At 44.5% G+C, this 144179-nt stretch overlaps 4 protein-coding genes and 1 long non-coding RNA gene across 13 annotated transcripts in view; 3 read left to right on the forward strand and 2 right to left on the reverse strand.

Moving 5' to 3' along the window:
- Positions 1 to 19294: 19294 nt before the first annotated feature.
- LOC138917136 (gamma-tubulin complex component 5) lies at positions 19295 to 67504 on the reverse strand. 9 transcript variants are annotated; one of them, XR_011424666.1, is made up of 24 exons: positions 67274 to 67469; positions 65175 to 65228; positions 64732 to 64840; positions 57281 to 57377; positions 56790 to 56869; positions 56276 to 56411; positions 51668 to 51785; positions 48485 to 48574; positions 47669 to 47762; positions 46901 to 47147; positions 45194 to 45396; positions 37149 to 37264; positions 35434 to 35702; positions 34037 to 34235; positions 33203 to 33391; positions 32220 to 32402; positions 26034 to 26118; positions 25817 to 25937; positions 25165 to 25343; positions 24042 to 24207; positions 23829 to 23954; positions 23099 to 23187; positions 20960 to 21060; positions 19295 to 19947 (listed from the first exon to the last, which is right to left on the reverse strand). XR_011424666.1 is itself a non-coding variant. In XM_070231965.1 (24 exons), the coding sequence occupies exons 7-24, from the start codon at positions 55789 to 55791 to the stop codon at positions 19901 to 19903; spliced, it is 2502 nt and encodes an 833-aa protein (XP_070088066.1). In that variant the 5' UTR covers positions 55792 to 55816; positions 56276 to 56411; positions 56790 to 56869; positions 57281 to 57377; positions 64732 to 64840; positions 65175 to 65228; positions 67274 to 67474; the 3' UTR covers positions 19295 to 19900. The 9 variants fall into 9 exon arrangements, 6 of the variants coding, with proteins under 6 accessions (XP_070088066.1, XP_070088061.1, XP_070088052.1 ...); XR_011424669.1 differs by having other exon boundaries at positions 25460 to 25937; XR_011424668.1 differs by having other exon boundaries at positions 51668 to 51782; positions 67274 to 67462.
- Positions 67505 to 94136: 26632 nt separating this feature from the next.
- Positions 94137 to 103688, reverse strand: LOC138917139 (uncharacterized). The gene is made up of 2 exons (XR_011424673.1): positions 103611 to 103688; positions 94137 to 102149 (listed from the first exon to the last, which is right to left on the reverse strand). It is a non-coding gene; the product is annotated as an uncharacterized lncRNA (long non-coding RNA).
- A 1213-nt stretch (positions 103689 to 104901) lies between these two features.
- On the forward strand, positions 104902 to 107576 carry LOC138918638 (protein FAM170B-like). Its single transcript, XM_070240786.1, has 2 exons — positions 104902 to 104950; positions 106525 to 107576. The coding sequence occupies exons 1-2, from the start codon at positions 104902 to 104904 to the stop codon at positions 107574 to 107576; spliced, it is 1101 nt and encodes a 366-aa protein (XP_070096887.1).
- Positions 107577 to 129666: 22090 nt separating this feature from the next.
- On the forward strand, positions 129667 to 132341 carry LOC138918643 (protein FAM170B-like). The gene is made up of 2 exons (XM_070240896.1): positions 129667 to 129715; positions 131290 to 132341. Exons 1-2 carry the CDS (start codon positions 129667 to 129669, stop codon positions 132339 to 132341), a joined length of 1101 nt encoding a protein of 366 aa, XP_070096997.1.
- Positions 132342 to 142014: 9673 nt separating this feature from the next.
- LOC138918648 (protein FAM170B-like) overlaps positions 142015 to 144179 on the forward strand; it is a 2675-nt gene continuing 510 nt past the window's right edge. The window contains exons 1-2 of the mRNA XM_070240974.1: positions 142015 to 142063; positions 143638 to 144179. The exon at positions 143638 to 144179 is cut by the window's right edge and continues 510 nt beyond it. Coding sequence (XP_070097075.1) covers positions 142015 to 142063; positions 143638 to 144179 — 591 coding nt within the window. The remainder of the gene's footprint in view (positions 142064 to 143637) is intronic.

Genomic DNA, 144179 nt, shown 5'->3' on the forward strand with positions numbered 1-144179 from the left:
GCCTAGAAATCAGCTGGAGCTGAAAGCTTTAGGGTTGTCTCATGTATCTTCTGAGCATGCATGCTGCCCTGGGCATGTATGCAGCTTTCTAAATTACCCAGTATGCAGGGAAATTTTTAATGCCCTATATTCCTCAAGAAACCCTCTCCCCAGGTTTATCCTCCCAGAATTTAGGTGCTGTATTGTATACCTCAACTGTAATCTTTTGCCCCAGGCAGCTGTGGGTTGCTTTTTGCCTTACAATGTTTTTGAGGAATGCTTGCTTCTTTTCTACCCTGAGTGAGTTCTGAATTAGGCAAAACAAAAACAAGCACCATGCATCAGTCCTTCAGGTAGCCCCAGAGTGATTAGAACAAACACAATTCTTTGCAAATAAGATGTGCTCTGTTCCTTCTGGAACCAGGGACCAGGGTCCTGCACTGAGAACAGGGTCTGCTGTCTTCAAGACCACCAGAAAGTTGGGGATGGAACAGGACAAGGGCAAATAGAAATGTACAAAGCTTTCCTACTGTTTTTAAGCTGACTTTTTCTTGATTCAGTGCTCGCTTGGTTGCTGTTGAGCTTTGACTGTTCCAAAGTTCTGACAAAGTTGATTCTGACAGTTTTTGCTTGATTTTTGCATGTTTTTGTTGGAGTCAGCCCCTTTGAGCTGTCTACTCCACTTTTTGCTCCCAGAGTCAGTTTTTAAAACATAAGAACCAAAACCAAAACAAAAGACAAAATAAAGCCTGGTGCTGATCATTTCTCTCTTTTGCTCATACGGTGGTAGAAGCTGCTAGTGCCTCATCAATATCTACTTCCCATGTTTCCTGGTTAGTGGATGGATCACCTCCACAACCACTTTCTCTTTTTCAGCTAGGGGCACATTTCCCTGACTTGCTTATGTTTATGTGTAGTCAGATACAAAGTGCTGGCCAATATGGCCTAAACAGAAGTTGGCGTGCACCTTCTGGAAGGGGTCTTTAAAGGGAGGATGTCAGTCTCCATCATTTCCTTTTTCCTGCTGGCTGATAAAACAAGTCTCATGAAATACAAGATGAAAGCTTTTTTTCTGAGGATGGATGGCTAAAAAGATAGACCTTGTCACCAAGAACTCCCATATCTGAGTTGCACTAATTCCAGAGTTTTGTTTTGTCTTTTTACATGAGAGAAAAACAAACTTCTAATTTCTATATGCCTTGGTATTTTGGGGTTTCTATGATTTTTGCTGAATCTAATTCAAATACATTCCTCATTCTACACAGGAGAAAGTCCACACAACTTAGATGGAATGTTGTGGAAATCTTTTGGGTTAGGGGTTATTTCACTCCAGTATATTTTCTAACTTATTATTGGTATATAGGAAAGCAGTTTTACTAGTTTCAGAGCATTATCCTCTGATTTTGAGGGAAGGAGGTTCTAGGAAGACAATATTATCTCAAATGATGATAATTTTTTTCTCATTTCCAATATTAATGTATTTTTCTTATTGTATTAACCAGAACCTTAATTTCTTCTTAGCTGATCCCACCACTCCACAGTGGCAGGATATCAGTAGCCATATTTGTGCAACCTGATTTCAAATTTCTTGCTACACTTTCTTAAACCTGGGGTGGACACCTGACCCAAGTAGAGTCAATGTGCAACCCTTTAGTTGGAAGTTTAGAGTTGGAACTAGGTCAGTCACATCTCAACCTATCTTCAGGACCTTCTGTATCATCTGCAGTAGGTCTGTGTGAACTCCAACCATAAAATTAAGGGCATCTCTCCTCAGGTGCCCATGTGGACCTCTCATTTCCTGCCCTGGGGCTTTGTTGATACTGAGGCACAAGGTCTGTGAAACTCACAGATGGACCTCATGGATGGAGAGGGCACACACCTCTCCCTCCTGGGCAAACCTTCAAGAGGTGGAGAGCTAGCAGATAAATTCCTCTCTTTTCTTCCTGACACAGTTCATGTGACCTTGTGGGGCAGATCAAAGAGATAGAACAAGCATACTTAGCTTAATAATGCACTCCCACCCAGGCTCTCCTTCCTTGACTCAGTCCTCTTCTCTCTGACTCCTACTACTAGGACTGTGCTCTTATATAAGTGGAAACACATGCATCTTTGCCCCAGGCTGAATTTTCTGAGGAACCCAAGCTAAGATAGGAATCAGTAAAAGTGCTTCACTATATATGGAAGATAAACACATAGATATGGAGAACAGATTGGTGGTTACCAGAGGGGATTGTGATGGGTAGAGGGTGAAAGGGGGTAAAAGGACACATGTGTATGGTGATGGATGGAAACTAGACATTTGGTGGTAAACATGATGCAGTCTACACAGAAGCTGAAATATAATAATGTATACCTGAAATTTATATAATGTTATTGATGAATGTGACCTCAATTAAAAAAGAAAAGAAATGATCATGTGCATTTGAGATCTATGACCATCCATCTTCCAACCACCACAGACACAGTGCTGCAGAGAATCATGTTTTCCCAAGAACAATTGTAAAGTTAATAGCCTTAGAGCACTAGAAACCAGAGATGGAGAGAAAGAGAGAGTTCCTTGAATGTGGAACAAATTTCCATTTCTGGGTTCAAATTCCTACACTCCTGCCTTTGGTTATATGAAGACTTCCTCTTACAATATATTACCCTTTCTTTTCTTTTTTCTTTTTTTTGTGAGGAAGATTGGCCCTGAGCTAACATCTGTGCTAATCTTCCCCTATTTTATGTGGGATGCCACCACAGCATGGCTTGATGAGTGGTGCTATGTCTGTGCTCAGGATCTAAACCTGTGAACCCTGGACTACTAAAGTGTCGTGTGCAAACCCAACCACTATGCCACTGGGCCAGCCTCTATATTACCCTTTCTTAACTTAATGGCAGCTTGGATTGATGTAGTGGCTTTGTAATGTGTCAAGTTGGCTAAGTTGACCTGCATTTACTAGAATCCTCTTTCCTGTATATTCCTGAAGGATCACAAGAGAGATTCTTAAGGGAGACTTTGTTGGGGGGGGGAGTGAAGCAGCAGCTATTTTGTAGCTCACACATGTTGTGTGTCTGACAGTCCACATCATTAACATGAGGCAGTGGCCAGGCTGGCAACTGCGGCCTTCCTCTGGATCCTCTGACTCCTGAATGAGGTCATGTGTTTAGCTTCATGACGAAGGGCCCCAGTTTTGCAGGACAATCACACCACCAAGGTCAGAAGCAACAAGAACTGACATGGGTTTCAACTCATTCTTATGGGGTTCTGGCATGTGCTCATGGCCTCCAGCTTGTTCTTGCTCTCTCTCACTTCACATCCATCTTCCCCTTCCAACCACCTGCCCTGTGAAAAACAAGCTCCAGTATCAGATGCAGACCACATGGAGACTGACAAACTAGCTCCTGCAATTGTGTAAGGCCAAGTCTCTGGAGCAAAATCTCTGTGACAAATCCGCATATGATTATGTATGTATATGTGGATCATGTACATATTAGCGGTTCTGCTTCTTGGATTGAACCTTGGAAGTTGCTTTGAAGAAAGTGAGAAAACGTTATTGGACACCAGAGCAAGACCCTTGTTTTGTACCAGTTTACCAATGCTACCTGAAGTTACATGGAAAGAAGAAAATATATCTAATGAACTGAGTTATCTAGCAAATGAGGTTTTCAAGCAAAGTATTGAAGATGCTGCCTGGTTTCCTTCTTGCTGGTTATAGTAAAATGTGATAGGAGAGTGATAACTTGAGAGAAAGACTCAAACAAAAATGAGGCTGAATTAATGGTTTTCAAAATGTTCAGCCTCTCCATGTGGCAAATGATGCTAAAATTAAAAATGGCTATTGAGTAAAGACGAAATACATGGAACTACCAAGAAAACCTGGTCTAAAGATGAACCTGAGATGTGACTGTAATGTCTTTTCTTAAAACTTCAGAAAGATCAAAAGTTGTGCCTCGGAGTATCCTTCAGTCATACAAAAGGCCCTCACCATAGATTAAGAGTGTGCCTCACAGAGTCTTCCAAACAGTAGGGTCTCTAGTAAGTCTTAGGGGGATGATCCTCTAGAGGAATCCAAGAAAATGGTTTATTTAAAAGAAATTTGTGGGTGTGGCTCTTGTCTAAAAGAGTGAACCTGAAAAGATTCATGCAAGACCCATACAGTTTTTAATAGTATTATGTCACCAGAAGAACTGCCAGCTTGGACTGAAAGGGACAGAGACTGTATGAATGACAAAGGGCTTTGGACCCCCAAAATTCTATTGCCAGGAGGCACACCAAGAAAACAACTCAACTGAAGACATGCACCTTTTAGGAAATAGGAAGGATGATGAGTGCAGCGCCAAAAGACCAGAGGGAAGAACTAAGAGCTTTGGAAAATTATTCCCAGGCTTTCAGACCTAGTCGAGGAACTTCCACATTTGGTCAGCCAGATTACAGAATTGCCTGAATTCTGTATGTTATGAATCTGCCTCCCACCCCCCCCTCCTTCTGAACAAGAATGACCCTGACAATTATGTTATGCTTGTCCCATCGTTACATGTTGAGTGTGTGTAGGGTAGGTTGCTTGTCTCTGTAGTTTCACCTATGTTCAGAAAAAGGAACCTGAGTGGTGTGCTGTACTTAAGGAACTAGTCCGAGGTGCCCCATGAGCACCTGAGCTTGATTTAGATGATCAGATTCTCAAGTCTGAACTGATGCTGCAATGGGATACACCTTTTGGGAGCCTTGGGAGGGGGCACTGCATGTATTTTGAGTAACATGAATGACTGGGAGGCCAGAGGGCAGATTGTGGTAGATAGCCTCTAAGACATTCTCATATCCCCGATTCCTGGTATCCATTCCCTTATGTAAGCCCCTCCCCTTGAGTGTGAGCTGGATTTAGGGATTCACTTCTAACGAATAGACTACAGCAGAAGTAATAGGATGTCATTCCAATAATAGGTTATACGAAGACTGAGGCTTACATCTTGGGCCTCTCTCTCAACACTTGCCCTGAGGGAATCCAGTTGCCATGATGTGAGCAGCCCTGAAGAGAGGCTCACATGGCAAGGAACGGACATCTCTGGCCAATGAGACCTGCCAAGGCTTATGTTAGTGAGTGTGGAGGCACAATCTCTCTGTCAAGCCATGAGGTCACTGCAGCCCTGGCTGACACTTTGATTAAGCCAGGGGCACCCAGTTAAGCCAAAGCCAAATCCCTGACTCACAGAAGCTATGAGATAATAAATGTCGTTTTAAAACAGTAAGTTTGGGATCACTTGTTTTGCCACAATAGATAATACAGTTGGCTTCTGTTACTTGCAACGTAATGGGTCATAAAAGACACATTACATGATACCCAAAGCCCTCCACAATTCAGTGCAAATCAGCTTTCCAACTTTCTGTCCCACCATGCTTCATGACTCTCCACAAGACCCAGACTGTCCTCAAGCACACTTTTATGCTAAGGATTCCCAAAGCAGATGACCCTGCCCTTCTGAGCCTACCTTAATCCTCAACTGATGCTCCAAACTTTTTTGATCAGCTCATCTGACTTGATCTCTTTGTCCTCTAATACTTGTAAGCCCTTGGCATTTTACTCATTAGGACAGTGGTTGTCAACATGGGATCTCTGGACCAGCAGAATCTGGGAACTGCAGATTCTTGGGTTCTACTCCAGACCTACTGGATCAGAAACTCAGGTGTGGTGCCCAGCAAACTGTGTTTAAACAAGCCCACCATGGGTTCTGATGCATGCTCAAGTTGAATAAGCATGGCATTAGGATATTATAGCAAAGCTAGCTTTTCATAAATAAATTTCAGGTCTCCTTATCTAAATTATAAGCTCTTTGAAGGCAGAAACCAGGACATGTTTCTTTGTATGTCACAGTATGCTGAGAGCTTTATGTGTCAAATATATCAACACATTTGTTTATTACTATTTTCACTGGGATGCACTCCAGGGAGGTCACTGCCCCGTGAGCCTCTACCTGGAGTTTTTTGGGCCTTCAGAATCCCTTAGAAGTTTTAAAAAAATCTTTTACTACAATGATAACAAATGTTAGCCATAAAATATCAGTAGGAAGCAAGAGATCTTTTTGACTTTTATTTTGACATCTCGGCTAAAATGAACAAGGGAAATAGAGAAAGGATAGGGTTTCAGATTATCAAGTCACCATTTAGGATGTATAATAATGAACTTGGACATTCTTATGTCTGTTGTTGAAAATGAAAATGGGTGATTAATTTATTTAAGATAAATATGTCCTTTTTGTTATGATGTATTTGTTTATTATTTGTTTGTCCTCCTCACTGCCCTGTGAGATCACTGGGGACAGGCCAGTGTCTGACCTATCCACCAGGTGATGGTCAGCACCTGGCATGGGGCATCGTGCACAGCAGGTGCTCAGTATTTATCAAATGAATGATGACCCAGCACAATGAGACACAGGGGTTATCTGTGCTGTGAACGTACATGTCTTCACATAGACTGGAATCAGAGCTACATGCTGTCTTCCAGCACATGAGACAAAGTTGCGTATGGTGCTGCTGCTGTTTTACAAATAAGGTCAGATTCTATTGAATTTGGACATGATATTGAACTTTAGTTCGAATTAAGTTTCCCATTTACTGTTTCATAAAATGAATTTCTTTCTCTTTTTAAAGTCAAATTTATTGAGGTATACTTTATAGTATGATTCATCCCTTTCAGATATGCAGTTGTATGAATTCTGATGTACCCACTACTCCAGTTAGTTTCACCATCTCAGAAAGTTCCCACATGCCCCTTTGCATCTGTCCCCTTCCCTTGGCCTAGGCCCTGGCAACTACTGCTCTGTTCTCTGTCCTATGGTTATGTCTTTTCCAAAATATCACATAAAAGGAATTATACATTTTGTATCCATTTGTGGATGGGTTCTTTCACTTGACATTATTTTTGAAATTCATCCAAGTTGGTACAAGTTTATGTCTTCTCATTGCTGAGCAGTATTTCATTGTTTGAATTGGCACCATTTACTTATTCACCAGTTCATGGACATGTGGATGGTTTCTAGTTTTTGGCATTTATGAATAGAGCTGCTAAAATCATTTGTGTACAGGTTTTTGTGTAAACACACACTTTATTTCTCTTGGGTAAATACCTAGGACTGGGACTGTTGGGTCATGATGAGTATATGTTGAACACTATAAAAAAATGAAAACCTTTGTACCATTTTGCATCCCCACCAGCAATGTATGAAAGTTCCAGTTGCTCAACAATCCTTGCCAAGACTTGATATTGTCAGTTTTTCTTTTGTTTTGCTGTTCCAATAGATGTATAAAGGTATACTACTGTGCAGAATTTTTTTTAAAAATTACTTTTTAGAATTGAGGTATAAATTATACACAGTAAAATGCACAGATCTTAAATCTATAGTTCAATGACTTTTTTGAAACAAAATTTTTAAAACAATTATTTATAGGCAGCTTGCTGGCTCAGCCAAGGAGGCCTTAGCCCATGGTTCAGTCCTCACCTTGTGCCTCATGGGTCCCCACAGACCTGGGCCCAAAAGTGAGCATATTGTGCACTGCTCATTCTCCAGGCCTGGGTGGTCACCTGCACACGAGTGTCTCAGGTGTGCAAGCTGCAGGGTTGTTAATACTGGAGTGCAGGGAGGGTGTGTGGCAGGATGCAGCTGCCATTATGGTGCAAGCATGGTCACATGGTTGCTGTTCACCACAGCCACCAGCCCCTCCCATCCTGTTCTCTTTCTGGCTGGGCTGGCCTGGTCAGTTCCACAGGTGCCTGGCAGAGAGTGAGGGAGACAGAGAGAAAGAGGGGAGGGGGAGGATGATTCAGGGACTAGGAGCTGGGGAGCCCTTTGATGCCACAGACACATGTGATGCAAAAAATTGGGCAGCAGCGAGGGAGTGACATCATCATGGTGGAGTGGGCTCTCTCTGGAAACTCTTCCCTCTAAGATACAATGAAAAGGACATTCATATTCCAACAGAGGACATCCACACAACACAAAAGATGTCTCAGAGACCCATGCAGCCATACACCGGAAGGTGAACGTGCTGCAGCCCCCCACCTGAATAAGTGGAATGAGGTAAGAAAAATCTTCTCTTACTCGCTGAAGGGCAATGACCCAGGGATTGTACGTGGCTTCTGAGAGTAAAGGGGAGAGAGGGTGGTGGCCCTCTGTGGGAATACCATAGATCTCCAAGGTCCCTCACAGTCCAGTCGAAAGCCCCACACAGAGGTAACTAGCTACCGTGGGGGTGTCTTCATCAAGCCAATAACCCAGAAGAGCAGATAGCGAGGGTAGAGCAAGAAGCCCCTGAGATTGTGCAGCAGAAATAAAGTACCCCTCTTCCCGACTCAGCGCTCCTGTCCAGCACCTGGGAGCTGTGCTGCAGATCACGGCAGGCTCTGAATACACAGCTCTTGACCCCCACCCAGTGGTGACAGGTGGAAGTAGCGATCAAATACTACCACAATGCAGAAGCACAAATCCATGCCATCTAGCAGTATGAAAAAATATATTAAATCTCCAGACCAGAAGGAAAATGACGAGTATCCAGAAATCAACCCTGAAGACGTAGAAATCTATAACCTAAATGACAGAGAATTCAAAATAGCTATCATTGGAAAACTCAACAAGTTGAAGAGGATGCAGATAGTTCAATGAATTTAGAAGCTACTACACCAAAAAGATTGAAACTATAATGAAGAACCAATCAGAAACATTGGAGGGGATGGCCCCATGGCCGAGTGGTTAAGTTGGCATGCTCTGCTTTGGTGGCCCAGGGTTCAGATCCTGGGCATGGACATGGAACCGCTCATTAGGCCATGTTGAGGCGGCGTCCCACATGCCACAACTAGAAGGACCCACAACTAAAATATACAACTATGTACTGGGGGGATTTGGGGAGAAAAAAAAGAAATATTGGAGATGAAAAACACAATGGATGAGGTAAAGAATAGTATGGATTCCCTGAACTAAGAACAAAAAGAAATGAAGAAACTTTCTGAGAAATATCCAATTCAATTAGGAAATGTAACATAAAGATTATAGGTATTCCAGAGGGAGAAGAGGAGAAAGGAGCAGAAAGCTCCTCCTCCTCCATGTGAAGCATTTCTATATTTCTGTCCTCAATATTGCTGATTCATTCCTCCATGATATCAGCTCTATTCTAGAGCCAACAGATCTCCTTACTATATTAATGTAAAAAAGACCTCCTGCAAGGCATATAGTGGTGAAGCTGGCAAAAGTCACTGACAAAGCAAAAATACTAAGGGCAGTAAGGAAAAAGAAAGTAACTTACAAAGGAACCTCCATCGGGCTTTCAGTGGCTTTCTCAGCAGAAACCTTACAGGCTAGGAGAGAGTGGAATGATATATTCAAATCTTTGAAAGACAAAAACTTTCAGCCAAGAATACTCTATCCAGCGAAAATACCCTTCAGATATGATGGAGAAATTAAAACTTTCCCAGATAAACAAAAGCTAAGGGAGTTCATCACCACAAGACTCCTGACTCCTTGACAAGAAATCCTCAAGAAGATACTCATAGCTGAAATAAAAAGAAGAAAGGGGTTATGAAGCCCTGAGTAAGGAGATAAATAGGCAGACAAAAAAAAAAAAAATGTAGCTATCCATCAGAACAGGTTGTCAAACACTGAAGTATAACATTAAAGATAAAGGGAAGGAAAACCTCCCAAACAAGGATAATCTTGTCATTTTAACCACAAAGTCACAACACAAGATGGAACAAAATGATAAAAACAACTTAGGAGGGGAAGAGGAAAGGGACTGAATTGGCTTAGTCTAAGGAAATAAAAGGTCATCAGAAAATGGACTATCTCATCTACGAGATTCTGCATACAAACTCCTGGTAACCACTAAACAAAAAAGTAGAACAGAGACACAAATAATAAATAAGGATAAAACTAAGAAAATCAGCATAAAAAACTACCAAACCAAATTGGTAGTCCAAAATACACTGGACAAGAGACAAAGGAAATGCAGGAGAAACAGAAAATGAGCAATAAAATGGCAGCATTAAGCCCTCATATATCAATAATCACTTTAAATGTGAATGGATTGAATTCTCCTATCAAAAGACACAGAGTGGAGAGATGGATTAAAGAACAAAGCCCAACAATATACTGCCTCCAGGAAACACATCTCAGCTCCAATGAAAAACACAGGCTCAGAGTAAAGGAATGGAAGGCGATATTCCCAGCTAATGGCAAACAAAAGAAAGCAGGTGTTGTCATACTTATATCAGACAAAGTAGACTTCAAGACAAAACAGATAAAGAGAGACAAAGATGGGCAGTATATAATCATAAAAGGGACACTCCACCAAGCAGACATAACACTTACAAATATCTATGCACTCAACACAGGAGCAGCAAAGTACATAAAGCAACTAGTAACAAACCTAAAAGAAGACATTAAGAACAACATAATAATAGTAGGGGAACTCAATACAAGAGTGTTATGTCCTCTTGGTGGAATGTCCCTTTTATCCCTATATACTGCCCTGCCCCTTTTTGTTTCTCATTGTCTTTTATGTCTCAAAGTCCACTTTGTCCAATATAAGTACGGCAATACCTGCTTTCTTTTGCTTACCATTTGCTTGCAGTATCGTCTTCCATCTCTTCACTCTGAGCCTGTTTGTCATTGGAGCTGAGATGTTTCCTGGAGGCAGCATATTGTTGGGTCTTGTTTTTCAATCCATCCAGCCACTCTATGTCTTTTGATTGGAGAATTCAATCCATTTACATTTAGAGTGATTATTGATACATGAGGGCTTAATACTGCCATTTTATCTCTTGTTTCACAGTTGCTCTATATTTCCAATGTTTCTCTTCCTGTGTATTTCTGACTGCCATTTCGGTTGGTGATTTTCTATGATGGTTTTCTCAGTTTTTTCTGTTTATCAGTTGTGTCTCTGTTCTGATTTTTTGTTTAGTGGTTACTATGAGGTTTGTATAAAACATCTTGCAAATGAGCTATTCCATTTTGATAGCCTTTTGTCTCCATTATCCTAAGTAAGTTCCATCCCTTTCCTCTTCCCTAAGTTATTGTTGTCACAAATTATTCCATTTTGTGTTGTGATTTTGTGATTAAAATGAAGTGTTTATAGTTATTTTTGATGCTTTCCTTCCCTGTGTCTTTGTTTGCTAACTTGTTCTAATAGAGAGCTGCCATTTCCTGATTTTGTCTATTTACCTTTGTTCAACGTTTTGTAAACCTTTTCCTTTTTGTTTCAGGAGTCTGGGCATTCTTGTTCATTTCTTGTAGAGTGGGTCTTGTGGCGATGAACTCCCTCAGCTTTTGTTTATCAGGAAAGTTTTTATCTCTCCATGATATCTGAAGGATATTTTTGCTGGATAGAGTATTCTTGGCTGAAAGTTTTCGAAATTCAGTATTTTGAATATATTATTCCACTCTCTCCTAGTCTTTACAGTCTCTGCTGAGAAGTCTGCTGAAAGCCTGAGAGGGATTCCTTTGTAGATTACTCTCGTCTGCCTTGCTGCCCTTCATATTTTTTCTGTCATTGACTTTTGCCAGTTTTACTAAAACAGGTCTTGGAGAAGGTCTTTCACATTGATGTAATTAGTTCCATTGGCTTCACTTACTTGTAATTCCAGTTCCTTCTCCAGGTTTGGGAAGTTCTCAGCCACTATTTGTTTAAACAAGCTGTCTGCTCCTTTATCCCTCTGGAATATCTATATCTATCTCCCTTTTGAATACTTATAATCCTTACGTTGCATTTCCTAATTAAGTTGGACATTTCTTGGAGAATTTCTTCATTTTTTTAGTCTTACTTCTCTCTCCTCCTCCACCTGAAGCATTTCTATATTTCTGTCCTCCAAATTACTAATTCTGTACTCCACAATCAACTCTGTTTTTTAAGGTTTCTAGACTTTTTTTTCCCTCTCTCACTCATTGTGTCCTTCATTTCCCACACTTTTGTTTGGTGTTTTTTAGAGTTTCAATCTCTTTAGTGAAGAATTCCTTCTGCTCATTAATTTTATTTGTGAGTTCACTGAACTGTCTTTGTGAGTTTTCTTGTAACTTGTTGAGTTTCTTTATGATAACTATTTTGAGTTCTCTATCATTTAGATTATAAATTCCTGTGACTTCAGGATTTGTTCCTGGAAACTTGTCATTTTCCTTCTGTTCTGGAGTGTTAATGTATTTCTTTATGACGTCTGAGGAAGCAGACCTTGCTGGTGCATAGTATGTCACCTATTCCACCTACCACCACTCAGGGTGGCGGGAGCTGTGATTTCTGAACCTGCTGCATCTGCTGGAAGTTGTGCCCACCCACTGGAAGTTTTGCCAATAGGGCTTGTCTGCATTTGCTTGCCGCTGGTACTTGGTGGGTCATATATGCAGGTGCTGGCACTCTGGTGTGAATCTGCTGCCCTGGCCCATAGGCCCAGCTGCTGTGCCAGGTGGGAAGCAATGGGAGGGGAACTTTCTTTCACATTTTTGAGCCCACTCTGCACTCACTGGCGGCCTGCCTGGGTTGCTGGGCTTGGTGGTGTGCCCATGCAGTGGCTGAGATGCTTTGGTGTGGAGTTCCTGTGGGCTGAGATGCAACTCCCAAAGTGAAAGTGGTCACATGGAGGACTCCTTTTCCTATGCCTCCTCTTAGAGTTGTGTGCCAGCTCAGCTGCTGTGTGTGGACCCACAACCTAGACTGCTGTTGCTGGGGTGGGAGAGGAGATCTGCTCACCTCCTCTCACTGCTTGCCTGGCGTCCAGCACCCCCACATTTAGACGTATGGCTGTGAGGACCTCTCAAACATCCTATTGTGCTGTGTGGGTATCCTCTGTTGATTAATGAATGTCCTTTGGTTGTATCTTAGTGGGGAGAGACTATGGGGACAACTCACTCTGTCATGATGCTGACACTGTAGTATAATATTGCTTTCTTTTATTTCCCTAGGAATGCAAATCTGTCCTTGTGATATTGTGATTTATAACAAGAAATACATATTTCTTCTTCTCCATTTATGGCTCAGAGCTCCTAAAACCTTTGAGATTTACTGTGATGAGAGCAATAAATATGCCTTTATGTTAATCAGGTGACTTTTGGAAAGTCCCTAGGTAACCTAAGGATGGGGATTGGTCACCAGAAGAACTAAACATGTGATTACAGGGTGGTCCAACCCCCCCACCTCTGGGCAGGGGAGAGGGGTTGGAGATTAAGTTCAATCACCATTACCCAGTGATTTAATCAACATGTCTATGTAATGAAGCCTCCATAAAAACCTAAAAGACAGGGTTCAGAGAATTTTTGAGTTTGTGAACACATGGAGGTGCTGGGTGGGTGGCACACCAAGAGAGGGCATGGAAACTCTGGGCCCTTTCCCCATACCCTGCCCTATGCATCTCTTCCTTCTGGATGTTCCACAGCTATATCCTTAATAAACTGGTAGTCTAGTAAGTAAAATATTTCTCTGAGCTCTGTGAGCTGCTCTAGCAAGTTAATCAAACCCAAGGAAGGGGTTATTGGAACCTCTGATTTATAGCCTGTCAATCAGAAGCACAAGTGACAACCTGGACTTGCAATTGGTGTTTGAAGTGGGAGGGGGACAGTCTTGTGGGACCGAGCCCTTAACCTGTGGGATGTGACACTATCTGCAGGTAGTGTCAGAATTGAGGTGAATTGTAGGACACCCAGTTAGTGTTGAAGAATTGCTTGGTGTGGGGAAAAAATACGCACATGGGAATTAGACTGTCAGAATCTGAATCCTGTATTTGGTGACTGGAAGGAATTCCTGATTCCTCCTAGATTTGAATTGAATTGCAGCTGGGCCTCAGCTTTAATTGTATTGAATTCAACTGTGACTCTCACTCTCTATACTCCAATATCACTACCTTTTTAATCTTGTATTTGAACTAGGGGGGGTTCACCTTTGGATTTAGCTTTGATAGGGCTCCAGAATCCAATCACAGTGCGAATGCACAGGACTGCACTCCCAGTTTTGTACCTACTGCCACCTTCTCAGGAAAACTTGGGCAGGACTAGGGGGAAAAGTTCTTGGGACAAGTGATTTTGCATTTTCAGTTTTCACATTCCAATCCATCCTACAAGACCATATTACTTGTCAGAGGCTCAACTGTAATCAACTGATTTCTTCTCATCTCTGTATATTCTCTCCATCTATGGCAACCAAGTCCAACTGCCAACCCATGCCTTCACCACTCAACCCTCTGAGTATGGAAGTTGCACAGCTCTTCACTCTCTTAGGAAGGGCTTGTGTCTCTCTGGAATTAAGTTCAAGTTTCTGTATAGATTGTCTGTCCAAATCCCATAGAAAAGTACACATTTTATTTTGCCTTGTTTTTTCTTGTAAACTAGTGAAGGTCTTTAGTGTCCTTTACATCCTAAGCCAAAGTGAAAGTATGGCATTTTCTGATAGAGATTTTAGATGCAGTCTCAAATAAATCTCTGATAAAAGTGAATAAGCATGGGTAAATTATATCTCAGTATTTGAAAAAGGCTGGAACTCTAGGAACCTTAACTAAATTCTCAGCCTACTTGCAATTAAGTGTGTGAGAAAGTTAACCCCCTGCTACCTTTCTTCCTCCCTCTCATGGGCTGGAAGGACAGGGTGCCACCACCCAGCTTTGACTGTGCAAACAAGGGCAACGGCAGAATAACAAACTAGAAGGGAACTGCATCCTGAACAACCTCATGGTGCAGAGCCACTCATCCACCCTGAGCCACCCTCTGACCTCTGCACTATTATGGGAGTTATACTGTATTTTTTTTATTTTTTGGTGAGGAAGACTGGTCCTGAGCTAACATCTGTTGCCAATCTTCCTCGTTTTGCTTGAGGAACATTGTCCCTGAGCTAACATCTGTGCCAAACTTCGTCTATTTTGTATGTGGGATGCCACCACAGCATGGCTTAATGAGCAGTGCGTAGGTCTGCACCAGGGATCCGAACCTGTAGACCCTGGGTGGGCAAAGTGGAGTGCACGAACTTAATCACTATGCCACTGGGCCAGCCGCTCTAAGTATCACTCCATTTTCTTCATGGAAATGAGTTTTGGTCTTTGTTACAGAAGCTGAGCCTATGCTCTAACTCAATGGTCTTCAAACACTTTGTCTCCTAAATAAAAATTTTAGAAATTTGTATCCCATCAGACAGTTTAAACTTGACATCTATTTGTTCTTTATATCCTAAAACTTTGCAAAGGACACAATTTCTGCTCTACTGGTTTATCACACAAACGCTTTAAATATGTCTTCATTAAATTCTCAAAGCTACACGTTACTTAGGCAATTTATGGTAAATGTCCCCATGTTTAATGTAATTGACAAAACCAGTTCTCATTGTCAAATCAATTAGCCAAGTCAGATTACTTCCTATCAGAAAATGTCTTTGTTTTTTAATTTTATAGATGTTAGCCCAGGCCAACCATATCACTACTGAATCCTAATTCTAGGATTAATATAGAAATTCCTTCAAACTTTTAATGCCCATATAACTTGCAGAGAGTCTTCATGTATCCCAAGGGTATATAAACTCCACTTGGAAGGCCACTGCCCTGAGTAGCACACTCTGTCTTAGCCCTATCTGTGGCACCAGCTTCGTGTCCCAGGACTCCTCCTGGATTCCCCTCTCTCAATCCCATTTGATCCATCAGCATGACACAACCCCACCTACCTCTCTAACCTTGTCTCCTAACATGCCCTTTGTTCTCAATGCTCCAGCCACACTGGTCTTGCTGCTTTGTCCTAGACAAGTCAAGCTCGTTCCTTCCACTTCCCCTTCCTGGCATGCCTTCTCCCAAACTTTTACATGACTGCCATGACATGACTTTCAAATGTTACCTACTCAAGGAGGCTTTTCTGGATCAGTTCATCTAGAAGATAACTGCCAAGTTGGTTTTACACTTTACATCAGGATAAATTCCAGATGGAACAAATATTTAAATGTAAAAAATGAAAACTTAAAATTCCTAAAGGAAATAATGGGAGGTTAAAAAAAAATCTTGGAGTGGGGAGGACCTTTCTTTAGAATTTTTTTTACGGGATGTTGTATGGGATAATTTCAAAGTTCTCATCTAGTTCTTAAAATTTTTATGATAATATGTGGAGTGAAAAAAAACTTATATAAACAAAGTTACAGCACAAAGGTGCCTAGTCACATGGCTTATTTATTGCTACCATATTTGGGAGGCTTGTTTCTGGAGTAATTAATTTACTTTAAATGGGAACTTGTTTTGGTTATTGGCAGGCTACATTTTTTGAACAGACTTTTCAATGAAAACTGAATGTGCTGGTTAAAATGTTTTAGGAATCTTAAAATCTTAAGGACAGCTGACAAACTAGTAAGGAATTATCATTCCACAACTAAAATAAAGCAAGAACTTGATAGAAGCAAAGGGGTGGAGTGGAAGCAACTTTTATCCTGAAGATACTTGCCAATCCAGGTGAAACTAAGCCTGGAGCAACAGACCCATATACTTGGGTGTCTAGATTTAAATTAACTATCAAGTTAAACTATTAAAGTATTATGTCTTCATAATAACAAAATTTAAAGTGAGCAAAATATGAAAGACTAACTTTATTTATATTACATGTTGAGTTCTGTTGATGGGCAAGTAATGCTGGGGTAATAAAATAAACAATTGACAACTTCAAATCTTCAGGTCATTCATTTTTTGCCTTGATTTCAGCAAATCATTTATGTTAATATTTTTCATATAATTGCATTTTATTAACAGTGGTCTGAGTGCATACTTTGTATGATTTCTATTTTTAAAAACTTGTTAAGGTGCGTTTTATGGCCAAAAATGTGGCCTATCTTGGTGAATGTTCTGTAAGCTTGAGGTGTATTCTGTTGAAGGAATTTATAAATGTCAATTTGATCTAGTTGATGTTTAGTTCGACCATGTCCTTCCTGAGTTTCCATCTCTTTGCTTACATTACCATCTGTTCTTTCATGGTGTCTACCTTTTCCACTAGAGCTCTTAGCATATTAATCATAGTTGTTTTATATTCCCTATCTGATAATTTCAACATCTCTGCCAAAACTGAGTCTGGTTGATGCTTTCTCTGTCTCTTCAAATTGTTTTTTTGTATGCTATGTAATTTTTTGTTAAAAATTGGACATGATGCACTGGTTAAAAGGAACTGAGGCAAATAGGCCTTTAGTGCGATGTTTTAGATTTACCTGGGTAGTAGTTAGACTGCTTAGCATTTGCTACAGCTGCAAGTGTGAGAGGCTAAAATCTCATCTGGTGTCCTGGTTTTAGTCTCCTGTTGTCACTGGGTTTCCCTAGAGACTTTTTAAATAGGGTTCTAGCTTGCAGTTCTTTCACAAGTATTCCTGTTGTTATACAGGAGCCCTATTGATGTTGTGAGGTGAGGGGGGAGGGAAAGCATTTCACAGTCCAATGATTAGGTCTCAGTCTTTTAGTGAGCCTGTGCCCCAGTCTTGACCTTCACAAGTCCTTCTGCTATCTCCCCCCTCCACACACACACACTTAGGTAAAACAGGAAGGCTAGAAGGACCTGGAGTTGGGCATTTCCCTTTCCCTGGGTTGGTTTGGCCCTTGACTCAGGCCTTGCTAAGAACAGAACTCTCAGGGCATATTGCAAAATGAATACTTTCCCCTTCCTCCTGCCAGAATCACAAGAAGATTTTCCTCTAATCTTCACTGTGAGAACCTGGTAGTGTTCCTAAAACTCACAAAAGTTTGTCCTACCTCCCAAGACTGGGTTCCTTGGAGTTTTTAACTGTCAATCTTGTCCACAATGAGCCTCTGGCAATTTGTCAATTGTGGTTTAAGTCTCCTTAGCTTGGTACTGGCTCCTGCAGAGTTTTTGCTTCTGCTATGGTGGAATGTGATTCTCTGTTCTGCTCCTCTCTCCAATTTTGGAGGCAGCAGTTTGCCCTGTGACCTCAATTCTCTAATGGATCTAAGAAGAGTTGTTGATTTTCAGTTTGCTCAGCTTTTTTCTTACTTTGAGAATGGGAGTGATGACTTCCAAGCTCCTTACATGCCCAACTGGAAAGCCGTAAGATGTTTTTAAAGTCCAAACAGAACCATAAGAAAAATTAAGCGGAACAGATCCAATCTATTCCACACCTAAGAAAACGCAATTTAACGCACACCATAGCATTAACTTTTCCACATAAACTAGTTAAGGAACAGCTCTTAGTTATATTTAGTGTAAAAGTAAGTCCTTGCATTTAGAAGATTCAAAAATCACTTGTGTGTAGTTGACATGATGTGCTACTCAGATCCCTCTTCAAGGAGTTGCTGCCCAACTCGTGAGTACTGCCAGTGGACAGCCTTCAGCTCCACCTGCTTCTGGACTGGCCTCAGCTACAGAGGTCATGCTCTTCCCAAGGACCCACAACCAACGACTGATCAAGGTGGGGTACGGAAGCCCATCATCTCAGCCCAGTGCAGGACAACCTGATGAGCTGATTCCACTGACCTGTACTGTAGGCCAGCTTTTCTCTCTGGCCAGTCAGGCTCCCTTTCCCTTCTTTTTACTGGGCACTCTGCATGTCTAACTCCATCTTGGAGGCTGCTTCCCAAAGAAAACAAGTGGTAACAGTTTGTCAAGTCTATTCTTCTTCCAATTGAAACTTGCTAATCTCCCCTTGGAAACTCTTAACATCATGAGAAAGGGTCAAATATAGATACAGTATAAAATCAGTTGAGATAACAACTAATTGCAAATACTCATTTTAAAAATGAAAATATTTCCTTTCCTAAACATCCTATAAATAAACTTACCTTCTATCCTAGGTTTGGAAACACTGGGGCTTGTCCCATGGCCTAGTGGTTAAGTATGGCATGCTCCACTTACGTGGCTCGGGTTCAGTTCCTGGGTGCAGACCTACACCACTTGTTGGTGGCCATGCTGTGGTGGTGACCTACATACAAAATAGAGGAAGACTGGCACAGACGTTAGTTTAGGGCGAATCTTCCTCAAGCAAAAAGAGCAAGATTGGCAAGAGATGTTATCTCAGGGCTAGCAAAACAAAAAAATATTTTCTTGAGACCTGGAAGTAGCTGTTCATCTCCTGGCATTTGAAGGCCTCCTCGGTGAATTTCTTCCAAGACTTCAGAGTAAAGCCCCAGATCTGGGCTGGTTCCCAGGAGGGTTTGTTCCCAGACTTTGCCATCTGAATGCAGGAAATGCTGATGCTGCAAAATGATTGAGATTGGGTCTGAGGGCGAGAAGGCCTGGTGCTCAGCTCTGAGGCTACCTTGAGTTCAGAAGTTGTTCTTTAAAAATAAGTAGTAAATACAGTGCTGAGTCATAAGTGCTGGAGACATGCCAAGAAGCATACAAAGAAAATGTGGAAAAATTGAACGGTAAGCATGATTTTATTTAAGATATAACTTGTTCACAAAAATTGCTCAGAAATGTCAAATAATAAGCATGTACCAACAGATGGCCCTAAGTGAAGTTGGCTTTTACATTTATTGATATTGATTAAAGTTATTTTCCATTTTGGAACTTCCCAGGCACATAAAAATACATTTTTGAGACAACCAAATCTAAGACAACCTTTAGGGAAGACAGTATGTAAAACTCTACATAAAAAACTTCTGTGGCCAAGTAAAAAGAGAACTAAAGAATTTAACTAAAGTACTTTATTTTTCATATTAATAATTACATTTTCAAAAATGATACAATTCACATTATCAATAGCATAAATCTAGAGCTTAAAGTAGGAAATGTAACTGTAAACAGCCTATATACACTTTGCATTACTGATACAATTTTATACACATAATCCTATATACTATCCAATAATCTCCAGAGAAAAGACCTACAAATCTACTTGTCTAGACAGTAGACAACAATTTCTAAAATGAACCGAAATAAAGATTGCTCCTTCTCAACTGCATGTGGTGGAAATGCATATGTATGAAGATTAAATCTGAGATATTTATTACATTGAAGACATTTAACTCTGTTCCATGCCAGCCATGAGTGACAGTGCTAGAGATTCCACTGTGGGAAAAATAGAAATAAGGTTGGAAAAAAAAATGGTTTAAAACATCTGAATAAGGCTTTAATAAATTCAGAACTGAAAGTATTTAAAGACTTTTCTATTTTTAATTAAAATATTGATTATTTTTAATGTATAATCAAGATGATAATCTTTACTAAGTAAAAATTCAAAAAGTAAGATTTATTTCTATTTCAGATCATTTTAATTTTGAAAACAAAAAGTTTGTGCGTTTCACTGAACAAATCACATTTGTCTCATATGTCATAAAACCATATGGGTCAGTTCATCACAAAATGCCATGTTCTAACCTACGAATGGAATCTACTTGCATAAGAATCACCCAAAGCAACAATGGACAAATGCATCCATGTTTCCTCTAACACATTTCTAACAACATTTTAAAAAACGTTTAGCTCTTAATGAATATATTACAATTTGAATATGCAGAAATAGGGAAAAGATTAACCCTGCATACTTTTCCAAAGAAAAGTCGTGCAAAGAGATACTATTTAGCTCTTTGTTTTTGCAGATTAAATAGCTCTCTTCTCCCTGTGACCCACCCCAGACGCTGCCTGCTTCACATACTGTGTTCTAAACTGTCAGGCCTGCGTTTCCTTGTGCAAAAGGCAGCCTTGGAAGTTTCTAAGTTGCTAAAAAAAACCCCTCTATCTTTGGAAAGGGAATAGTTACAAAGGTTATACATGATAGTAAAGGGCAACCAAAACCTATTCTACCATCTGCTTTATTCAGTAACAGTTCTAGAACCACTGCTGTAACAAATGACACGCCAGACAGCACGACCGTTAGTCTCAGTGTCTTACATCTGACATTCATTTGTTCCATTGCTATTCTCAAAAAACAGTTCAAAGCACGGCACAACTGCTGAGGGACCTTCCAGGTTTGCAATGGTGAAAAATTCTAATCTTCATGAGGTCAGTACCAAAACTATAACACACAGACTTAGATACAAGAAAATATAAAAACTGTAATATTTTAACATGGTGTACTCACGATGGGGAAAGGATCCTCTACAGACGGCTTTGTTTAAAACGGTTACAAGAAACATATGGCAGTTTTTAAAATCAGACTCCATTTTCTCTATAGATTCCATTCTAGGAAAGAAGGTAAATTTCAGTTTAAGAAGTGCATAAGAGGTCAATAGGTAGGCTACAAAATACCTTTGGAGTAATGTTAAATGTACTTCAGTTTAATTATTTAGAATCCTAAGTCTAAAGATTATAAAATAAAATATAAAATTTCCTGCTTTACTTTAAAATAAAAACTTTCCAAGTATCTGAAGGAAACGCTCAGCAGGATATAAAACTTCTGTTTCAGGATGGCACTGAGTCCTGGAGCTAGGATGACTGGGGATATTCCCTTTTCCATTTGACAGGCCTGTGTTTTTACTTTTCATAAGCATATCTTCTTTTAGAAATAAAGAACACGTTAAAGATATGAAATCGCAAATTTTAAAATTATTATAAAACTTTTTACTATGGGAAATCAGACATATATAGGAGAGAACTACTCAGTGGACTTTCACATGCCCACACTCAAGACGAGCAGTCATGCAGCCCCAGGCAGTCCTACATACACCCCAGCCCCACCACATTGAGAAGCAATTTGAGACATCACAGCATTTCAGTCATAAATACTTCAGTGTGGATATATTAAAGATAAAGACTCTTTTTAAAACAAAGCTACAATACCATCTGCTTAAAAATATTTAACAATGATTTTTTATATCATCAAATAATCAGTGGTCAAATTTCACATTGCTTTTGCAATTTTTCACTTTTCTGCTTTAAGTTTGAATCAGGATCAATTAATTTCCATAAATTGCGATGGTTCTTATACTTAAGTCCTCCTCACTCCCTGCTTTTTTTTTTTTTTTTTTTTTTGAGGAAGATTAGCTCTCAGCTAACTACTGCCAGTCCTCCTCTTTTTGTTGATGAAGCCTGGCCCTGAGCTAACATCCGTGCCCATCTTTCTCTACTTTATATGTGGGATGCCTACCCACAGCATGGTGTGCCAAGCGGTGCCATGTCTGCACCCAGGATCCGAACCAGCGAACCCCGGGCCGCTGAGAAGCGGAACGTGCGAACTTAACTGCTGCGCCACCGGGCCGGCCCCAACCTGCTTTTTTCTTACAAGTTACATGTTGAAGAAACTGAAGCAGTTCAATTTCAGCAAAGCATATGCAGCAGTATTATTATTTTCTCCTTCACCCCCCAGTGACATGGAAAGAGAAATATACTTTACACACTTTGAGACAGCAAAAAGCAAGTAAGAAATCTGTTTACATCCCTGCAATTATGAATTTTACCTACTATCTTAGTTTCTTCATTCAGAATATTTTGATATAGGCATAGGTTAAGATTTTTAATTAAATTAGCACTATAATGGACTCTTACCTCCTCAGTAACACTGACTAGTATCGCAACAACCAGGTCATCCAGGCTCGCTTGCACTTTTATTTCAGGGAAGTAATGGCAGCATTATCATTGCATTAATTTTATAAACAAGACAGGGACAAACTACTGAGCTGTACACTGAAGCTAACAGTAGAGCATGGTGCTCTAGATCAAAGAGGAAGTTCCTCCTCACCTGTCGTCTGACTGCAGGGCACCTGCCTTTCTATGTGGCAGGTATGAATAATAAACACTCTGAAAGTAAAGTACAACTTTGGACTATAATCTACCATGATGTAGAGAATTTGTTGTAAAATAATTCAGCAAGTATGTGGGTGTGGTTGGTGAACAAAGATGAGAACTGCTGCTGGTAACTGCTGAAGAGGGGTGATGGGCACCCGGGGTTTGTCTGCTGTTTTCTCTACCTCTGTGTATGTCTGAAGGTGTTCATAACAAAAACTTAACAAAATCTATAAAACAAAACATGCATGTAATCTAAGAATATTTGCTTGTCCTAATTAAAAGACGTCAGTTTTTATTGTTTTACCACTCATAAAAGAATTGCACAATTCTTGATGTGGCCTAGTTTAGGTGAACAAATTCAATTATTCAATTCTTTCCCTAAATACAAGTATATGTGACGTATGGCCTAGAGGGAAAAAAAGGCTCCTAGATGAAGCCAGTTAAAAGGTAAGGCAAAACAGTCATAGCACAGAGGTTCCACAGGCCACATACTTACCGCCAAGCCCCCAGGCCCGCCTGCCAGCCCTCTGCAAACATGAGAGCCAAGTTCAACACCTTCATGATGGCTTCCTTCACAAAGCTGACCTGGAGAGCAAAGCCACAGAGAGAACACTGGCTCTGTAACTATGCTTGGACACTGACACCAACACTTTTACATAATTTAAATGAGTCACAGAAAACCCTCATCAGTGCAATGACTGCCTCCTACATCATAAGGAAGGTTTCGAGGCTCTGAATAGAGTGTACTTGGAATTGGTCCACACATCTACTGCACCTGTGATAGAGGTAGCAGTAGTAGCAGAGTCTGACAAATAGAGTAAGCTACCACATCCTGGGATGGCCATTTAAATTCACCACTGAAATAGAGCAAGTCAGTCCAGTGGCTGTAAAAATGACTTAATCCCCTGAATTCACACAAAGCTGGACATGCTTCCTGACTAAAGCACTATTACTCCACAGCTACAGATACAATTTTCCAACTGAATCCAAGTGCAGTGCAGAGTGAGTGAAAACTGTCACAGTACAGTTCTCAACTGTTTCTTTCAGGTATAATTTCTGATAATATGGCACACACTTATAACTTCATTTGATCTGGTTCTTCCTTAAAGAATATTCTGCAGAAAAGAAGCTTAATAAGTATAAAATTCCAAAGCAGCGGGACAACTTCCCTTGGCCAGCTTCACTCCTGCCTTGGTGGCCAAGTCTGCAGGTGACATCTCATGTACCTTTTCTCTCAGCAAACATCGATCATGGATGGTTGACAAATATCTATAGTGAATTTTAATCAACTGATCTAAATCCTTGGCTTCCTCAACTTGATGTTGAAACTCCAGCCCCGTACTGTGAAGAATCTTGGAAGAGAAAGATGAAAAGTTAAATCAGCAGATCAGCAGACTACTTTGAGGACTTGTATGCCAGACACAAAACTTTTTACCAACCTCTTCTACTCCTCTCAAATTCCTCCTTCAATAATCACATCTGTAGAGTTTATAAAGTACCTTCTTTAAAGGTTGACGTTCTTATCTAGAATGATGGTGGGGCCAGTCCTTTAGGACACACCCTTCACAGTGAATAAATGCCTCACTTTGGACTAGCAGACTGTTCCTGGGAGGGAGGGGCAAATATATCAAACTGTATAGAAAATACATTGACTTTTTAAAAACAATTATCAGTTAAATTGAATGTATACATTTTCGTGAGTTCCACTGTTTGTATATTGGTCTTTCTTTTAAAGGAGCATAGATATATTTTAAATAGAAAACAAAAAACAAATTAAGCAAATACTTAAACTCCTACCATTTATTCTCAACAATTAAAGGCTTAGGGCTGGCCCTCTGAAGCCCACTAAATCACGGGAAGCAGAGAGCTCTTCTGCCATATGCACCCTATCTAAAACAAAGGCTTCGAAGGCTCACTTCACCCAAAGGAGGTGGTTTTAGAACTTATATACCAGAATGACTACAAATGAGGTTTTTTAAGCAAGCTTTAAACCACAAATGAGTACTATCCTCCAAAAATACTGCTACTGTTCAAATATCTGAACTCCTCTTCCAGACTTCCTCTAGATCTCATTCTAAGATGTATATGAAAAGCAGTTTCATTTACTTTGTAATGAGTTACTTCTTGTTTTTGAGGAAAAAAGTATATAATCAGGCTGTATCTTCCTCCTTACATACTACACCAGCCTGACGGATTCTGGCTGTTACTAAAAATTGGTGTCATTTTCCAGGGACAGCTGTGTCACCACTAACGAAATTTAAAGAACTATGCAGCAAATTCTGAAGGCAATTCGAAAAGAGGAGCTCTGGGTGTGCCTGTCCCAAGGGGTCACTGGACAGGCGGGGCAGCAGTCTCTGGACACACATGCTCTGGAATATTTAAAAAAAATTCCCCCTGCTGCCATGTTATTTTATGATCAAATTTTTTATGTGTGCTATTTTCACATTTATAGTCTAGAAGTATTTTGTGGGCTCCTTTGTATTTATAAATATATCACAAATAATTCTCTATGAATAGCTGTATACAAGGGGACAGAACTGAGGCAGACACACAGACACGAACCCTGGTCATAATGTAGTTGTGCAAGCTGTTCACAAAGTGCATGAGCTTCACTCTCAAGAGGAACATACGATGAATCTGCTGTCTCACTGGTTCCTTTTGTGGTCCAAACTGAGCAGCTGTGTCTTGCTCACATAAAACTTCTTCTTTAAGTTGTGGTTTTTCAGCAGTACTAGCCAGTTCTGTAAAAGGTTGAAAGAGCAGAGTGGGTGGGAAGAGCATGTACTCAAACCCCAAACGCACACAGCACAGTCAACCCCACAAAGAGCACTCTGCCGGGTGTGCAGCAGGGACCCACCTCCAGTGTGTCTGGAAGGTGAAGCAGTGAAAAGTTCCCTGTGTCACTTTCATTATCACTGTGATTAAAATGTAAATGCAAAGTCCCGTTAACTTGTTATTAAAAATTTTTGCATAATCTATGAAGAATATTTTTTCTGGATAAATTCCTAATCAAGTTATTGTATTTCAGATTGAATGTAGTATAATTTCCTGGTATTTCATTCAGGGAAGTTAATTCTGATGTCTGTAAAACCGCTGCTACAAATACATACCATTTGGGCACTTGAGTATACATTAAAAAATGAGCAAAGATCACCACCTCTTTTTCTCAGGGCTAAAATAAAATTGTGATTTATCTCTTGAAAACAAATCTTACCACCAAAGAGTAAAACATCCAGACTATATTTTGCCCACTTTATTTGCAATAAGAGAAGGAACACCTGATTATAAATTTTTTGACATTCCAAACTTATAACAATGTCCACAGGCCATGGGACCTATGAGAACAAAACAGAAAATTAGAGGAGAAAGTAACCTATTACTTGCAGGTTTTAATAGAAAACAATGTTCTTACAAAGAGATTCAGAACATACCTTGTAGCTCAGGGTCAGACCATCTAAAATATGAACAGGGAGTTTCTTCTTAGCTGTGTCAACATTTTCAAAAGTTATAGATAGACTAGATAAAGAAATTTTAGTTTTAGTTTGTGTGAAAGTACTATGCTCATATAAAAATGTTCTTTAAAAAAATTAGCATTTTAACATTTACATCATATTCCAAAAAAGACATTGTATTTCATAAAAGGAATACAAATATTCCAATAAAGCCATATTTTCCAGCATATATTCTAGAATAGGAATTTGGTTTTAGAAATAAGGAAGAGGGGCAAAGTTTTCAAATAATGAGTTTAGCTATAAAAGAGAAGAGATACTTAACAAGTGTGGTAAGTTAATTAGGAAAAAAAGACAAAGTCAGGGAAAAAGATACTATAGTTCCCCTTATCTGCAGTTTTGCTGTCCTTGGTTTCAGTTACCTACGGTCAACTGTGGTTTGAAAATATTAAATGGGTGAGACAGAGACCACATTCACATAACTTTTATTATAGTATGTTGTCATAATCGTTCTATTTTATTAGTTATTGTTAATCTCTTACTGTAGCCAATTTATAAATTAAACTTTATCATAGGTATGTATGTATAGGAAAAAAGGGTATATATATATAGGGTTCAGTACTATTTGTGGTTTTAGGCATCCATTGCAGATCTTGGAACATATCCCCTGAGGATAATGGGGGACTCCTGTATAATGATGATAGGGTGGGTGCTTAATTCTGGTAAAATTCAAGCAACAGGCTCAGAAGATGGACCCTCTGCAGAGGGTGGTGGAGAGGGATTGCTTTCCTCATCCTGAAGAGTGTGTGTGTGCAAGTGCATCGACGAGAACGGGGTCTGCTTTTACCATTCTCTCCTAACGCAGGTTTGAATGTGACTCTCAATAGAAAGAAAGCAACCAACGTGCTGCATGGAAACGTCCCTGTGCCAGGCACTACATGGCACTTAAGTGTCCTTATTTCATTTAATCCTCAGAGTAGTCCTGTCTGGGGACTGAGAAATTACCTAAAACTCCCACAGTTATAGAGGTACCAAGCAATGATGCCTGGATGCCGACCAGTGAAGGTTTAAGTGTAAGGCAGAGGTGGGGAGTCAGCCTTACAACCAGTGATGTAAAGAGTGGCATGTGATTTATAAATTGGCCTATTCATTGCATGTCACAGGCACTAGTCCCAACATTCTTCAGCTGATAAGTGTGTTACTTGTGCATCCACTAATTACTTAGTAGGCACCTACTGAAAATCTTGTCAGGCACCATGCTAAGCAGGTGAAAGAAAGTCAATTCCTTCTCCTTCTCCAGGCGCTCACAGCCCAGAGGAAATATGCAGAGTCACCCTCCTGTCACTGAGCAGATGTGGGTGCTGCACCAAGCCAGGCCAGGCAGAGCTTTGAAGGAGAGCAGAGCACTGCCAGGCCATGCAAATGGAAGAGCAAGTAACTGGAGACAGCAGGACACATGAAGGCTTCTGGGGGCAGAGTACAGCTTTTGGGGAAACCAGAAAAATTCTGAATCCCTGAAATGTAAAGTGTGATAGGAGAGAACATATGATGTGTCTGCATGTGTAAGTGTATACGAAAAGAGGCTAGAAAAATGAGCCAGACAGTAAAGTTTTCTCTCTGACGAAAAGCAGCTCAGTCCGTCTGTTATGAGGTGCCAATGAGAAGCCTGAGTGTGAGTGGTGGTGGGAGTTGCTGGTTTATTGTGGTCACTCTGGTGCCCCTGTGGGGGTCAAGTGGAAGGGAGAGAGGCTGAGAGACAGAGATGGTTAGGAGGCACTGAGAGTTAAGGGGAAACATTATCCAGGAGGCAGAATCAAGCAACTAGGGATGTGTGGGAACCAGGAGAGAGGAAGGAATCTAGGGTGAGCCACAGACTGCCTTTGAGCACCAGGATGAACAGTGGTGCTTGACTAGAAGAAACAAAGGGTGGTTTGGGATGAGACAATAATGAGCTCAGTTCTGGATACATGACATTCGAGTACAGTCATGAGGTGCTGACTGTGTAGACACCTGGGCTAAAGGTACTGATCTGCAGGTCATTAATGGTCGCTGAAGCCATCAACATGGAATATAAGTGCCCCAGGCAGGAGTGCTGAGGCAGGAGAGTGAGAAGCTACACCAAGGGCAGGTGGAGGGCAAAGGGCCTGCAGGGAGGCTTCAGAAAGAGCAACAGGGACATGGGAGCGGTGTAAGGCGGGGGAAACTGGGAAGGGCAGGAAAGCAGTGCTGGCATTGATGCTGGAACCAAGGAGACTCGTGGGCCCGGACTCAGTGAGCCTGAGGGCACAGACAGGCACCTAGAACACATGGAAGCCATGGCAGCAGGGGTCCCCAGGGGTGGCTCATTTGTCCTGGGTTAATTTATGAATGGACCGCAATCTCAATGAAAATACCATCAAGATTTTTGTTTCGGTGGAGCTTGACAAGTTGATGATAATGTACATTTGGAAAAATAAATAAGAAAGAATGGCCAGTAAACCTTATTATTAAAATAGAATGCTACTAGCACATGAATAAACAGACAGAACAATGAAATAAGATGGAAAAATCTACAAAGAGACTCAAGTACATATGAAAATTTAATGATAAAGGGGAATCTCAAATAGGGGAAAGACGGATTTTTTTTTTTAAAAGAAATAAATGATAGGAACCAACTAGTCATTTGGAAAAAGATAAAACTGGATCTATTTCTCATGTTTTTTAGCAGAATAAATTCCAAGTGGATCAATATCTAAATGTAAAAAAATCCATTCAAGCATTAGAAGAAAAGATGAGTAAATTTCTTTAGAACATGGGAGAGAGTAAAACTTTAACTATGATTTAAAATCCAGAACCAATAAAAGACTGATACATTATAAAACTAAGAAACAAACAAAAAACAATAAAAAAAACCTAAGAAACGTCTGCATGACAAAACAAAAACAAAAAATTGTTTTATCATAAGCAGAATAAAAAGACAAATGTCAAATTGGAAAACCTGTATAAAGAGTTTCTAAAAATGCAGGCGCTGAAGACCAATAACGCGATGCTGACAGAAATGCAAAAATAAACATATCTAAAGATGACTAAACTCATTCATAATTAGAAAAATGTAAATTAAACTACACTGAGATACCATTTCTCACCATTAGACTGGCTAAAATCCAAAAGTCTGACAACATATTCTGTTGGTGAGGCTGTAGAGAAAGCCACTCTACATATTGTTGGTAGGAATTAGAAAAGATACAACCTTTATGAAGAGAAATTTGGTAACAGCTAGCAGAATTACACATGCTTTTACCCTTTCACCTGGCAATCCTATTCTAGGAATATACTGCAAATTTATATGGGCAAAAGTATGAAGTGAAATGTACAAGACTAGCCATTGCATACATGCACAGCAAAAGAATAGAAACCCACATGTCTACCCATAGGACAACTGGTTGAAAGAACACAGTGGAAAGCCCGTCAGCTGTAAAGGAATGAGCACAAGCTCTCTAGCCTGCAAATGGAGTAGGTCGGGATATATTTTAGTTATGTAAGAAAAATAAACCAGGTGTCAGAGAGTATGTACTACACGCTACCTTTATGTAATGTGAGGAGGAAAAGGAATACACAAACATATGTTTTTGGGTCCAAAAAATAAACACTAGAAAGATAAAACAAATCTAATAAAAATGGTTAGCAACAGGGAAGGGAGAAAATGGGCAGGAACAGGAATAGAAGGCATATCTCCCTAAAAGTACCTTTGTACCAGTGATTTTAACTTAAGAAAAATATGCTGTTTTAGTAAACAAGAAAGAAAATTCAATCAAGAAAAGAAAAAAAGCAATTTCTAAAAGCAGAAAAGAAACTAAAACAAATGAACTTGACCCTATGTCAAGGTGGTGGCATAATCACATAAAGAATTACTCCAAGTGACCTTGAAACACAGGATTCTGATGACTTCAAAGTATAGGAAGAGAAAATAATCACAAGCATGTTTTAAATTCTTAGTGGCCTTGTTGCTGTTATTGTTACTTTGAAATTACTACTACTTATTGTAGAATAAAACCAAAAAGCATGTTAATGTGTTAGCACTCATAGGAAGAGATACAAAGGAAAATCAAAGAAGTGAAATGCTGTAATCTTTAATATAAGTTGGAAATATCTACATGAACATTTTTCTGTTTCTACTTATTTCCTAGCTCCATCCACTGAGAGAGCCCAGAAGCAGGGACAATCCAGTACAGAGGAATACTCCGGCACCGAGACGGATGGCTTTTTAAGCCACCAAAGAGACAGGACAAGCGCTCGTGGGAGAGGCACACATGTTGGGGGCAGGAAGTGCACAGGATGAGCCTGGACATCCACTCTTGAAAGGATACTCTCTGAGATTACCACGGTCAAGTGAAGGGGTTCCCTCTAGGTAAAGATGGGACAGTCTGAGCAACAAAAAAAGGATAACTGTAATAGATTGAAACATATTAAATCTAACAAGATTCAAGAGTTTCTGCTGATAATGAAAAACATAACCTTCCCTAGCTCCCTCTGGGGGTTGCTGGGCACCAATTTCTTATTATGAAAAGAATCTAGCAGTTACCCTGCTTTTACTAACCACATAATTGATGAAAATTCTGCATTTATGGAAGAATTAAAGGTAATAAAAGAATGACATAGAAATAAAAGGAATAATCTACTAAGTAGTAGAAAGTTGGTAACCTGGTGTGGTTGTGGGAAGAGAATGCCTTACCTGGCATGTAATGAATGTTAACCATTATCATGATGACTTTTGCAGGACCACTGAGGGAGCCAAGAAAGGAAGCCAAGCAGAGACATGAAACAGGAAAGAGGATGGCCAAACACTGTGGAAGATGAGCCTCTGCTCCACAGAGACGTGGCGATACCAACCCCCAGCTCTGGCCAGTCGCTCAGCAGGCAGACTGACACAAGCAAAGGGCAGGTTAGCTCCACGTCAGGGATAAGCCAATAGAGGTTTCCTCCATGATCCAAAAGCTAGCTTTTACGAAAAACCTATATTTGTACCTGTTTTTGCTAACTGAAAGAAATCTGACAAGGATGTTCGCTTTTATGGAAAAAGGCAAAAAGCAAAAACAGCGTTTAGCACTTTTTTTTTTTTAAAGATTAGCACCTGAGCTAAAATCTGTTGCAGATCTTTCTTTTTTTCTTTTTTCTTCTTCTTCCCAAAGCCCCCAGGTACACAGTTGCATATCCTAGTTGTGAGTGCCTCTGGTTGTGCTATATGGGACGTCGCCTCAGCATGGCCTGATGAGCAGTGCCATGTCTGTGCCCAGGATCCGACCCCGTGAAACCCTGGGCCGCTGCAGCGGAGCAGTGAACTTAACCACTCAGCCACGGGGCGGCCCCAGCACTTGCTTTGCAGTGAGTCGTTACAGAGGCAGTGCCCACCAGGAGCAAGGCCAGAGTTGCCAAGCTCCTTCCCTGGGAACTACACTCAGGATCAAGGCGCCAGAGCTCTGCACTGTGTCTGTGAGCATCTGTGCTTTACCTCAATTTATTTTGGTAGGTTATTTTTCGGGTCTGGGAACACTCAAAATTTTTTCCCATATAAATTAATGGTAATTGCTTTATCGCTTTACGCCATTTTGGCTTAAGAAAGCTTTCATAGGAAAGTTCTACTTTTGGACAACAGGGGAAACCTGTATAACAGTTTTAGAACATGCAACTTCACCCATTAAGTGGCAGAATCTATTTCCCACCCCTGACTGGGCTGGCATGACGCTCGGTTTCACCAACTGCATGTGGTGGAAGTTAGGGTCTGTGAGGCCTGGAGCTCAAGTTTCAGCAGGCCCTGAGGGTTCTGCTCTCACTGTCTTAGAGCGCTGACCGAGACTACTGTGTAAGGAGTCTGTGCAGCTGGCTGGAGGGCAAGGCACATGGAACCGAGAGATGCCACAGCCAAAGGCCAGCACTGACTCTAGTCACGTGAGGGAAGCCATCAGACTCTGAAAGGCTGCATGGTCCCATCTCATCGTCTCCTTTCGCTTAGTGGGCAAGTCATTTAGCTACCTGCTGTCTCAGTTTTCTAATTTGTAAAATAACATTGGTAAACTTCATAGGTTAGTGTGAAGATTAAATAAGGTAATATATATAAAAATTTATAGAAGAGTTGTGATACATGGATTATTTCATAATATTTTAAAATAAAAGTTTGCTCCTGTATTTTACCGTGAACTGTCTTCAGGATAACGTTGTCCTACTGCTTCTTGGAGCTGTACATTAAGAAATGACACATTCTGCCAGGTTTCCTTTTCTCTTATTTTATCAAAAATTGATGTGTAGAAGTCATACATGGTATCTCCACCTTCCATTAAGAAAAAATTTCTCATGGCCTGCAAGTACTCGACCAACCTGAATAGAGAGAAAATAAGTGACAGAAAGATCTTAAGCTCATCAGACAGGATTCTGGATCAGTACCAAGTATTGTATGCTACTATTTTTAGAGAAAACTGGTTTACATTCTACGTTTACTAAAATAAGAAATACTAACACCTCTTAAAGACATTTTTAATAATAAAAATGTTTAATTATCAGAAAGAAATAAATGATTTTTTCATAACATTGTAGAAAATTGGGCAAAGTCACAAAAGTGTAACAAAAAAAAGTTAATCCAAATCCTACCATTCATAGTGAATTTCCATCGTTAATATTTGGGCTATTTATTTCCAGTCTTGTTTTCCATGCATTTAAAAAAACATAGTTCCTATCATATTATATATCTTGCTTTTTAAGCTTTAAGAACATTTTACATTATTTAAAACTCTGTGTAAACATAATTTTTATGAACTTTATAAAGTTCATACATGATATTGATATGCCATATTTTAATATGGATATGCAATAATTTAAAGAAATAGTCATTCATTACTAAGTAATTTCATGTTTTCCCTTGTGATAGCAAACTCTATGATGGGCATTTTTGTGCAATAAGCTTTATTTCTTTTGGGACAGAGTCTCAGAAATAAATTCCACAACATAGTTAAGAAAACACTGATGGTTAATTGATTCTCTCAAAAGAAAACTGTTTATTGCATACCCATTTCCTACTATAATAAAAATTAACTTGAAATACAGGTTTTAAAATAATTCCAACAGTTCTTAAAGTATAATAAACTACTGATTACTTCCAAAGCTAAACGACTCCCTTATACCTGTAATCTTTTTTTAGAGTTTGCATGAGGTTTCCACAGCAATCAAGATACTGCTTGTCAATATGAGGATAGAGGCAAGATCTCAGCGTTAACTCAAATGTCTGGCACGTCACAGATTCTGATGATCTATCCACACATATATCTCCACCAGCAAACTTCTCGTGAAAGTCACTCTGTTCTAAATACAACCTTTAAGATAAAAATGTGAGTCTATTTTTTATGAGCTGCTTTCAACAGAATTCTCTTAAATCAAAACTCCAGAGTCCCATTTTTTACCTTTAGTCTTAAAATTACCAACTATTACAGAAACTATATTCCCCCAAAACTGTCCTTTCAGTGAACCAGTTGTTCAGTCACTTCTGCTTTAGTGTTAAGTACTGAGTAGGTCTTTCTAGCCATTAGGGCCACAGAGAGTGAATGATGGCCAAAGGCAATGGGGCTTTGTGTAGGTATTAATGACTTATTTTATGGGGCTAAAAGCACATAAGGGTCAAGACATATTTTAAGCAGAAGAAGGGTCTGACTCAATGTGTGTGTCTGAGGCCCACCTATGACCTAGATTTTCATGAGCATCTTCTGTACCAGTGAAAGCATTTCCCATGGGCCTAGGGCATATGATAGTCTGTGGACTTTCACAAACAACAAGGAGGACAAATTATACATCTGAAATAAGTGAACATAATATCTTCTTGTATTCCATTCATCAAGAAGGATAGGCTACAAAGGTTTTTATTTTTAAGACTGGAAAGCCCTACTTGGCAGAAATAAATAGTTGCTAAACATTGAACAGATTCCGCCATTTCAGTCATCGAAAATCTAGCAGGTGTGTATCACCTTGCAAAGTTAATTGCCAGCAGTGGATCATGAACGTCATCCAGTTCCAGATGCCTTTCAGCAATGGACTGAATCTTAATTAGGTTCCCTTTGGTCTCCTGCTGCTCAGTGAGGACTTGTGCAGTGGGTTCTTCCCCATGTCGAAGACGTGACTGTACAGATTCCAGAAAGAGGGTATACAAGCTTTTTCTTTCTGCATCTGGAACATAAAGAAATATGTAAGGTGAAGTAATAACATTAAATGATATTAAGTAATTGTATCTTAATATAGCCTGTTTTTTTTCCTTTGGCCTACGAGTGTCTATCCCTGTTTCATTACCTTTACAGTATAGCACAGCTAAACATTTTACATCCTCTGTTAGACAAGTGCAAAGTTCATGGTTAAACACTCAAAGCATAAGTTAATTTTTTGCTGAATAGAGTAATATCCTAAGCAGGATGCTTGAAAGTTAAGTTACCACCATACTGAACAGTACTATGATCACACTAACAGGAGTCATAATTTCACCGGAAAAAAACACTTCCGATAGAGACCCTGGAAAGCTCATTAAATTTTATTACTCAGTCAAAAAAGAAATATTCCAGGGGCTGGCCCGTGGCCGAGTGGTTAAGTTGGTGCGCTCTGCTTCAGCGGCCCAGGGTTTTGCAGGTTCAGATCCTGGGCGCGGACAAGGCACCACTCATTGGGCCATGCTGAGGCGGCATCCCACATGCCACCACTGCAGGGACCCACAACTAAAATATGCAACTATGTACTGGGGAGCTTTGGGGAGAAAAAAGAAAAATAAACCTTAAAAAAAAAAAAGAAATATTCCACAAACTGAAAATATTATTTAAAGTAGATACAATAATACAAAATAATTAATATGACATTAGGGAGATTTACAAACAAAATAACTAAAGTCACATTTATACCTCTAAAGTCTTTTTAGTCAGTTGATAAAACTTTAAGCATATTGCTTAAATTGCAACAAAAAGATCAGAAATTATATCAAGATTTTCTCAAAATCTACAGTCAAGTCTGAATTGCTCATCAACAAATTCCTGTCTCCCAGGGTTCATGGTCCTCAAGAGTTAAATGCTGTACTGCACTAAGAAATGCCAGAGAATTATTTTTTAAAGGACTGGTCCTAAGGAATCAAGAGTAAGGAAAATGCATGTGGAACTTACTCTCACTGCCTTTCAAACATAGTGATGAAAGTTTCCAATGAGGACAATCTTTTTTCAATCAGGAGTAGCATGATCTACTGATTTGATCATGGTGATAATTTCCATGAAAATAAAAGCTTTTGATAATTTTCAAACTACAAAATAATGATGCATCTCAGGATGACAAGAGTGAAGAGAGAGTAGTAGCCCCAATGCTGAGAGAGACACATGAGGAAGGGACCCACTACCTCTGGCTGTGGCCTGGCATGTGGTGCTCTCCGCACACTGCAGGTTCTTCAGCAGCTGCATCGACTTGCCCGCCATTATGATCTGCTTAAGGACAGGTTTAAGGAAGGACACCATGGTGTGCTGCCTGCTGGAGGGCCCTTGGTCACTGCCAGAACTTGCACTGGCATTATCACTCATTTTTTCTTCATTTTCTGTCTTTTCCGATACACTGTACAGTGTGTAAGTTGCATACCAAAAGTCTCTGTGATTTACTGGAACATTTTTGTTTCTATGGAAATGCAAAAGAATTTTAAATGTTAACTTTTTTCTTAAAAACAACAGTACATCTGTTCTTTCTCAGGCATGTTGTCCAGGCATTCCAAAATACAGCAATATCAATTATTAGTAAAACGAAGCAATCTTCAGGCAAAATGGGCAGGGGTTTTATCTGACTTCAGTTTAACATAGAAAAGTGGATAAATACTTTGAATGACATACATAAAATTTAACTAAGTAGAAAGTTTCTCGAATTGGAATTAAACAAAATGATTAATTTGCTCCTCTTTGGAGATAGAATAAAAGTTTATCCATTTGCCGTCTCCTGTGAAAGTAACCTCCAGACTTCCACATCTTTTTACCACATAGATTCCTTTTTTTCCCCCCTGAGGAAGATTGGCCTAGAGCCAACATCTGATGCCAATCTTCCTCTTTTTTGCTTGAGGAAGACTAGGCCTGAGCTAACATCTGTGCCAATTTTCTTCTATTTCGTATGTGGGCCACTGCCACAGCATAGCTGATGACTGGTGTGGGTCTGTGCCCGGGATTAGAACTTGGAAACCTGTGCTACTGAAGCAGAGTGCCCCAGACCTAACCACCATGCTATGGGGCCAGGCCCTCCCCACAAAGATTCTTAACAACAAAGTGATGGTCACTTATCACTCTCTAAAAGCAGTCAGAATCCCCTTTTTACAAAAGTTCTCATGTGAGATAGATGAAACAGGATATAATGACAGATGCAAGATTTAGTTAAAGACAGGCCAGCTCATTTATATGAGCACTGAGTAAACAGGGTTACCTTTCCAGAGTTCTAAGGACTTAAAGTTATCCTTGAACTAAATGGATTGCTCTCAATAAAAACCTCTATCTAAACAGACTGCACAACTTAAAACTGAGTTAAGAGAGTGCCAACAGTTCTGTGTTGCAGTTTCTATGATTCTGTTCAGAACAGTCAATTAACTGAAGAGGAATCATAAGTGGATTAAGATTTTTCCTTGTTTTACTATACAGTATACTAAGAAGGGAAAAAAGAATAATTTGGAGAAACAAATATATTAGAAGCATATTCTGCATTATTTTCATATCTCTTATCTTATTGGTAATTTATAATGGGAATAGCTGAAGTCATTTGATATCATCTAAATTCATTTTATAGAAAGCAGTGCACCTTTTACCATACCAGCCAGCCATAAACACACCATCATTCAGAAATATAATTTGCTATGCAGAGCTGTAAACTGACAAGAAACTTGGAAAAAGACTATTTTTGGCTGGTACATGACATCTTCTATAAAAATGCAACAGAACCTGAGTATGGTAGCAACACACCTCTGTCATTTGAACTGCTCTCCCTCAGTATCACTTGAAACTACTCAAAGTGAACAATTTTCCCATGAGAGAAAAAAGGGTAAAACCAGTGCTCAGTGTGTCTCCTGTGCTGTGTGTCGCTGGCCCTCACCTCTGGATGATGAACTCCCTGGCGCAGTCACAGAGATGCCCGTGTGCAATCCACTCATCCACAGTCTGCAGGTAGGGCCGCACTGTCTCCACCCAGAGAGAGAAGAGCAAGGAGACCTGAGAAGAGATCATGCAAAGTTCATTCTCAGAAATCCCTCATCTCTGGACAAAATGAGGGTTGAACATTTCTGAAATGCCTTTAGAGTTTTCTGGAACAAAGTAATAAATTAAAAATCCAAAACATGTGCTATAAAATCCTTATGAAAAATTCACCTAAATATGAGCTAACCACATTGTCTGTAGTCCATACCAGGACCTTCTTGAGAGTAAAAGTTAACCATGGACAACAGCTCTACCCTGGGCAGTCTAAATTCATATAGTTACCCCTATCTAAATAGTGCTACTAGCAAAATGTCCATTAAGAATGAGGAAATGATTTCATTCTACTGCAGCTCCCACAGGAAAAAAAAAAACGCACAGGTGAAAGAAATCAAGCTTCTTTATATTGAAGCATAGTATCCAAATAGTGAGAAACAGGTACAACGACAAACTAGGAAACACACCTAAAATAGGTACTCAAACAAACCTGAAGCTTCCTAGATTACAGACTCTAGTTAGGTTGTTATTTTTTTAAATTGTAAAAAAAATACATAGCATAGGAGTAGTCTTCTTTGTCTCTCCCCCTTTGAATCTACAACTAATTGGACATTCATCGCTTAACAAAGGATATCCATATAGCATCTCAGGACGCCTGAGAGACCCGTGCTGCTATACATCGGAAGGCGGACGGACATCCCCCTGGGAGGAGGTGGAGATAGATGAAAACTCTCTGACCCCCGACCCCCGAACAGCCTAGTACCTGCAAGTGGCTTTCTTCCAGCGGACTCCCCCATAACATCGCCACGCACCAAGGGCAGGAGGGTGCGCACACCAGAGGAGCGACGGTGGAAACAGGTGACTACAGCCCTACCTAAGCCCCCCTTGATTACACCTAAGCCCAGGGGGAAACTCCAGGGTCCCGCACTGGCGGCGTCAGGGAAAGCCTCTACTCGCCATTAGTGGAGAGGCTCCGCCCAGCATTGAGAATACTGGGAGGCTCCCGAAGAGGAGAATCCTGAACGGGGCAGCGGCCCGCCAGCGGCTGCAGCCAGTCTCACAGACTCTGGCTGTCCCCCAGATGGGGAAAGGGGCTCCCGGAGAACTCCTGGGAAAGGACCGGGGCTAGGTGGAGTTCCAGTGGCCGCCTCCACGGCCCAGAGGGAAACTCCAGGGTCCCGCTCCGGCAGCAGGGAAAGCCTCTACTCGCCATTAGTGGAGAGGCTCCACCCAGCATTCAGAACGCCAGGAGGGTCCCAAAGAGGAGAATCCCGGGCAGGGCAGCAGCCAGCCAGCCGCCACCGGACTCACAGACTCTGGCCCCGCCCGGCAATCACAAGGCTGGAAGGCCCTGGGGCAAAAGTAGCATAGCTAGGTGAGCTAACCACAGACTGCAGAAGATACCCATAGCTCTGTTGTAACCTATAAGTGATATGATAACAAGTGAGATTTTGTGGGCTCCGACAGTGACAGAGCTGCAAATATAGGTGATCCTGCTCCCGGCCGCTGGGAAAGCCCATAACACCGCTTCAGACCGCAAGGAGGGAGCATGTCTAGGTGGTCTGCAACAGTAGGCACCAGCAGTATGAAGCCCCCTTGCGACTGCCCCCACAGCTGAAGAGGGACCCCACAGGACCACTGTGACTACGAGGAGGGGCCCAGGTCCAGATAGCAACAGCTGATAGGGTTCCTGGTCGGTGCAGTCTAAACAGCTGCTCCCCTGCCACACCAGTAGAAACAAGTGGAAGCAGTAACTAAACTCTCTCTCTATGCAGAGGCACAAATCTACACCATCAAGAAGTATGAAAAAATATATTAAATCTCCAGAACAGAAGGAAAATGACAAATACCCAGAAAACAATCCCAAAGACAATGAAATATATAACCTAAATGATGATGACTTCAAAACAGCCATTATTAAAAAACTGAATGAGTTAAAAGAAAATACAGATAGACAATTCAACGAGTTCAGGAGCTACGTCACAAAAGAGTTTGATACTATAAAGAATAACCAAACAGAAATATGGAAATGAAGAACACAGTGGAAGAGATTAAGAAAAATCTGGACTCTCTGAACAGTAGGGCCGATAATATGGAGGACAGAATTAGCAATTTGGAGGATGGGAATATAGAAATGCTGCAGGCAGAGGAGGGGAGGGAACTAAGACTAAAAAGAAATGAAGAAACTCTCCGAGAATCATCTGACTCAATTAGGAGATGCAACATAAGGATTATAGGTATACCAGAGGGAGAAGAGAAGGAGAAGGGGGCAGAAAGCCTGTTCAAAGAAATAATGGCTGAGAACTTCCCAAACCTGGGGAGAGAGATGGAACTTCATGTAACAGAAGCCAAGAGATCTCCAAACTTTATCAATGCAAGAAAACTAACCCCAAGGCATAGAGTAGTGAAGCTAGCAAAAGTCAACGACAAAGAGAAAATACTAAGGGCAGTCAGGCAGAAGAAAATAACCTACAAAGGAACCCCCATAAGGCTATCAGCAGATTTCTCAACAGAAACTTTACAGGCTAGAAGAGAGTGGAATGATATATTCAAAACTCTGAAGGACAAAAACCTGCAGCCAAGAATACTCTACCCAGTGAAAATATCCTTCAAATATGATGGAGAAATAAAAACTTTCCCGGGTAAACAAAAGTTAAGGGAGTTCATTGGCACAAAACCTCCTCTTCAAGAAATGCTCAGGAAAACCCTCATACCTGAAAAATCAAAAAAACGAAAGGGGCTACAAAACCAAGAGCAAAGGAGATAAGTAGAAGGACAATAACAGAAAGTAGCAGCTCTCCATCAGAACAGGTTAGCAAAAGTTAAATAAAACATTAAAGATAAAAGGAAGGGAAACACCAAGAATAAATATAACCCTGTCATTTTAACCACAAACTCACAACACAAGAAAGAAGAGGAAAAAAAAATCTGACAATAACAACCTACAAGGGCAAGAGAAAAGGGATGGAACATTTTAATTCAAAGAAATAAGAGGCTATCAGACAATGGACTATCTCATCTATGAGATGTTTTATACAAACCACCTGGTAACCACTAAACAAATAACAAGAATAAAGACACAAATTACAAAGAAGAAGAAACCCAATACAGAAATTTACATACCTGAATTAGTAATCCAAAAATCATGGGACGAGAAACAAAGGAAATGCAAGAGAACCGGAAAACAAGAGATAAAATGGCAGCGGTAGGCCCCCACATTTCAACAATCACTCTAAATGTAAATGGACTGAACTCTCCAATCAAAAGACACAGAGTGGCAGGATGGATCAAAGAACAAGACCCAACAATATGCTACCTCCAGGAAACACAACTCAGCCTCAAAGACAAACACAGACTCAGAGTGAAGGGATGGAAGACAATACTCCAAGCTAATAATGAACAAAAGAAAGCAGGTGTCGCTATACTAATATCAGACAAAGTAGACTTCAAAGCAAAACAGATAAAGAAAGACAAAGGGGGACAGTATATAATGATGAAAGAGACACTCCACCAAGACGACATAACACTTATAAATATATACACACCCAACACAGGAGCACCAAAATTTGTAAAGCAACTCTTAACAGAACTAAAAGGAGACATTAACAACAATACAATAATAGTAGGGGACCTCAACACCCCATTAACACCAATGGATAGATCATCCAGACGGAAAATCAACAAGGAAATTATAGAATTAAATGAAAAACTAGACCAGATGGACTTAATAGATATATATAGAACACTTTTCTCAAGTGCACACGGAACATTCTCAAGGACAGACCATATCTTGGGAAACAAAGCAAGCATCAATAAATCCAAGAGGGTTGAAATAATATCAAGCATCTTTTCTGATCATAATGCTCTGAAACTAGAAATCAACTACAAGAATAAAGCTGGGAAAGCGGAAAAAATGTGGAGACTAAACAACATGCTACTGAACAAACAATGGATTATTGAAGAAATTAAAGAAGAAATCAAATATTATCTGGAGACAAATGAAAATGAAAACACGCCATACCAACTCATTTGGGATGCAGTAAAAGCAGTCCTAAGAGGGAAATTCATTGCAATACAGGCTCACCTCAATAAACAAGAAAAATCTCACATAAGCAACCTCAAACGACACCTAACAGAATTAGAGAAAGAAGAACAAACAAAGCCCAAAGTCAGTAGAAGGAGGGAAATAATAAAAATTAGAGCAAAAATAAATGATATTGAAACAAAAAAGACAGTAGAAAGGATCAATGAAACAAAGAGTTGGTTCTTCAAAAAAATTAACAAAATTGACAAACCCTTAGCCAGACTCACTAAGAAAAAAAGAGAAGTCTCAAATAAATAAAATTAGGAATGAGAGAGGAGAAATCACAACGGATACCAAAGAAACACAAGAGATCATAACAGAATACTATGAAAAACTATATGCCAACAAATTGAACAACCTAGAAGAAATGGATAAATTCCTAGACTCTTACAACCTCCCCAAACTGAATCAGGAAGAAATAGAAAATCTGAATAGACCAATCACAAGTAAAGAAATAGAAACAGTAATCAAAAACCTCCCCAAATATAAGAGTCCAGGACCAGACGGCTTCTCTGGAGAATTCTAGCAAACATTCAAAGAAGATTTAACACCTATCCTTCTCAAACTATTCCAGAAAATTGAGGAAGATGAAGCACTCCCTAACACATTCTATGAAGCCAACGTCACTCTGATCCCCAAACCTGACAAGGACAACACAAAGCAGGAAAACTACAGGCCGATATCACTGATGAACATAGATGCCAAAATCCTCAACAAAATTCTGGCAAACCGAATACAGCAATACATCCAAAAGATTATACACCATGATCAAGTGGGATTTATACCAGGGACACAGGGATGGTTCAACACCTGCAAGTCAATCAACGTGATACACTACATTAACAAAATGAGAAACAAAAACCACATGAACATCTCAATAGATGCAGAGAAAGCATTCGACAAGATCCAACAGCCATTTATGATAAAAACCCTCAATAAAATGGGTATAGAAGGAAAGTACCTCAACATAATAAAGGCCATATATGACAAACCCACAGCCAACATCATACTCAATGGACAAAAACTGAAAGCCATCCCTCTGAGAACAGGAACAAGACAAGGGTGCCCACTTTCACCACTCCTATTCAACATAGTACTGCAGGTGTTGGCCAGAGCAATTCGGCAGGGAAAAGAAATAAAAGGGATCCAAATAGGCAATGAAGAAGTAAAACTCTCACTGTTTGCAGATGACATGTTATATATAGAAAACCCCAAAGAATCCATAGGAAAACTATTAGAAACAATCAACAGCTACAGCAAAGTTGCAGGGTATAAAATCAACGTACATAAATCAGTAGCATTTCTATACGCTAACAGTGAACTAACAGAAAAAGAACTCAAGAACTCAATCCCATTCACAATCGCAACGAAAAGAATAAAATACCTTGGAATAAATTTAACCAAGGAAGTGAAAGATCTATACAATGAAAACTACCAGACTTTCTTGAAAGAAATTGATGATGACATAAAGAGATGGAAAGACATTCCATGCACATGGATTGGAAGAATAAACATAGTTAAAATGTCCATTCTACCTAAAGCAATCTACAGATTCAGCGCTATCCCAATCAGAATCCCAATGACATTCTTTACAGAAATTGAACAAAGAATCCTAAAATTCATAGGGGGCAACAAAAGTCCCCGAATTGCTAAAGCAATCCTGAGGAAGAAGAACAAAGCCAGAGGCATCACAATCCCTGACTTCAAAACATACTACAAGGCTACAGTAATCAAAACAGCATGGTACTGGTACAAAAACAGGTGCGCAGATCAATGGAACAGAATTGAAAGCCCAGGAATAAAACCACACATCTATGGACAGCTAATCTTCGACAAAGGAGCTGAGGGCCTACAATGGAGAAAAGAAAGTCTCTTCAACAAATGGTGCTGGGAAAACTGGACAGCCACATGTAAAAGAATGAAAATTGACCATTCTTTTTCACCATTCACAAAAATAAACTCAAAATGGATCAAAGACCCAGATTAGGCCTGAAACAATAAGTCTTCTAGAAGAGAATACAGGCAGTACACTCTGACATCAGTTTCAAAAGAATCTTTTCGGACACCATAACTCCTCAGATGAGGAAAACAATAGAAAGAATAAACAAATGGGACTTCATCAGACTAAAGAGCTTCTTCAACACAAGGGAAAACAGGATTGAAACAAAAAAACAGCCCACTAATTGGGAAAAAATATTTACAAGTTACTTATCTGACAAAGGGTTAATCTCCATAATGTATAAAGAACTCACTCAGCTCAACAACAAAAAATCAAACAACCTGATCAAAAAATGGGCAGTGGACATGAACAGACATTTCTCCAAAGAAGATATATGGATGGCCAATAGACACATGAAAAGATGTTCATCATCACTAATCATCAGGGAAATGCAAATCAAAAGTACACTAAGATATCACCTTACACCTGTTAGAATGGCAAAAATATCCAAAACCAAGAGTGACAAATGTTGGAGAGGTTGTGGAGAAAAAGGAACCCTCATACACTGTTGGTGGGAACGTAAACTGGTGCAGCCACTATGAAAAACAGTATGGAGATTTCTCAAAAAGTTAAAAATAGAAATACCTCATGACACAGCCATCCCACTACTGGGTATCTATCCAAAGAACTTGAAATCAGCAATTCCAAAAGTCCCATGCACCCCTATGTTCATCGCAGCATTATTTACAATAGCCAAGATGTGGAACTAACCCAAGTGCTCAGCACCTGACGACTGGTTAAAGATGATATGGTATGTATACACAATGGAATACTACTCAGCCATAAAAAAGGACAAAATCATCCCATTCACATCAACATGGATGGACCTTGAGGGTATTATGTTAAGCGAAATAAGCCAGACAGAGAAAGACGAACTCTGTATGACTCCACTCATAGGTGGAAGTTAACATATAGACAAGGAAAACTGATTGGTGGTTACCAGGGGAAAGGGGAGGGTGGGGGGAGGGTACAAAGAGTGAAGTGGTGTACCCACAACATGACTAACAATAATGTACAACTGAAATTTCACAAGGTTGTAAACGATGATAATCTTAACAAAAAAAAAAAAAATACATAGCATAAAATATACTATCTAAACCATTTTTAAGTGTACAGTTTAGTAGTGTTAAGTGTATTCACATTGCTGTGAAAACAGACCTCCAGAACATTTTCATGCTGCAAATCTGAAACTCTGTACATATTAAATGTCTCCCCTTTTCTTTTCTCCCTGCCACCCCATCCCTGGTAACTACCATTCTACTTTCTGTTTCTATAAATTTCACTACTCTAGTCACCTCATATAATAGATTTGTATTTTTCTTTAAGAAAGGGTTATTGCAAATATCTATATAAGTCAGCGAGGTACTTTCATTTATTTATTTTTTGAGGAAGATTAGCCCTGAGCTAACATCCACTGCCAATCCTCTTTTTCGCTGAGGAAGATTGACCCTGAGCTAACATCTGTGCCCATATTCCTCTATTTTATATGTGAGACACCTGTCACAGCATGGCTTGATAAGTGGTGTGCAGGTTTGTGCCTGGGATCCAAATCAGCGAACCCCAGGCCACGGGAGCAGAGTACATGAACTTAACCACTACCAGCCCCTCAGCCAGGTATTTTTCACACCTTGCTTTTACGTTTTGCTTTGTCCTTACCTTATCCTTCTTGTGATCTTGGAAATCATAGCTGAAAAACCAGTTTCCTGCAGTCTCGAATTTAGAAGCTAATTTAAAAACTTTGAACAACTGCCTGATACACCATGATTTAAGCATCACTTTTACAAAGAGCTATGACCGGCTTTCCACCACTCTTTTGGCTGAGCAGAACAGAGTCACATATTTTAGACTAGACAAGGGTCCCACATACGGTTTGCTCAGAGGCTTCTCCAACATTGTCATATTCAAGAATGGCCTTGTACAGCGTGTTGAGCAGGTGAGATGCCCGAACAACATTCCGAGTGTCAGGTGGAACTTCTGCTACTCCAGTACTAAACACTTTGTGTAGAACCTTGAGCTGAGCAAGTCGGGGTGACAACTTGTCTACCACTATTGCAAGAGTTATTGTTGTATCTGCAAATATCAAGAAATCAAACTCATTAGCAAGGAAAAATACTCGCACTCAAAATGTGACATAAATGCTAAGCCACTTATGGAAAGGCACAGCAAACTGGAGGGTGGTAGGTTTTAATCCCATATCACAAGGAACTAATTTCCCTAAAGAAAGAAGTCCCTAAAGAAAGAAGGGACAACTCAGCAGAAAAATAATTTATAAAGGAACTGACAGTTCATAAAAAAAAGAAATATAAGTGATTCTTAAACACACAGAAAGACACTCAACCTCATAATAAAAGAACGCAAATTAAAACTACATGGGCAAATAAAAAACAGTCAGTGGGTGACTGTTTTAGTGGGGGTGGGGATTAAAAAGAGGCGGCAAGAGCCAGTTCCTTCAACAGGATGGCACAGCTCTGAATCCTGAACGTGGAGGTGGTTATATGCATCCACACATGTGATAAAATGTCACAGAACTATACACAAAGATATTATTCCCTCCTTCCAAAAACCACAAACCTGTAAAACTGGTGAAACCCATGTCAGGTCTGCAGACTAGTTAACGTACTGTGCCCATGTCAGCTTCCTAGTTTTGATAACATACTATAATTACGCAAGGTATCACCATTGGGGGAAGCTGGGTGATGGGAACGTGGGACCTTTCTGTACTATTTTTGCAGTAGTTGTAAATAAAATTCAAGGGAGAAAAAAACCTACACTGGGTTACCATTTTACATTTGTCATATTGGTGAAGACCACAAAGTTTGATAACACACTGTGGGCAAGAGTGTGAGGAAACAGGTCTTCACATACCTGTTTACATCCTAGCAAGATGTAAAGTCATTTATCTGCACCTCTGTGGAGAACAATGTGGCAATATTTATCAAAATCACTTGTCATTGCATGCTCTTTGACCTAGCAACTCCACTCTTAAGAATTTACATGATAGGCTAACTTGCACCCTACACGTACAATTACATGCACGTAAGAGTTATCACCACAGCTCTGTTGGCAACAGCAAAAGATCAGAAACAACCTAAATGTCCATCAAAATGAGACTGGTCTACGATATATCCATACAACAAAACACCAACTTGTAAAAAAGAATGAGGCGGCTCTTTATATACATGTATGGTATAATCCTCAAAATTTAAATTAGAAAACAATTTGAAGAGAGCAGTGAATAGACTACTAGGCATGCATATGTGAATACGCATTGCTTGTACATGTCTAATTTATTTCTGGAAGGATGCAGAAGAAACTGACTACTTGGTTGCCTTTGGGCTGGGGAACTGGTGTGGCAGGAAGAATTTTCACTGTACATCTTTCTGTACTTTTTGGATTTTTAGAGAGATGAATGGCTTGAAAACACAAATTTAAAATAATTTAAAAAAGTGAATGTAGTCATGAGAATTACTTATTTGCCATGTAATTTTCAAACATTATATCAATTAATAACCTAAACTGCATTCAAAATATGAGTTATGTATCCTATGAGTAAAAGGGAAGAATATTTAAATACCATTACTGATGATGCACTTCTCAATTTCCGTAAGTTCCTCTTTAAAACTAATGAAGTATTTGTACAGGGCCCACATGAAAGCCTGGTATGTCCTAAAGGGCGGTTCAGTTGACTTCTTAGGAATGGAACCATTTCCAGGTAACATGCTTTCAGAGCTGTGCCCCATGACTTCATCAATGAACTCCTGGAGTCGAAACACAACCTGGCCATATGCTGCTATTTGTTCCAGCACTGATCGTAAACAGCTCTACAATATAAACAAACGGCAGTTACTTAAGTCAGTCTCCTGGACACATTCAAATTCATATCCCCCTCACTGTAAAATATTTCTTTTGTGACTGTTTTAAACAGTATGCTTAGCAGAAAACAAAGTAATAAAACAAATATTTAGTTTTATATTCAAAGGAAATAGTGTAAGCATTAATTTCTACAGAACACAGAAATGTGGCTTATACTTTTTAAAAACACATATAACATAAATGTACTATAGGCAACCACATTACAGTATACAGCTTTCCCAATACAGAATGACAGAAATAAAAAGCAAAAAACACAAATCAAGTCAAAACTAAATATGAACATCACAAACAATATTAAAGAATTCTCTAAGCATTGTAAAGATGGACAACTTAATTTTGCCTTTTGGATTTTAAATATATTTAGTAATTTTAATATTGCAAAATGGGTGTAAAGTTATATAACCACCATCATATTTATAAAATAAACCCTCTTATTTAATTTTAACTACAATAAATACAAATAACTTACATGTGTCAAATGAGTTACTATAATATTGTTTCTCACAGTTACCTTCCCATCTATCAACTGAAATATAAAGAGCTTCTTTACTCCTGAAAGTAACCTGAAATGAAATAAAAAAGATGAATGTACTTTAAGTCTAGAAAAATATTCACTACAGTAATGCCTAAGAAATTTTAATGCCAGATTCAGAATCGGGGGGGAGGGGCGGCAAAGAGGTCAGATAACTAGAAAATAGAAGACATGAATCTTTTTATCTGATTACCTTAAGACAAGATATTTGCATATCATCTTGGAGAGAAGTCCAAAACAGTATGTCCAAGCACTGGACCATCACATACAATGTGGATCAGAATCTGGAAATCTCAGCAGTAACAGCACTATATGCTGCATTTCTCATTTTCATTTTTGTGTGAACACAATCTAAATTCTTAGATTTCTGGTTTCCAGGTACGGGGCAGAGGCTAACTCTCATTGATATGCTGTCTATTATAAGCAGGAAGCAGCAAGCCAGGAAGCTTGCTTTGAACTCAAATATTAAAACAATGATGGTCTAATCTAATTAAATAATATACTTAGTTATTTAAGATGGAAAAGAAGTAAACAAATCAAAATGTCACATCTCCATGGTTGCATCTGAAATTTGGGCTCTTAGGCCCCCTAATCCAAATTTAGGTGCCCACTGGGAACTGTATTGTTTCATACCTACTGGCCCGTTTCTAGCTTGCATCTGAAAAACCCCTGAACACATTTCTTTAAAAAACCAAAATTCTGCTTCTCATTAGTAAAGTCTTCTAGAAGATTAATTATGTGTATAGGTCTTACCATAGAGTTTCCCGAATAACCTGCATCTCAGTAACAAAAACTCTGTCATCTGGAACATATAATGGGTCACTGCTGTACAAGTGTTGGTCCCTATTAGAGAACGAACATCAGATGTCAATGAAAAGGTTTCTCATTAAGTAAAATTACATGTCTCAAAGAATATATGTAATTTAGTGGTAATTTAACCAGTAACCAATAAGGAAATAAACATAACATTATGCTTTAAATGCTCTCTCATGGGCCAACATCACTCTGATACCAAAACCAGACAAAGACAACAACAAAGAAGGAAAATTGCAGGCCAATATCACTGATGAACATAGATGCAAAAATTCTCAACAAAATTCTGGCAAATCGAATACAGCAATACATTAAAAAGATTATATACCATGATCAAGTGGGATTTATACCAGGGACACAGGGATGGTTCAACATCCACAAGTCAATCAATGTCATACACCAGATTAACAAAATGAGGAACAAAAACCACATGATCATCTCAATAGACACAGAGAAAGCATTTGACAAGATCCAACATACATTTATGATAAAACTCTCAATAATATGGATACAGAAGTAAAGTACCTCAATATAATAAAAGCCATATATGACAAATCCACAGCCAACGTCATACTCAATGGGGAAAAACTGAAAGCCATCCCTCTGAGAACAGGAACAAGATGAAGGTGCCCACTTGCACCACTCTTGTTCAACATAGTACTGAAGGTTTTGGCCAAAGCAGTTTGGCAAGAAAAAGAAATAAAAGGACTCCAAATAGGCATGAAGAAGTGAAACTGCTGCTGTTTACAGACAACATGATCTTATATATAGAAAACCCTAAAGAATCCATCAGAAAGCTACTAGAAGTAATCAACAATTACAGAAAAGTTGCATGGTACAAAATGAACTTACATAAATCAGTTGCATTTCTATACTCTAATAACAAACAGAAAGAGAACTCAAGAACACAATCCCATTCACAGTCACAAAAAAAAGAATAAAATATCTAGGAATAAATTTAACCAAGGAGGTGAAAGACCTATACAATGAAAACTACAAGAATTTCCAGAAAGAAATTGATGGCAACATAAAAAGATGGAAAGACGTTCCATGCACATGGATTGGAAGAATAAACATAGTTAAAATGTCCATACTACCTAAAGCAATCTACAGATTCAATGCAATTCCAATCAGAATCCCAATGACATTCCTCAAAGAAACAACAAAGAATCCTAAAACTCATAGGGGGCAACAAAAGACCCTGAATTGCTACAACAATCCTGAGAAAAAAGAACAAGGCTGGTGGCATCACAATTCCTGACTTCAAAATATACTACAAAGCTACTGTAATCAAAACAGCATGGTATTGGTACAAAAACAGGCAAACAGATCAATGGAACAGAATTGGAAGCCCAGTAATAAAACTTCACATCTAAGGACAGATAATTTCCGACAAACGAGCCTGAGAACATACAATGGAGAAAGGAAAGTCTCTTCAACAAATGCTGCTGGGAAAACTGGACAGCCACCTGTAAAAGAATGAAAACAGACCATTCTCTTACACCATCCACAAAAATAAAATCAAAATGCATCAAAGACTTAAAGGTAAGACCTGAAACCATAAGGCTTATAGAAGAAAATATAGGTAGTACACTCTTTGACATTAGTCTTAAAAGGATCTTTTCAGACACCGTGTCTCCTCGGACAAGGGAAACAACAGAAAGAATAAACAAGTGGGACTTATCAGACTAAAGAGCTTCCACAAGGCAAGGGAAAACAGGATTGAAATGAAAAGACAACTCACCAATTGGGAAAAAATATGTGCAAATCATGTATCCGACAAAGGGTTAATCTCCATAATACACAAAGAACTCACACAACTCAACAACAAAACATCAAACAACCCGATCAAAAGATGGGCAGAGGATATGAACAGACATTTCTCCAAAGAAGATACATGGATGGCACATAGGCACATGAAAAGATGCTCATCATCACTAATCATCAGGGAAATGCAAATCAAAACTACACTAAGATATCACCTTACACCTGTTAGAATGGCTATAATAACCAAGACAAAAAATAATAAATGTTGGAGAGGTTGTGGAGAAAAAGGAACCCTCATACACTGCTGGTAGGAATGCAAACTGGTGCAGCCACTATGGAAAACAGTATGGAGATTTCTCAAAAAATTAAAAATAGAAATACCATATGACCCAGCCATCCCACTACTGGGTATCTATCCAAAGAACTTGAAATCAGCAATTCAAATAGACTCATGTACCACTATGTTCAGTGCAACATTATTCACAATAGCCAAGACATGCAAGCAACCTAAGTGTCCATTAACTGATAAGTGGATAAAGAAGATACGGTGTGTATAAATACATATATACATATATATATATATACAACGATTCCATCGTATATACAATGATTACCACTCAGCCATAAAAAGTGATAAAATCGTCCCATTTACAAAAACATGGATGGACCGTGAGGGTATTACGTTAAGCGAAACAACACAGATAGAGAAAGACAAACTCAGTATGATTTCTCTCAGATGTGGAAAATAAACACATGGACAAAGAGAACAGATTAGTGGTTACCAGGGGGAAGGGGAGTCGGGGGTGGGCACAAAGGGTGAAGGGGCGCAGCTATGACTGACAAAAAATAATGTACAACTGTAATTTCACAATGTTGTAAACTATCATAACCTCAATAAAAAAATTTTTTAAAAAAGGTATAAATAAATAAATAAATGCTCTCTCATGTTCATTTTCACAAGTCAACTGAAATACTCTGAAAGAAGCACTCTCAGAACAATTCCAATTATTACGTTTATTGCTGATTTAGGCAAATGTTTCAAACCATGTATTGCTGTTTTCAGGAAAATAGTAACTATCTTTTCGATAAATGCACTAAAACAGAAATCAAATAAATGGCCTAATATATACCAATCCATTCACTTTGAAAATAACAAGTAAAAGACAGATTATAACTAAATAATTTCATTTTAAAAATATTCAAATAATTAAAATCTGTGTTCAATTAGAATTGTTAAAAAACTCAACAAGTTTAAATTTCAAGGAAGTACTTGATTTAAATCACAAATCAAAACCAAATATTAAACCATCAAAGTTTCTTCTATCAACACATCAAATGAAAAATTTAGCTTCTTACCAGACAGCTGCTAAATTGGAGTGCAAATGTAAACTATGAGGAAACCTCGAGGACCTGGCTGTCCAGTACTGACGGATCACATGCTGTTCTAGCCAGCTTCGGGCATCTGGCTCATCTACTGGAAGAAAATTTAATAAGTTTAAGTTATAAGAGCTAACAAAAAAACACAATCAACTTTGCCACAATATCTGGACTTAACGGTTCCTTTCAAACATTCAACTGAAAAAGGCTCTTTAAAAGCTACCTGGCAATGTCTATAAACATAAGCATTTATTTAAAACCATATAAATATTGAGATATACATACAAAAGTTAATTAAATGCCATTGGCTAAAAAGTAAAAAGAAAAATATTATTCAATTTTAAAATGACCCCATGAATAAAAAGACACAAACAGTATACTTGAATGGTTCAATAATCATGAAAGAAATTAAAAGGGTAACCAGAGATGTTCCTAAGCACCCCCAAACCAGTACCAGGGTTTGAAGGATTAGATATCTTATACAGGTTGTTCAAGAAAAAGGGAAAGCTGCCTAACGTTCCATGAGGCTAATATAATTTTGCTTCTAAAACGAGATAAAGACATGATAGGAAAAGTAATTCATTAAAGAATAAAGATGGAAAATACAAAATTAAAAAACAGCTAATCCAATCCAATAATGAAGTAAAAAATAACAGGAAGATCAAGGAAGTTTAGCACAGGAATTCAAGGGTGATTCACTATCAGAAAATCTGTCAATATAGTAATAGAGGAAAATTATAGGATTATCTCACAGATAAAGATTAGCATTTGATAAAGTTTAATATTTATTTGTGATTTAAAAACTCCCAGAAAAACAGGAATAGAAGGAAATTGTCTTAATTTGATAAAGGCCGCATACTCAGAACCTATACCAAAAACCATCACACTTAATGGAGGAATTTCAGAGTCAATCTTTTTAGGATGAAACCCATAAACCAGGAAATCCACTCCCACTGCTACTGCTTCCCCTGCAGACTAGAGGGCTGGCCAGAAAAGAGACATTGTTAACGCATAATGAAGAAGATAAAAGGTATAAGAACTGGCAAAATTGTCAATATTTGCAGATGAGACTGATCATCTATTCAAAAAATCCAATGGAATCAACAAACTACTATAATTAATATGAGACTTCAGAAAGAATGTTGGGGGCTGGCTCCAAGGCTGAGTGGTTAAATTTGTGCACTCCACTTTGGCAGCCTGGGGTTTGCTGGTTTGGATCCTGGGCACAGACCTACACACCACTCATTGAGCTATGCTGTGGTGGCTCCCACATAGAAGAACTGGAATGACTTACAACTAGGATATACAACTATGTACTGGGGCTTTGGGGAGAAAAAAACAAAAGAAGGAAAAAAAGGAGGAAGATTGGTAACAGATATTAGCTCAGAGCCAATCTTCCTCAAAAAACAAAGAATGTTGGATATAATGATAAAAGGAATGTTCCATCCAGAGGAAATAACACTTATGAATATATATGCATCTAACACAGGAGAACCAAAGCGCATAAAGCAAATATCAACAGACCTAAAGGGAGAAGCTGACAGCAATACAATAACAGTAGGAGACCTGAACACTCCACTTATATCAATGGACAGATCATCCAGACAGAAAGTCAACAAGGGAACAGTGGCCTTAAATGAAAACGTAGACCAGATGGACTTAACAGATACATAGAGAACATCACACAATGTTATCAACCATTACAACCTCAATAAAATAATTTTTTTAAAAAAGAATGTTGCATATAAGAACAATGTACAAAAATCAAGAGTGTTTGCTTACAACAGCAACAAACAAAGCAAAAAAAACAGCATTCACAACTATTAACATAGAGAAATTAAAAAATACTTAAGATCTTTATAAAGAAAATTTCCAAAATCTAGTATGACAAAAAAGTAGAATAAATGTAGATGTTTTCATAGTAAAGATGTCAAATCTCCCTAAGTTAAATCTATAGATCCAATGCAATTCCAACAAAAATTTCAGCTGGATTTTTATAAAGGAACTTATCACAGTGCTTCTAAAATATCTATGGAAGAATACAATTTCACATATAGCTAAGTCAATTTTGAAAAAGAGTAATGGAGGTGAGCAAGAAACCTGCCTTCTACCTGTAGGGACATATTACAAAGCCATGTAAATAAAAACAGCCTGTTTCTCAGCAACTCACAGTAAGGGAAGAGAATAGAATGTTCAGAAATAAATACACATATTGTTATACAATAATGGTAGAACCACAAAGCAATGTAGAAAGAAGGAACTATTCACTAGATGCTGCTGGAAAATCAGCTCATGACATGGGAGAAAAATAAGCTGGACCCTTTAATCTCACTTCATAGATAAAAGTAGACCTAGTGGTAGTATGTACAAACAATGAAATAGTATTCAACCTTAAAAAGGAAGGAAATTCTGAAGACACCTGCTATAACAGTGATGAAATTTGAGGACATTGTGCTAAGTGAAACAAGCCAGTCATAAAAGGACAAATACTACAGCAGTCCCCTCTTATCCAACATATTAATGTTCCAAGACCCCAAGTGGATGCCTGAAACCATGGATAGTAACAAACCTTGTACATACTATGTTTTTTCCTATACATACATACCTATGATAAAGTTTAATTTATAAGTTAGGCACAGTATGAGATCAACAACAATAACAATAAAATAGAACAATTATAACAATATACTGTAATAAAAGTTACCATAGAGCTTAAAAAAAAGAAAAAAGAGGATCTGGTGGTCACCAAAAACCAAAACCTAAGGTAATAAATAAAGCAAACAGGGGCCATCCTGGTGGTATAGCAGTTAAGTTTGCACATTCTGCTTTGGCAGCCTGGGGTTCGCCAGTTCGGATCCCAGGTGCAGACACGGCACCGCTTGTCAAGCCATGCTGTGGCAGGCATCCCACATCTAGAGTAGAGGAAGATGGGCATGGATGTTAGCTCAGGGCCAGCCTTCCTCAGCAAAAAGAGGAGGCTTGGTGGCAGATGTTAGCTCAGGGCTAATCTTCCTCAAAAAAAAAGAAAAAAAAGCAAACAGAAGGAAAACAGAGGAGAATGCTTTTGTAGGGAAAAATATCAAGACCCAAATATTAATCACATCATGAAAAACTCACAGGTTTGAGTACAAAAAATGTTTTTAAAAAATCACAGATTCTGTTTGAAGGATATCATGAAAAATGTTAATACGCAAGTGACTCACCAGAAGATAACTGCAATGTCTAAAGCCCAGGAATTAATATCTAGATATACCAAGAACGCTGAAGGGTGGGGGTGAGCAGGAAGGACATGAAAGCCAGAAGGAAAACACGCAAAGGAAGTCAATGAGCACTTCACAGAAGGGGTAGGACTGAGGCACCTGAGGGACCAAATGTATTTCGCCAGAGCAGTCAAGACAAATGGAAATGAAAACCACAGGGGCCCACAGATGGGTGGATCTTATCAAGTAGGGATGAGACTGTGGGCCAGGTATATATGGGCATGGCACTAGGTAGAGCAGGTGACAGCAGCTCAGGGCCCGTCCACAAGGGAAGTGATAATAGAAATGTGGTGTTGCAAACTGAAGAACACTAAGCAGCAGTCAGGAGGGAGAGAAGAGATGCTCATAGGGTGATATGAACAGATCTAAAACAGTTAAATGAAAAGAGGAACAGAACAAAGTTTACACATAGCATAACACCAGTATGTAACTAAAAACAAAAGATACCAACCAACACAACGTGTTTTACAAGAACTCAGCATTTGTAAGAACATAGATAGCAAAGACATTAGAGCAGGTGCCTGCAATGGGGCTGGGAGAGAAAGGGAAAGGGGGTGAGAATCAGAAAGAGCATAAGAGAAGAAATAAACTGAACTAAAAGGCCCTGCACAGACTAGTGATGACAGTGTGCTCTAAACGCTCTGAACACTCTGCCCTGAAAGTCCAATTCGAGAATTAAAAAGAAAAGAAAGAGAAAACAAAATCAGAAAATCATTAGGATATTAAGTCAACTTTAACTACTTCTTGTGCATTTGGCAAGGTTCAAGTACAGTGAAGAGGGCCTGGTCACAGACCCCAGGTTCTGAGGTGAGCTTCATGGTTGCAGGACCACAGCAAAACCATTGTAACCAGGGCTTTGTTTCCTTATCTGCAAAAGGAGAAGCAGGATTAGATGTTCTAATTTCTAACACTGCTTCCAGCTCTTTCTGGATTCTACCAACTCAGAGTTCTTCACTAAAACTGAAAAAGCAGACATTCAAACTTAAAATTAAATAGTATAGATCTTTTCCTTTTACTTAGTTACTAATTTTAGCAAAGTCAATCATTCGCCAATAAAAAATAAACTAAAACATTTAGGACTAACAAAGTTCTCAGAACTATAAAAAAAAGAACAAAATTATACTCTAACTCCCTTTACAACATTAATTTTATAGTGCAACTTCTTAGGCACTACAGAGGAAAGGTCGACTAATAGTTTAAAAAGATTTGTTTTATATGGATGGGAGAGCTTACCGATATCTCAAATCACATGGAACCATTCTCAAAATGTGTCTTTCCTCCTAGAGAGTTCTATTAGAAAATGCTGCCAGCATCCAAGAACACACACCTTTCCAGTTGACACGAGGCCCTGGTTTCCTGTTTTGATCTTGTGCTTCTAAAGGCGTCCTGTCCACCTGAATCCCAGAGTCCTCTCTGCTTAAGGGCTGTTGATCATCTTCGCCTTCACTTTCTTCAGACCAATTCTGATCGAAAAAAGGAAAAACACCTTACTCTTTGAATGTATAACAACTGGAGCTATTTAGATTAAAAGATTAAGAAAATTTCAGAAGAAAATCCAAAACTATACCAAATGAAACTTTTTTCTAAATGTCTTGAAAGTTACTATTACAGGATGGAATTATTTTTGGTGGCAAAAAATCCCAAGATTCACAGCTCCTTGAGGGATACTTATTCACTCCAACTTCCTAGTACTAATGCTTCGGTACAAGATTTTAATAAATCTTCCATAAGAAACTACTCTAGTTTAGTGGAGTGTTCCTGTTTTAGTTAAGTTGTAGTAGGGCAGAAGGACCCATAGAAATCGTCTATATCACAAGGCATGTATTAATATTGGCACTTACTGGTGTGTCTGCATTTGGACCAAGGTCAATTTCTTCACCTTCCATCAAGTATTTTCCCCAATCAAAATCATCTTTCTTTTCTAAAATGTAACAGAAAAATCTCATCAGCTTTATCAAAAATATGTAAAAAACCAAACCAAACCAAACCAACCCAAAACTATAGGAAAAAAGTCAAACAAAACTCAAAATGCATTTGAGAAATGCAAGTACAAAAATACTGAAACACTCAATAAATCGATATCCTAATACATTTTAAATTTTAATTTTTTATCTTCAAAGGTGATATTTCTCTTTATATAACTGAAAATACTTTAACTTACAAAGTCAGAATTTGTTTTAAATGAAAATTTGCAATTGCAATTCCATCTAAAGCAACAAATATTTTAGTTTCATAGATTTTTACAACTTTTTAGAAAATTTCATGCTAGTAAATAAGTAATAAAACCAATTTCCCTTTTATTTGTTATATATTAAAGCATTTGTTAACGTACCCACTTCTTTATCTCTTGGTGTTTCCACATAATTGCTGTTTGAAGGAGAATCAGACAGACACAGAAGAAGTGACAGTATGGAGTAATGTGCATCTGTCTTTAAAACAAAAAGTGAAGAATATGAGTCAGTGAGGTTGGTGAGAGCTTTCTAAACCAGTCTGAGTAAAGAAAAGATAACTGCATGACAGTTATGTCAATTGTTTTCCTGGTTTGAGAAAACATGAATTATACCTAAATAAATCCTAATCTCTAAACGTTTTTTATAGTTCAAATGTGTACACACAAGGGACCTGTGAAAAATGCAGTATCTGAATCATAATGAAGAATTGTCAGACAAACCTAAATTGAGGGACAAGCTACCAAATAACTGGTTTGTGCTCTTAAATATGTCAAAGTCAAGAAAATGAAAGGCTGAGGACTGTTCTAGATGAAAGGATACCAACTGGTAAACTGAGCAAAGGGAAGAGGAGTTTCTTCAACTATTCTTCAACTGTTAAGTTTGGTTTAAACTTAAAATATATTTTAAAAATCACATTTCAAAAGCTACCAGAAAATAAAAAGCCCCAAATGTGCTAAAGGTCATAAACTACGCTTGGAAAGGAGAGAGGAGATAGGTTAAATTCAAGAACGGGAAGGGAAGTCTCTGACGGCTAAAGAGCAATAAGCTTTTCCTATTATATGTTCTACAGTACTTCATGTACGTCTTTAGTGTTTATCATAATCATAATTATAATTAAGTAACTCTTTGGGCAGTGATGATCATTTCTCGTTTATTCTGTATTCCTACCACCTAGTATGATGCTAGGGACACCGCAGACATCTAGTCAACTTCCTGGGAATGAGAAGGCAATGTATCACCAATAAGACTGCAAGGAGCTGTCCTTTTCTTGGATAACTTCTCACCTGCTTGGAAATACTTGACATTCCTTTAACGAAGAAAAGAATTTTTACTCCACAAAGTGGCCTAAAGTGTAAATACTTGAAGAAAATAACTCTCACTATATAAATCTATTATTCAGTAATAATTGTTAATGTCAGATTGTTTCTTGGAAGAACTATATGCCCCTGAAAGAGGTGGAAGAGGAAAAGCAAAGGCACGCTCTAAACCCTTGGACCAAGGCATTGCCCTGCAGCTGTGTGGAGGTGCACAAAAGCAGCATTTGGTCATGGGAGGAGGACCTGCATGATGCCACTCCTCCATTCCTGTACCTTGTTCATGTTTTGCTAACATCTCTAAAGGGCACCTAGAGGACTGATTAACTGAGGTTATCACTTAACTACAAATTAGCACTGCTGGTCAAAACATAGCCTGTCAACCAGCAATACACCACCCTTTGAAAAACACAGGCTACAATAAAGCTGGAACTCTTTCTCCACATTAGTCACATGCCCCTTTTTGGTCTGTCTCCTGAAGCTCTGCATAGTCCCTGCTCCTCTCTGGAGAGCCAATGAACACATGTACACATATGTTGAAAGAGGCAGTGCCATGTGCTGTGCATTTATACCGGAGGTGGTCTTGAATCTCAAATTTAGAGATCACTTCACTTCCACATTCTTTGAAATCTAAAGATAGAAAGAAACAGATTTCCTAGTTTCAGTGGGGTTTTATAGATATGCCAAAGTCTTTGCTTATTTCTCCAAGAATTTCAAACAACCCCAAACTCTCCTTCTCCAAACATCATTTAGAGCCCGGAGGATGATGAACAGCTACGTACTGAGTAACTCCTATGGATACTATATATCTCTATCTATTTATAAATTAAAATACAGTGAGGTTAGAGACTCGGTTCTGGCATAATGGAGGGAGGTGGTCTTCAAATCCTCTCCCTCAAAAGTAACAATAAAGCTGGACAAGATTGACAAAGACAACCATTTCTGTGCTCTGGATTTCTGGATGGAGCACAGGCATACAAATGCTGAGAAGCGTTTATCCACGAAAATGACCTCAGGGGAGAATTGCATGAGTTTGTCACGTATTTGCCTAGAGCTATCTCCCTTTTCCCTCTCCTCTGTCAGAGGAGCAGTTCAACAAGGGCTAGACAGGAAGTGAAACCTAGCAGCCTTGCTGCCCTCTTATCAGAGGAGGCTCACTTGAATCTGACGGCTGTCAGTTAAAGTGGTGGGCAACAGCAATGGCAAGTGAGCGGGGGAGCTAGTGGTTGCAGGCCTGTGTGGGGCAAGTAGCAGGCCAGCAGAACGTCTGAGGGTTTATCAGGGAGTTCCTGGATGCAAAACAGCCAAAGGGGGTTTGCTAAGCTCTCCAGATGTCTTGGGTTGACTAGAGGCTGTAAGGTGCACAGCAGAGACTAGAGTGGACGCAAGCCACCCACACATCCTTCGCCAATGGAGCCTGACTCCGTGCGCAGAGAAGATGAAAGAGAGCCAACACAAAGTATAAGCCAGGACAGTCTTGAAAATGGCCTTAAGTGTGAATGTACTTCTCAGTCCACACACAAATAAATCAGATTACGATCCAAAAATCATTAATGTAGTACACCATATGTTATGGACTGAATGTTTGTGTGCCCCTCAAATCAATATGTTCACACTCTAACCCCTAACGTGATGGTATTTGGAGATATGGCCTTTGGGAGGTAATTAGGTCATGAGGATAGAGACCTGGTCTGATGGGACAGGAAGAGACACCAGACAGCTCTCTCTGTCATGTGAGGACACAGGGAGAAAGCAGCTGTCTACAAGCCAGGAGGAGAGTCCTCACCAGCAGCCAAATGGGCTGGCACCTCAATCTTAGACCTCCCAGCCTCCAGAATTGTGAGAGAATAAATTTCTTTTTAAGCCACCCAGTTTGTGGTATTTTGTTACGGCAGCCAGAGCTGAGTAACACATTATAGTCATAGAATTCAAGGCAAAAAAAATATGATTACCTGTAAGACACAGAAAGAGATTTGACAAAATCCAACACTCATTCATGATAAAAACTCTCAACAGACTAGGAATAAAAGGGAACATCCTCAACCTGATAAACAGCATCTATGAAAAAGCTACAACTAACATCATAATTAATGGTTAAAACTGAAGCTTTCCCTCTAAGACTGGCAACAAGGCGAAGACGTCTACTCACTTCTAGTCAGCATTGTCCTGGAGCTTCTAGCCAGAGCAATAAGCCCAAAAAACAAACACACAGAAAACACTTCACATTGGAAAGGAAGAAGTCAAATTGTCTTTATTCAGAGATGAAATGATCCTAAGTGTAGAAAATACTAGGGAATCCAGAAGAAAATTACTAGAATAAATGAGCTTAGCAAGGCTAAGTAAACAAAGATCAACATAAAAATAAATTATATTTTTATATTCTAGCAACAAGAAAACTGCAAATGAAATTAAGAAGACAATTTCATTCATAATAGGACCAAATAGAATAAAATATTTAGGAATAAATGTAAAAGAAATGCAAGATTGTATGTGGAAAAAGAAAACTGCTGACAAAAATTTAACATGATCTAAATAAATAGCGTCCATATTCATGGATTAGAAGATTTAATATTGATAATATTGTGTATTAGTTTTCTAGGGCTGCCATAACAAAATACCACAAACTGTGTGGCTTAAAACAAAAGGAACGGATTCTCTCTCAGTTCTGGAGGCTAGAAGTCTCAGATCAAGGTGCTGGCAGTCCATGCTTCCTCTGAAGGCTTGAGAGAAGAATGTTTCCTAGCTTCTGGCAGCTGCTAGCAATCTTTGATGTTCCTTGGCTTGCAGCTGCATCACTCCAACCTTTGCCTTTGTCATTGCATGGTGTTCTCCCTGTGTTCAAATTTCTCTTTTCTTATAAGGACACCAATCTCCGGATTAGGGCCCATCCTAATACAGTTTGACTTCATTTGAACTTGCTTACATTGTCAAAGACTCTATAATAAGGTCACATTCACAGACATCAGGGGATAGGACTTGAACATATCTTTTTGGGGAAGACAGTTCAACCCATCAGATGGCATTACTTTCCCAAACTGATCTACAGATTTAATGCAATCCCTGTCAAAATTCCAGCAGGCTTTTTGCAGAAATTTAGCTGATCCTAAAACATGCATGGAAATTCAAAGGGTCTAGAACAGACAAAAATTTTGAAAAAGAAAAAGTTGGCGGACTTATATTATCTGACTCCAACACTTACTATAAAGCTACAGTAATAAAGACAGTGTGGTATTTGTGTAAGGACAGGCATATAGATTAATGAAACAATTGAGAGTCCAGAAAGAAATCATTAGATTTACAGTAAATCTGCTTTTGAAAAAGTTGCCAAGACAATTAATAGGTAAAGAACGGTCTTTTCAACAAATGGTGATAGAACAACTGGAAATTAATCAGTAAAAAAAATTAACTTAGATCTTTTCCTCACAACATATACAACAATTAAATCAAATTGGATCACAGATCTAAAGGGAAGTGCTAAAACTGCTAGAAGAAAACACAGGAGAAAAGTCTTTATAGTTTTGGGTTAGGCAAAGAGTTCTTTTGAAACCAAAGCATGAGTCATAAAAGAAAGAAATAGATAAAATGGACTTCATTAAATGAAACATTTTTGAGCTTCAAAAAAAAATACCACTAAGAAAATGAAAAGACAAGCTGAGGACTGGAGGAAAATATTTGTAAATCAGTTTTCTGAAGAAGAACTTGTATGAGGAACATATAAACAACTCTGATGACTCAATAAGAAAAGCAATCCAATTTGAAAACGGGTAAAAGATGTGAATGGACATCACAGAAGACACACAGATGGCAAAAACGCACACGACAAGATGCTCAACATCATTAGGAACTAGGGAGATGTAAATCAAAACCACAACGAGATATTACTACGTGCTCTCTAGGATGCCTATAATCAAAAAGACAATCACAAGTGTAGGTGAGGATGTGGAGAAACTGGATCCTTTATACATTTCTAGTGGGAACATAAAATGATACAGCCACTTTGGCAAATAATTTGGCAGTTTTTTAAAAGGTTAAACCTAAGCTAACCACATAAACCAGCAACTCTAGTCCCAGAAAATTAAGAAGAGTGAGGACTGATGTCCACACAAAGCTTGCACGAGAATGTTCGTAGCAGTTCATTATTCTAACCAAAACTGGCAACAATCCGAATGCTATCCATTGGTGAAAAAGCAAAATGCAGCATATCCATACAATGCAACACCATTTAGCAATTAAAAGGAATAGAATACAGGCACATGCCCCACGTGGAGGAACTTCAAAATTATCATGAAAGACGCAGACACAAAAAATGCATATTATATGATCTCGTTTATATGAAATGTCCACGAGGGCAAATTTATAAATACAGCAAGCAGATCAGTAGTTTTCTGGCATTGGGGTAGGGCAGGCAATGACTGTAGAAGGGCTTGAGGGAAACTTCTGTGGTGACGAAAATGTTCTAAAACTGGATTACGGTTGCATAACTACATATTAACTATAAATCAGTAAATTGTACATTCACAATGGATGGATTTTTATGGTATGAAAGTTATATATCTATAAAGCTGAAAAAAAAGTGTGAAGTTACTGCTACACTACAGCAGATGTGTTGAAGATGCCACAGCAAGGAGAAAAGGCAACCAACTCCACCTGTGTAAGTGGGGCAGGAGCCAAGGACAGACAGGGAGAGCAGGGCAGAAAGGACTGCACAGATTTATTTCTTCAACAAATACTGTCTAGTCTGTTCCAGGTGCCTGAGGACGAGTCAGACACAGAGCCTTACGCTTGTAAAACTCACATGTTAAAGGGGAAGACAGGAAATAAGCAATAATAAACATAATAATAAAAATGAAATACACTATCTATAGAGACAATACTTGAGTTTAATATAAAGGATGAGATTCCTCAGGCAGGAGAGAAAGGAAGGGCACTGCAGGTACAGGACACAGAACAAGTGGCCCAGCAAACCTAGGGCATGTCGTTCCACTGTGTTCAGGGAGTCCTACAGCTGGAAGAGTACAGAAAAATGACTGGAGAGGGCAAGGAAAAGGTCAAAGTAGGAATCAGAAGTGACTCTTACTGTTTCATCTAATTCTTCTGCACAACATAGGTACTTTCACTGGCACAGAAGAATTTTTGGGACTAACAGTGCCTGACAGGTGGTAAGTGCTCTAAAAATGCTTGCCACTATTTCTATTATTAGTATTATGGTGCTATCGAGTCTAATTACTAAATTCTACAGTCTACCCACAAAGCTATATAAAATGAATCAAGAAGAGATCTAAGAAAGATCTGCCCCCTTTTCTTTCAAAATGGCCCTTGCAGGAACAATCCTCCGAAGTGTGTTTCTAATTCTTAGGGCATGAATTCAGAGCACTGCAGCTCTCTCTTTTCTAGAAATACCTTCATAGCCCTTCCTTAAACTGATGGACAGTTTCAAAAATTATCTAAAGCTTTCTTCCTTAGGATATCAATCCCCACAGCATAGACAAAGGGAAAGCCTACCAATAATATAATACTCCACAGAGGTTACTGTGAAGATTAAATGAGTGTGCAATAAACAGTTAATTCAGGAGGCCTGGGTTGCCCAAACCCTGAACATCTCAAAGGAGATGGCCCTGGACTGGCTCCTGAGAGATGACCTCGGAGCCCTTGGAATAGCCTGCTGAGAATAGTGCTTTTGTATGTCAGAGGCTTTGGGCCACACTGTAACAGCCTGACCAGAGTTTATGCTAACAATTTGACTTATGAGAATGCTTGTTTTCATCGGCCAAAGTCCTCGGTTTGACCTCTGTGGGGCTGGAGATTGAGGAGCTAAGGTCAGTCACAAGGGCAGCGCACGTCCATGTGACTGAACCCCAACAAAAACACTTTTGTTGGCTCAGGTGAGTTTCTTTGGTTGGCAACACTTTGTATGTGTTGTCACTGGGGGAATTAAGGGCATCCCCATGAACTCCACTGGAAAGGGACATATGGAAGCTTGTGCCTGGTTTCACCCTATGCATCTTTCCCTTTGCTCATTTTAAGTTTGTATCCTTTCACTGTAATAAACCATAACAGTGAGGATAGCAGCTTTTTTTGTGTTCTATGAATCCTTCCAGCAAATCATCAAGCCTAAGGGTGGTCTTGGGGACCCATGACTGAATATAACAGTGCTTGGAACAGCACCTGGCATCTAGTAAGTATTATATAGGTAGTTACTATTACCATATGCTGATGATGATAGCCATTTAAAAATTTTAATATAGCTAGACAGTGCTATTTGTCCCAATCTCTGATCTCATTTTCCATAGTAGGTTGGGACTGAGAAGATGATTAAATAAGAACATGTTTTTTCTTTCATTACAAGCCTGAGGCGCAGTGGGTTTGATGGCATTATTTAAGTCAATTTCCAGGAGATTCTGCTCTAGCCAGTAGACAACACTAAAACACAATGTTTAAATATTAACAGAAACAAACTGAAAATAATCAGATTGGAAACGGTAAAATACACAACAGAGACCTCACAATATAATGCATACCTTTATTTCTTTTATGCTTGGAAGTGATGCATTTAGAAATTCCTCAGTTAATCTCTTCCAACTAGCAGCTTTGCTGAGATCAGAATGAATGATGAATTTTTCATAAATTCTAAAATATATTAAAAAAATCTACTGTTATAAAGCTATACTAATAAAAAAAATTCTTGGGCTGGCCCCATGGCCGAGTGGTTAAGTTGGCGTGCTCTGCTTCAGTGGCCCAGGGTTTCTCTAGTTTGGATCCTGGGTGCGGACATGGCATCACTCATGAAACCATGCCGAGGCAGCATCCCACAGGCCACAACCAGAAGGACCCACAACTAAAAATATACAACTATGTACTGGGGGGCTTTGGGGAGAAAAAAGGAAAAATAAAATCTTAAAAAAAAAATCCTATAAGAAAACATTAATTTCTGAATCTATACATACATATAAAACTGACTTACCCTTCTATTGTCTTTTCCACCTTGTGGCTGTTGACATCCAAGAAATGATGAAATCTAAAAGAGGAAATGTAATTCTTATATCAATTTTGTTATACAGCTAAGTAGATTAGTCTCATAGCCCTCCACACCCCTCCAGACCCCGTATACCCAGCTGTACGTTTCCAGGAGTGCATCTCTCTCCCTGCATCTCTCTACTGTCAAGGCAAACAGCACTGCATCTCAGAGACTGCTCAAGTACCCTTTCCGCAAGACACAGGCCACCCTGAGCCTCCCCAATCCCGTCCTCTGGCTCCTTTGTCTTCCCAAAATGCCCTGTGTCTAAGTTCAGAGCACATTCTATATCAGGGTTCTGAATCTGTTTATTGCCACAGTGAAACCCAGTGAAACCTAGGGACCCCTTCTCAGAACAATGCTTTTAAATCACAAAGGAAACCAAGTATACTGAAATACAGTATTTTTAAAAGTTTGTGATATAGTAACAGACATATTTCTTTATTAAAGCACTAAATAACAAGATATAGCAGTGGGTCTATAACTACCATTAAAGTAACAGTAGACAATACTTAGAAATACATGCATCTCTACCAGTGACACAGTCACAGGTAAGCTAATACTGCTTGTTGCTTACCTTCCTAACTGAAGGAAACCCTACTTTTCAGTTAGAGGTTAGTGTAGTTATTTTCTTGTCCAAATTCATAACATCCGAATTCTATCTCCAGGCCCTTGGGTTCAGAACTATTCTACATCATATGTAATTAACTTTCGTCTGCCTTCTTTAAGGATAGAAGCTATATCTCACTTATCTCTGAATTCTAGGGTCTAAAACATGTTCACAATTTTTAAAAACGCAAACATGAATTGTTCATTTTTGCGATGGACTAAAGCATCATAAAATTATAGTATAGTTCACTCAACTCTTATTTTCCACTTTTTAGTATTAAAGGCAACAATCTGTACTTAAAAGTAAATTACACTAATAAATAAATAATCTATCTAATTCTATCCCAGTAAATGGCTGAGTGGAACACCACTTTACTTATTACAATTTAGTTTTTCAACGTGTAAAATGTTTCTCCCAACTCTAAAGTGATGTCGACCTACCTATCGCCATTTAGAAATATTAAGAAATTATTTGGGTTACAGCATTTAAACTTCTCTGTGTTATATGACTTAGGCAGGTACTGTTATAGCTATAAGTCACATTTAGGAACTGAGTTTATTTCAGAAACTAGGCGGCCTTTTAGACTCATTGTCTATTCTCATTAAAAACCAAATAGGCATTTTTACGTATGATCAGTTTGATAAACAAGATTAGTTTTTTAAAAATTGTTTACTATTCAAGATTTCTACTGAAATTAGACTATTATCACTAATATTCTTCTAGTAATAATTCCATTATAGTCAACAATCGTAACAGTATTGTTTAATTTACATCTTTCATAAACAAAAATGGGAGCTCTGACTTCACCTAAGTGTGTAAACTAAATAAATCCTTAAAAATTAATTACATGAGAAACTGTTGTTAGCTTAGAGTTCCATGTGCCAGGAACTATTCCAGGTGCTGGCATAAGAAATGAACAAAACAGACCAAGACGCCCGATCCTGGCAGAATTTGCATTCTACTTGGAGGTGGGGGTGAGGAGACAGTGAACCACAGATAAGTTTGTCAATGTGTGACACCATGCATTTTGGAAAAAGAAAGAGGAAAGCAGGGTATGGGAGACGTGGAGTGGCCCGAGCAGGGTGAGGAAGTCGGTGAGAATACGGTTTTAAATAGGATGTCATCATTACTGTGCTCTAACACTTCACGTACCCAACCCTTCAGACAGGTGGAGCTCTGTGTACCGCCCTCGGGGCAGTGGGTGGGGCGGGGACCAGGACAGACAGACCCACTCTAGGAACTCGGTTCCAAAGCCGGAGGCTGACCTCCACCGACCCACAACCCGCTGCTTCAGCACGCATGTCCCCCGCTTCGGGACCCAGTGGCACGAGGGGCCCAGAGCTGTGGCGGCAGCAGGGAGCGCAGGAGCTCTGCGAGGGTCGGGCCGCGCTCCTGGTCCCGCCTGACTCCTTCCTGTCCCCGGCGCCGCGCCCCTCACCTGAAATTGGACAAGACGAAGTGCAGGGCGAGCTGAAAGTCTGGGCCCGCCTCGTCCCGTAGGCCCGCCACACGGCGGACGAGCTCGCGCACATCTTGCTCCTGCTGTCGGTCCAGCCGGCTCCAAAGCAAACACGGCCGCGCCATGCCTCTGCTCTCCCGCCGTTACACACTAGCTGGAGCCGCTATCGCGAGAGTTCGCGCTGCCGCCGCGTTGTGCCTCTGAGAGGCTGCGCTGCTCTCGCGAGAGTTCGCGCTCCCGCCGCGTTTAGCTTAGGCGCTGATCCTTGCTGGAGGCCTAGCTGTGCGTTTTATAGTCTCATCTAAGTTTAGCAGTGTCCTCAAAGGGCTAACCGTTATTATTAACATTAATAGTAGTCTGTGGTTAACCTTGGTTGGTGGTTTAATTTGTGATGTTCTGAGAGCAGTCAGTTCGTTCTCATTCAGTGTATCTATTTTGCACCCGCGTGTTCAGGTACCATGACAGGTTAGTTGTCCCTCCTTCTCCAGGCTTCACTTTCTTCCTTTAGAGGTCATCTCTGATGATCTCTCAGTTCCCCTCTGTCTACACAAGCAACACTATATGGTCTACACTGCAGCAGGCGTTGGCAAAGCAGGTTGTGCGGCACACAGGTGAGCGCTGCCCCTCCCAGCTCTCACGGGCTTGTGACTCCGAGTGGCCGAAGGAGGGCTCTGTAAACCGTGTTGACCAAAGGTGGGGTGTCATCTAATTCAAACTGTAGCTGTCAACTTTCCGTTAGCTATTGCTCATAACCATTCTGAAAGCTGTTACATAGACCGCTTTATTTTTTTCTTTTAGGGATCTAGATTTTCATGTGTTTTATTATATTGTGTTTCTGTAGTAATAGATAGCTGATAAACAACTATCTTGGTCCATTTGGACTGCTGTAACAAAGTACCACAGACTGGGTGGCTTATAAACAACACAAATTTATTTCTGACAGTTCTGGAGGCTGGGATTTGAGATCAGGGTGCCAGCTTGGTTTGGTGAGGGCCCTCTTCCAGGAAGCAGACTTGTGGTTGTGTCCTCACATGGTGGAAGGGGTAAGGTGCCAGGGCCTCTTTCACAAGGACACTAATCCCAATCATGGTGGCTCCACCCTCGTGACATAATCACATCCCAAAGGCCCAGCCTCCTAAAACCATCACATTGGGCATTGGGATTTCAATATATGAATTTTGGAGGGATGCGAACATTCAGACCATAGCACCTCCCTAAGACATAGACTGCATATGATTGCACAAATCCCGTAAGGAGAAAATCATGTGGTAGAAATGATTCTACAGAGTGGAATTTATACTCTCCCTGGGCAATCTTTCGTTCTCCAGTTTCAACTATCTGTGTGTTTATAACTCTCAAATCTGTGTATGCAGCTTGCATATTTCTTAGCACCCCAAATCTATAATTGCTTGTTGTACATCTCAAAAAATCAAAGTATACATGTGTAGTACGTATGTCTCTACCTACCTCCCTGTCCAGCAGGTAGGTTTTGGCTTCTGGAGGGAGATTTAGAAAACTTTCAATAGGGCACTCCCAATGACTTGGACTTACTAGGACCTGAGCCACTCTCCCGGGCCTCCCTGGCTGGACTGGGCCAGTGTCCCTTTCTGGTTGGAGAAATTTTCCAGAGGTGGCTCTGACGACTGAGCCCCATTTAAAACACCATTAAGCCCTAGACACCTTCTGTGGTTGGCCCCGGCTGGTCACCTCCTCTACAGGGGATGCAGAAACGTTTTTGGAAATTACATACGAAGACAGGATGGCAAACAGTCCTGGCACACTGCTACGTGTCCCTTGCTGGCAAGGGCCAGTGTGGCCTCCAGAATGGACTTTGGATAAATTTTCTGGAAGTGCATGCAAAACCAGGTCTCATGCACGACTGCAGCCTGGCCAAAGGAGCTGTCCACACTTTTCTTGTCCAGCCTGTCTCAATGCCCCCCTTGGAGGGACTTAGAAATATTTAAGGGGTGTCTCTGTCGAATATCCCCACACATGTGCCAGTCTAGGGATACCTAGCACAGGCCTACATGCCAGGGCAAGTCTGTCCTGGCTTCTGGAGGGGTCTTAAAAAAATTGGGGGAAGTGTAATGTCCTTCCCTTCATCTGTGACCAGCCTGAAGTGATGTCCATCTCTGGAGGGGAAATTTGAAATATTTTTGGGAGATACAGCCAATGACCAGGACTGACACAGAACTTTGGGCAGCCCAGAGTACACTTCCCAGGCCTGTCTATACTAACTGGGCTAGTCCTGGCCTTTGGAGGGGGAATTAGAAACTTTTTGGGTGGGGCTCCCAATACCAGGACCCATTCCAGCTCCTCCTCCAGGCTTCTCTGCCCTCCTAGGCCTTTCCATGCCAGAGAGAGACTTAGAAATATTTTGGGGATGCCTCCAAAGGCCATTTCGCAGGCAGGACCACAGCCGGGCCGAAGTGTCCTTCCCAGACTCGCAGGCCTGCCCTGGTGATTGCCCCCTTTGGAAGGAGACATAAAAATTTTCAGAATGTGCATCCAAGTGGGGCCATGGCCAGAACTTGGGTGCCCCCAGGCCTCCCTGTCGATCTGGGCTGGCACCTGACTCTGAAGTAAACAGGTGCCCCCCCAAAACATTTCTCAATCCCTCTACAGTGGCTGAGATGGAAACAGCCTGCCAGGGAGGCCTGAGAAGGGGCCCTGTGCCTTGCCACAGTCCCACAAGGGCCCTGGCTGTCAGAAGCACCCACCTGAGTGTTCCTAAATCCCACTCTGTTGGCAGGGACTGACCCAGTCCAGAGAGGGAAGCAGGGGAGTGTGGAGTGGACACAGCCATGGTCCTGCATGGGCCCAAGTCATTAGTGGGCCTCCAAAACATTTCCAAGTTGCCCACAAAGGGGGGGGGCGGGGGGCGCTGCCATGAGCCTGGCAGGGAGACCTGAGAGGGCACTAAGGGTTAAGCCCTGGTCCTATGTAGTTTTGGTTATTGGATGGCCCCTGGATGTCTGCCTCTGGAGGATGTGGGCACTGGCCTGAGCCAGCGAGGCTTGCCCAGGGAGGGTGCCTTGTGAGGTCTAGCTTTTGGGGTTTTTTTGAGGAAGATTAGCCCTGAGGTAACATCCACTGCCAGTCCTTCTCTTATTTACTGAGGAAGATTGGCCTTGAGCTAACATCTCTGCCCATCTTCCTCTACTGTATATGTGGGACACCTGCCACAGTATGGCTTGATAAGTGGTGTGTAGGTCCACACCCGGGATCTGAAATGGCAAACCCTGGGCTGCCAAAGCAGAACGTGTGTGAACTTAACTGCTAGGCCACTGGGCTGGCTCCATGAGGTCTAGTTTTTGATCTACCCCTGAAACCTTTTTCCACGTCTCCCTCTGTAAGTGGACAACAGCCCATGACCGACATGGAAGCCCCAGAGGGCACCTTGGTCCCAGCCATGATCACCAGATACCCCTTGCAAATGGTGATTGGTCTGAGCCAGCCAGAGAGGCCTCAGGAGACTGCCTACATGGCCCCATGTAGGACTAGTCATAGAAGCCAACCCTAAAACATTCCTAAGTCCCAATCCAATAATGGGGAGCCAGTGAGAACCAAGAAAAGTGTACCCAGGCCTGGTGGTGTCCTACATGGGTCACTGGATGCAGCCCCCCAAATATTTTCATGTCCCTCGCTAGAGAAGGGGACACTGCAGGCAGGTGAGATACACTCTGAGATCACACCCCATGCTCATGGAGGTCCTGTGTATGGCCAGCCATTGGAGGCAGCACCCAACAAATTTTCTAAGCTCTCTTTGGTGGCAGATTCTGGCCTGGGGGGGCCAGGGAGCTCTGTGGAGGTGTCCCAACCGTGGTCAGGCGACATGGGCCTGGTCACCTGATGTGCCTGTGGAAACCATTTCTAAGTCCTCTCTGTGAGTGGCACTGGGCAGGAATGCCAGGGAATGGTATCAGGGCCCCAGAACAGTCTTACATGGGACCTGGTCACAAGACATGCCTCTCAAAATTTTTTCTAAATACACTTTGGAGTCAGAGACCAGCCTGGGATGGACAGGGAGGCCCTGTGATGGCACTGTGTTGGCCATAGTCCTAGGTGTAGCTTGGTGGTCAGATGTGCCTCCTAAATATTTTTCCATGTCTCTGCAGTGGCCAGCCAGAGAGGTCTGTGGAGAGGTCACTGGTCTGGCCACAGTCCTGCATTGTCCCCTGTCATCACATGTCCCTCTAGGAAATGTTTCCGGGTCCACCTCTGCACTAGACAGGGAGGCCCTGAGAGGGTACCTGGGACTGGCTTCCCACTGCCAGTGTTGGGAGCACCTCACGACACATTTCCTGGAGGCCTGGAATGATCTGGCTGGAGAGGGGTGACCATTGGGTGAAATTGTCCAGGCCCACCCACACTCCCATATGGGGCCTATCCTCTGTATTGGTGGGAACTGGCCATCCTGGGAGGCCCAGGGGGAGAGGACTGCAGAAACTATGGCACAGAACAACTCTGTCCAAACCCCTGCACTAATGACTTGACCAACTCTAGCCTGGCTTCTGGCAGCACGAGGCTATGTCCCTAGGATGATCCCAGCACTGCCACCCCCCAATAAAATGCCTGAGAGAGCTCAATGCTGACAGGAAATTTACTATTTGTTCTAGCCAACACCTCATGATAGGCCCCTGCACTGCTTTTCTTAGAGCACTTGCTAAAAGGGCCTGTAATTGTGAGTACACATCTCTTGCAGCTCAGAAGCATCTCTCTTAAGGACCTGAGAGCCATTTCTTGGAAATGTAATTGTTAGAAAAGGATAAGACATCTGTCTCCCAGTCTCTGTGGGAAGGCAGAATCCTAACTTCCATAATTGCCGCTTGTTAAAAAACAAAGTTCAACTGGGTAAATTTGAAGATCTAATTGGCTTTATTAAATGATTCATGATTTGGGCAGCATCTCATGTGGCAAGCAAAGAGATAATCCAAGGGGATAAACAACATGGAAGGCTTTTATAGTAAGGATGACAGAACAAGGAAAGGAAGTCATCAGCAAGGAAAAAGTGAAAGCTTATTGGAGGAAAGTAAAAGTTTAGGTGATGACAACTTCTCATTGGCTGAGCTATGGTGTTTACCATTGGCTGGGCTTGTTGTGGGCAAGAAGGAAGTCTTCCCTCCTCCTGCTGGAGCAGTGAAGTAGTTGCATTTCCTGTTGGGGTCTGTGATTGATAGTTTTCTGTTTGGGGTAATTGACAATGAGTGGTAGAATGTGAGAGCTCTCTCTACAGGCCTTCCAGACTCCAATTTTAGTTGAGATTTCCTTTATTAATGTCAACAGCTTTTCCCTTTTGATCAAGATGTTTCTCCAAAAGCATTGCTGATCAAGACTCAGGTTTTTCTAGTTCTGTAGCCTCCCTCCCTTAGAGCCAGAGTGTACCTTTCCTGGGTGTCATGTCCCACATTGGAGGGAAAGTACATGGACTGGAAACTGCTCAAGCCACATTTGAGTAACAAGGAAGGATGGTAGGAAGAACTCTCAGGCATTTCTTATTCAAAGTCTATATTGAAGGTTGTAAGCATTGGACATTATTTTGAAGCTCTGAGTTAGCATCATGTTATTAAGCATGTCATTTTTGTAAAAGTTTGACAAGCAGTAGATACAGAACTTAACAACAAGTATACAGGGCAGAATTAAAAACAACTTAACAAACCCAATTTGTAAGATGGTTCTAAACCAGAGCACAGACCTGAAGGTAACCAGCTAAATAGATAAACAGATCATAGGTTGTCAGGTGAAATTTGTTGTAGTCAATGTGCTTGTTCTCTAATTTTACGCAATTAGATTTTTACTTCTCCAAAGGCATTTACCCATGTGCAGCAGGACACACTTGCTATTGCACAGAAATCTCCTTGCTCTGCAAGGAGATAATCAAGGGCTATATAATTACAAAAAAACATTTTAACCAATGAGTCAAGGCGTCATTGCTGAGCCAAAACTGCTTTGGCTGTGGAATCAGCCAACTCTTCTAATATTAGGAAGAGATTTCTGATCATTTGTTCATTCGCACTTGATCCATGAAGAGAAAGCTCTCCCTGTGAAGGAAAAGTGAGAATCACACACACCTCCTGGAAGTTCTCATCTAAGGTGGTTATAGAGGTTTGATGGGATTAATCAATGGGAGGCCTCTATTTTGTTATAGAGAGAGAATAGAAGAGTGAATACCTTTTATTCTCCATTTGTCAAGGCAATGAGTTGCCCAGGCATAAAGGCCGTTACCAAAACCTCCACATATAAAAATATAGCTAGGAGGTGTGCATAAGGCTCCTAGAGAAGTGATGACATTCAAGGACCTCGTCATTGGTATGATATAGAGGCAATAACATCATTCAACTAAGACTCAGACGTTATATTATTGCATATTGCCAGGATTATGGATCTGGTAGGTCAGATATTGCTGGTAGACTGTTTTCACAATTTTGTAGAAGTCTCTCCACCAATGTTAATTTATAATTTGAGTCATCTTAAATGCACTATGGCAGTGAAAGAATGCAAAAACTGAAAAATGGGGTTTGCCAGGGAGCCAGGAAGAACCAAGCAACTGTCTTGGGTTTCCCATAGCCTTGACTGTTCATTTAGTTTACAGCCATTGTTGATCCATCCTAATTTCACTGACTCAGGAGCAGACTGTTACAAGGACATCAGGATGGCAAAAGTCTGGGAATGAGGGGTCAATTTTTTGCAGAAGCAGAATGGATTCATCTACATGTGCTAAAATCTTTATAGATTCTGTTGCTGCTATCTTTGCATGAAAGTCAGCTATCATATGTTCCTGAAACACAAATTCAATCCTTTTCATGTGAGTGTCAATTTTGATGACAGACATTTCAGTTTTATGATTTTCCTTTCTATCAATCTTCTTGAAGATGAAGCATCTTTGCAGAGGCATTAGAGTAACTACAAGTGACAAAAGACTTTTAAAAAGGTTTATTATAATGCAGTTGACAAAGAAATTTGGTTATTTCTGTGATGTACAACATTTTAAGATACTAAGTAGAGTTATGACTGGTAACATTATATCAGGATTTTAGGAATTTCATGCAATTTCTAGAACACTTATATACCCAAATAGATACAGCATACAGAAGGATTCCAACATTAGCCAGCCCTGACCATACGCAAAATTTCTTTCCTGTGTTATTTCCAGTAGTTTTAATTATATGTTAGAACTTCCAACCCTTGGAAACTTTTAATTTCTAGTGAAAACTAAAGAAGTAAGCCATTATGAACTGTCTTTTACATTAGCAGGCTTATAAACACTATTTATAATTTCTAAAATACATGCTTTTTCACAGCAAAATTCTCAGCATGACACAAGACATTGTTACTGAACCAAAGTGGGTTAGCCTCCCGGTGAGTTAAAAGCAGCCTCTCTACCAGAAGTAGTTGGCACACAAAGTAGGGCGTATTTGCAGCAAATAGGAGGCCACATGGAATCATGTCCAAAGTCGTGGGTGTCCTTGAACACAGGACAGCAGGGGCCTTTTATTTCAGATAGGGGATGAATATTCAAAAGGGGGAGATGGGTATTCACTTGTGCAGGCTCACTTGGAAAACATGTTTCCACATACACTGCAGGTTATGGTAATAAGGCCTAAGCTCCTCCTGGAGAGGAGATCTTAGCATTAAAAATGAGGCAAAGGTCATTGGCATTGCTCCTGTGGCTTGGTCTGGTTCAGGGTGGTTGGTGATTGCATCTCTTAACATAAAAAAAAAAGAAAAACCAATTTGGAGAAAAAATTAAATGCTTCCAAAGCCTTCCTTGAGTTCCTTGGGGCAATTAGTTGGTGACAATGTTTGCTCATAGACCCAACTTTTTCTTTACTTTTTCTGCAATAAGAAGCCCAAAGTAGAGAAACCTATCTTCAGTAATTAATTTTCAATATTTTATCTTATTACTGACAAGAGATTTTCACATATTGGGGTATGTGGGGTGACTCTTCTAAATCAAAACTTATTCAACTTGAACTAAAAAAACAAAGGCCTGATTTATGGCCTATCAAACACATATTGTACATCTGCTTTAACTGTTAACATAAGAATGCATCTTCTTCTCCTAAGAAGCCAGTAATGCCCTATTGATAATGCCCATATTAGTACTCCTAAAATAAAGCCCCTTTCTCAACATCAGGGTCATGTTGACCTGCTAATTTGCAAGTGAATACCTCTTTGAATCTTTGATGAATATGTATCCTGAGTGTGTTTAATGTACATTCTTTGTTCTAAAAAATTATGACTGTACTGAAAACCATGCTTCTCTGAAATGCTTGCTTCCTTTCTAGAAAAGGCCTTCCTGGGTTATAATCCTCACTCTGGCTCAAGTAAAACTCACCTATCTCTCTTATGTATACAATGGTTATTGGTTATTTTACATTGATATTAGGGAATGATCTAGATATTCAATAAGTCTCTATGATTTAATTTAACTTAGCCAAACTCTAATGTTTTACATTGCCAAAAAGACTTGGGAAACTTATTTGAAAAGTTTGCCTAAAAAAATCTTTTATTTAACTTACATTTAAGTTACTTACTCTTAATGATGCAGATTTTAGGCTGGTTAATTTTAAAACTGCAGATGAGAAGCAGGCTCTGAGGACTGGAATTTGCTTGCCCTTTGAGAGACATTTGCATTTGTGAAGGAAGTCTCCATGCCTCCTTCTCTGCGCCAGGAGGAAGGGGGGATGGCCTTATCTCTGGAAAGTCTTAATGGGGAAGGCAAGGACTTAAGTTGGGTACTGTCTGGCAACCTCATGTAACTGACCCCCACCCCCAACATCCTCCTTTGTCTTTAGTTGAAGATAGTATTTAGGGTGGTGGCTTCTGGCCTTTACTTAATCCGATTTGGTTCTTATCTAAAAGTTATAGGACCACCCAATAGCCAGACCCCACCTGCACTGATACCATTTTAACATTTTTTCATATTCTTTCCTTTGTCTTGTAAAGAGATAACTCACGTACCTATGCCTTAAATTTAGCCTTACCCTCCACCCATGTTGGCAGCAGCAGCTCCCCATGACAGCAGCATCTCTGACTGCCCGTGGGTCCTGTCCCCATGCAGCAGCTCTGCCTGCCCATGGGTCCTGTCCCCATGCTATTCCACACTATTCTCTAAATAAAAGAGCACTACTGCCAGATCTTGAGAGTCCAAGAAATCTTTCTTTCGACTCTTCAGCTCACCGACCCTGCATCGTTAACAATAAAGTTTAGCTTACTTATGAAAACTTCATCATACTGAGTTATTTTCTTGTTGACAAATTTGTAACACTAGGTAGAATACAAGTATTCTATCTAATGCTGATAACTCTAAAGACATGTCTGTTTTAATTAAATCAATGAACTTAAAATAGATTTGATTTACTAAAAATTATCTTAGATCACGTGCACTTGAAAGAACATTTGCATTAGTTTTATATTCATGAGAACTTTAGAAAGCCCAATCCTTCAAAGTACTTGCCTTCAACCCAACTAAATAGAACTCTTTTACTTATCAATTTTAGCAATACCATAAGGATGTAGAAAAATATCTCACATTTACAACACAAATATATATGTCTATGTATATAGGTCTACATCTGTAAACAGATGCAAACAGAGATCTTATACCTTTTGTTATTGCTAGTGTTTGTGGAGAGGACATTTAAGATTTTTTATTAACCCAATTTCCAACTACCTCCCTCCATTCTGATGAGAAATATTTGCATTTCAAAGAATGGCTCTTAGGTCCTAGAGAAGATGGGGATAGAAAATTTACATCACAGAGGTGCAGATTAAATGCAGGACAATTCTATTTCCAACATCCTGAGCTTTCTAAGCATTTTGAGAAGAACAGGTAAGGTTTAGGGAATTGGCAAAAGGGTGGGTAAACTTTGAACTTCTAGAGCCACACGTTTGGATCTGTAGAGGTTTACAAGACAAAGACAGTTGTTTCCTGTTCTCCAAAGACTTGGAGTGCAGCCTGAGTGATAGAGCCTGTTATGCCCTTCCGATTATCTTACCTCCAATTTGCTCCAATTTTAGCATGGGGGAAGTCCAAAAAACAATTCCTATCAGGCTCTGAATATCACTTTCCAATTCGGCCAAATTTCTGATCATAAAGTTATTAAATCCTTTTAAATATCTTGTCAGGTTTCAGCTGGAACAAACAGTAAATATTTCTGGCATCAAATAACTCCATTAATTTTAGTTTTCATTTCCCCTTGCCTGTTTAATAAATTAACCCATTTACAATCACAACAAAAAGAATAAAATACCTAGGAATTAATTTAACCAAAGAGGTGATGAAAGACTGAAAAGTATAAAACATGTTGAAAGAAATCAGGGAAGACTCAAAGAAATGGAAATATATTCCATGCTCATGAGAGAATTAACATAATTAACATGTCGGTTCTTCCTAAAGCAATCTAAATTCAGTGCAATCCGTAACAAAGTCCAAATGACATTTTCACAGACATAAAACAAAGAGAACACTCAGGTAACAAAAACAAAAATTCAAATAACTAAAATGAAAGTGAGGATGTTAGTATTGATAAGTAAATGGCAAGCAATAGGATACATTAGGGTATATGAGGAAGCCATTTGGTGTGAAACTAATTTGGCCTGACCTTGGCTTTCCAAAAGGGCCAGGTGTGGCCATTGAGCATGCTTAAGTATTTACTATGTCCCAAATACAAGAACAATGCCCTTTAAGATAAAGAAAGATGTAACTTCCCCACATTGTCAGCATTTCCTTAAGGATAAGCATCTCTCCCTAGGCTAGGGATTGATTGCTGACCTGCTATGACTACCCAGATTGAGAACACAGACCTGCTACCTGCTGTGTTCGTCAATTGCTGTGTGCATCGTTGTACTGGGAGGGCAATCTTCTTACTGTTGAAAAAGGGACATTCCAATCAGATGTGATACATGCTCTTTGACAGTATATAACCACTCTGTACACCCCCACTTCTTTGGAGTGCTCCATTCCTTTGTGAAAGGACTCCCCCAGGCTACATGGTCCTCAGATCTGGCTTATAGTAAACTCACCCAAATTTTGATTTATAGATTGGTTATGGATTATTTGCATCGACACTGGGCTTTACAGAAATAAAAAGGATTATTAGAGAGTACATGAACAATTGTATGCCAAAAATTGGATAACCTAGATGAGAGGGAAAAATTCCTAGAAACACATAATCTATGAACACTGAATTATGAAGAAATAGAAAATCTGAATAGACCTATTACTAGTAAGGAGATTGAAACAGTAATCAAAACTCTTGCCACTCCTTTTCAACATAGTACTGGAAGTTTTGGCAAAAGCAATTAGGAAGAAAAAGAAACAAAAGGGGTCCAAATAGGCAATGAAGAAGTGAAATTCTCACTGTTTGCAGATGATGTGATTGTATAAATACAAAATCCATCAGAAAACTATTAGAAATAATCAACAACTACAGCAAGGTTGCATGGTACAAAATCAGTTTACAAAAATCAGTTGTATTTCTGTACACTAACAATGAACTAGCAGAAAGGGATATCAAGAATACAACCCCATTTACAATCTCAACAAAAAGAATAAATTATCTAGGAAGAAACTTAACCTAAGAAGTGAAAGACCTAGTCACTGAAAACTATAAAACGTTATTGAAATTGAAGAAGATACAACAGTGAGCAAAACAATCACAGTCCTACTTTCTCGGAACTTAGAGTTTCTTGGGGGATGAGGACTGTCAATGAGGAAGTCAACCAATAAGGATATTCGGGAAGTGACAAGTGATATAAAAATAAACAGGGCAAAAGGAATGGAGAATGATGGGCCAAGCGGGGAGGGAGTCGGCTGTTTATGCAGAGTCATCAGGGATGCTCTTCCCCAGATGCCGTATCATCCATCAGATCTCAGTTCAGATGTCACCTCTTCTAGGAAGCTTCTGTTGACTTCCCTGATAAAGTCAACCCTCCCCTTCCATTATAAGCTCTCATAGCATAGTACCTAGTCTCCTTTCTTATTAAAACAGATCAACATTTCAATTTCACATTGATTTCAGTGGTTGTTCGATTGTAGGACAGGCTCTGTGGCTGAGTTTGTTCACTACTCCTCTCTGTCTAGAAAAGTTGTGATGGTTGTTCAGTGAGTGAATGGACAGATGGAGCCAGTGTCTCTTCCTCAGACCTGCTTTTCTTCTCGGGTTCATTAACTTGGCACATGATGCTACTTCTCTGGGAGTCTTTTTCTTTTTTTTTTTTGCTGGAGAAGATTCACCCTGAGCTAACATCTGTCACCAATCTTCCTCTTTTTTTCTTTTAATGTGAGCTGCTGCAACAGCATGGCTACTGACAGATGAGTGGCGTGGTTCCATGTCCAGGAACCGAACCCAGGCCTCCAAAGTGGAGCGCACTGAACTTTAAGCACTAGGCCATCGGGCCTGGCCCTGGGAGTCATTTTTAAGTCTTCTTTTCTCTCAACCTCAGCCTCACAACGTGTTGTCCATTCTACTTCCCTCAACATGTCTCGGGTCTGCCACGTCGTCTCCATCCCTTCTACCACTGTTTGAGTTCAACTCTTCCTCTTGCCTCCTATCTATTTACATTTTCATGGCATGTTTTGGCTCTTCCTTTATGCTGAAATCTTTGGGTCATTTTGTTTTAGCTACGTCTCCAGGTAACACCAGAGTTGGGTTTTTTGGTTGCTATTTGTCATTGTTTATAAGCTGCTCTGCGAGTCTGTCTTTCAACAGAGTGGAGAAGCAGTGTAGACTTGATGTGATGACTGGCAAGCTAAGGTAACAGAGGGTGAGTCCACGTGACCTCTGCAAGTCTGCAGTGAGAATGGCGCCATTTTAAGAGCTTGGACTTTAGGCTCTGATTCCTCAGGTTCCATCTCGGCCTCTTATTAGCTGCGTAATTAATTAACTAATTGCTTGCAGACAAGTTACTTCGACACTTCCGTTTCCTTATCTACACAACGTGGGTCATAACAGGACCTACCCCATGAGACTGAGATAGAAATTGAGTAAGTTAACACAGGTGGAGCCTGCAGAGCAGGACCTAGCCTTTGGTATAGGCTCTTGCTTTGTCCTTTTGCTTTTATGCCTTCTTATTTCTTTTTTCCCAATGATTCTTTGTTGTGTTGCTGACATTTTTCATGCCGCTTTTTGCCTTGTGTGTTTCAGAGGCTCCGCATCTTACTTCAACGTACTAGTTATCACCTTGCAGGAAAAACATATATTTGAACCTGTCTTTCTCTACTTAAGTGAAAATAGCTCTCCCTAAGTAAAATAAGAAATTTAAAATCTCTCATTCTCCCTCCATTTAACATGATATTCTGTTGGAATAATCTAGGCTTTTAGATCTAGATTATTATTAACAACCTTTTTTTTTCTACAACTTTTTTTGAGGATGTGTATAATGTTTGCATTAAGTTAATGTCCATGTTATTGGGAGTTTTTTAAACTTAAATACCCATTTTATAGGTCTAACATACCATGTCTTTTATAATTTGTCCCTGCCATCTTAATTTTGATTGGTTGCTTCTGAGGGGAACGGAGTGTGTAGTGCAAGGCACATGGTCCCTCCCTGAATCCACACCTGGGCCCTGCCTCACCTGGGCCATGGCACTTCTCCTTCCCTTGACTTTGGGCTTGGCCCCGTGACTTGTCTCGGCCAGTGGTAAATGGGCTGAAATGAAAAGATAGCAGTTCTGAGGTTGGACTTCAAAGGTCCTTGCCCTTTTCTGCTTGCCCTCTTCCCCTCTGCCATCACCCAGAGAGGAGCCGGCCCCAGGCAAGGATGAGAGACACATGGAGCACAGCCTCCCTGTTGACCTGCAGAACTACAGTGAGAAGCGGTGCTGTCCAGCCACATCCCTCCCAGGTGAGCCAAACCCGGTGACCACAGATGTGTGACTGTGGTTTGGGGGTAGTTTGTTATGCAATAATAGATAAGCAGTACAAAGGAATTCTTCAGTTCTTATCAAGAGGCGGAGTCTATTTCTCCTTCCTTTGAATCTGTGCTGGCCTGTGACTTGCTCATCAGAACTGATGTATAGGAAGTTACAGGAGACATTTCCAAGTTTATGAAAGGGAGGTTAAATTCATTTGTCAGAAAGACAGACTGAATGGGTTCTTAATTAAAAACATAAACTCAACACATAAACAAGTAGAGCCACAATTATCTGTGCCGTGTAGTCAGTATGGCAAGGCAACTCTAGGCTGAGCGTTATTAAATTACTAATACACAGGTCACTCCTTTGATTTGGTAGAATGTGTAACGTCTTGCAAAGAGAAAGCCTGAGTATAAGTTGCTTAAGTGACTTATGTCAAGAAGATCTGAGGATGCCAGTTTCTCAAGGGAAGGACCAGTGGACTTCCTCTGGAGAGCTCCGGGTTCAGGCTGGATCCCTTGAGCATTAAAACAGTAGACCAAATGCTGAGTTGAATTCTTTTTATTCTTTCCCTCCCTCCCTCCTTCGCTTTCTCCTCTGTTTCAGGCATGCTTCTAAGCACCAGCCCTGGTCGTAACTTCAGCCTAGGGGTCCTACTTTTGCCTTTTGGAGACACATGGAGCAAGTATGAAGCGGATAGCCTTGCATAGATATGAAGATATCTCATATGTCTCCTCCGACACTTCTTTCTTTTTGAATCTCTCTCTTTCCATTATTCCTTTCACCCATCTCTCTATTTATCTCCTCACCCCCATGTCCACTGCAGTTAATTACTGACCTATCTCTCCAGAGTTAATCTAAGTGCACTTTCCCCCTCCTTTATACGAAAGGTAGCATGTTATTCACACTGTTCTGTGCTTTGTTGTTGTTTTTCACTCCCTAATTCAGGAAGAAGAAAGATTTATCTTTCTTTCCCCAGTGGCAGACTATTCCATCATATGGACACTGTTTTCAATATTGCTTTGGGATTTTTTTAACCAGTTTTCTTGTGATGGACGTTTGGGTCATTTTCAACCTTTTAAACTGAAAACTACATTGAATAACTTGGCACATATGTTATTTTGCACATGTGCTAGGGCATCTGTGGGATAATTCCCAGAAGTGGAATTGCTGAATAAAAGCAATTATAACTTGGATAGACAGGGCCACAGTCTTCCACAGGGAGTGTTGTACCAATTCCTGCTCCCTGCTTCTGACATCCTCAGGGCAAGGAGGTGGGGAAAGTCAGCCCCTGGTCAAGGCAACAAGGGATGCATCATCCGTACAAAACTTAAAAGCCAATAATAAAACCAATTAAAACTTGGTGTGCTTCTTTTTGACACCATGAACTGGAAATTCTACAGTTAGTGATAAAATATTTCACTCACCTCCCCCACCCCTGCCAAATCTTTGATTGGCTTAAATTCCAAGTGATTGCTGTGTTACTGTCGATTTTTAATAAGCTACGTGGAATCGTTGGAAATTAATTTGGAGGATTCGCAGTTACACAGTCGGCCCCTGTCAGATTTAGCTGTTAGTGTTGTCGAGGAAGAGGGAAAGTGTTCTAGAATCAGAGTGTGCAGGTCAATGGGGCTCAATTTGAGGGCAGTTGTGTCTCCAGCTGCCAGGGTCCTACACTGCCTGTGTCTCAACAGTAGTTCCAAACACACACCAGGATAGTGCGGTGACTGCAAAGAGGAAGACACAGAACTCGAGTTACTTCAATGCTGTCCTTCTAGGTGATCACTTAAAGCTTCTATTTGCATTTCAAACAAGAATTTGCAGAAATTAGTCTTAAAAACAGAAACTGCAAGGTTATTATTTGTTACTCTGACAGACCAATATGTAGATTTTTTTTGTTGATGAAATTAAGAATCATTAAGCCATTATTTTCCGTACCGTAATGTTTCTTCTATTTTTTCTTTTTATCTTTTTTACTGATACGATTCATTATATATGTGAAGTTCAAGAAAAGAAAAAAAGCGACTGCATTTCTTTTCTGACCATAACAATAACTCTTTGTTTCGTTCCATTTTTACTGAAAATAATTCATATATGGAGAGGAGGAGGTAGTTAAAGAATGATCCCAATGACCTCATCAATGGATTCTGTCCTCGTGCGGTAGGACGTCTGCCCAGCTGAGCATTGGATAATGGCGCCTCAGCCTTGCCCTTTTTTCTGTTCCTCTTCTCACGGGTAAGGGTGGGCATTTTCTCCTATGTTTAAGAGCCCTTTACATTTCCTCTAGTTTTCTAAACTTGGGACACTAACTCTTCAGTTCTTTTACTTGTTCCCTCTCCTTGTTTTCTTCCAGGAAAATTTCACTTAATTAATATCCCTCGAAGCGTGGTACCCAGAACAACGAGGTACTCTCAGTGGCTGATTGTGGAGTGAAGACCAAGACCATCTGCGCCCTTGGCCTGGACACTCTGCTTCAATTAACACAGCCTCAGCACCCATTTTCAGAGGCTTCTCCAACTACTGACTGATATTAAATTTAGAGTCAACCGAACCTCATAGCACCTTTGGATAACCACTTCGCTCAGCTTATAACATCCACATTTCTGTACGTGTGCACTTAGCTTTTTCAACCCAATCAAGAGCATATTCTTTCATGTGTACGTTTTGTCTCGTTAGCTTCATGCCATCATTCCAGCTTGTTGAGATTATTTTGGCTTTTGCCTCTGGCACCTGCGGTAGCCTCTAAGGCTTTCAGCATCACATTAATGGCAAATTTGAATAGTCGGAATCATCTGTCCTTATTCTGATCACTTAAAAAATGGGGCAGTGAATGCCAAGGCCAGAACCTTGGGGGCAAATTAGGAGATGTTTCCCATCAGCCAGCATTATCCCATTCATGAGCATTCTACGGGAATGGCCTTGACATACTTTCTACTACTTGATCATTTAGGAAGAAATTATGGAAAACTTAGAAGATTCAGGAAACTATGAAGGGGAAAATAAAATCCCCTCTCCATTTTATAATTTAACATTTTATAATGTTAGCGTTTCTTTGTAATATATACCTGTGCTGTCTAGTAGTAACTCATAGCCCCATGTGACTATTAAGCGCTTAAAAACATGCTTGTCCAAACTGAGATGCGCTGTAAGTATAAAATACACACTGGAGTTTGAAGACTTAGCATGAAAAAATGTAAAAGGTAAAAATCTCACTAGTAATTATGTATATTGATTACATATTGAAATAATATTATTTTTGATATATTGGGCGAAATTATATTATTAAATTAACTTGAGTTGTTTCTTTTTACTTTTTTAATTTGGCTGCTAAAAGATTTCCAATTACATATGTGGCTTATTATATTTCTGTTGGACACTGCTACGTATTTTATAATAATAATGTAACAATAATAACGCTACGTACTAACAGAGTGACTCTATCTGAGTGATCCTGAAGGTCCGTGAGGCGGCGGGTCAGCCATGTTCTTGTTTAGGTGTGCGTCTGATCACACGTGCTGGAGGAAGTAACTTAGAATCAGTCCAGTGCCTCACCGCCATCTCAGCCCATGGGACTCTGGTAGAGGTAAGGCCACACCTCCTCAGAGATGCACAGTCATCCGGCTCCAGCCAGTTGGCAGATCCCACTTTCCGTTCAGCACTGGGCATGCGACCCAAGCCAGGGCAATTACAGCTGGTTCCTGGACTTCTACAACTACTGGAGAAGAGATGGACTCTTTGCACTGGGGCGACCCACGGAATAGAAGTCTGCATCTGCTAGTGACTATTGCTAACCACACACGGAGAATGGCCGCCTAAGAAAGAAGGCAACAGAAAAGGAAACAGTGCAAGAAGTAGATGGGGACAGACTACCTTGTTTGGGCACCTGGATACAATCATGCCTAAAGCTGGAAACCTCTGGACTTTTCAGTTACAAGAGTCAATACATTCTACTTCCCATCCCCACCAGCCCCCCTTAATTCGGTTTCAGTTAGGTTTCTCTCACTTGCAACCTGGAGAGCCCTGACTAGTGCATGTGGTGTGAATCTTTTGTGGGGGATCGAATGTTTCAGCTGGTAAGAGAGCCTGGTCCAGCATCTGTAACTCATTGGCATTGCCCCTCTTTACTCCTTTTGCCTATGCTGTTAACTGCTCTGAAGGAAAAAAAACATTATTTCTTGGGAATTGCACCTCTACCCCCCAACACCATGTCCCAAGCCAACTGCTATACTGATGATGTAAGTCAGGAAAACAAATGTCGTAATATTCTATTGTATTTTTATGCAGTTGTTCAACGTTATCAGCAAAACTAGAGGCTGTTGAAGATATCAGGACATATCCCTTGACCCAGCCAAGGGTCCATTTTTATCTTTACTTGCCCCTATCCATACACATTTCACTCATGTCTGGGTCTATTTGAGATCACGCTATCTGTAAAGAGTGTTTACGATTATTCTGTTCACAGTTGTATGAGGAACATTTCCCCATGTCAAAAACATTCGAGTGGCCAGCCCAGTGGTGCAGCAGTTAAGTGCACATGTTCCGCTTCGGTGGCCCAGGGTTTTCGCCGGTTTGGATCCCAGGTGCGGACGTGGCACAGCTTGGCAAAAGCCATGCTATGGTAGGCGTCCCATGTATAAAGTAGACGGAGATGGGCATGGATGTTAGGTCAGGGCCAGTCTTCCTCAGCAAAAAGAGGAGGATTGGCAGCAGTTAGCCCAGGGCCAATCTTCCTCAAAAAACAAAAACAAAAACATTTGAAAATGTGATTTGTAATGACTGATGATACTCAATTATATTAACGTGGCATCGTTTCCCTCTCCTTTATCCTGTAGAACTGGGGGGACTGTTTCTTAATATCCAGCTGGGTTTTTGATTCTACATTCTAGAGTTTCATTGCTTCGTGAGTGTTAGGTGTGGTTCCTGCAATTCCTCCCTTTTGGATCTTAAAACTTGAGATGAAGTTTTGTAGATGATTAGTTGTAACTTGAAAGTGTGGTATGTTATCCTGAAGGGCACAGAGCTTTATATGTCTATTAGCCTGCACACACATTATACACGCGGTTCTGTTGAGTCAATAGCTATTCAACCCCTCAGGCCCCTCGTGGAGTCTGTTTTATCTGTCGTACATTGACAGTGGCGTGTTAAAGAACTCCCAGGACTAAGGGCAATGCCAACGGGCTTTGTAAAGGCTTTTACTTCTGCACGTCCTCTATCAACCACCGACTTCTAAAATCATTCCAAAGAAACATACAATCTAAATAAAAATCTGCCTTGCTGTCCATGTACAGCTTCGAGAGAAGTCCCCGAGGCTCTCCTTGCAGCCAGAGCGCCACCGCCAAAACCATTCTAAATGGCTGATTGAAAGCAGACTGCAACTGTGATTCTGGGAAATCATTTAAAAGTCAGTCAAGAAATATTTGCTGAGCACCCGTTACATTTTAGGCCATGTGCAGGATTTAGTTCTTCTTTATATGCCTAATTAATTTTGCTTTATATATTTTCATGTTGTCATTTTGTGTATAGTTTTAAGGCCCTTACACCTTTTATTGTTGATTATAACTCTCAGTTTAAATGAATTCTTCCTGCCTATCCACCCAGCATACCAGGTATTGATTTATTTCCTCTCAACTCCCAATATAGCCTTCATTGGTCTGCTTTGTGTTACTGAAGCTAGACTCTGTATGTGGTATGTATTTGCTGCTGCTGCTTGAATGAAGAATTTTTCTTTCTATCTTTATAATTTAAACATTATGCCTCCAAGCCAGTGACTCCTTCCTGTCAGCACAGTCAATATTACCTGACTCCATACAATAACCCTGCTATCAATATAATAACCTTGGTATACACTGCTGGGGTCATCTATTTAATAAATAACCAGCAAATATTTATTGAAGCCCTTATATGGGCACAGCACTATTTGGGAGGAACCTGGGGAAAGTATTGAAAATTCCTTCATTTTAAAGCATTTACTGCTTGTCGGTTCCAATGCCCGAGCATTGAGGATACAAGGTGAAGGCGGCGTTCTGCTTTGACCCTCTGAGGGGCAGGTTGGGGTGGGGAAACAGTGCTCTCTAAGCTCTCTTGTAGCCAGGAGAGCAAAGAACCAGGGGGGACAGAACAGGGGAGAAGGGAAAGCTTCCCTGCAGGAGGGAGCTCGCAAGGCGCCGTTGGCACTCAGGGACAGGGGCAGTTCCTCCTCTTTGGAGTTCTTGGTGGCCAGCACGGGGCCCAGCAGGCAGCAGGTCCTTGGTGTTGTCAATGAAACGATGTACGAGTGGAGTACAAAATCAGGGCATAAATAAAAGTCATAACAGTGTCACACTGCGAATCTCACACCACTTGCTGGGGCGGTGGGATCTGGGCTCTTCCACAGAGGGACATGAGGGCCTCCAGATTGGGCCACACCTGGTCATGTCCCCAGAGGGTGCACTGCCCCATGCCATTCTCTGGAAACCCTTTCCATGACCGAGACATGCAGACTCGACAGGCATACCATGACAGATGATGACCGGTCAAATGTAGTGGGATAATTTGGGCTTTAGAGCCATTCCGTCTTTCAGATCTGTGATTTCAAAGTCAGAGAGTAATACTTGAAAAGTGATTGAGACAGAAAATGGAAAATGTAAAACAAATGACTTGTGCCCGTGTAAGAGTGATTCAGGGACTGCTATTTGTTTTTAATTTCCAGCAAGCTTGCATAATCTCAGTTCCCTTGCCATCAGCTGAAATATTAAGTGTGATTTCATCACATTTATTCCTAGTGATGTTAAATAAAACTGAGAGCTCAACAGCACGTTAATATGCACCCAGAGCGTGGTCTGCAGCTTAACAAACCTAATTTGAAAGAACAGAGCCAGCCTTGATGCCTTAGTGGTTAAACTCTGGCACACTCCGCTTTGGCGGCCTGGGTTGGGTTCCTGGGTACAGAACCATACCACTTGTCTGTCAGTAGCCATGCTGTGGCGGTGGCTCACATAGAAGAACCAGAAGAACTTACAGCTGTGCACAACTACGTACTGGCACTTTGTGGGGGAAAAGGGAAGAAAAAAGGAGGAAGATTGGCAACAGATGTTAGCTTAGGACGAATCTTAACCCTGAAAAAAAAAATCCGTTAAAAAAATAAATAAATAAAAGAACTCAGGCTGTGAGACTTATCTTTTAATCAAGGAGAAGAACCTGGATGTAGTCTCTTGAGCAAATGCATCTCCTTCTTTAAATAAACCTGCATGTTGCAATTCAGCTGTATGCTATAAAAATGCATGCCTCCTAAAGCTTACACTTTAATTTCTAATTCTGTGATCGATACTATACAAACACAAGGCCTAGAGATTGTTTAGATGGAAAATCACAGCATCGCTAAATGTCAGCGATTGAGATGTCATTTCATTCCTCTTTCATTTCACAGATAAAGGATTGGGCCTGGGTGTGAGAAGTGACTGGCCCACAGCAGACAGCTTCCAGCTCTCCATGGCCCAGACAAAAAGAAAAGAAAAGGAAAAAAAGAAGAAGTGATTTGGAGAGCAAGAAGACAGTTCAAACAAAAGCAAGAACAATATAGAGCTTCTAATTCAAACTCTGAAATGGTTGGAAGACTAGATATTAGAGCAATTCAAGAGGAATTTCCCTTTAGAAGGAGTTTATTTCATTTGAGGCCGTTTGTCTTCCTTCTTTAACGCTCTCAAGCATGAATTTAATATCTTTACTCTAAAACAAATAGCTCCTGTGAGGCTCGAAGGACAGGAAGGATATTACGGTCTACCAAGTCCAATAAGATCATTAATTATTTTGCTGACTGGTAAGCACTGGTTCTCTGAGTTGATTGAAAAATTATGGGCTAAATGATACACTTTTCAGCACCTCCTGTGTTATAAGAGTCCATTAACAACACGCTGGGTGGATCACTGGTCCTCGGTGGACACTCTGCCCCCTATTCCTCCGTGCCATCTCTGAACATCTTTCCTTTGGCCGTTCTAGGGGCTCAGCCCTCAGGATTTGTCTGTATTTCCAGGCTCTGGACAAATCTCTCCCTAATCTTCAGTCTGGCTCCTACCTCTTGGTCTGATATTCATTTCAGACTGCCTCAAAGAAATCCACCAGCCCAGGCCCCAGAAGACCTTTTCCTGGGAACTCTGTGCACACCCCAGAAGAGGAAGGTCTGTCTCTCCGAGCTCCACATTCCTCTCCCTAGCTCTGTTCCCAAAACAACTGTTCTAGACACACGTAGATTGCCACAGGGAATTAGTGTAACCGAAAGTTCGGTCTCTGAACCCGATGCCAAGCCGAATAACGAGAACAGAGTCTTGAGTGGAAGAGGAAAGGTTTTTACTATGCCAGGCACAGGGAGCAAAGCAAGGGCTCATGCCTCAAAAATTGCTAGCTCCCCGATGAGGAATGGGTAGGGATTTTTATTTGGGGTTTTGGGTAGGGGAGGGGGCACATGAAGCTTGTGCAGCTTGGTGCTTTCCCACCAGCCTGCTTTTGGCCTTGAAAGGCTGCTTGCAGCAAGGCAGGGGGGAGGGTGAGATAGGAGGATGGCAGGTGGGCGTCCTTCGCCGTTGTCTCCTCTTCTTGTTTGAGGTGGGTTGGAGCACCGGGAGTCGAGGAGTTGAGGTCTGGGAAGCCTCCGCTCCTTGAGACTCTTGAGACAGAGGCTTTCCTGGCAAACTCAAGGACACATGATGAGCTAAACTTTAGCGTGCCTCCAACTCCAGGCCACCTGGGCTTTTAACAATTTGTAGCTCCCATCTAGTTGTAAAGCTCAAAGAGTCCAAGTTTAAAGAAACAGGTATTTACATATGAGTGGAGCTAGAGAAGCAGGAAAGGGGGTGGTGGGTTTTAGTTTTAACCCCATATACACTGGGTTCAATGTGGGGAACTGATATCAGGGCTGATGTTAAGAGCCTGTAACATTAGCAGAGAGGAGATCTTGTTTTCCCTTCTCCTGCAGTGCAGGTACTAACAACCAGAACCCTGAGATGGCCAATTGCTCTAGAATAGCCCATAGTGGGGGCTCGAACACTTACAACTTGGCAAGAAGTCCCTAATGCAACCTCGAGGCATTGTTTCAGGAAAGAGTAAGAAATAACTAGAGGAGAAAGGATGTCTGAATAATCATATGGATTCTTCCGGGAAGAACTCGGGCCCACAAAGGCTCTTTTCCTTTCTTGAAATCAGATAAGAGGACCTCCTCCCACCACAGCAGCAGGCACAGTGCAAGTGGGAAGCAAGTGAGGGCCCCACTGCACTGACTCATGAAGCACTAAGAGCAAGAGCAATTCAGTCAGGGAACTGCACAGTGAAGGCTGAGGGTTTCTGTTCCTGGGATCGTGCTTAGGACACATGCAGACCGAAAGGCTGAGAATGTTCTGGAACCAGACTGTCAGTTCTGACACCACCGGCACATATCAGCTTGGGGAGCAGGAGCAGATAACACAGGCGGAAGAAGAATAATGCAGAAGGATGATCAAATAAGCTGAGGACCAGGGCACAACCAGAACATAGCTGTTGCCTGAACTTCTCCTGGCTGAGAGGAAACTAATTCGCAAAGGAGGAGGAGTGGTGAGACCAACACTGCAGTGGTTTGGCAGCAGGGCCTCAAATGAATTCCAAGTCACCTGGTATAGGCTCAAGCACGGGCTTTATTGTGGGAAGGAGGAGCTTATAAAGGTAGGTTCATGGAGAGGAGGTTGAGGCTGCTCTGTGCTCCCCTGGCTCCCATGGTGCTGAGCAAGGCACTCTGCCTGTGGGGGTGTGTTCCACAGGACAGTGCTGGCCGCTCTTGTCAGGCAGACAAGCAGCCTTGCCAGAGGAGGCCACACAAACCGCGTGGACCAGCAGTGTGGATTTGGGGGCAGCTGCTGGAGCAGTTGCCTGATGATGTGGCTCCAAGAACCTGGAAATCTTAGGCCCCGCGGGAAGCTGAAGCCCTCTATCCTCGTCCTAGTGAGCTCATTGCCTGAGCAATCAGAGTGAGCCCCAGGGTCACTTTCTGACCTTCCCTGTCCCTTGTATCATGGTAAATCAGGGTAGCCACTTACAAGGATGGCAGATGCCAGGCAGGTGACATGATGAAGGACCCAGGTGGGAGAGTATGAGTCCCAGCCGGAGGGCACAGCCACCACTGGGATCTGCATGATTTTTTCATGCGGGAGCGTGGGCCCACTGTTGTCAGGAGTCTGGGTTTTGTAAAAGAAATCTGGCTTCTTGATTTTAAAAAAACTCCTGATTTTGTATGTTGTTAACTGACTCACTTTTTGAACACTTGTGTGAGCCTAATAAAATCATTCATGAGCTGCATGTGGCCTGTGGTTGTCAGTTTTAGCCTGTCCTATAAATTATGCTTTGCAATGTGTTTTAACTCAACAAACGTTTTGCTCATTATTCATTTTTGCAAATCTCATTTTTTTTTTTTTTTTTTTTTAGCTGAGGAGATACCAGTCTACTCTTCTGGAATTTCACGGGCTGGGGGGTGGGGGAGGAAGGCCGTATTGTCTAGAGTAGTGCTTTGCAGAACTGTTTTCAAATAAAACGTTGTGTAGCACTACAATATATAAGGCAGATAAAGTGATGAAAAGGTTCTTTCATTTCCATGGTGAAAAGATTTTTTTGTCATCCCCCCCACCCCCAGATTATATAAATAATACATGTTTCGGGGGGCAAAAACTTTTAAAAATACAAACAGTATGAAGAAAAAATGAAATTCTCTGAAATCAGACCTCCTGAGAAAGTCACTATTACCTTTTCTGTCATCATCCTTTTGTACATCTTCTACACACACGCATTATAGTTTACACAAATGAGAGTACGCTGCATTTCCCGAGGACACCATTTTAAGTGCTCATTTAAATTCTCATTTTGTGTTGCTCACCCCTCCCCTGCTTCTCTTCGGTCTCTCCCCTGTCTCTGCCTCCATCCCTATCCCCAACTTAGTTTAAGAACCTAATATGTATTTTTCCATTCCTCTCTCTCCTTGTCTGTCTTTCTCTCATATGTGTGAGTGAAATCGGATTGGGGATCCTTGCTTTCTAGGAATGAGATGGCATCATGCACGCTTCCCTGCACCTCTGTCCTCACTCAACATGGAACTGACACACAAACTCGTTTACCTGCACAGGACATCAGGACGTCGATGCCCCCCTCCTTACTCACCGTCTCCTTTACTGACACGCATTCACGTTGTTTCTGCGTTTGGCCAGTATAATATGCGGCAGTAAACATCCTTGTACGTGAAGTTTCATGTTTTTGTGTTGTATTCTCTATGGGTAGAACCCCAGTAGTGAGATTCTAGGATCAAAGAGTGTGTTTTGAATTTCAAACTTACTGCCTGACTGTCTTCTAAGGGTCTAGAACGATTCCCATTTCTATCAGCGGTATGTCAGAGTCTCCTTTTCCCGGAAAGCTTACCAGAAGGGGAGTTCACAATCCATTCTAATCTTGTCCACCTGATGGGCTTAACAGACTTGAAGGGGTTTTGAGCATCTTTTTATAGGCTTATTGGCCAGTCGGCTATGCTTTTCTGTGAACTGCCTATTCTTATCCTTTTAAGATTAATTTGTACATTATAGATAACTAATTCTTTACCGTATGTGTTGATTTTTTTCCCAGTCTACCATTTTTTCTGTTGAATTTATAATACAGTTTCCTCTGTGAAACAGAAGTTAGTTACTTTGAATTTTATATCTTTTGCCGTATAAAATTAAAGCAGCATTGTATTTTTTTAAGACAAATACGTTCATCTTATCTCTTATGACTTCCGATCTATCGTCTTGCTTACAAAAGTCTCTTCATGACTCTGTGTATAGACGTGGTGAGATGCGCTCCGAGCCATAGTGGCCTAAAACAACAACATTAAGTATCTCGTGGCTTCCGCAGGACAGAATTCTGGTTTATTTGGGTGCTCTGCTTCCGGGTTCTCCCACGCCTGCAATCCAGCTGTCGGCTGGGCTCCAGTCAGCTCCTGGTGGACTAGGAGAGGGTCTGCCCCCAGCTTACCTGGCTGTTGGCAGGATTAGGTTCCTCGCTGGTTCTGGCCACAGGCCGCCCTCAGGGCCTTGCCCATGGGCGTCTCCGTGGGGCAGCTCACCACGCGGGCGGCTGCTGGCTTCCTCAGAGCACGTGAGCAAGAAAGGTCAGAGAGAGTGCCAGCCAAGGGGGAAAACATGGTCTTTCATACCTGAATCTGGGAGGCGACATCAATCACTTTTGCCTCATTCTATTCTATTCTGTTCTGCTCTACTCTATTCTTTTCTAGTCATTAGAAGCAAGTCACTGGGTGCAGCCCACACTCAGAGGAGGGCATCACAGCAGGGGGTGAACCCCAGGGGGTGGAGTCATTGGGGACCATCCTAGAAATCTGCCTGCCACAGTGACAGAGAAATGCATCAGTGTACGTGCTTCTATTTTTCAAGGAAAATAGTTTTGTCCTAAAGTAGTGATTTATGCTTGATTTTGCGTGTGTTTATTTGCTTGTTTTGACTCCTAGGCTTTAAATTGAGTCCATTTATTTTTATGAAAAATTACTGCACTGTCTTCTCTCTCTCTTTATTAATAAACATATCTTCAAGGACCACCATCAATCCAAAGGCTGAATTGGGGAATCATTGGACTAGAATCGTTCTCAAACTCTTTCTGGTTTCAGACTCCACAAGGAGCTGCTTTTCCCGTCAGAAATCAACTTGCAAATGCAGCAGTGCTCAACAAAGTGCATTTCACCCACTACAAATGTCTTTACTGGCTAATTAAGCTGCTTAGGATTTGGTGAACAGAAAACCCATAACTGCTTTCTCTCTCCAGTCATTATGCGGATGCTGCTTGAGGTGCTTTTTGAAGCTGATACACTGACTTTTTCTATTTTCATTTCAAAAGGAAACGCTTTAGCCATGTGCAAACCACAGCAAAATGAAAACCCAGCTTAGCGATAGGCACAGAGGCGTGGGGCTTAATCAAGCACCAATGAAATCAAAGATTACATTCACACCCATATTTTCTTGGAAATTAAACATTTATTCCAAGCACAAAACTAAAACAGAAGGACATTATTATGTATTGATAATTTTATTTAGCTGTGCATATTTGTCTCTGTTTACTTGCCGGAGTTACAACAACCAGGATAGAATGTTGTTTGGAAGCTCCCTAGAGAACCAAGTGGTAGAGGAAAGAGGATTTATTTTCATGTGAGGGAAATGTCCATATTTGGGATGGTTTATGCTATCTTTGAGTGCAAAATACAAGATTCATGAAACATACGGTGAGAAATTTTTATCATCAGAAGTAGCCTTTGTTTGTTAAAATCAAATATGCTCTTTAAAATCATTTCAAGAATATATCCATTTTCATACTTAACCTGGTAGTATGGACATCATATAGACATGGGGTGACAGATATATTTCGGAATTAAAGTAATCAGAGGCTAAGAAGTCATGTTAGCAATTTTCCAATGTGTATTTTCTTGGTATTCACAGAATATCTAACCAATTAAGGCTATCAAATGCATATACTCTCTATTTGTTCTTATTTAATTTAAATTTTGCAGCTTTATTGAAGTATAAGTGACACACAATTAATTGCTTATTTTAAAGTGCATAATCAGATGAGTTTTGACACGTACGCATACATGAAACCATCAGCACAGTCAAGATAATGAACTTTTACATCAACCCCCAAAAGTTTCTTTGTGGCCTTTGGATTCATCCTCTCTCAATTCCCTCAGCCCCTGCTTCCCACCATTCCCAGGCTAACCTCTGACCTGCTTTTTTGAGACCTATCTATGATTGGTTTGCGTTTTCCGGAATTTTTATGAATAGAATTATCCAGTATGTCCTGCTTTTTGCCTGGCTTCTTTCACCAGCATAATTATTTTGAGATTCCATCATGTTATTGAGTGTGTCAATAGCTGCTCCTTTTTATTGCCAAGTCGTGGTCTGTAGCAGCCCGCTCTGGTGGTCTAGTGGTTAAAGTCTGGCACTCTCGCCACCGCAGCCCGGGTTCGTTTCCCTGTCAGGCAACCACACCACCCATTCATCGGTTGTCACGCTGTGTCGGCTGCATGTTGCTGTGATGCTAAAAGCTCTGCCACTGGGATTTCAAATATGAGCAGGGTGACCCATGGTGGACAGGTTTCAGCAGAGCTTCTAGACTAGACAGACTAGGAAGAAGGACCTGGCCACCCACTGTCTCCCAAAACTGGCCATGAAAACCCTACAAACAGCAGCGGAGCATTGTCTGATATAGTGCTATAAGTGAGAGGATGGTGCAAAAAGACCAGGCAGGACACAGAATCTCTAGGAGTCGGAATCAAGCTGACAGCACTAACAAGAAAGTAGTCTATAGGATGAGTATGTGAAAATTTGTTTATCTGTTCACCTGTTGATGAGCATTTGGGTCGTTTCCAGCTTTGGGCTATAAATAAAAAAAGCCACCATAGACATTCACGTACAAGGGTTTTGTGGACATAGGCTTTTATTATCGGGGGGTAAATAGTTAGCAATATGATAGGTATTATGGTAGGTGCAATTTTAACTTTTTCTAAACAGCCAAATCATTTTCCAAAGTGGCCGTACTATTTTGCATTCCCACCAGCAGGGTAGGAGAGTTCCAGTTCCTCCACATCTTTGTCAACACTTGTGGAAGGAATTTCACGAATGTAGATTTCTTGGTGCATATAGAATATCTTGCCAACTAATGGTGTCAAATATATGCAGTCCCCATTTATTTTTAATTCAGTGAGGCTCAGAAGGATCCTATTTTAATTTGAAGAGTTTTCTTTTAAGCCAGCCCTACACAGTTAGTGTGGGGGAGTGGGGTGGGGGGTTGCACTAAGAGTGTGGGCTCAGAAATCAGATCGTCTAGTCTGAACCTTGGTTCTGTCACAAATAATTGTGTCTCCTCATTTTCCTTGACTGTAAAATGCAGTTAATAGCAGTCTCTATCTTGTGGGTTGTTGGGAAGATAAATGCTTTAAAGCATGTGAGCCACCACGGGCCGGGCACATAGCAGTCAGTAAACGTCACTTACACACAATGCAGATGAGCTACAGTCTCTTCAGTTCTTATGGGGAAAAAAACCTGCCTCATCATTCATCCTAAATATGATGAAAAGGATTATTTGTAAAGGAAATAACTTTTTACTGACTTTAAAATTAATATATATATATACACATTACAGAGAATTTGGAAAACAGGGTTTGGCCACATGTTAGGCTGAGCTACATGGAAACGGTGGACAAAATATAACAAAACAGTTTTGGAAAATACAAAGCTGCACCTCTGGTAATGGTGAGTTAGGAAATTTTGATCAATATTCTCGCTGAGGAAACTATGAAAGCTTAACGAAATACTAAAATAAGGACAAAACCATCTACCTGAGGCTTCATATTGCTAAGAAGATGGAGAAGAAATACCAGACCACAATACGGAGGAGGTGGAACCCTGGTAAGCACCCCGTGCTTGGGGATGGGGCCTTCAGGGACTGTAAGACAGGAGCGAGTGGGAGCTGGAAGCAGACAGGCGGTCATGGGGACTGAGCTCAGCTCCAAATCACTTCAGCTCTTGTACCTGGTTTGAAGGGGTCCTGGGCTGGTATTGATCCTAGGAGACTGGCAGAAACAAACATAAATGTTCTCTGGTGGAGGTAAGAACCTTTTCAAGTTGTTTCTACAAACATTTTTGCAAAAAACCCCTCTGGCACCAATAAATAATGACCAGGCTAGGAGGAGACACAGCAACATGGACAAAAGACAGCAGAAACAACAGACAGTGGAAACAGACCCACAGAGGTTCAGTTATTAGCATGATCAGATATGACTTTAAAATACCTGTGCTTGTTATATACAAGGAGAAAAAAGACAAGGTGGAGAATTTTTGCAGAGAACTTGAAGCTGCAAAATAGAAAGAAATTGTGAATTCTAACATGTAAGATGTAACCAAAATAATAAATCCCCAATGAGTGGGTTTAACAGTAGATTAAACACAACTGAAGAGAGAATTAGTGACTTAGAAGAAGGTCTGAAGAAAACACCCAAAGTGAAGCATGGAGAGCAAAAGGATGGTGAACACCGAAGAGCAGATTAAAAGCATAGAGGATATAGTGCTAACATATGTGTACTTGGGGTTCCAGAAGGAAAGAAGAGAGAATGGAGCAGAAGACATATTTGAAGAGAAAATGGCTGAGAAATTTCAAAAGCTGATGAAAGACATCAAGATACTGATTCAAATCCCTGTGAACCCCAAGCGCAAAAATTAAAAACAAAACAAAACCCAAACCAAAACATCAGCATCAAAATAAAACAACTAACATACTGTTTGAAGAAAACCAAAATCAAAAAGAAAAAATTTAAAGCAACCAGATCAAAAAGATGAACGTTCTTGAGTAACATATAAGTAACAGCTAGACTTAGCAGCTGAACTCTTAACAGAAGCCGTGGAAGACCCCTAAACTGCAGTTTAGTAGTGAGAATGAAATAAAAACATCTTCAGACAATGACTGAGAGTGTTTATTAGCAGAAGATCATCACTTAAAGCACTGTTAATAGCATACGTGCCTGTAATAAAAAAATCGAACCCAGAGGAAGGCATGGGTGACAAGCGACAACAGTGAGCAAAGAAATGGCTAAACATGTTGGTAAATCTAAATGAGATTCAACGATTAAAAATACAGCACTACGTCTAGGGGCCAGCCCAGTGGCATCGTAGTTAAGTTCGCCCGCTGTGCCTTGGCAGCCTGGGGTTCACGGATTCGGATCCCGGACGCAGACCCACACACCGCTCATCAAGCCATGCTGTGGCAGCATCCCACGTACAAAATAGACAAAGACTGGCACAGATGTTAGCTCAGTGACAAGCTTCCTCAAGCAAAAAGAGGAAGATTGGTAACAGATGCTAGTTCAGGGCCAATCTTCCTCACAAAAAATAAAGAAATAAATAAAGCACTATGACTACTACTAATTAACCGGAGGAGCTTTAAATATTATGGTGTCCAAAATGCAGTCTTTATCCTGTTTTGCGGGAGAACATAGATATGAACTTTATAAAGTGTGAAATCAAATACACATGTTAAAAAATTCTAAGAGTAACTAGTAAATTACTACTAACTACTAAACCACTAAACTACTAACTTTCAAACCACTAGAAGGTAAAAAAGGAATAGGGGAAATGTAAGCACTCTAACGAGAAGCTGGGAAAGTAGAAAAGCGAAAAAGTACAAAAGAAAACAGAAAATGTAACGTTAGAGTTGAGCCTAAATGTAGCAGTAAGAAAACAAGGTGAAAAGATTACAAAAATCTCAGTAAAAGAGCACGGAAATTCAGATTAGACTCTCAAACCCAGTCGTGTTCTATTTTTAAGAAACGCCATTAAAACGTAATGACAGAATGTTTTAAAATAAAGAAATGCACAATTTTCTACCTGGAAACTATTAAGAAAAAGAAAATTGGGGCCAGCCCCAGCGGCCTAGTGGTGAAGTGCAGTGTGCTCCAGTTCAGCGGCCCGGGTTCAGTTCCCGAGTGCAGACCTACACCGCTCTGTTAGTGGCCATGCTGTGCTGGTGACGCACATTCTGAAAAACAGAGGAAGACTGGCAGGGAGGTTAGCTCATGGTGAATCTTCCTCAGCAAACAAACAAACAAACAAACAAAAAAGCCCCAGCTGTTGCAGCAATAAATGACCATTCAATTTACATGCGCAAACACTGTTGAGTTGGACTGGATCTTAATCTGGTTCTAGGGAGGTGGAAGGAGAGCTACATTGGGGGGCACGAACAGATGCCCAGAGCCCTACAGACTTCTGTCGTCATGTGACCCAGAACAGAAGTGCTGCATGCTGAATTCTCTGGCGGCAAGCACAGAGCCACACACTGGGCCACACACAGAGTGAGGCCCCTGGACAGGCTGGTACAACTAGTCTCCCTTATCACTGATCCTGGGCCCTTCAGCTCTGCTCTGCCTTCCTAGAGGTCCTCCTCTAGGCTTGAGATGGAGGCTTAAGGAGAAGCAGCATCTTGGAGGAACAAGCCAAACCTCCTGGAGGGATCAGGTGACAGAATGTGAATTCAGGCCTCGGGTTCCTGTGAGTGGGAATCAGTGCTCTCAGTGGAATCTGCACTGCTTTCACTCAAGTCTGAATCTTCAGTAGGATTTCTTAGCCTCGTGGCATGTTGTCAGGACAGGAGCATGAGTAAGGAATCACGAGAACTAACTAATGTGGCCTGAGGCAAAATATGCACCAAATATAGGGTGGCAGGACTAATCAATTCCCAGAGTCCCTTCCGGATAATTTGGTGGCATAACGACACTGATGGAGGCTGGAAAGTTTGGAGGATTGCAATGATTAATTTGTGGCCTTCAACAAGTCATCTAACCTAAGTCACAGTCTGCTGCTCTCTAAATCACCCTTACTTCAAAGAGTGGCGTGGAGAATAAAATTGAATATACAAAGGACTTTGTCTGACACACTGTCAGTAGGGCACTAAATGCATTTGTGAAGGCTGTGTGCTGGACAGCCCCAGGAAGTATTATTTGCATGAACTGTGATGTAAATGGCAACCCCTGGAGTTGTGCAACATGGCGGCCTATGTCATGAACACTCAATCAATGACAATAGAGAGTAAAAATGTGTGCCCTCTCTTTAGCTATTCCAAATTGGCTAAATTTTCAAAACTCTAAATCGGCCTCCCAGCCTCTCCTCTTTCCCAAAATTGGAAGTAAGAAAACATGGAAATTATGCTACTTTCAGATATTGTTTACTCACTTAAAAAATTTCTAAAAGGTAATGCTTGAACTGGAGCAGGATTTCTTTTTTGATTGAATCACTTTCTGCGTTTCTACACAAAGCCAGACCAATGGACCCCAGGGCTTTCACACCCTACAATGTGTGTGCAAGATGCCGAGTGTCTCCCTCCAAAGCAAAGTGACAAGGGATATGTTCAATTGTGCAGACAGAAAGTCTTATTTGTTTTTCCTATCACTTTGTTATACAAGCTCTCTTCTCATCTTATTTAATCCTGAATTGGATGAATAGTAATCTCTATTTTCACTGATGTAAATAAAGACAGCAAGGCAAAGTTAACAAACTCACCAACACTCATTCATTCATTCAACACATATTTTCCTGCGTTTCCTACCCAGGTGCCAGGCACTGTCCAGCGCACCAGAGATACACTGATAACAGAAGAGGCAAGCTTCTGTCCTCGTCAATCTTCCACTTATGGGTGGTAGGCATACCCAAGCAACACAACGCATTTACAACATAACAGCAGCGAGGGATCTATTGTTCCTAAGGTCTCTTCTCTTCACTATGAACCTGTGTAAAGTAAACTACCTCAAAGGGACTCTGTGAACTCAAAAATAAGAGGCAGAGATTTCAGTTTGATTTTATTGGTTTTACCTGCTGCCCTATCAGATATCTTTTTTTTTTAACACCTAATTAGGCAACTGACAGTGGGCATAAAGCATTTACTACTTGGGCGATTTGAAAGACGCTCTGAGGAGAGATGCGAAGGACTCACTGACACTTCTAGTGACTTCCAGGGATTGCAGATGTGTGCTGCTGAAGATGCCAAGAGAGATGGATGGGGGCGAATCCAGGAGCTTCACCTGGAGCCGCCACTGCTCTTTGCATGCCTCTCTGCAGATATTGACACAATTAAAATTTCTGTTTCCATCATCCTGCAACTTGGAAAAGTCCTGAAGGGACTTTTCTGCACGGCCCACTGAACATGCATGGAAAGATAGTCACTGAAACCTTAAATTTCAGGTAAAATCTTCCTCTACTTTTCTTCTTCTCATACCTCATTTCAAGGAGGTAGTGGGCTCTGCAAGGCAGACGCTGCCAAAAGCACATGGCTCTGGGGGTCTGCCCCCAAACCTCAGCTCACCAAAGTGATGACACCCAGTGAACTGGAGGCTGAGGGGGAGGTGGGGCAGTGGGAGAGGAGAGTTCTAGACATTGCAGAGGGCAGGCCTGCTTCTTGCCAGTGCCCTGAAGTAGGAGGCAGCACCTGGGAGAGAAATGAAGGCACCTGGGGCAAATCTGAATGTGGGCCTCTGCCCTGGCAGGGGGCTCATGCTCCAGCCAAGATGGAACACACAGCCAACGCTTCCAGAGACACCACACAGGATAGGACAGTGGCTGTGCTGAGGCTCATCTCCAATGCCTCGCTCCTTCATTAGACCCTGGACATCATTGCACAACTCTGGGGGTGGCACCCTAAGAAAATTTAAGGTTAATTTTTCCTCAGTTTGGGAAGAAGAGCATCTGAGGTAGAATTTAGTTTATTTTAAAAAATGTCATAAAGGGCTGGCCCCATGGCGTGGTGGTTAAGTTCATGTGCTCCACTTCAGCAGCCTGGGGTTCACAGGTTCAGATCCAGGGCACGGACCTACACCACCTGTCAAGCCATGCTGTGGTGGCAACCCACATACAAAACAGAGGAAGATTGGTGTAGATGTTAGCTCAGAGACAATCGTCCTCAAGCAAAAAGAGGAAGATTGGCAACAGATGTTAGCTCACGGCCAATCTTCCTCACCAAAAAAACCCCCAAAACAAAAATCATATATAAGATATATGTATAATCATATATAAGATAGTTTTATGAACATTCGTTTATGCACAAAGTCATACTTACATATACACTTACATATACATATGATTCATTCATCTGTAGATCTATCTATAATGGCTACATATCAGACCCTAAGACCTCTGTTCTTGATTCAAAAATGACTAAGAAAAGGTCCCTCAGGGGCTGGCCCGGTGGTGCAGCGGTTAAGTCCGCACGTTCCGCTTCGGCGGCCTGGGGTTCGCCAGTTCGGATTCCGGGTGTGGATCTATGCACTGCTTGTCAAGCCATGCTGTGGCAGGCATCCCACATATAAAGTAGGGGAAGGTGGGCACGGATGTTAGCTCAGGGCCAGTCTTCCTCAGCAAAAACAGGAGGAGTGGTGGCAGATGTTAGCTCAGGGCTAACCTTCCTCAAAAAAAAGGGGGTGAGGTTCCTCACTGTCTGAGAAGAGAAATAGTAAAGTTGACAACGGGATCAGGTACCAACTGCTGTGTAACAAAACAACAAAATGCAGTGGCTTAAGACAAGAAGTATTTAATTAGCTCATGATTTTGCAGGTTGGCAATTTGGGGATCTCCTGGGCTGTGCCACACTCAGCTGCTCTCTGCAGGACTTGCTCATGTATCTGCCATCAGCTGCTGGGTCAGCAGCGGGCCAGTTGCTCAAAAATCAACTCAGCAGCTGCAGTGAGATCCATCTCTACAGGGCGGCTTATCATCCGGGAGGCTGGATTGGGCTCAATCTCACGGGTTGTCAGGGTTTGAAAAAGGTCAAGATGGCAAGCCCAATGGTAAGACCATTTCACGTCTCTGCTTGAATCAGGTTTTATGCTGTTGCAATAACCAAAGGAATCATAAAACCAGCCTTTATTCAAGGAACGGAGAAAGAATCCTGCCCTTGGAGAAATGTAGTGCAAAGTTATCACATAGGGATGTGGATGCAGAGACAGGAAGAATGTGTGGCCATTTTCATAATCACCAAAAGAAAACGCAATCATGTGCTTTCTAAGCTATACCAAAGCGCTCCTTGAATACAGTAGGACACACAGCAGGGGGTGGGAAATTCCACCGGGGGTTGGGCAGGGAGGAATTCAAACAGGAAGTGATACCGGAACAAAATTGAGGGGGGTGAGGAGGTGGGAAATGGTCCAGTGCATTGAAGAAACAACACATGCTCTCCGGAGGGCACGGTACACAAGAGGGTGGCACGGTGGCCTGGAGAGAGAAAACTCTGAGGAGATAGGAGGAGGATATTGGGGCATTTATGTTACATTTCTGAACAAGCACACATCTTATTTTCTATTATGTTTCCGCCGACTCGTCCCTGTCCTGCCTTCTGGAATCGCACAAAACAAGCCTCCTCTCTCGCCATCAGAGGGTTTTCAAGTCCCTCTGAGTAGTCAGGCCACACTCTCTGCTCACCACATCCATTGTCTCAAATCCTTCCTCAAAGGGTTCCACGATTTACTGGTTCCTCTTCTAAATGCCTCCAGAACAGAAGCAAAATCCAAGCCAAGAGAGGACGGCGGGCTTTCCCCAAGAGCCCTCCTAAATCTCCCAGACAGGTGGAGGTCCTGAGTCCACGCTTTTCCGGAGGCCACAATCCTATCTCTTTCTCACTGGTCCCAAGGGGAAACACGCAGAGGGCTAAGGAGCTTCCCGCTAACACTTTCCAGGGCTTGGGACTGGGAAGGTCAAGAACGGGGGCAAAATGCTCACTTGGGAGCGATGGTGCCTCCAGCTGCCAGGACAAACAGTCCAGCTCTGCAGGGGATGCCTAGGATGGAGGAGTCCTTGTGGGAGTCACCACTCATTCATTCATTCATTCATTCATTCATTCAACAAATGCGTGTCGAGTGCCTACTACGTGTCAGGCGCTCTCCTACTTTCTGGGATTACAGACCTGAGAGCAAGCCGGTGTTTGCCTCCACGTTGCTTACGGTCCAATTCAAGGAGACAGATTTTCAAATGAGCCTCTCCCGTGGACCTGGAGGAGCGTAAGGACGGGGGCTTTCGGGAGCTCTGCATGCTCAGGGCGAGGACATCAGCTAATCTGCGCACCCTCAGCAAGCTGTGACCTGCAGTACAACGGTAACCGTGACCATTAGCATAGTCTTCTCCTGTAACAGTCACTGTTCTAAATGCTTTCCACGGATTGACCTCTTCAGCCTCCAAATGATGCTATCAGGTGGAGAGAGTCCTTTCCATTTTACAGATCAGAAAGCGAGGCAGAGGGGCTGGCCCCGTGGCCAAGCGGTTAAGTTCACCCACTCCGCCTCGCCGGCCCAGGGCTTTGCCGGTTGGGATCCTGGGCGCGGACACGGCACCGCTCGTCAGGCCAGGCTGAGGCGGCGTCCCACGTGCCGCAACTAGGAGGACCCACAACTAAAAATATACAACTATGTACCGGGGGACTTTGGGGAGAAAAAGGAAAAATAAAATATTTAAAAAAAAATAAAAAAGGAAAGTGAAGCAGAGAGAGGTCCACTGACTGGCCCAAGATCCAGCAGGTGGCGGAGCAGGGATCAAACCCAGTGGTGCTCCATGCACCACACCACTGTGCCTCCCCGTGGGAGGGGCGGACCCAGGAGGGAGGGGAGGGACGGTCTCCTAGTCAGGGGGAACAGCCTTTGAGAAGGCTCAGAGGCAAAGGAGGTCTGAGAGGGGTTCAGAGGGGACACTGAGTGACCAGGGCTGGAGAGGTGACTTCCAAACAGAGGCACAGGAGAGGCCTCGGGGAAAGATATCACCCATCCCAGTCTGTTCTCCTTTTCTGCCCTCTCACCCTCTCTCCAAATGGATGGGAGGCCCCTTGAGGGCAGGGAAAAGTTCCAAATCACTTTATTACGTGATTATTATATCACCTTCCCTCAGCTGCCCTCCTCACCCCTACTTCAACTGTTGCCGTGATTTCTTGTTGCCATGTTGACGTTCAAACTGGGCCCTCGGAACTGAGCTATGTCAGCGGTGACATCACACAGGATTTACTGGAAGACTCGGAGCTCACTCAGATCCCAACTGCTCACAGAGAGGTTGTGGATCCGGGATCTCCCTGTGGGGCAGCGCCTGTAGCTGCCGACTCACAGACATTGAGGACTCACTCAGAGTCTACGACCCAAGAGAGGCTGAGATTGGGAAGAGGGAGAGAGATCCTTCCGGAGACCATCCTGGGAGTTCACCTCTGCCCCGACAGGATGAATCGGCGGCAATCCGGGAGGAAGAGGCCTATCTCTGAGACCCCAGGTAAGGAGAGGAGGAAAACAGTCTGATGGATGGGAGCTGGGAAGCCAGGGGTCTGATTTCCCCGGACAGATGGCCAGGAGAGCGAAGATGAAGGATTTGGCCAGAGGCCTGAGGCTCACTGAGGCTTTCACTGTGAACGTACTGTGTCATTTAGTAGACAACGAACACATGCGTAACATGAATGACTAAGTGAAGGAGTGAGTGAGTGAACCGAAGGACCCCCTACTGTGAGTCTGAGGGTCTTTCCTCAATTGGCTCAGACTAGAAACTTAACTGTTCAGGCCTGAGCCCTAGGAAGGGCTTGATGGCCACGCGAAGGCAGGAAGCAAGGGAGCCCCTGGGGCAGACGGCGTGGGACTGGGGAGAAGGGGCGAGGGGACTTGTCCCCTTCACTGTCCTCGCATTTTCTACTGAGAGGGAATTAATACATCAGGCGAGGCGGCAAAAACAGTAATCCAGAAGTTATGGAAGGCTGCTGGGTGGTTGGCCCGGTACCCCACGACGACCCCAGAGGTCTCCCTCATTCTGAGCCAGGGCTGGGGCAGAAGGGGGCCTGGGCAGACAGCACTACCCTCAGTCCAAGGCCTTGCCTTCTCCTCCTCTGTCTCCCGTCCACCTCTCCCTAGGGCTCTACGATGTGGCACAGCAAAGCTTCACTTCAGAATCGCATTCTAAATCTCTCCTTAACCTGTGTTTCTGCCAGAAATCCTACAGATCCTAGTTCGGGACCCTTTCCCCAGTCAGTTCCTTTTCCCCTTGCCTCCTCCCCAACTTCCTGACAACTCCCATGTGCTGCTCGCCACAGGCCCAGCTGGTTTCCTCTTCCCTCCTGGTCTTCTGTCTGCAGATTCTGTCCACTGCCCCCTGAGGTCTTCTCCATCTCGGTCCTACCTGAACCCTTCGCTCCCTCCCCCACACACCCCCAAAGCTTGCTTCCATCACTTCCTTTCTGCATCCTGAACTCTCCAAACCAGCCCCGTCCTCAGAAGCATGCACAGACCCTGAGGCTGACGCAGCAAGCCCGCAGATGCCCTCGGTGAGGTTTTCACGTACTCACCACGGAGGTTGGGGGATCAGGGCGCTCAGACACGGACATCTGTTTTCTGCCTTCACACTGAAGGAGCTCATCTCACGAGGAAGTGCTCAGGAGTCAGCTCCGAGCAAGCCTTTTTAAAGGTCTAGTGTTGCTCGGTTAAGGAAGGTTTGAGAAAGAAGGAAACCTGCAAGAGCCTTAACAAAGTCTGCGAATTAGTATGTCTGTCAGTGGAATTCCTTCTATCAGTGCCCCCCCTAATACCGGGTTGAAAAGAGCTGAGCATTTCTCCCGTTGGCACGCTAACCCTCTAACTAACTATCCTAGCAAATCAACTTCATAGAAAACATCTCCCAGAGGGGTAGCATAGTTGGCATTCAACAAATGTTAGGGAAAAAAAAAAGAAAAATTAGCCTGAAGGTCCTACAATTACAAGCAGAAGATCGCAAAGGGTATTGTATTGTCTCCCACGACAGACCTTTGACACAGGGTACCACTGTCATTGGTACCACTGTGCTCAGGGGACTTGTGTCACCCCCAGCAGTGCAACCAGCACTGGAAGGCTCGGGACCCGGGCCCGCCGGGGCCGGACGAAGATGTGACGAGGTTTCCCAGAGGTGGAGGAGGGTAGCGACCGGAGAGGCCCCCAGGGACCCCCGACACAACAGCCTGGGCTCAGAGACCAGGCCCCAGGCCCCAGGCCCCAGAGCTCATGGAACTCCCACTCTGTTCTCAGAGGCCTCAACCCAAGAGGACAGGGCCACACAGCCTACACCATCGGAAAGCAGAAGCCGGAGCTCCAGGCCCAGGAAGACCCTCCGACTCCCAGAGACGTGTGTCTCCTCTGCTTCAGCGGAGCGGACCTCCCACTCCTCCAGCTACGGGTCGCCCAAAGAGAAGCAATGGGTGCGGTGCGCCTATTACACCCAAGTGCGCACCGTGAAGGGGCTGGCCGTCGCGTGGCAAACCGAAAGCGGGTTTGCACCCGTGGACGAGAGGCCCCGCGTCTTCGAGGCCGAGCTCTCCCAGGAGAGCACCATCGGCTCTCCCCCGAGCCCGGCTGACACGGAGTCCCTGCTCAGCGACACGGAGCCCTGTGTCCAGGAAGCCGAGGCGCACACCCCTGCGCCGGCCGTCCAGGAGCAGGAGGCGCCGCCCCGCGCGGTCACCCCGGAGTGGCTGGTGACCGGCGAGCACGGCTTCCGCTGCGTGGCCTGCTGCCGCGTGTTCCCGTGCCCGGCCGCCGTGGTGGCGCACGCCGAGCGCGGCGTCAAGGAGGGCTTCAGCTGCCGCGTCTTCTATGAGGAGCTGCTGGAGCGCCGGCGGCCCGCGTCTGCGCCGCGCCGGCCCCGACGCTGCCACCTGCTGGCCCAGAGGCGCCTGCTGGCGGCCAAGAGCAGGGAGGTGCGAGCCAAGGAGGAAGCCTGCCTGCGCCTGCAGGCGAGACTGCAAGCACAGAGCCAGGAGCTGAGGCGGCTGCGGAGCGAGCTGGCGTGGCTGCAGAGGCAGGAGGCCTGGCAGAGGCAGGGCCGCGGGGCGCGGCCCCAAGGACCGCGGGGCACGCGCCTGAAGGGCCGCGCTCAGGCCCTGTGACTGCAGAGCAGGGCTGTGGGTGGGATGGGGCCTGTCGGGGAAGACCGCGGGTCAGACCGCTTAGCCACCCCGGGAGACCCTTCGCTCCAGGCTGCGTGGTCCGCATCGCCAACCAAGGGCGTGGAGAGCACCACCCAGAAGGGGTGGATGAAGCGGCCTCGGGACAGCCGACTCTGCACGCCAGGTCAGGCCAGAGGCTCGCCCAGCCAGGAGAAGAGAGGAGAGCCCCATCCAGATGCTGTGGAATTCGGGACCCTGAACATGGCGACCGTGTAAGGCGGGAAAGAAAACGGGACTTCAGGGGGCTCTGGAGGGCTGGGAGAGCGCCTCAGCCAAGGGAGCTCTAAAGGAAGTGTGGTTGAGAAGGGGTGTAGCTGAGTCGTCCGCAGGAGGAGGAAGCAGAAGGACTCGGGGACGCGGGGAAACAGTCTGTAGGACAGCAATGGGATAAAGCCCCTCAACCCGCCCCTCCGCCTGCCTCCGCTCCCAGCCACGTGCAGGGAGAGACAGGAAGGAGGGCCTGCAAGAGGAGAGGCGGGCTCTTAAAGGAAGCTGAGCTCGCCATCCAAGTCCTCTGGCCTCACTGGGAGAAGCGGGGTTGGAGGGATGTGCCGTTCCCTCTTGGGGGGAGTGGAGGTGGCAGCTGGTGCAGAAAGACTCCATTGGTGCCATCCTTTTCTGCACAACAGGAGATCCAGTTACTGGATGAGTCCTGCAGAGGGTCTCCTAGGGTGCAAGGGAAGCAGCTTGGAAACTTTTTGGCCCCTTTACAACAAACATGCTTTACCCCCCGGTCGTGACACATCCGTGACACTTGCCTGTTCTTTCTTTGTTCTGTGGTATAACCGGACCTATCCTGAGATCAGAGAACTGCAAGAAAACACCTGGCTGAGGATAAAGCAGCAAAAGAGAGGACATTTCCTGTGAACCCTGGAATTATAATGAAGGCAGGGGTGATCCGAGGTGAGGATGGGAAGGGTCAGGTTCATGCCCAGACTCCATGGTGGGCAGAGAAACTAGGGTCAGGGCATCAAGTCCAAGGGCCCGGGAAGCGCTGGGGGTGTCAGGGTGTGTCCATGTCCCTGGGAGCTGAGACGCAGAGTGACACGGGGACCCTCAGGGCACAGGGTGCGTGGGTAGGGTTCCCAGGCCTGGCACATCCATCCACGGGCTGCCCTGTTTGTACTTCTCAGAGGGACAGACATGGCTCCTGAGGGTGACAGGGTCTGAAGTGGAGGGAAGCCAGGGCTTTGAGGCAGGTGCTAATGATGAAGAAGGAAATCCTGTTGATGAGGATTATTTTAGGCTGGTTACTTTTAAAAACTGCAGACGGGAAGGAGCCTCTGAGGAGTGGGATTTGCTTGCCCTTTGATGAGAGACATTTGCATCTGTGAAGGAAGTCTCCACGTGTTGGGGGTGTCTCCCTCTCTGCCCCAGGAGGAAGGAGGGGTGACCTTATCTCTAGAGACTCTTAATGGGGACGGCAAGGACTTAAGTCTTGTCTATGGTGCTCGTCTGGTAACCTCACCTAGCTGACTCCTCCCCCCACCCCCACCACCAATAGCCTCCGGGAGGCATAGGACATCCCGACTTAATCCGGTCTGATTCTGACCTAAAGTTATAGGGCCAGCCAATAACCAGACCCCACCTGCACTGATGCCATTTTAACAACTTCTTTTACACGTTCTTTCCTTTGTCTTGGAAAGAGATAAACTCACATACCTATGCCTTCAGTTTAGCCCTACTCTCAACCCATGTTGGCAGCGGCAGCGGCAGCTCCTCCTGCCCGTGGGTCCAGTCCCCACGCAGCAGCTCTGACTGCCCATTGGGTCCTGTCCCCATGCCGGCAGCAGCAGCTCTGACTGCCCATGGGCCCTGACCCCGTGCTCTTCCATACTATTCTCTCAATCAAAGAGCACTACTGCCAGACCTTGAGAGTCCAAGAAATCTCTCTTTCGACTCCTCGGCTCACCCACCCCGCATCTCTGTGATTCTCAGAGATGCGAGAGTGGAAATGGTCTGGCAATCCCAGTGGGAGGCAGAGGCTGGCTGGGACTTTCCACTGTCCAAGAGATCTTTTGTCCAAAATCTTTTCCTTCCTATAAGTTGCGAAATCCCCGTTAACTACGTCTAAGGGTAGTCTTGGAAAATGGCCTCGAATGCACCTGGGTGAGTTTTCCATTAGAACGGTTAGAGGAGTAAGGCGGGAGCACATAGCAGAGAACAAGAATCTCGCAGTGTCTGCGTGTCACTTAATGAATTGCACATGGTGTCCAGCCTTCTTCCTCGCCAGTATACATGTATACTCAGCACACGTTTGAGGGTGGATGCTTTAATCCTCACAGAATACTTTGGTCATTTCTAGGTGTAGAGTCCAGAAGAAGGCATGGTCTCCAAATGGCAAGCAAGAGCTCTGCTGGGTCTGACCCCTCTACAGCTGAGGGTGTGTCTTCATTCAGTGGTCGGACTCTTTGTGTCTGACGTTAAAGATGGGCTCATGCCTATCTTTTCACAATGCAAAATTTAAAAATGCATATCTGTGATGTTCTAACTTAGAGAGGTCTTATATTCTGATTATGATCTGTCTAACTGCAAAGTATTGTAAATCGAAAGTATAATCAGAATCATCCTCTCCTATGTAAATTGCACTCCTCTCCCAAGTTGTCCAGTGTTAAAAGACACACGTGTATCCTTCCCTACATCTCTCTCTGCTCAGAGACTGCCAGATTCTTAATGTTTCTGTCCCCTCAGCATTCACTGTCGGGATCCTAAGCCCCAATGTGATGGAGTTAGGAGATGGGGCGTTTGGGAGGTGACTGGGTCCTGAGGGTGGTGCCCCCATGACTGGGACTAGTGCTCTTATAGAAGAGACCCCGCAGAGTTCCCCAGCCCCTTCCACCATGTGAGGATGCAAGAGTGTGAGCCCGATAGGGCCCTCGCCTGTCCATGCTGGTACCCTGATCTTGGACTTCCAACCTCCAGGACTGTGAGAAATCAACTCCTGTTGTTTATCAGCCAGCCTCAGCTGTGGTATTTTGTTATAGCAGCCCAAATGGACTAAGACAGACACACATATACAGTCCCAGGTACACGGGGAGGTCTGTCTGTTTCTTCGCTTTTTTAAAAATGACGTCACACTTGGCCCACATTGTTCTGCGCCATGTTTCACTGGACAATCTATGATGGATTCCTGTCAGTCAGCAGATACAGCTAACCCTGTCTTTTTGGTTCTTCTTATTTTGACTCATGTTTACTCTTCATGGCTTTGAATTATAGCATACCTTATATACACTGATACATAACTATAGAATGGAAATACATTTCATTATGCTATTTCTTTAAACACTGTCCCTTCTGCGTGTTCTCACTCATTGTCACAGTTGCAGAAGTGTGTCCAGATAATTCTAACAGTCTAATAAGTAGACTCCTTCATCATCCTTGCTTAAGCAATCATACACATACAAACATACGCTTCTACTCCTTTATGCACGTGTATATAGGTTTTCCAGTATACTCAGATCTTTGTTCTTGTTTTACCAAAACGGGCTCATTTCCTACATACTAATTTGCCCCTTCCTCTGCCCCTCCCTCCCTCCCTCCCTCCCTCCCTCCTCCAGTGGAATGTCGGTTCGATGCCCTCCATCAGCAAAGGCCTCAAGGACAGAGTTTAAGAGAAAGCAAAGCATTTCCCACCAACTCCTTACCTGAGAGCGTCTTCGCGAGAATGCACGGCACACATGTCACAGGACACAGGAGATGCGGCCTTCTTTACCTTTTCCCTCCTCAAGAAGCAGGAGCCAATGCCAAGAGGTCAGGGCTCATGTCTCCGTACTTCTCACGCCTCTCGTGGTCCCATTTCTCACTCGAGTCGTAAAACTGGGAGTCAAGCAACCAGCTGTGAGAAGGTGAACCCAGGAAGTACTCCTCGGCTGGGATGCCTTCAAAGACCGATTATCCGAGTCCTAAGACCAGCTGACGACCTGGGACACTAAGGTGATTGGTCCTCTACCTGCAGGAAGAACAGACTGGGCTGAGGCAAGTCCTCCTTGACCCATCAGGCACCCCAAGAGGTTTTGGAGGCTCCTTCGTCTCTTAAGTCAAAAGGCACGTCCAACCCAGTGGGAAAAGCACGGGGCAAAAGACGTTCTCCTTTGAAAGCGGAAACGGGCCCAGGACTCACAAGTGGCATGCGCTTCACCTCGGGCCAGCTTTTCAAGTTAGCGCCAGTCTGTCCCTGGTCGCCTGCACAACCAGGCTTTCCTAACCTTTCACCTCTCTCCTTCCCAGTGTCCTGTGGCCTCTGCCAGTCTTAAGGTGATAGTTGACACCGCTGCTTGCCCACCTCCGAGGTGGCGGATTCTCAGAGTGCCAAGCGCAAACCAACAGTGCCCTTAGGGGTCCTTTAACGGAAAAGCTGCCAAAAAGAACACAATGCCCAGAATAATCCCGAGACCCTGATGAGGAGGAAGCGGGGTGGGGGTGGTCTTTGACTGTTGGGAGTTCTCAGGGCTCAGGGGCTCCAAGTCACCAGGGTCATGCCCATGGCGGGAAATCTTTAGGGGGTCTGCAACTCTGTGTGTTGAGTGTCCGGCGCAGAGGCCCAGGCAGCCCAAGAGGACCTCTCTGACCTATGCCTCACCCAGCAGTGGGGGAAATCTTCACTAGGTGACCCGCAAGTATTCCTGGGGATCTTTCTTCCAAAGATCTTAGTTTGCAGGCTCTTGAGCGGTAGGAGATGAGAAAGCTGGGACCAAGGAGGTTGCCCAGAGGAGGAGGCTCCCTTTGTGTCCTTGGGGGTTTGGTTCGGCGCCCCCCACCCCCACTTGTTTAAGCGAGTAACGCTCCAAGCAGGCATTTGTTGGTAAGTTGCCTCTGCTTAGTTTATTGCTTACCCAGAGGTCAGCCATGGAGAGTCTATGTTGAGTTCATTGGATAGGTCTTCTTTTGCCTGGGCAGAGCAGAGTCTGGTCACAGCTAGTGATGATACTTGGGAAACTGAAACGTGTTAGGCCAGACCAGGCAGGCTTTGCTGCAGAAATTCTTGCCGTTTAGCTCCATCTTCTTGCTAAGTCTCCCATGTAGACCACGCAGGGCAGTGGAGCTCGTGGGAAACCGGCGGGGCTGGCTCTCACAAGTGGACTTGTAAATGCAAAGTCTCCCGCTTTATCAGCATCACACTTATCTGAAGATCTTGTAGAAAACGCAGATCCTCAGGACCAGCACCATGGGGTTCCTACAGACTGGGCATTCTGGGCCTCAGAGTCGTGTCGGGGTGGGGACAGAGGAGAGCTGATGGATTCTCCCCAGGGGATAAAATGGGGGTGCGAAGGGAAAGAAGAAAGAAATAGAGCTGAAACAAGATCTTGGAAAGCGCATCATTGGAAAGGACCCATAAATCCTAAACCTGGCTCATGTGCTGGCAAGAACAGCAGTGGACAGGTACTGGGGAATGTGGTATGTTGCTACACGCCTTCATGACCCAGCTCTCCTCAGAGTTCCTGCTGGCAGAAGGTGAGGCAGGCCGAAAAAGAGTCTCGGAATTTTCCAGGATGTCCACATGGGCCAACGCACAGCAACAACTGCGGCAAGGGAGGTGGCCAGGCCCAGCCCTCCGAACCCCTCGTCCTGTGTGAGCAGAAGCTCTGGGAGTCTCAAGATGAGCAGGGTGTGGTCGCGGGCCCTCCCAACTGGGTGTGAGTGCCCAGGAGGACCCTTCAAGGGCAGTGCAGGCAGTGCAGGCAGTGCAGGCACTACCTCCAGCCCGGAGAGAGCATGTGCACAGCGAGCGTGGCCTCGTCGGCTCTGCCTTCTCTTCTGGATGTACAAGCCCAGGGCTCTTGCATGGGTGGATCCAGGCAGTTGTGTGCCTGTTCTCCACCCTTCCTGGGTCATCCTCCGCACACACGATAGCTGAGGACACTCCACTGTCCGCCTCGTCGCTCTCAGCACAAGCACTGCCCAAGTCGCTGCAGCCCAGAGCTCCTGGAGGCCTGGTCCTGGGCCTAGGCCTAGGCCTCCAAGGCTGCCGGCTTTGCCTGCATCCTGTTGGTCCCCGCAGGAGCGGCCGGGCTCGCGGGCCAGGCGGCTGGGCGATCCTGGGCGTGGCCGAGCGGTGGGGAGGAGCCGGGCGGTCTCCAGCGGAGCGCGAGGCCAGGATCTCGTCCAGCCTGCCGCAGGGCTTGCGGCAGGGTAGGCCCGGGACGCCGCGCCGCCCTCGGGCTCCCTTCCCGCGTGGCGCCTGCGCCCCAACCGGTCCAACTGCCGCCCTCCCCGCCTGTTCATTCCAGTAGTGCGTTCTCTTCTGATGCGCAGATGCAACAGGTCACCCGTTCCACACCGTGCACTGAAGAAATCCAGCAAGTTTAGAGACCTGATGGGAATAGCAGAAGTTGAAGCTAGTAGATGGGGGCTGGGGGGGAGAGTGGGGGCGGGGGGACGGGAGCCTAAGGGGCATAAGGGAAAAATAATTTAAAAAAATAGAAAGAACCCTGGAATAATAGACCGTCTCTACATTCTGCACTCAACGAGGCTGTGGACACAAAACTACCTGCATATGCTACTGTGCATTTCTTTGAAGCAAATAATGTGAGATAAGGGAATAAGTAAGCAGAGGTGACTGCCAATCTGGGATTGATTAATTGATCTGGATGGCCTGAAAACAGTGAACATCCACCATATTTAAGAAGGGATTTAGCAGTCTAGAGCAAGCAGGGGCAAGCTTTCTAATCATTACCAGAATGGTCCGTTAATCACTCTGAAAAAAGGAACAGCAGCTTAAAATCTTCCACACAGAAAATAACAGGCCAATTCTCTGGCAGGTTCCACCAAACGTGCAGGTACCATATCATTTTAATATTATACAAAGAATAGAAAGAGAGAAGGCATTCCCCAACTTGTCCTATGAGGCCACATACCATAGTAGTCAGCAAAGTTGATCTATTAGTTATCTACTGGTGCGTAACAAATTATCTCCAAACTTGGCTGGTGTGGGGTCAATTGCAAAATATTCAATACATTTTAATACAATTCGGAACTGGATGAAGTTACCTGTTATTACTTCTATCTCAACATAGTCTTGAATGAATAAGCCAGACAATTTAATAAGCAGGTATAAATATCAAGATTTTTAAAAATTCTAATAATTATGCAATCGCATGCCTCGAAAACGACAACAAAAATTTTGACGAGGTGGCTACATATAAGACAAATATACCAAAATCAATGGCTTCTCTCCAAGCTAGAAATAAAGCATCCCGAAAATGGAAACGGGGGTGGGAGGCATAGACCATTATCTTGCCCCCGTTAGTTCACTGTGCCAAATAGAGTCAAAATTATAAAATATTAAGAAAACACTTCAATAGGAACAGCAAGGAACTTACGAAAAAGACTAAGCTATTGAAGAAGTAAAAGCTGGTTGAATGTGTGGAAATTAATCAATAAAGGAAACCAACTAAAACTGGAGTCAGGAAGGCCTTACAGGGAGCTCTCCAGTCCTACCACCCACCGTCAATTACCCCAATTAGGGAGAGACCAGCACCTTGCATCTCCAACGAGAAGTTGGCTACTACTTTACTATGCCAGCAGGAGGAAGAAAGAATTTCCTCTTTGGGGACAACAAGCCCAGCCAATGGAAAACGTTACAATGAGGAGTCGTCCGCACCCTGAACTCTCACTCTCCTTGAATTAACTTTCACTTAGAACAGCTCCCGTAACTCCCAGGCCTTCCTGACTCCAATTTTAGTTGGTTTCCTTTATTAATTCATTTCTGAACAAGCACACATCTTTCTTTTCTCTTGTGTTCCCGCCGACTCGTCCCTGTCCTGCCTTCTGGAATCGCACAAAACAAGCCTCCTCTCTCGCCATCAGAGGGTTTTCAAGTCCCTCTGAGTAGTCAGGCCACACACTCTGCTCACCACATCCATTGTCTCAAATCCTTCCTCAAAGGGTTCCACGATTTACTGGTTCCTCTTCTAAATGCCTCCAGAACAGAAGCAAAATCCAAGCCAAGAGAGGACGGCGGGCTTTCCCCAAGAGCCCTCCTAAATCTCCCAGACAGGTGGAGGTCCTGAGTCCACGCTTTTCCGGAGGCCACAATCCTATCTCTTTCTCACTGGTCCCAAGGGGAAACACGCAGAGGGCTAAGGAGCTTCCCGCTAACACTTTCCAGGGCTTGGGACTGGGAAGGTCAAGAACGGGGGCAAAATGCTCACTTGGGAGCGATGGTGCCTCCAGCTGCCAGGACAAACAGTCCAGCTCTGCAGGGGATGCCTAGGATGGAGGAGTCCTTGTGGGAGTCACCACTCATTCATTCACTCATTCATTCATTCATTCAACAAATGCGTGTCGAGTGCCTACTACGTGTCAGGCGCTCTCCTACTTTCTGGGATTACAGACCTGAGAGCAAGCCGGTGTTTGCCTCCACGTTGCTTACGGTCCAATTCAAGGAGACAGATTTTCAAATGAGCCTCTCCCGTGGACCTGGAGGAGCGTAAGGACGGGGGCTTTCGGGAGCTCTGCATGCTCAGGGCGAGGACATCAGCTAATCTGCGCACCCTCAGCAAGCTGTGACCTGCAGTACAACGGTAACCGTGACCATTAGCATAGTCTTCTCCTGTAACAGTCACTGTTCTAAATGCTTTCCACGGATTGACCTCTTCAGCCTCCAAATGATGCTATCAGGTGGAGAGAGTCCTTTCCATTTTACAGATCAGAAAGCGAGGCAGAGGGGCTGGCCCCGTGGCCAAGCGGTTAAGTTCACCCACTCCGCCTCGCCGGCCCAGGGCTTTGCCGGTTGGGATCCTGGGCGCGGACACGGCACCGCTCGTCAGGCCAGGCTGAGGCGGCGTCCCACGTGCCGCAACTAGGAGGACCCACAACTAAAAATATACAACTATGTACCGGGGGACTTTGGGGAGAAAAAGGAAAAATAAAATCTTTAAAAAAAAATAAAAAAGGAAAGTGAAGCAGAGAGAGGTCCACTGACTGGCCCAAGATCCAGCAGGTGGCGGAGCAGGGATCAAACCCAGTGGTGCTCCATGCACCACACCACTGTGCCTCCCCGTGGGAGGGGCGGACCCAGGAGGGAGGGGAGGGACGGTCTCCTAGTCAGGGGGAACAGCCTTTGAGAAGGCTCAGAGGCAAAGGAGGTCTGAGAGGGGTTCAGAGGGGACACTGAGTGACCAGGGCTGGAGAGGTGACTTCCAAACAGAGGCACAGGAGAGGCCTCGGGGAAAGATATCACCCATCCCAGTCTGTTCTCCTTTTCTGCCCTCTCACCCTCTCTCCAGATGGATGGGAGGCCCCTTGAGGGCAGGGAAAAGTTCCAAATCACTTTATTACGTAATTATTATATCACCTTCCCTCAGCTGCCCTCCTCACCCCTACTTCAACTGTTGCCGTGATTTCTTGTTGCCATGTTGACGTTCAAACTGGGCCCTCGGAACTGAGCTATGTCAGCGGTGACATCACACAGGATTTACTGGAAGACTCGGAGCTCACTCAGATCCCAACTGCTCACAGAGAGGTTGTGGATCCGGGATCTCCCTGTGGGGCAGCGCCTGTAGCTGCCGACTCACAGACATTGAGGACTCACTCAGAGTCTACGACCCAAGAGAGGCTGAGATTGGGAAGAGGGAGAGAGATCCTTCCGGAGACCATCCTGGGAGTTCACCTCTGCCCCGACAGGATGAATCGGCGGCAATCCGGGAGGAAGAGGCCTATCTCTGAGACCCCAGGTAAGGAGAGGAGGAAAACAGTCTGATGGATGGGAGCTGGGAAGCCAGGGGTCTGATTTCCCCGGACAGATGGCCAGGAGAGCGAAGATGAAGGATTTGGCCAGAGGCCTGAGGCTCACTGAGGCTTTCACTGTGAACGTACTGTGTCATTTAGTAGACAACGAACACATGCGTAACATGAATGACTAAGTGAAGGAGTGAGTGAGTGAACCGAAGGACCCCCTACTGTGAGTCTGAGGGTCTTTCCTCAATTGGCTCAGACTAGAAACTTAACTGTTCAGGCCTGAGCCCTAGGAAGGGCTTGATGGCCACGCGAAGGCAGGAAGCAAGGGAGCCCCTGGGGCAGACGGCGTGGGACTGGGGAGAAGGGGCGAGGGGACTTGTCCCCTTCACTGTCCTCGCATTTTCTACTGAGAGGGAATTAATACATCAGGCGAGGCGGCAAAAACAGTAATCCAGAAGTTATGGAAGGCTGCTGGGTGGTTGGCCCGGTACCCCACGACGACCCCAGAGGTCTCCCTCATTCTGAGCCAGGGCTGGGGCAGAAGGGGGCCTGGGCAGACAGCACTACCCTCAGTCCAAGGCCTTGCCTTCTCCTCCTCTGTCTCCCGTCCACCTCTCCCTAGGGCTCTACGATGTGGCACAGCAAAGCTTCACTTCAGAATCGCATTCTAAATCTCTCCTTAACCTGTGTTTCTGCCAGAAATCCTACAGATCCTAGTTCGGGACCCTTTCCCCAGTCAGTTCCTTTTCCCCTTGCCTCCTCCCCAACTTCCTGACAACTCCCATGTGCTGCTCGCCACAGGCCCAGCTGGTTTCCTCTTCCCTCCTGGTCTTCTGTCTGCAGATTCTGTCCACTGCCCCCTGAGGTCTTCTCCATCTCGGTCCTACCTGAACCCTTCGCTCCCTCCCCCACACACCCCCAAAGCTTGCTTCCATCACTTCCTTTCTGCATCCTGAACTCTCCAAACCAGCCCCGTCCTCAGAAGCATGCACAGACCCTGAGGCTGACGCAGCAAGCCCGCAGATGCCCTCGGTGAGGTTTTCACGTACTCACCACGGAGGTTGGGGGATCAGGGCGCTCAGACACGGACATCTGTTTTCTGCCTTCACACTGAAGGAGCTCATCTCACGAGGAAGTGCTCAGGAGTCAGCTCCGAGCAAGCCTTTTTAAAGGTCTAGTGTTGCTCGGTTAAGGAAGGTTTGAGAAAGAAGGAAACTTGCAAGAGCCTTAACAAAGTCTGCAAATTAGTATGTCTGTCAGTGGAATTCCTTCTATCAGTGCCCCCCTAATACCGGGTTGAAAAGAGCTGAGCATTTCTCCCGTTGGCACGCTAACCCTCTAACTAACTATCCTAGCAAATCAACTTCATAGAAAACATCTCCCAGAGGGGTAGCATAGTTGGCATTCAACAAATGTTAGGGAAAAAAAAAAAGAAAAATTAGCCTGAAGGTCCTACAATTACAAGCAGAAGATCGCAAAGGGTATTGTATTGTCTCCCACGACAGACCTTTGACACAGGGTACCACTGTCATTGGTACCAATGTGCTCGAGGGGACTTGTGTCACCCCCAGCAGTGCAACCAGCACTGGAAGGCTCGGGACCCGGGCCCGCCGGGGCAAGACGAAGATGTGACGAGGTTTCCCAGAGGTGGAGGAGGGTAGCGACGGAGAGGCCCCCAGGGACCCCCGACACAACAGCCTGGGCTCAGAGACCAGGCCCCAGGCCCCAGGCCCCAGAGCTCATGGAACTCCCACTCTGTTCTCAGAGGCCTCAACCCAAGAGGACAGGGCCACACAGCCTACACCATCGGAAAACAGAAGCCGGAGCTCCAGGCCCAGGAAGACCCTCCGACTCCCAGAGACGTGTGTCTCCTCTGCTTCAGCGGAGCGGACCTCCCACTCCTCCAGCTACGGGTCGCCCAAAGAGAAGCAATGGGTGCGGTGCGCCTATTACACCCAAGTGCGCACCGTGAAGGGGGTGGCCGTCGCGTGGCAAACCGAAAGCGGGTTTGCACCCGTGGACGAGAGGCCCCGCGTCTTCGAGGCCGAGCTCTCCCAGGAGAGCACCATCGGCTCTCCCCCGAGCCCGGCTGACACGGAGTCCCTGCTCAGCGACACGGAGCCCTGTGTCCAGGAAGCCGAGGCGCACACCCCTGCGCCGGCCGTCCAGGAGCAGGAGGCGCCGCCCCGCGCGGTCACCCCGGAGTGGCTGGTGACCGGCGAGCACGGCTTCCGCTGCGTGGCCTGCTGCCGCGTGTTCCCGTGCCCGGCCGCCGTGGTGGCGCACGCCGAGCGCGGCGTCAAGGAGGGCTTCAGCTGCCGCGTCTTCTATGAGGAGCTGCTGGAGCGCCGGCGGCCCGCGTCTGCGCCGCGCCGGCCCCGACGCTGCCACCTGCTGGCCCAGAGGCGCCTGCTGGCGGCCAAGAGCAGGGAGGTGCGAGCCAAGGAGGAAGCCTGCCTGCGCCTGCAGGCGAGACTGCAAGCACAGAGCCAGGAGCTGAGGCGGCTGCGGAGCGAGCTGGCGTGGCTGCAGAGGCAGGAGGCCTGGCAGAGGCAGGGCCGCGGGGCGCGGCCCCAAGGACCGCGGGGCACGCGCCTGAAGGGCCGCGCTCAGGCCCTGTGACTGCAGAGCAGGGCTGTGGGTGGGATGGGGCCTGTCGGGGAAGACCGCGGGTCAGACCGCTTAGCCACCCCGGGAGACCCTTCGCTCCAGGCTGCGTGGTCCGCATCGCCAACCAAGGGCGTGGAGAGCACCACCCAGAAGGGGTGGATGAAGCGGCCTCGGGACAGCCGACTCTGCACGCCAGGTCAGGCCAGAGGCTCGCCCAGCCAGGAGAAGAGAGGAGAGCCCCATCCAGATGCTGCGGAATTCGGGACCCTGAACATGGCGACCGTGTAAGGCGGGAAAGAAAACGGGACTTCAGGGGGCTCTGGAGGGCTGGGAGAGCGCCTCAGCCAAGGGAGCTCTAAAGGAAGTGTGGTTGAGAAGGGGTGTAGCTGAGTCGTCCGCAGGAGGAGGAAGCAGAAGGAGTCGGGGACGCGGGGAAACAGTCTGTAGGACAGCAATGGGATAAAGCCCCTCAACCCGCCCCTCCGCCTGCCTCCGCTCCCAGCCACGTGCAGGGAGAGACAGGAAGGAGGGCCTGCAAGAGGAGAGGCGGGCTCTTAAAGGAAGCTGAGCTCGCCATCCAAGTCCTCTGGCCTCACTGGGAGAAGCGGGGTTGGAGGGATGTGCCGTTCCCTCTTGAGGGGAGTGGAGGTGGCAGCTGGTGCAGAAAGACTCCATTGGTGCCATCCTTTTCTGCACAACAGGAGATCCAGTTACTGGATGAGTCCTGCAGAGGGTCTCCTAGGGTGCAAGGGAAGCAGCTTGGAAACTTTTTGGCCCCTTTACAACAAACATGCTTTACCCCCCGGTCGTGACACATCCGTGACACTTGCCTGTTCTTTCTTTGTTCTGTGGTATAACCGGACCTATCCTGAGATCAGAGAACTGCAAGAAAACACCTGGCTGAGGATAAAGCAGCAAAAGAGAGGACATTTCCTGTGAACCCTGGAATTATAATGAAGGCAGGGCTGATCCGAGGTGAGGATGGGAAGGGTCAGGTTCATGCCCAGACTCCATGGTGGGCAGAGAAACTAGGGTCAGGGCATCAAGTCCAAGGGCCCGGGAAGCGCTGGGGGTGTCAGGGTGTGTCCATGTCCCTGGGAGCTGAGACGCAGAGTGACACGGGGACCCTCAGGGCACAGGGTGCGTGGGTAGGGTTCCCAGGCCTGGCACATCCATCCACGGGCTGCCCTGTTTGTACTTCTCAGAGGGACAGACATGGCTCCTGAGGGTGACAGGGTCTGAAGTGGAGGGAAGCCAGGGCTTTGAGGCAGGTGCTAATGATGAAGAAGGAAATCCTGTTGATGAGGATTATTTTAGGCTGGTTACTTTTAAAAACTGCAGACGGGAAGGAGCCTCTGAGGAGTGGGATTTGCTTGCCCTTTGATGAGAGACATTTGCATCTGTGAAGGAAGTCTCCACGTGTTGGGGGTGTCTCCCTCTCTGCCCCAGGAGGAAGGAGGGGTGACCTTATCTCTAGAGACTCTTAATGGGGACGGCAAGGACTTAAGTCTTGTCTATGGTGCTCGTCTGGTAACCTCACCTAGCTGACTCCTCCCCCCACCCCCACCACCAATAGCCTCCGGGAGGCATAGGACATCCCGACTTAATCCGGTCTGATTCTGACCTAAAGTTATAGGGCCAGCCAATAACCAGACCCCACCTGCACTGATGCCATTTTAACAACTTCTTTTACACGTTCTTTCCTTTGTCTTGGAAAGAGATAAACTCACATACCTATGCCTTCAGTTTAGCCCTACTCTCAACCCATGTTGGCAGCGGCAGCGGCAGCTCCTCCTGCCCGTGGGTCCAGTCCCCACGCAGCAGCTCTGACTGCCCATTGGGTCCTGTCCCCATGCCGGCAGCAGCAGCTCTGACTGCCCATTGGGTCCTGTCCCCATGCCGGCAGCAGCAGCTCTGACTGCCCATTGGGTCCTGTCCCCGTGCTCTTCCATACTATTCTCTCAATCAAAGAGCACTACTGCCAGACCTTGAGAGTCCAAGAAATCTCTCTTTCGACTCCTCGGCTCACCCACCCCGCATCTCTGTGATTCTCAGAGATGCGAGAGTGGAAATGGTCTGGCAATCCCAGTGGGAGGCAGAGGCTGGCTGGGACTTTCCACTGTCCAAGAGATCTTTTGTCCAAAATCTTTTCCTTCCTATAAGTTGCGAAATCCCCGTTAACTACGTCTAAGGGTAGTCTTGGAAAATGGCCTCGAATGCACCTGGGTGAGTTTTCCATTAGAACGGTTAGAGGAGTAAGGCGGGAGCACATAGCAGAGAACAAGAATCTCGCAGTGTCTGCGTGTCACTTAATGAATTGCACATGGTGTCCAGCCTTCTTCCTCGCCAGTATACATGTATACTCAGCACACGTTTGAGGGTGGATGCTTTAATCCTCACAGAATACTTTGGTCATTTCTAGGTGTAGAGTCCAGAAGAAGGCATGGTCTCCAAATGGCAAGCAAGAGCTCTGCTGGGTCTGACCCCTCTACAGCTGAGGGTGTGTCTTCATTCAGTGGTCGGACTCTTTGTGTCTGACGTTAAAGATGGGCTCATGCCTATCTTTTCACAATGCAAAATTTAAAAATGCATATCTGTGATGTTCTAACTTAGAGAGGTCTTATATTCTGATTATGATCTGTCTAACTGCAAAGTATTGTAAATCGAAAGTATAATCAGAATCATCCTCTCCTATGTAAATTGCACTCCTCTCCCAAGTTGTCCAGTGTTAAAAGACACACGTGTATCCTTCCCTACATCTCTCTCTGCTCAGAGACTGCCAGATTCTTAATGTTTCTGTCCCCTCAGCATTCACTGTCGGGATCCTAAGCCCCAATGTGATGGAGTTAGGAGATGGGGCGTTTGGGAGGTGACTGGGTCCTGAGGGTGGTGCCCCCATGACTGGGACTAGTGCTCTTATAGAAGAGACCCCGCAGAGTTCCCCAGCCCCTTCCACCATGTGAGGATGCAAGAGTGTGAGCCCGATAGGGCCCTCGCCTGTCCATGCTGGTACCCTGATCTTGGACTTCCAACCTCCAGGACTGTGAGAAATCAACTCCTGTTGTTTATCAGCCAGCCTCAGCTGTGGTATTTTGTTATAGCAGCCCAAATGGACTAAGACAGACACACATATACAGTCCCAGGTACACGGGGAGGTCTGTCTGTTTCTTCGCTTTTTTAAAAATGACGTCACACTTGGCCCACATTGTTCTGCGCCATGTTTCACTGGACAATCTATGATGGATTCCTGTCAGTCAGCAGATACAGCTAACCCTGTCTTTTTGGTTCTTCTTATTTTGACTCATGTTTACTCTTCATGGCTTTGAATTATAGCATACCTTATATACACTGATACATAACTATAGAATGGAAATACATTTCATTATGCTATTTCTTTAAACACTGTCCCTTCTGCGTGTTCTCACTCATTGTCACAGTTGCAGAAGTGTGTCCAGATAATTCTAACAGTCTAATAAGTAGACTCCTTCATCATCCTTGCTTAAGCAATCATACACATACAAACATACGCTTCTACTCCTTTATGCACGTGTATATAGGTTTTCCAGTATACTCAGATCTTTGTTCTTGTTTTACCAAAACGGGCTCATTTCCTACATACTAATTTGCCCCTTCCTCTGCCCCTCCCTCCCTCCCTCCCTCCCTCCCTCCTCCAGTGGAATGTCGGTTCGATGCCCTCCATCAGCAAAGGCCTCAAGGACAGAGTTTAAGAGAAAGCAAAGCATTTCCCACCAACTCCTTACCTGAGAGCGTCTTCGCGAGAATGCACGGCACACATGTCACAGGACACAGGAGATGCGGCCTTCTTTACCTTTTCCCTCCTCAAGAAGCAGGAGCCAATGCCAAGAGGTCAGGGCTCATGTCTCCGTACTTCTCACGCCTCTCGTGGTCCCATTTCTCACTCGAGTCGTAAAACTGGGAGTCAAGCAACCAGCTGTGAGAAGGTGAACCCAGGAAGTACTCCTCGGCTGGGATGCCTTCAAAGACCGATTATCCGAGTCCTAAGACCAGCTGACGACCTGGGACACTAAGGTGATTGGTCCTCTACCTGCAGGAAGAACAGACTGGGCTGAGGCAAGTCCTCCTTGACCCATCAGGCACCCCAAGAGGTTTTGGAGGCTCCTTCGTCTCTTAAGTCAAAAGGCACGTCCAACCCAGTGGGAAAAGCACGGGGCAAAAGACGTTCTCCTTTGAAAGCGGAAACGGGCCCAGGACTCACAAGTGGCATGCGCTTCACCTCGGGCCAGCTTTTCAAGTTAGCGCCAGTCTGTCCCTGGTCGCCTGCACAACCAGGCTTTCCTAACCTTTCACCTCTCTCCTTCCCAGTGTCCTGTGGCCTCTGCCAGTCTTAAGGTGATAGTTGACACCGCTGCTTGCCCACCTCCGAGGTGGCGGATTCTCAGAGTGCCAAGCGCAAACCAACAGTGCCCTTAGGGGTCCTTTAACGGAAAAGCTGCCAAAAAGAACACAATGCCCAGAATAATCCCGAGACCCTGATGAGGAGGAAGCGGGGTGGGGGTGGTCTTTGACTGTTGGGAGTTCTCAGGGCTCAGGGGCTCCAAGTCACCAGGGTCATGCCCATGGCGGGAAATCTTTAGGGGGTCTGCAACTCTGTGTGTTGAGTGTCCGGCGCAGAGGCCCAGGCAGCCCAAGAGGACCTCTCTGACCTATGCCTCACCCAGCAGTGGGGGAAATCTTCACTAGGTGACCCGCAAGTATTCCTGGGGATCTTTCTTCCAAAGATCTTAGTTTGCAGGCTCTTGAGCGGTAGGAGATGAGAAAGCTGGGACCAAGGAGGTTGCCCAGAGGAGGAGGCTCCCTTTGTGTCCTTGGGGGTTTGGTTCGGCGCCCCCCACCCCCACTTGTTTAAGCGAGTAACGCTCCAAGCAGGCATTTGTTGGTAAGTTGCCTCTGCTTAGTTTATTGCTTACCCAGAGGTCAGCCATGGAGAGTCTATGTTGAGTTCATTGGATAGGTCTTCTTTTGCCTGGGCAGAGCAGAGTCTGGTCACAGCTAGTGATGATACTTGGGAAACTGAAACGTGTTAGGCCAGACCAGGCAGGCTTTGCTGCAGAAATTCTTGCCGTTTAGCTCCATCTTCTTGCTAAGTCTCCCATGTAGACCACGCAGGGCAGTGGAGCTCGTGGGAAACCGGCGGGGCTGGCTCTCACAAGTGGACTTGTAAATGCAAAGTCTCCCGCTTTATCAGCATCACACTTATCTGAAGATCTTGTAGAAAACGCAGATCCTCAGGACCAGCACCATGGGGTTCCTACAGACTGGGCATTCTGGGCCTCAGAGTCGTGTCGGGGTGGGGACAGAGGAGAGCTGATGGATTCTCCCCAGGGGATAAAATGGGGGTGCGAAGGGAAAGAAGAAAGAAATAGAGCTGAAACAAGATCTTGGAAAGCGCATCATTGGAAAGGACCCATAAATCCTAAACCTGGCTCATGTGCTGGCAAGAACAGCAGTGGACAGGTACTGGGGAATGTGGTATGTTGCTACACGCCTTCATGACCCAGCTCTCCTCAGAGTTCCTGCTGGCAGAAGGTGAGGCAGGCCGAAAAAGAGTCTCGGAATTTTCCAGGATGTCCACATGGGCCAACGCACAGCAACAACTGCGGCAAGGGAGGTGGCCAGGCCCAGCCCTCCGAACCCCTCGTCCTGTGTGAGCAGAAGCTCTGGGAGTCTCAAGATGAGCAGGGTGTGGTCGCGGGCCCTCCCAACTGGGTGTGAGTGCCCAGGAGGACCCTTCAAGGGCAGTGCAGGCAGTGCAGGCAGTGCAGGCACTACCTCCAGCCCGGAGAGAGCATGTGCACAGCGAGCGTGGCCTCGTCGGCTCTGCCTTCTCTTCTGGATGTACAAGCCCAGGGCTCTTGCATGGGTGGATCCAGGCAGTTGTGTGCCTGTTCTCCACCCTTCCTGGGTCATCCTCCGCACACACGATAGCTGAGGACACTCCACTGTCCGCCTCGTCGCTCTCAGCACAAGCACTGCCCAAGTCGCTGCAGCCCAGAGCTCCTGGAGGCCTGGTCCTGGGCCTAGGCCTAGGCCTCCAAGGCTGCCGGCTTTGCCTGCATCCTGTTGGTCCCCGCAGGAGCGGCCGGGCTCGCGGGCCAGGCGGCTGGGCGATCCTGGGCGTGGCCGAGCGGTGGGGAGGAGCCGGGCGGTCTCCAGCGGAGCGCGAGGCCAGGATCTCGTCCAGCCTGCCGCAGGGCTTGCGGCAGGGTAGGCCCGGGACGCCGCGCCGCCCTCGGGCTCCCTTCCCGCGTGGCGCCTGCGCCCCAACCGGTCCAACTGCCGCCCTCCCCGCCTGTTCATTCCAGTAGTGCGTTCTCTTCTGATGCGCAGATGCAACAGGTCACCCGTTCCACACCGTGCACTGAAGAAATCCAGCAAGTTTAGAGACCTGATGGGAATAGCAGAAGTTGAAGCTAGTAGATGGGGGCTGGGGGGGAGAGTGGGGGCGGGGGGACGGGAGCCTAAGGGGCATAAGGGAAAAATAATTTAAAAAAATAGAAAGAACCCTGGAATAATAGACCGTCTCTACATTCTGCACTCAACGAGGCTGTGGACACAAAACTACCTGCATATGCTACTGTGCATTTCTTTGAAGCAAATAATGTGAGATAAGGGAATAAGTAAGCAGAGGTGACTGCCAATCTGGGATTGATTAATTGATCTGGATGGCCTGAAAACAGTGAACATCCACCATATTTAAGAAGGGATTTAGCAGTCTAGAGCAAGCAGGGGCAAGCTTTCTAATCATTACCAGAATGGTCCGTTAATCACTCTGAAAAAAGGAACAGCAGCTTAAAATCTTCCACACAGAAAATAACAGGCCAATTCTCTGGCAGGTTCCACCAAACGTGCAGGTACCATATCATTTTAATATTATACAAAGAATAGAAAGAGAGAAGGCATTCCCCAACTTGTCCTATGAGGCCACATACCATAGTAGTCAGCAAAGTTGATCTATTAGTTATCTACTGGTGCGTAACAAATTATCTCCAAACTTGGCTGGTGTGGGGTCAATTGCAAAATATTCAATACATTTTAATACAATTCGGAACTGGATGAAGTTACCTGTTATTACTTCTATCTCAACATAGTCTTGAATGAATAAGCCAGACAATTTAATAAGCAGGTATAAATATCAAGATTTTTAAAAATTCTAATAATTATGCAATCGCATGCCTCGAAAACGACAACAAAAATTTTGACGAGGTGGCTACATATAAGACAAATATACCAAAATCAATGGCTTCTCTCCAAGCTAGAAATAAAGCATCCCGAAAATGGAAACGGGGGTGGGAGGCATAGACCATTATCTTGCCCCCGTTAGTTCACTGTGCCAAATAGAGTCAAAATTATAAAATATTAAGAAAACACTTCAATAGGAACAGCAAGGAACTTACGAAAAAGACTAAGCTATTGAAGAAGTAAAAGCTGGTTGAATGTGTGGAAATTAATCAATAAAGGAAACCAACTAAAACTGGAGTCAGGAAGGCCTTACAGGGAGCTCTCCAGTCCTACCACCCACCGTCAATTACCCCAATTAGGGAGAGACCAGCACCTTGCATCTCCAACGAGAAGTTGGCTACTACTTTACTATGCCAGCAGGAGGAAGAAAGAATTTCCTCTTTGGGGACAACAAGCCCAGCCAATGGAAAACGTTACAATGAGGAGTCGTCCGCACCCTGAACTCTCACTCTCCTTGAATTAACTTTCACTTAGAACAGCTCCCGTAACTCCCAGGCCTTCCTGACTCCAATTTTAGTTGGTTTCCTTTATTAATTCATTTCTGAACAAGCACACATCTTTCTTTTCTCTTGTGTTCCCGCCGACTCGTCCCTGTCCTGCCTTCTGGAATCGCACAAAACAAGCCTCCTCTCTCGCCATCAGAGGGTTTTCAAGTCCCTCTGAGTAGTCAGGCCACACACTCTGCTCACCACATCCATTGTCTCAAATCCTTCCTCAAAGGGTTCCACGATTTACTGGTTCCTCTTCTAAATGCCTCCAGAACAGAAGCAAAATCCAAGCCAAGAGAGGACGGCGGGCTTTCCCCAAGAGCCCTCCTAAATCTCCCAGACAGGTGGAGGTCCTGAGTCCACGCTTTTCCGGAGGCCACAATCCTATCTCTTTCTCACTGGTCCCAAGGGGAAACACGCAGAGGGCTAAGGAGCTTCCCGCTAACACTTTCCAGGGCTTGGGACTGGGAAGGTCAAGAACGGGGGCAAAATGCTCACTTGGGAGCGATGGTGCCTCCAGCTGCCAGGACAAACAGTCCAGCTCTGCAGGGGATGCCTAGGATGGAGGAGTCCTTGTGGGAGTCACCACTCATTCATTCACTCATTCATTCATTCATTCAACAAATGCGTGTCGAGTGCCTACTACGTGTCAGGCGCTCTCCTACTTTCTGGGATTACAGACCTGAGAGCAAGCCGGTGTTTGCCTCCACGTTGCTTACGGTCCAATTCAAGGAGACAGATTTTCAAATGAGCCTCTCCCGTGGACCTGGAGGAGCGTAAGGACGGGGGCTTTCGGGAGCTCTGCATGCTCAGGGCGAGGACATCAGCTAATCTGCGCACCCTCAGCAAGCTGTGACCTGCAGTACAACGGTAACCGTGACCATTAGCATAGTCTTCTCCTGTAACAGTCACTGTTCTAAATGCTTTCCACGGATTGACCTCTTCAGCCTCCAAATGATGCTATCAGGTGGAGAGAGTCCTTTCCATTTTACAGATCAGAAAGCGAGGCAGAGGGGCTGGCCCCGTGGCCAAGCGGTTAAGTTCACCCACTCCGCCTCGCCGGCCCAGGGCTTTGCCGGTTGGGATCCTGGGCGCGGACACGGCACCGCTCGTCAGGCCAGGCTGAGGCGGCGTCCCACGTGCCGCAACTAGGAGGACCCACAACTAAAAATATACAACTATGTACCGGGGGACTTTGGGGAGAAAAAGGAAAAATAAAATCTTTAAAAAAAAATAAAAAAGGAAAGTGAAGCAGAGAGAGGTCCACTGACTGGCCCAAGATCCAGCAGGTGGCGGAGCAGGGATCAAACCCAGTGGTGCTCCATGCACCACACCACTGTGCCTCCCCGTGGGAGGGGCGGACCCAGGAGGGAGGGGAGGGACGGTCTCCTAGTCAGGGGGAACAGCCTTTGAGAAGGCTCAGAGGCAAAGGAGGTCTGAGAGGGGTTCAGAGGGGACACTGAGTGACCAGGGCTGGAGAGGTGACTTCCAAACAGAGGCACAGGAGAGGCCTCGGGGAAAGATATCACCCATCCCAGTCTGTTCTCCTTTTCTGCCCTCTCACCCTCTCTCCAGATGGATGGGAGGCCCCTTGAGGGCAGGGAAAAGTTCCAAATCACTTTATTACGTAATTATTATATCACCTTCCCTCAGCTGCCCTCCTCACCCCTACTTCAACTGTTGCCGTGATTTCTTGTTGCCATGTTGACGTTCAAACTGGGCCCTCGGAACTGAGCTATGTCAGCGGTGACATCACACAGGATTTACTGGAAGACTCGGAGCTCACTCAGATCCCAACTGCTCACAGAGAGGTTGTGGATCCGGGATCTCCCTGTGGGGCAGCGCCTGTAGCTGCCGACTCACAGACATTGAGGACTCACTCAGAGTCTACGACCCAAGAGAGGCTGAGATTGGGAAGAGGGAGAGAGATCCTTCCGGAGACCATCCTGGGAGTTCACCTCTGCCCCGACAGGATGAATCGGCGGCAATCCGGGAGGAAGAGGCCTATCTCTGAGACCCCAGGTAAGGAGAGGAGGAAAACAGTCTGATGGATGGGAGCTGGGAAGCCAGGGGTCTGATTTCCCCGGACAGATGGCCAGGAGAGCGAAGATGAAGGATTTGGCCAGAGGCCTGAGGCTCACTGAGGCTTTCACTGTGAACGTACTGTGTCATTTAGTAGACAACGAACACATGCGTAACATGAATGACTAAGTGAAGGAGTGAGTGAGTGAACCGAAGGACCCCCTACTGTGAGTCTGAGGGTCTTTCCTCAATTGGCTCAGACTAGAAACTTAACTGTTCAGGCCTGAGCCCTAGGAAGGGCTTGATGGCCACGCGAAGGCAGGAAGCAAGGGAGCCCCTGGGGCAGACGGCGTGGGACTGGGGAGAAGGGGCGAGGGGACTTGTCCCCTTCACTGTCCTCGCATTTTCTACTGAGAGGGAATTAATACATCAGGCGAGGCGGCAAAAACAGTAATCCAGAAGTTATGGAAGGCTGCTGGGTGGTTGGCCCGGTACCCCACGACGACCCCAGAGGTCTCCCTCATTCTGAGCCAGGGCTGGGGCAGAAGGGGGCCTGGGCAGACAGCACTACCCTCAGTCCAAGGCCTTGCCTTCTCCTCCTCTGTCTCCCGTCCACCTCTCCCTAGGGCTCTACGATGTGGCACAGCAAAGCTTCACTTCAGAATCGCATTCTAAATCTCTCCTTAACCTGTGTTTCTGCCAGAAATCCTACAGATCCTAGTTCGGGACCCTTTCCCCAGTCAGTTCCTTTTCCCCTTGCCTCCTCCCCAACTTCCTGACAACTCCCATGTGCTGCTCGCCACAGGCCCAGCTGGTTTCCTCTTCCCTCCTGGTCTTCTGTCTGCAGATTCTGTCCACTGCCCCCTGAGGTCTTCTCCATCTCGGTCCTACCTGAACCCTTCGCTCCCTCCCCCACACACCCCCAAAGCTTGCTTCCATCACTTCCTTTCTGCATCCTGAACTCTCCAAACCAGCCCCGTCCTCAGAAGCATGCACAGACCCTGAGGCTGACGCAGCAAGCCCGCAGATGCCCTCGGTGAGGTTTTCACGTACTCACCACGGAGGTTGGGGGATCAGGGCGCTCAGACACGGACATCTGTTTTCTGCCTTCACACTGAAGGAGCTCATCTCACGAGGAAGTGCTCAGGAGTCAGCTCCGAGCAAGCCTTTTTAAAGGTCTAGTGTTGCTCGGTTAAGGAAGGTTTGAGAAAGAAGGAAACCTGCAAGAGCCTTAACAAAGTCTGCGAATTAGTATGTCTGTCAGTGGAATTCCTTCTATCAGTGCCCCCCCTAATACCGGGTTGAAAAGAGCTGAGCATTTCTCCCGTTGGCACGCTAACCCTCTAACTAACTATCCTAGCAAATCAACTTCATAGAAAACATCTCCCAGAGGGGTAGCATAGTTGGCATTCAACAAATGTTAGGGAAAAAAAAAAGAAAAATTAGCCTGAAGGTCCTACAATTACAAGCAGAAGATCGCAAAGGGTATTGTATTGTCTCCCACGACAGACCTTTGACACAGGGTACCACTGTCATTGGTACCACTGTGCTCAGGGGACTTGTGTCACCCCCAGCAGTGCAACCAGCACTGGAAGGCTCGGGACCCGGGCCCGCCGGGGCCGGACGAAGATGTGACGAGGTTTCCCAGAGGTGGAGGAGGGTAGCGACCGGAGAGGCCCCCAGGGACCCCCGACACAACAGCCTGGGCTCAGAGACCAGGCCCCAGGCCCCAGGCCCCAGAGCTCATGGAACTCCCACTCTGTTCTCAGAGGCCTCAACCCAAGAGGACAGGGCCACACAGCCTACACCATCGGAAAGCAGAAGCCGGAGCTCCAGGCCCAGGAAGACCCTCCGACTCCCAGAGACGTGTGTCTCCTCTGCTTCAGCGGAGCGGACCTCCCACTCCTCCAGCTACGGGTCGCCCAAAGAGAAGCAATGGGTGCGGTGCGCCTATTACACCCAAGTGCGCACCGTGAAGGGGCTGGCCGTCGCGTGGCAAACCGAAAGCGGGTTTGCACCCGTGGACGAGAGGCCCCGCGTCTTCGAGGCCGAGCTCTCCCAGGAGAGCACCATCGGCTCTCCCCCGAGCCCGGCTGACACGGAGTCCCTGCTCAGCGACACGGAGCCCTGTGTCCAGGAAGCCGAGGCGCACACCCCTGCGCCGGCCGTCCAGGAGCAGGAGGCGCCGCCCCGTGCGGTCACCCCGGAGTGGCTGGTGACCGGCGAGCACGGCTTCCGCTGCGTGGCCTGCTGCCGCGTGTTCCCGTGCCCGGCCGCCGTGGTGGCGCACGCCGAGCGCGGCGTCAAGGAGGGCTTCAGCTGCCGCGTCTTCTATGAGGAGCTGCTGGAGCGCCGGCGGCCCGCGTCTGCGCCGCGCCGGCCCCGACGCTGCCACCTGCTGGCCCAGAGGCGCCTGCTGGCGGCCAAGAGCAGGGAGGTGCGAGCCAAGGAGGAAGCCTGCCTGCGCCTGCAGGCGAGACTGCAAGCACAGAGCCAGGAGCTGAGGCGGCTGCGGAGCGAGCTGGCGTGGCTGCAGAGGCAGGAGGCCTGGCAGAGGCAGGGCCGCGGGGCGCGGCCCCAAGGACCGCGGGGCACGCGCCTGAAGGGCCGCGCTCAGGCCCTGTGACTGCAGAGCAGGGCTGTGGGTGGGATGGGGCCTGTCGGGGAAGACCGCGGGTCAGACCGCTTAGCCACCCCGGGAGACCCTTCGCTCCAGGCTGCGTGGTCCGCATCGCCAACCAAGGGCGTGGAGAGCACCACCCAGAAGGGGTGGATGAAGCGGCCTCGGGACAGCCGACTCTGCACGCCAGGTCAGGCCAGAGGCTCGCCCAGCCAGGAGAAGAGAGGAGAGCCCCATCCAGATGCTGTGGAATTCGGGACCCTGAACATGGCGACCGTGTAAGGCGGGAAAGAAAACGGGACTTCAGGGGGCTCTGGAGGGCTGGGAGAGCGCCTCAGCCAAGGGAGCTCTAAAGGAAGTGTGGTTGAGAAGGGGTGTAGCTGAGTCGTCCGCAGGAGGAGGAAGCAGAAGGACTCGGGGACGCGGGGAAACAGTCTGTAGGACAGCAATGGGATAAAGCCCCTCAACCCGCCCCTCCGCCTGCCTCCGCTCCCAGCCACGTGCAGGGAGAGACAGGAAGGAGGGCCTGCAAGAGGAGAGGCGGGCTCTTAAAGGAAGCTGAGCTCGCCATCCAAGTCCTCTGGCCTCACTGGGAGAAGCGGGGTTGGAGGGATGTGCCGTTCCCTCTTGGGGGGAGTGGAGGTGGCAGCTGGTGCAGAAAGACTCCATTGGTGCCATCCTTTTCTGCATAACAGGAGATCCAGTTACTGGATGAGTCCTGCAGAGGGTCTCCTAGGGTGCAAGGGAAGCAGCTTGGAAACTTTTTGGCCCCTTTACAACAAACATGCTTTACCCCCCGGTCGTGACACATCCGTGACACTTGCCTGTTCTTTCTTTGTTCTGTGGTATAACCGGACCTATCCTGAGATCAGAGAACTGCAAGAAAACACCTGGCTGAGGATAAAGCAGCAAAAGAGAGGACATTTCCTGTGAACCCTGGAATTATAATGAAGGCAGGGCTGATCCGAGGTGAGGATGGGAAGGGTCAGGTTCATGCCCAGACTCCATGGTGGGCAGAGAAACTAGGGTCAGGGCATCAAGTCCAAGGGCCCGGGAAGCGCTGGGGGTGTCAGGGTGTGTCCATGTCCCTGGGAGCTGAGACGCAGAGTGACACGGGGACCCTCAGGGCACAGGGTGCGTGGGTAGGGTTCCCAGGCCTGGCACATCCATCCACGGGCTGCCCTGTTTGTACTTCTCAGAGGGACAGACATGGCTCCTGAGGGTGACAGGGTCTGAAGTGGAGGGAAGCCAGGGCTTTGAGGCAGGTGCTAATGATGAAGAAGGAAATCCTGTTGATGAGGATTATTTTAGGCTGGTTACTTTTAAAAACTGCAGACGGGAAGGAGCCTCTGAGGAGTGGGATTTGCTTGCCCTTTGATGAGAGACATTTGCATCTGTGAAGGAAGTCTCCACGTGTTGGGGGTGTCTCCCTCTCTGCCCCAGGAGGAAGGAGGGGTGACCTTATCTCTAGAGACTCTTAATGGGGACGGCAAGGACTTAAGTCTTGTCTATGGTGCTCGTCTGGTAACCTCACCTAGCTGACTCCTCCCCCCACCCCCACCACCAATAGCCTCCGGGAGGCATAGGACATCCCGACTTAATCCGGTCTGATTCTGACCTAAAGTTATAGGGCCAGCCAATAACCAGACCCCACCTGCACTGATGCCATTTTAACAACTTCTTTTACACGTTCTTTCCTTTGTCTTGGAAAGAGATAAACTCACATACCTATGCCTTCAGTTTAGCCCTACTCTCAACCCATGTTGGCAGCGGCAGCGGCAGCTCCTCCTGCCCGTGGGTCCAGTCCCCACGCAGCAGCTCTGACTGCCCATTGGGTCCTGTCCCCATGCCGGCAGCAGCAGCTCTGACTGCCCATGGGCCCTGACCCCGTGCTCTTCCATACTATTCTCTCAATCAAAGAGCACTACTGCCAGACCTTGAGAGTCCAAGAAATCTCTCTTTCGACTCCTCGGCTCACCCACCCCGCATCTCTGTGATTCTCAGAGATGCGAGAGTGGAAATGGTCTGGCAATCCCAGTGGGAGGCAGAGGCTGGCTGGGACTTTCCACTGTCCAAGAGATCTTTTGTCCAAAATCTTTTCCTTCCTATAAGTTGCGAAATCCCCGTTAACTACGTCTAAGGGTAGTCTTGGAAAATGGCCTCGAATGCACCTGGGTGAGTTTTCCATTAGAACGGTTAGAGGAGTAAGGCGGGAGCACATAGCAGAGAACAAGAATCTCGCAGTGTCTGCGTGTCACTTAATGAATTGCACATGGTGTCCAGCCTTCTTCCTCGCCAGTATACATGTATACTCAGCACACGTTTGAGGGTGGATGCTTTAATCCTCACAGAATACTTTGGTCATTTCTAGGTGTAGAGTCCAGAAGAAGGCATGGTCTCCAAATGGCAAGCAAGAGCTCTGCTGGGTCTGACCCCTCTACAGCTGAGGGTGTGTCTTCATTCAGTGGTCGGACTCTTTGTGTCTGACGTTAAAGATGGGCTCATGCCTATCTTTTCACAATGCAAAATTTAAAAATGCATATCTGTGATGTTCTAACTTAGAGAGGTCTTATATTCTGATTATGATCTGTCTAACTGCAAAGTATTGTAAATCGAAAGTATAATCAGAATCATCCTCTCCTATGTAAATTGCACTCCTCTCCCAAGTTGTCCAGTGTTAAAAGACACACGTGTATCCTTCCCTACATCTCTCTCTGCTCAGAGACTGCCAGATTCTTAATGTTTCTGTCCCCTCAGCATTCACTGTCGGGATCCTAAGCCCCAATGTGATGGAGTTAGGAGATGGGGCGTTTGGGAGGTGACTGGGTCCTGAGGGTGGTGCCCCCATGACTGGGACTAGTGCTCTTATAGAAGAGACCCCGCAGAGTTCCCCAGCCCCTTCCACCATGTGAGGATGCAAGAGTGTGAGCCCGATAGGGCCCTCGCCTGTCCATGCTGGTACCCTGATCTTGGACTTCCAACCTCCAGGACTGTGAGAAATCAACTCCTGTTGTTTATCAGCCAGCCTCAGCTGTGGTATTTTGTTATAGCAGCCCAAATGGACTAAGACAGACACACATATACAGTCCCAGGTACACGGGGAGGTCTGTCTGTTTCTTCGCTTTTTTAAAAATGACGTCACACTTGGCCCACATTGTTCTGCGCCATGTTTCACTGGACAATCTATGATGGATTCCTGTCAGTCAGCAGATACAGCTAACCCTGTCTTTTTGGTTCTTCTTATTTTGACTCATGTTTACTCTTCATGGCTTTGAATTATAGCATACCTTATATACACTGATACATAACTATAGAATGGAAATACATTTCATTATGCTATTTCTTTAAACACTGTCCCTTCTGCGTGTTCTCACTCATTGTCACAGTTGCAGAAGTGTGTCCAGATAATTCTAACAGTCTAATAAGTAGACTCCTTCATCATCCTTGCTTAAGCAATCATACACATACAAACATACGCTTCTACTCCTTTATGCACGTGTATATAGGTTTTCCAGTATACTCAGATCTTTGTTCTTGTTTTACCAAAACGGGCTCATTTCCTACATACTAATTTGCCCCTTCCTCTGCCCCTCCCTCCCTCCCTCCTCCAGTGGAATGTCGGTTCGATGCCCTCCATCAGCAAAGGCCTCAAGGACAGAGTTTAAGAGAAAGCAAAGCATTTCCCACCAACTCCTTACCTGAGAGCGTCTTCGCGAGAATGCACGGCACACATGTCACAGGGCACAGGAGATGCGGCCTTCTTTACCTTTTCCCTCCTCAAGAAGCAGGAGCCAATGCCAAGAGGTCAGGGCTCATGTCTCCGTACTTCTCACGCCTCTCGTGGTCCCATTTCTCACTCGAGTCGTAAAACTGGGAGTCAAGCAACCAGCTGTGAGAAGGTGAACCCAGGAAGTACTCCTCGGCTGGGATGCCTTCAAAGACCGATTATCCGAGTCCTAAGACCAGCTGACGACCTGGGACACTAAGGTGATTGGTCCTCTACCTGCAGGAAGAACAGACTGGGCTGAGGCAAGTCCTCCTTGACCCATCAGGCACCCCAAGAGGTTTTGGAGGCTCCTTCATCTCTTAAGTCAAAAGGCACGTCCAACCCAGTGGGAAAAGCACGGAGCAAAAGACGTTCTCCTTTGAAAGCGGAAACGGGCCCAGGACTCACAAGTGGAATGCGCTTCACCTCGGGCCAGCTTTTCAAGTTAGCGCCAGTCTGTCCCTGGTCGCCTGCACAACCAGGCTTTCCTAACCTTTCACCTCTCTCCTTCCCAGTGTCCTGTGGCCTCTGCCAGTCTTAAGGTGATAGTTGACACCGCTGCTTGCCCACCTCCGAGGTGGCGGATTCTCAGAGTGCCAAGCGCAAACCAACAGTGCCCTTAGGGGTCCTTTAACGGAAAAGCTGCCAAAAAGAACACAATGCCCAGAATAATCCCGAGACCCTGATGAGGAGGAAGCGGGGTGGGGGTGGTCTTTGACTGTTGGGAGTTCTCAGGGCTCAGGGGCTCCAAGTCACCAGGGTCATGCCCATGGCGGGAAATCTTTAGGGGGTCTGCAACTCTGTGTGTTGAGTGTCCGGCGCAGAGGCCCAGGCAGCCCAAGAGGACCTCTCTGACCTATGCCTCACCCAGCAGTGGGGGAAATCTTCACTAGGTGACCCGCAAGTATTCCTGGGGATCTTTCTTCCAAAGATCTTAGTTTGTAGGCTCTTGAGCGGTAGGAGATGAGAAAGCTGGGACCAAGGAGGTTGCCCAGAGGAGGAGGCTCCCTTTGTGTCCTTGGGGGTTTGGTTCGGCGCCCCCCACCCCCACTTGTTTAAGCGAGTAACGCTCCAAGCAGGCATTTGTTGGTAAGTTGCCTCTGCTTAGTTTATTGCTTACCCAGAGGTCAGCCATGGAGAGTCTATGTTGAGTTCATTGGATAGGTCTTCTTTTGCCTGGGCAGAGCAGAGTCTGGTCACAGCTAGTGATGATACTTGGGAAACTGAAACGTGTTAGGCCAGACCAGGCAGGCTTTGCTGCAGAAATTCTTGCCGTTTAGCTCCATCTTCTTGCTAAGTCTCCCATGTAGACCACGCAGGGCAGTGGAGCTCGTGGGAAACCGGCGGGGCTGGCTCTCACAAGTGGACTTGTAAATGCAAAGTCTCCCGCTTTATCAGCATCACACTTATCTGAAGATCTTGTAGAAAACGCAGATCCTCAGGACCAGCACCATGGGGTTCCTACAGACTGGGCATTCTGGGCCTCAGAGTCGTGTCGGGGTGGGGACAGAGGAGAGCTGATGGATTCTCCCCAGGGGATAAAATGGGGGTGCGAAGGGAAAGAAGAAAGAAATAGAGCTGAAACAAGATCTTGGAAAGCGCATCATTGGAAAGGACCCATAAATCCTAAACCTGGCTCATGTGCTGGCAAGAACAGCAGTGGACAGGTACTGGGGAATGTGGTATGTTGCTACACGCCTTCATGACCCAGCTCTCCTCAGAGTTCCTGCTGGCAGAAGGTGAGGCAGGCCGAAAAAGAGTCTCGGAATTTTCCAGGATGTCCACATGGGCCAACGCACAGCAACAACTGCGGCAAGGGAGGTGGCCAGGCCCAGCCCTCCGAACCCCTCGTCCTGTGTGAGCAGAAGCTCTGGGAGTCTCAAGATGAGCAGGGTGTGGTCGCGGGCCCTCCCAACTGGGTGTGAGTGCCCAGGAGGACCCTTCAAGGGCAGTGCAGGCAGTGCAGGCAGTGCAGGCACTACCTCCAGCCCGGAGAGAGCATGTGCACAGCGAGCGTGGCCTCGTCGGCTCTGCCTTCTCTTCTGGATGTACAAGCCCAGGGCTCTTGCATGGGTGGATCCAGGCAGTTGTGTGCCTGTTCTCCACCCTTCCTGGGTCATCCTCCGCACACACGATAGCTGAGGACACTCCACTGTCCGCCTCGTCGCTCTCAGCACAAGCACTGCCCAAGTCGCTGCAGCCCAGAGCTCCTGGAGGCCTGGTCCTGGGCCTAGGCCTAGGCCTCCAAGGCTGCCGGCTTTGCCTGCATCCTGTTGGTCCCCGCAGGAGCGGCCGGGCTCGCGGGCCAGGCGGCTGGGCGATCCTGGGCGTGGCCGAGCGGTGGGGAGGAGCCGGGCGGTCTCCAGCGGAGCGCGAGGCCAGGATCTCGTCCAGCCTGCCGCAGGGCTTGCGGCAGGGTAGGCCCGGGACGCCGCGCCGCCCTCGGGCTCCCTTCCCGCGTGGCGCCTGCGCCCCAACCGGTCCAACTGCCGCCCTCCCCGCCTGTTCATTCCAGTAGTGCGTTCTCTTCTGATGCGCAGATGCAACAGGTCACCCGTTCCACACCGTGCACTGAAGAAATCCAGCAAGTTTAGAGACCTGATGGGAATAGCAGAAGTTGAAGCTAGTAGATGGGGGCTGGGGGGGAGAGTGGGGGCGGGGGGACGGGAGCCTAAGGGGCATAAGGGAAAAATAATTTAAAAAAATAGAAAGAACCCTGGAATAATAGACCTTCTCTACATTCTGCACTCAACGAGGCTGTGGACACAAAACTACCTGCATATGCTACTGTGCATTTCTTTGAAGCAAATAATGTGAGATAAGGGAATAAGTAAGCAGAGGTGACTGCCAATCTGGGATTGATTAATTGATCTGGATGGCCTGAAAACAGTGAACATCCACCATATTTAAGAAGGGATTTAGCAGTCTAGAGCAAGCAGGGGCAAGCTTTCTAATCATTACCAGAATGGTCCGTTAATCACTCTGAAAAAAGGAACAGCAGCTTAAAATCTTCCACGCAGAAAATAACAGGCCAATTCTCTGGCAGGTTCCACCAAACGTGCAGGTACCATATCATTTTAATATTATACAAAGAATAGAAAGAGAGAAGGCATTCCCCAACTTGTCCTATGAGGCCACATACCATAGTAGTCAGCAAAGTTGATCTATTAGTTATCTACTGGTGCGTAACAAATTATCTCCAAACTTGGCTGGTGTGGGGTCAATTGCAAAATATTCAATACATTTTAATACAATTCGGAACTGGATGAAGTTACCTGTTATTACTTCTATCTCAACATAGTCTTGAATGAATAAGCCAGACAATTTAATAAGCAGGTATAAATATCAAGATTTTTAAAAATTCTAATAATTATGCAATCGCATGCCTCGAAAACGACAACAAAAATTTTGACGAGGTGGCTACATATAAGACAAATATACCAAAATCAATGGCTTCTCTCCAAGCTAGAAATAAAGCATCCCGAAAATGGAAACGGGGGTGGGAGGCATAGACCATTATCTTGCCCCCGTTAGTTCACTGTGCCAAATAGAGTCAAAATTATAAAATATTAAGAAAACACTTCAATAGGAACAGCAAGGAACTTACGAAAAAGACTAAGCTATTGAAGAAGTAAAAGCTGGTTGAATGTGTGGAAATTAATCAATAAAGGAAACCAACTAAAACTGGAGTCAGGAAGGCCTTACAGGGAGCTCTCCAGTCCTACCACCCACCGTCAATTACCCCAATTAGGGAGAGACCAGCACCTTGCATCTCCAACGAGAAGTTGGCTACTACTTTACTATGCCAGCAGGAGGAAGAAAGAATTTCCTCTTTGGGGACAACAAGCCCAGCCAATGGAAAACGTTACAATGAGGAGTCGTCCGCACCCTGAACTCTCACTCTCCTTGAATTAACTTTCACTTAGAACAGCTCCCGTAACTCCCAGGCCTTCCTGACTCCAATTTTAGTTGGTTTCCTTTATTAATTCATTTCTGAACAAGCACACATCTTTCTTTTCTCTTGTGTTCCCGCCGACTCGTCCCTGTCCTGCCTTCTGGAATCGCACAAAACAAGCCTCCTCTCTCGCCATCAGAGGGTTTTCAAGTCCCTCTGAGTAGTCAGGCCACACACTCTGCTCACCACATCCATTGTCTCAAATCCTTCCTCAAAGGGTTCCACGATTTACTGGTTCCTCTTCTAAATGCCTCCAGAACAGAAGCAAAATCCAAGCCAAGAGAGGACGGCGGGCTTTCCCCAAGAGCCCTCCTAAATCTCCCAGACAGGTGGAGGTCCTGAGTCCACGCTTTTCCGGAGGCCACAATCCTATCTCTTTCTCACTGGTCCCAAGGGGAAACACGCAGAGGGCTAAGGAGCTTCCCGCTAACACTTTCCAGGGCTTGGGACTGGGAAGGTCAAGAACGGGGGCAAAATGCTCACTTGGGAGCGATGGTGCCTCCAGCTGCCAGGACAAACAGTCCAGCTCTGCAGGGGATGCCTAGGATGGAGGAGTCCTTGTGGGAGTCACCACTCATTCATTCACTCATTCATTCATTCATTCAACAAATGCGTGTCGAGTGCCTACTACGTGTCAGGCGCTCTCCTACTTTCTGGGATTACAGACCTGAGAGCAAGCCGGTGTTTGCCTCCACGTTGCTTACGGTCCAATTCAAGGAGACAGATTTTCAAATGAGCCTCTCCCGTGGACCTGGAGGAGCGTAAGGACGGGGGCTTTCGGGAGCTCTGCATGCTCAGGGCGAGGACATCAGCTAATCTGCGCACCCTCAGCAAGCTGTGACCTGCAGTACAACGGTAACCGTGACCATTAGCATAGTCTTCTCCTGTAACAGTCACTGTTCTAAATGCTTTCCACGGATTGACCTCTTCAGCCTCCAAATGATGCTATCAGGTGGAGAGAGTCCTTTCCATTTTACAGATCAGAAAGCGAGGCAGAGGGGCTGGCCCCGTGGCCAAGCGGTTAAGTTCACCCACTCCGCCTCGCCGGCCCAGGGCTTTGCCGGTTGGGATCCTGGGCGCGGACACGGCACCGCTCGTCAGGCCAGGCTGAGGCGGCGTCCCACGTGCCGCAACTAGGAGGACCCACAACTAAAAATATACAACTATGTACCGGGGGACTTTGGGGAGAAAAAGGAAAAATAAAATCTTTAAAAAAAAATAAAAAAGGAAAGTGAAGCAGAGAGAGGTCCACTGACTGGCCCAAGATCCAGCAGGTGGCGGAGCAGGGATCAAACCCAGTGGTGCTCCATGCACCACACCACTGTGCCTCCCCGTGGGAGGGGCGGACCCAGGAGGGAGGGGAGGGACGGTCTCCTAGTCAGGGGGAACAGCCTTTGAGAAGGCTCAGAGGCAAAGGAGGTCTGAGAGGGGTTCAGAGGGGACACTGAGTGACCAGGGCTGGAGAGGTGACTTCCAAACAGAGGCACAGGAGAGGCCTCGGGGAAAGATATCACCCATCCCAGTCTGTTCTCCTTTTCTGCCCTCTCACCCTCTCTCCAGATGGATGGGAGGCCCCTTGAGGGCAGGGAAAAGTTCCAAATCACTTTATTACGTAATTATTATATCACCTTCCCTCAGCTGCCCTCCTCACCCCTACTTCAACTGTTGCCGTGATTTCTTGTTGCCATGTTGACGTTCAAACTGGGCCCTCGGAACTGAGCTATGTCAGCGGTGACATCACACAGGATTTACTGGAAGACTCGGAGCTCACTCAGATCCCAACTGCTCACAGAGAGGTTGTGGATCCGGGATCTCCCTGTGGGGCAGCGCCTGTAGCTGCCGACTCACAGACATTGAGGACTCACTCAGAGTCTACGACCCAAGAGAGGCTGAGATTGGGAAGAGGGAGAGAGATCCTTCCGGAGACCATCCTGGGAGTTCACCTCTGCCCCGACAGGATGAATCGGCGGCAATCCGGGAGGAAGAGGCCTATCTCTGAGACCCCAGGTAAGGAGAGGAGGAAAACAGTCTGATGGATGGGAGCTGGGAAGCCAGGGGTCTGATTTCCCCGGACAGATGGCCAGGAGAGCGAAGATGAAGGATTTGGCCAGAGGCCTGAGGCTCACTGAGGCTTTCACTGTGAACGTACTGTGTCATTTAGTAGACAACGAACACATGCGTAACATGAATGACTAAGTGAAGGAGTGAGTGAGTGAACCGAAGGACCCCCTACTGTGAGTCTGAGGGTCTTTCCTCAATTGGCTCAGACTAGAAACTTAACTGTTCAGGCCTGAGCCCTAGGAAGGGCTTGATGGCCACGCGAAGGCAGGAAGCAAGTGAGCCCCTGGGGCAGACGGCGTGGGACTGGGGAGAAGGGGCGAGGGGACTTGTCCCCTTCACTGTCCTCGCATTTTCTACTGAGAGGGAATTAATACATCAGGCGAGGCGGCAAAAACAGTAATCCAGAAGTTATGGAAGGCTGCTGGGTGGTTGGCCCGGTACCCCACGACGACCCCAGAGGTCTCCCTCATTCTGAGCCAGGGCTGGGGCAGAAGGGGGCCTGGGCAGACAGCACTACCCTCAGTCCAAGGCCTTGCCTTCTCCTCCTCTGTCTCCCGTCCACCTCTCCCTAGGGCTCTACGATGTGGCACAGCAAAGCTTCACTTCAGAATCGCATTCTAAATCTCTCCTTAACCTGTGTTTCTGCCAGAAATCCTACAGATCCTAGTTCGGGACCCTTTCCCCAGTCAGTTCCTTTTCCCCTTGCCTCCTCCCCAACTTCCTGACAACTCCCATGTGCTGCTCGCCACAGGCCCAGCTGGTTTCCTCTTCCCTCCTGGTCTTCTGTCTGCAGATTCTGTCCACTGCCCCCTGAGGTCTTCTCCATCTCGGTCCTACCTGAACCCTTCGCTCCCTCCCCCACACACCCCCAAAGCTTGCTTCCATCACTTCCTTTCTGCATCCTGAACTCTCCAAACCAGCCCCGTCCTCAGAAGCATGCACAGACCCTGAGGCTGACGCAGCAAGCCCGCAGATGCCCTCGGTGAGGTTTTCACGTACTCACCACGGAGGTTGGGGGATCAGGGCGCTCAGACACGGACATCTGTTTTCTGCCTTCACACTGAAGGAGCTCATCTCACGAGGAAGTGCTCAGGAGTCAGCTCCGAGCAAGCCTTTTTAAAGGTCTAGTGTTGCTCGGTTAAGGAAGGTTTGAGAAAGAAGGAAACCTGCAAGAGCCTTAACAAAGTCTACGAATTAGTATGTCTGTCAGTGGAATTCCTTCTATCAGTGCCCCCCCTAATACCGGGTTGAAAAGAGCTGAGCATTTCTCCCGTTGGCACGCTAACCCTCTAACTAACTATCCTAGCAAATCAACTTCATAGAAAACATCTCCCAGAGGGGTAGCATAGTTGGCATTCAACAAATGTTAGGGAAAAAAAAAAGAAAAATTAGCCTGAAGGTCCTACAATTACAAGCAGAAGATCGCAAAGGGTATTGTATTGTCTCCCACGACAGACCTTTGACACAGGGTACCACTGTCATTGGTACCACTGTGCTCAGGGGACTTGTGTCACCCCCAGCAGTGCAACCAGCACTGGAAGGCTCGGGACCCGGGCCCGCCGGGGCCGGACGAAGATGTGACGAGGTTTCCCAGAGGTGGAGGAGGGTAGCGACCGGAGAGGCCCCCAGGGACCCCCGACACAACAGCCTGGGCTCAGAGACCAGGCCCCAGGCCCCAGGCCCCAGAGCTCATGGAACTCCCACTCTGTTCTCAGAGGCCTCAACCCAAGAGGACAGGGCCACACAGCCTACACCATCGGAAAGCAGAAGCCGGAGCTCCAGGCCCAGGAAGACCCTCCGACTCCCAGAGACGTGTGTCTCCTCTGCTTCAGCGGAGCGGACCTCCCACTCCTCCAGCTACGGGTCGCCCAAAGAGAAGCAATGGGTGCGGTGCGCCTATTACACCCAAGTGCGCACCGTGAAGGGGCTGGCCGTCGCGTGGCAAACCGAAAGCGGGTTTGCACCCGTGGACGAGAGGCCCCGCGTCTTCGAGGCCGAGCTCTCCCAGGAGAGCACCATCGGCTCTCCCCCGAGCCCGGCTGACACGGAGTCCCTGCTCAGC

Source organism: Equus caballus, chromosome 1, assembly GCF_041296265.1.
Source record: "Equus caballus isolate H_3958 breed thoroughbred chromosome 1, TB-T2T, whole genome shotgun sequence".
In the NCBI taxonomy this organism is placed as follows: Eukaryota; Metazoa; Chordata; class Mammalia; order Perissodactyla; family Equidae; genus Equus; species Equus caballus.

Bases quoted from the DNA above. Each gene is read 5' to 3' on its own strand.
- LOC138918643 (XM_070240896.1), top strand. From the start codon at position 129,667: ATGAATCGGCGGCAATCCGGGAGGAAGAGGCCTATCTCTGAGACCCCA. The intron at 129,716-131,289 runs GTAAGGAGAGGA...TGTCACCCCCAG, and splicing joins GCCTATCTCTGAGACCCCAG to CAGTGCAACCAGCACTGGAA.
- LOC138918638 (XM_070240786.1), top strand. From the start codon at position 104,902: ATGAATCGGCGGCAATCCGGGAGGAAGAGGCCTATCTCTGAGACCCCA. The intron at 104,951-106,524 runs GTAAGGAGAGGA...TGTCACCCCCAG, and splicing joins GCCTATCTCTGAGACCCCAG to CAGTGCAACCAGCACTGGAA.
- LOC138917136 (XM_070231947.1), bottom strand. From the start codon at position 67,419: ATGGCGCGGCCGTGTTTGCTTTGGAGCCGGCTGGACCGACAGCAGGAG. The intron at 32,403-33,202 runs GTATAAGGGAGT...CTCTCTATTCAG, and splicing joins ACTCTAAAAAAAGATTACAG to GTTGGTCGAGTACTTGCAGG. The intron at 25,344-25,816 runs GTAAGATTTGTT...AACCTTTTACAG, and splicing joins GGATGTTTTACTCTTTGGTG to AACTGGCTAGTACTGCTGAA.